The sequence below is a fragment of the Melozone crissalis genome, unplaced genomic scaffold (assembly GCF_028551555.1).
Source record: "Melozone crissalis strain CALT ecotype California unplaced genomic scaffold, PUWL_Pcris_2 ptg000013l_1, whole genome shotgun sequence".
Classification (NCBI taxonomy): domain Eukaryota; kingdom Metazoa; phylum Chordata; class Aves; order Passeriformes; family Passerellidae; genus Melozone; species Melozone crissalis.
This window is the reverse complement of record NW_026535791.1, coordinates 52,339,155-52,483,333: the sequence shown is the minus strand read 5'-3', so window position 1 is coordinate 52,483,333 and position 144,179 is coordinate 52,339,155. Positions and strand designations below refer to the sequence as shown.

Sequence of the window (144,179 nt, the reverse complement as noted above, 5' to 3'; positions counted from 1 at the left end):
TTCCAATTAAAGTGAGATCCAAAGGCAAGATTCAGTTCATTAAGGTTCTTATTCTCTTGTTTCTCTTCCTTCCTTTTCTCTCCTGGATCTGTGAAAGAATTTATGCATTTTGAATTTCTTGGCACCTTACTTGGACAGCGGGGTTCTTTTATGATCTACCTCCTCTTGATTTCCAAGTGCTATAGTAATTGTTCGTGTTTTCTTTTCATTATTCTAATCAATTTTACTAACAACAAAAAATAAAAATAAGAAATACTTTGAATTTGTTGTTTTCTTCTTTCTGAGGCCCTGAAGTTCTTAATGAAATATGCATTGCTTCTTTGTCTTATACTTTTATATATGGCCTAGGTAGATACTTCAGAGCCTAAATACTCAAATTTTAAAATGTATATATATGGTAAACAAAAAAAATCTAGTAAGTCTGCTTTTAGTTTTCCTAGTCTCTAGCCTAAATAATCAATATTTTTGTCTTATGTAAGATCTTGGACAAATACAAATGTGTTTGTCATGAGAAAAACATGTTAGAACACTTTAGAAAGTGAGATATTTAAGTAAAATGTACAAAAATATTGCCCTGATAATACTATCATAGCCTCTATTCATGAAGAGTATATGAAGATCACAGTCATACACATTTTTACTTGAACACCACTGAAACCACAAAAACTAGTCACCTAAGTTCTTGTTCCTCATTACTGCTGATTGCAGTTTTCTCTCCTATAGAGGAAAGATAACCATGAAAGACAGAGAGAGAACTGTTTGGCAGGTCTCCACAGCCCCTGTTTTGTTGGTTTGGAAACAGAAGGTAGCTGCTGTAAAAACAAAGTTCAATAGAGCCCCTTATGGCTTCCAGCTCTTATCAGTGTGATCAGAGTTGGTGTGGGTGGGAAGGGGCTCCCTGTCAGTGCCAGCTGTGCTCTGTGAGAGCTGAGCCAGGGGAGTGCACACCTGTGTGCAGCTGGCAGGCTCGGGTTTAAATCTGATGCATGATGTGCCTCCTGCAGGGAACAAGGTTTTCTGAAAATAATCTGATCAGACAGAGCAAGTAACTCCTGTATGAATCAAATCTCCTTATATTATCTCACACTCAAGAAAGGTCGAAGAGAGCGAGCTGCAGCTTTCAGCGTGTGGAGCTGAGTCATTTGATCACAGGATGTGGTCAGGAAAAGGAGCAGCTTTGCCCAGCTTAATTCTGGCCTTGAGATAGTATCAGGCACTGTTTGGTGTTTGTAACAATAAACTTGCAGAAACTGAGGGGAAAAAAAGAAAGTGAAAGATTCTGAGGGCTATTTTAGTTTGAAGCAGATGTTCTTTTTTAAAAGAAATTTTTTAGTATTTAATGACCTCTAGTGGACAAGGTTACATGCGCATGTCTTCCAAATGAAAATATATATTCTGCACCTATCTGCAGGAAAGACTGCAATGCAACGTTATCAAATTCCCACCCTTCGGTTCTTTACTTTACAATTCCAAAATTCACATCCCACCTTCTATTCAATTCATCCCACTGTGACCTGCTTAAACTGAAAAGTGAGCACAAATTATTCTTTATAAAAAAGTGTGCTAGCTAACAAGAAAAATTCCCAAGGCAGAATTATTAGCATATGTAATAACAAAACCAGTTCAAACACATTAAAAAAAGAAAAAATTTTTCTCATCCACAGTTTTTCAAAACTGTAATGTTTCAAAACACCATGTTCAAATTTTCTAAATGGATTTCTTTACCAGGGTAAACTATGCTATTTTCTAAGGAAGTCCACCTTTAAAAAAATAGCCATCAAGTACACTGTCATAGTAACATGTGCATTTTTCTCTCATTTTACCACTAGCTGGACTGTGAACATTCATGACAGGGGTATAAATTATATAGTCTCCCACAAAATCGTTGATTAGAAATTACAGATCTTTCCTTACATACTCTCTCTGTGGCGACTTCTCCTCTTCCCTACTCTCTTTGACTCCTTTTCCTTCCTGCTCTCATATTCCTGAAGTCTCTATCGCTTTCCAGAGGCAGAAAGTATTTTTCCTTCACCTGTGCTTCAGTGAAGATGTACTCTGAGGGCCTTGGGTTGAGTTTCAGAAAATCATCTTCTCTTACTTCATTATTTTACCATAATAATTATTTTATTGTTTGATCATTCAGGGTGAAAAGAATTATTAAGTTCCCATGGCTTCTATAAGAGGGTCAGTTCCTTTCTGGGAGTTTAATTTGTTTCTTCATTATAACAGCCTGTGGTAGTTGGCAAAGAGTGATGATAATTATTGGCTTTAAATTTAACTAGGAGTTGTAACTCTGAAAAAAGAGAATACCATTCACTTTTGACAGTAAAACCATCAGTAACAGTAAAATAATCAGTATACATAATTCCTTCCAATTATCACTGTATTCCCTTAAGAAAGAAAAATGGGATGGCACAGAAGAGCAGATCAGAAATGGCTGCACACTCTTTACAGAAGAGATATCATTGTGGAGGCAATGGTCAGTGTCCAGCAAGCAATAAATGGTGAAGAGTTCATGGTTGGTGAAGTCTGACCCTGACTGGCTTACTCATCATGCAATTAATTAAATCAGCACACTCTTGAGCACTTGCATCTCATTCAGACATGGTTATCTCCCTCTCAGATGTATCAAGTCTTCTGGCCTTTTCTGCTAAAAATAAAAATAATTTGAAAATAATAATCTCTGCTTTACTGCTTCACTGCAACATTCTCTATCATACTATGAAGGAGCAATCAGAACATAAGCTCCCCTGATAGGCAAGAATCCAAGCTACTTCAAGAAGAATTGGAAAGGTGCTTTGATCCAGACTTCCAGTGAGCCATGCAGGGATGTCTCATTGTCTTTAATTCCTTCATTAAGACATCAGCACAGTGCACAAAAAGAGTACAAACATAAAAGGTGAGCCTTGCAATGCATCGAGTCGCAGAACTGCTCTTGCTGCTTGTGGAAGTTGGAAGGAAGAGCTGCTAAAGCCCCCATCTGCCCTCTGGGTACAGAGGCAGGTGCTTTATGCGAAACAAATGCTTGTGTCTCTCCCATGCACTCAGCGCTTTGTACTGCCCTCGCATTGGCTTCTGCTAAGCTGTTTCAAAGTTGGGAGGATTTTCACTTTGGATGCAACACTAATGCAAGCAGTTCCTTTGCCAACACAAATCTCCTGGGACACTGAGCCCTGTAACAGTCTCTACCTTGTTATCTTCCAACAACAATAACTCAGTCTGTCTTGCCATTGAGTAAGACCTCTTTAAATGCACTCAATTTATCCAAACATTCTTTAGATAATATTTCATGTTAAAAAGTTCCTAGAACTAGCATCACACAGTAAAATTAATTTACCCTAGTGACAGTCTCAGGTGGAGATGAAGCACAGCAGCATAGCATTCAAATTTATTTCATTAGCACTAGTGTGAGCATATTATAGCCTAACTAATGTTCTGCTCCTCCATTTATTATCTACATAGTTACAGAAATAAACTTGCTGCGCAGACCTGATCTCTTCCTCATCTTTAATATCTCATATTTCTACAAATCTGAAGCAAGAATTTTTGTAGTCATTATATATATATATATATATATATATATATATATATATATATGTATTATATATATATATTGCATTCTTCACTGCCTAAGACTTACCTACCCTTCTGTGTAAGGAGCTCATTCTACCATCTAGTGAAGGTAGTGCATTCGGTGGTCACTTTTCAAACCATATTAGTTATTATTTGCTTATTTCATCATTATTCTGCATTTCTGTATACCGTATTCTGTGTTATTTCTCTTCCTTTGCCACAATGAATACTAGCTTTGCACCTGCTGAGTCAAACTACCTAGTTAAGCTGCTTGTCCTGTATTGTTGGAATAGAAAGACAGCATGAATCACTACCAAAATCTGCTCAGTTCAATATGGTAAAATCCTGCTTGAGAAAATACGTGCCCTGGTGCTCCAAATGGTTGTAAATGGTTAGATAAGCCCTTGGCTTTTGCCCAGGCCTCTGGCAGCAGGCAGTAGCTTTATTGAGGCAGGCAGCGCCCCAAAACTCACTCTTATTCACAAGTTCTTTATTGTTAAAGTCTGAGTCAATCTTTTATAGATTGAATTATTTATTTAATAGACAGAAAACTAGCAGACATAAGTCTTAAACTAATGCTACACAGGAACAAAGACAAAAAGAAAAGAGAAACTACTGGTAGATATGCACAGCACAAGGTTAAAGGTACCTGTTAATGTTACAGCTAGCGAAAAAATAATATAACTTAAGATTCAGTGTATTTTAGTATCCAATTGTTGGTGCAGCACACATGGATAGCCTTTCCCTCAATCCCCAGAGAAGCAACCACAGAACCTGTGTCCTGGCTCTGGGGAGAGGTCTCCCACACTTCCAGGGTGTGTGTGTGTAGAAGGTTTCTGCCTCTGTGATAATTGATGTGTGTTTTATAATTTGTTAAACAGTGTCTCTCAGCCAAGAATATTTCCTTTATCTCTTCCCACATCTGCTCTCCAGACTAAGGTGTTGATTCTTAGCTGAGACCTGAACCACTTTGGTGCCAGAGATGACCCCTTGCTGGGCCTTTTAGCCCCCAGATTATCTTTTTATGCACCGACCATCTGTGGTAGAGAGGAGTGGGGGACGGATGTCCTGCCACACCTGGCCAGCCCCAGAGAAAATCCCTGGATGGATACCAGTAAACCTAATTCCCTATCTGACAGGAGACAACAGTAGGGGCACAACTCATCTTGCTGGGCTGGTTTGTTAACAAAGACAAGGTCATTACCTACCCTTGAGAAGACGTAGGGAAACTGAGTGTTTGCAATAACGCATCTAATGTATGGTCTGTTACCAGCTGGGAGGCCAGGACAGCTGAGCAAAACACAGTGCAGTCTAAAAAATTGACAGACAATAATCTGTCTATCACTGCTGAAGTTAACCAGATACTGAAACAAACATATCCTCTAAAAATATAGGAAGAATGAAAGAGAAAGATAATTTCTTTCAATATAGTAATTATTCTGGTAATAAATAAACTCATGCATTCATTTTATGATAAGGCAAACAAGCTTAAAACGCCCTATCTATCCTTCTATGAACTGTTAAAAATTACTTTGGTGGTTTTATTGAACACAATGGACTTTAGGCTGTGATATTTGCCTGTGTCATGACTGAGCACTAACACCTTATAAATTTTAATGAAATATTGTGGAGGCATGGAGGTCCAACAGATAAACCACTGGACCAAGACTCAGAATTCAGCTCTACCCCTCATCCCTCCTTTACTAGGCTTAAGCAATGTCTGTCACTTTTCCCTCTGTTACCTTCTCTGCTCCTAAAAAAGGCATAATATCCACCTTTTCAGAAATACATCTGTGTCTTTTCTATAGAAGAAGGCTAGAAAAAGTTAAATTTTATATGTTATTAAAGTATAAAGTGATAGAGAATACTGTATGACCTTTCAGCAGTAGCCCCAGTGAAAGGCTGCACTAGTACATCAAAGAGTTAATTAATTTTCTTTGCCAAAGGATAAAGATTTCCAGTCACACAAACCAATGTGGCTCTATCCAGGAAGAGAGCACAGAAGTTTTATTTGCCACATGCCCCTTGTATAAAACTTAAACTAAGAAGAAAATTTGAATAATTAGAACTTTGAAGGGGCATAAAAGGGCTGAATTTTCTTAAAAAAAAAAAAAAAAAAAACAACTAACCGAAAACCCCACAAACATACCTCTAATACACACACAGAGAAAAGTAAAAGCAAACAAAGAAAATTCTTTTACAAGAAGTCTGTTTCTAATACTATTTACTTCATAATACCTGTAGAATAATGGTGGTCAGTGTAGAGACATCCAAGGACAGAGTTTTTAAAGGGACAAGAAAACCATAAGCAACACATCAATTCTTTTTAAAATCTAAAGTACTGCAACTTCATGAAAGTGCTGAACTGGAAATGAGTAAAAGCAACTTAAGAGCAGCAATAATGCGAACCCAAAATGTGACAGCACTTCTGAGGACAACCATGAGAAATGGATTGTGTTTATGCATTCAAAAGGCATTACCAGGGACTGCTTTTGGAGTTGCCACCAGGCCACCTTTAGCCGTGTCTGATCACACACAAATGGTAATAGACATTGCTCTTAAATACACCTAAGAGCAGCCACTTCAGTACACCATAACTGAACTGCTAATGGAGCTACTGATGCTGACAAGACACAAACTCCCCTTTGCACCGCCTGTGGAAGACCTCACAAAATCTAATGAAGTATTGGACAGTGTGTCTGTCTTCTGAAGGTTTCTGAAGACATTAAAATAATAAATGTTCCCTGGTTAATCACAAGAAGCACTTGGCACAAGAGACTATTCACTACCACTATTCTTGTCTGTGAGAAACAAGGTTTTGCTTAAAAGAAAGGCAGAAGTTACTCTAATAGATTCAAGGTGTGACATCTTGAGCAAACTTTATTCTGGCTAATTTCAGATGTCAGCATGGGAGAAATATCACTTTCAGTTTGCAATTTTTCTAAGCTGTTTTAAAGGCATGCTGAGATGAGACAAAGAGCACCCTGAAAGTTCATTTTTCTTAAAGAGATATTAAAGGAGTCTTGGGTGAGTTGCTCAGACACTCAAGTCTACATGCAAGACATCTGAATCTTACTGAGTAAGTTCTATCCCATAAGACTGCATTGTGAAAAAAGGCTTTTCTAAAGCAGGCCAGAAGCCAAGCTAAGCGCAATTAAAAATAAAAATAAAAACAGCGAAGCAAAACACAAACAAGTAAAAATCCCAAAACCAAACTAAAACAAACAAACAAAAAAAACCCCAAATAAAACACTCAAACAAACGAATGGAATCTAAGAGATTCGTTGTTTTGGTTTCTGAAACAGATGTAAAAGCTAAACACTGGAAAATGTCTAAGGAGAGGAACTGCATGACAGTAAATTAGCACTTTTCAATACACTGCTTGTGTACTAGGCAGGTTTTCTGAAGGATAGTTAGGTCACAGATGGAAACAAAAGACAAATTTTGAAAAATATACTATTGTAATACACACTTCTCAGGAAACAGGATACCTATCAGTGCTGCAATAGAACCAAAATAATTAAGCAACATGGCAATGTCACTGTATGGTAAATAAGGTATCTTTCTTTTAGGTGAGAACCTTCCTTTGCTACTCATTCAGGAGCACAGCATCACCTTTATAAACAGACAAAAGGTGATGGGTAAAATGAGATGTTGCATCACTGGTGATGTTTGGCCCCTCTGCTCTCTCTTCCCAGGGCAGCAGTAGCACAGGACTGAGCTGACTGAAGGATTAGTGTCTGCCACCCAGGCAAATCAGAGCAGCAAAAGGCAAGATCGAGAGCACTTAAAATAACCCAGAGTAAGCAGTTTCCTCTAACTGAGAGAAAAAAAAGGAAGTATCAGAGGCTATAGATAGATGAGCAAGTGTGGGTCTAGCCAGCAAGTGGGTCTAGAAATACAAAAGAGCACAAATACAAAGCTTTTTTACAATCTCTTTTACAAGACAGCAAATGAGTTATAAGCAATAATGGAACTAAATCCAAAGCCTTCATAAATAAAAGCAGATTGCTTGCGTTCATGGATAAGCAAAGCTAAAGTTAGAACTATTAGAACATGGGTAGGTAAGAAATCAGAACTGATATTTATAAATCCAGCGAGAATTGATTCAGGAAGATATTGCTCAAAATGAGTGTAAGCAGTAACAGGGTGAAGAAAGTCTGTGTCTTACATGATAACACAAGAAGGAAAGGGCATATTGGTTAGATAAAACAGCACAGATAAAGGTGCGGCACTGAGCAGCAGACTAACATCTCCTACATGCCTAGCAAATTCAGCCTTCCCAGAATTAAATTTTGCAAATAAACCTTACTAAAACTATGTTTGTCAACATGAAATGGAGAAATCTTCATGGTGGCCAGAGAGAGAATTCTGCTAATTCTGGGCAGTATAAAGAAAGAATCTGAAAGAGAAATCAACTATCCAATTCTGTATGCATCAGGAAAGTCCATGACACCAGCAATTTTCCTGAAGAAAAAATGGTTTGGTTTTTTTTCAGCATAGGTTTGCCTTTTGCTTTCACCAAGAATACAGCTTGTTGAGGTGCAGTGTAATAATGAATCCTGCAGACCAAACACCAATGGATATTTTCAATGTATAAACAAGAGCCTGAAAAAGGAATGAACTTGAGCTCAGGTCTCCAGGATGACCTGTAATACAGTACTTATTGTTTAAAGAGACTTTGACATTGTCATCATCATCAGTTCACATTGTTCAGGACAGAGAAGTGAAAACAGGCCACAACTCTGTCTAAATGTGTTTAAAACAATCAAAAAATTACTAATTATATTTTATTTCTGGCAGAGGTGCATTTGTCCCAGGGCAAAGTGGGTTTTTAACCTGTAGCCAGTGATTGGAGCCTGTTTTCTTTGTCTCACACTGAACAAGCTACACTGTGCAAGTCTCTTCTAGGAGCATGCAACTCCTGGCAAAGGTTTCTGCAACCTCCCTGAGGGAACTCACAATAGTGCTCAAGACAATTAACATTATCTTCTCCCTTCAAGTCACAGCTCTTGGAAAAACATTTTGTTCTGTCTTTTTCTTTTTTTGGAGCCTAGCCAAGAAACAGCAAAAGAGACATAGGGGAAGAAAGGGGATGAGTGTCTGTGCCATTCTTACAGGCTTGGCATAGGCTCAGAATGGTAATTACCTCAGATAAGAGCTTTTCTCTACAAAAAGTAGGGTTTCCCACACCCACTCACCAGATCAAATAAAAAATGATGGATTGGTAAAGGCACATGAACTCTCCTTTCTTCACAACTGACCACAATTCACGATGGCACAAGGTGGACAGACAGATGTTCAAGCTCTAAATCTCTTAAGGTACGGGCCACAGAGCTCACTGATGCCCATGATTTTTTATTTCAGTCTTAATAGAATCTGGCCATGCATCAGCTGGGTACTACATGAGCCCCACACACTTTACTAGTTTCTGTTTCCTGCTGATAGTTCATTCCTTTAAATTTGCATAAATGAAAGTGCTTGTTGTCTGAGTGATGACATTGTAAGAAGCTGCTTCTCTTATCTGCATAAGATGCTTACCTTGAAAAGCTGGTATGGGCTGGGAAGAGTCCTGACAACTACACAGGAATCACAAGTTTCAGACTATCAGGGAAAATTCCCTGACACAGGAAAATTTAAGAGATTCCAACTCTTTGGTCCTTTTTATCTTTTGTACAGAACATCTGAAGGTTTCCTTTACAGCTTTCTTGTGCCCTATGTTCTGTAGATGAACAATCCTGATGTTTTCAGATACAAAATTATGTCACTTCAGCATAAGAATGAATAAATTATTTTGCCACTTACCATCTTTTATGCGACTCTCCTGGGAGAAAAATTCCATGTCCCTGATACATCTTTCAGCAGAAGGCTTTGTGTGTCAGTAATATTAAGCTTTCATACTAGATAATAATCTATGGTGGCAAAAATAGATGCAATAAACTCAAGTGGCAAAACCTTTGAAATGGCAATAATATTGGGGGCAGGATGGGACATATAACAACTGCTTTAGATTAATTTGGTCTTGCCACTGCAACTGCTGAAAGGATGTAGATGGCACTTAGACACTTTATATTATGGCCAGGGGCTTCCTGAGCACTCAGCATAAATAAATCTGTTTAAATTAACATCTCTGTTTGCTTCCAGCTTCTGAGATGACCTACCCTATGGATTATGCTGCTAGCCCCATAAAGTTGCTCTTCCCAGAATGCATTTACCTTTCCCTTACATCAGCCCCATTGACAACAGCACTGTGGTATCTAAGCCGGAGAATTGCTTCAATGGTAAGAGGTTTCAGAGTTCATACCTGAAACACCCAGAGCATTTCTCTCTTGGGTGACCCAGACACAGAGAAACCCTGGTGAGTCACAGCTCTCCCAGCAGCAGGGGCACTTTACAGAGCTGTGCAGCTGTGTGCTGTGTCAGGATGCTCTATTCTGCTCTCATCTCTCAGAAAGAAATGGTAAAATTGTTATTGCCAAGTCACTGGACACCGTGAGTCTGAAAATTATGCATAATTCTGAATCTTTGAAGCTCATATTTATTAAAAAGAGAGAGACAAACAAAATTTATGTCTCATGATAAATGATATGTAGCTTAGTGCAGATAAATAACCAGCCAACTATTCTATGAAACACTGTGACATTTTTGGGTTTTTTTGTTAAACACATAATCAAGATGAAAAAGGTATCCCTGGTTGAAGTTCTCTCCTTCCCAGCTTTGGAACGTCCTTCCAAAGGTAAATGAAGCATTCCAGATACAGCTCCCTCAGGTGTTGTATCAAAATTTGCACAAAGTTTCTTAATGGGTTTAGAATAAAATAGCTATCAGGATTGGAAATACATTTTCCTTCCTTTCAATGCATTTTTTCAGAAACTGCATTTAGATAGAACATTCTAATCCAACAGCCATGTTACCAGCAGTCCAAAAGGTCTTTTTAGAAATCAGACTAGTACAATTATCTGAAATTACTTTCTAGAAGGAACTGAAAGAACAAGTGTACTCCAAGAGAGACTTGAGAAAACACAAATGCTAAAAACATTATTTAGATAATCCTGTTAACTTTTTTTCTTCCCCACTATCTTAAGTTCTGCAAACATTTACAGTTTTTTATAATGTATTAGGATTTTTGGTTGTTTTCCTGGTTGCTTGTTAGGTTGGCTGGGGTTTTGTTTTGTTGGTTTTTTGGGGTTTTTTTTTTTGGTAAATAGATTGCTGTGTTTGGTTTCGATTTTTTTTTTTTTTCCTGGATAGGCTGTAACAATCCCAAGTGTAAATTCTTTTGTCTTTGTGATATTTTGGGGACCTTATTTAGTACCTGTGTTTCTACTTAACTTGCTTTTCTTGATGCACTTTTTTCTTGCCTTCAAACAATAGTATGCATTGTTCTAGTACCAAACCATGTCTGGCCCCTGAAGAATTTTTGCAACACTCAGACTTTCCTCCTTTAACACTTGTCTACTTCCTGCTGTTCATGTCAGACTCACCATTCTGCACAAGTGATGTCTTTGGGTTTTTTGTCTTTTCCATAGTGCTAATAAATTATATTTATGCCTAATCTAAACATAATTACTTGGAGTCAGATTTTAAAAAGCTACACTTATCTTTTTTTTTGTGAATCTTCAGTTTTAGAGAATTTATTTCCCATTCACAAGGTGTTTTGGGACTAAGAACATGGGTTTTAACTGATTTTCACATATTGAAGACTCAAAGGTCCTACAAAAGCCACTAGAAGCTGTGCGGATTCAGCATCTCTGTCAGTCCCTGAAAAAAGGTTTCTTGGCAATGTCTCAGTTCATCACTTGTAAGATCTGGTACTTTGTCACAAATAAAAGCCGCTTAAAAGCCATTTTAAGCCACTGATCCATCACTTTTCACATCACAATTTTGTACTCCTTTTCCATTTAATATTTTCCTCTTCAGCCACACCATTTATCTTCATTCCTCATTCCAGCCACAGGTCTGGCCTCTGGACAGCACAGGAGAAGCATCTCAGCCAGGACTGAGAGAACTCATTACAAAGTCTTTAATCTTGATTCCCTCTTCTCCTCCCTCCTCCTGGCTGTCGTGGCTGACACTTATTCTTCCTGCAAAACAAACTGCTCTTCCAAGTTAGTAACAAAACCGTTCTGAGGTGACACAAGCCTTTGGGCCCTTCTTGGGGCTCTTACCATGGAGATGGCAGGGAGAAGTATTCTCTGATACTCAGAGAAACAAAGTGTGCTTGCAGTAGAACTGGTTTTCTGATATCCTAAGTTATACCATACTTCACTGTTTTAACCTCTGCAACTCACAAAACACTCCTTAACTAATTGCTAAATGAAACAGGGCATTTGCAAGGCTTACTCTGTGTTTTTCAATTCACATTTTTAATTGAATAATTTCTGTAGGATTCTTAAGAGCTTTATCTCTGCTTCAGCTGGGCCCATATTCATTTTTATAAACCTCCATGCCAATCCAAAGTATTTGGTATTATACAGACAAATAACCTCTCTGACACATTTCTTTACTGACTGATTTCCTCTTAATGTGGGAAAATATTTTCATATAATTTCCAAAAGATGCTTAGAAAAATATAGCAGTACTCCCTAATTCAGTCTTACACTGCCTATTTCTTTGATGTTTGTTGCTTCTTTCTCTGAGTCTTCTACAGAAAAGCAGAAAAACCTTTGAGTGTATGTGGGAAGTCAGCACATGACTCCTGATGTCCAGAGTTGCCAAGATAACCCTTGGGGGGGGCTCAGAAATCCTGGAATGTTTCCAGAAGTGCTTGGTGGTTGGATTTTGACCCGGCATGGGATGTGCCACCTGTGTGAGGACAAGAGAATCACTTGGGGATAAGTGGTGTAAGAATTCATTATTCACAGGGTGAAAATACAGGTTTTAGGATTTTAGTACAGGGGGGTTATGGAGACAAAATGGAGGAATTAGGGCGTGTCTTGTCCTTCTTCTTCTTCTTGTCATCCATCTTCCGTGGTGATGCTGGCACTTTGGGATTGGTTCATGTTGAATATGCACTTGTTAATATGGGTGAAAGGTATTGGAAAATAAAGGTAAATATAATATGCGTAGTTTTTAGTATAAAAATAGACGACCACCCAGTGGGAGGTCAGTGTGCCCGTGGCTGTCTTGCTGGTCAGACCTCTGTCAGGCTGGAAGAGAGTTTTGTAGATAGGAAATAATAAACAATAATAAACAAGACCGAAAAATCTGTAGAGTGCACTCGTCCTTTGGAGCGCGGGCTGTCCGGGGCCATCCTCCGCGTGACCGGGCAGAGACAACAGGCCAGACCGGTCAAGTGTGCAGCAGGGATGTAACCCAGAAGAAACCCGTGAACCCCAACTAGGCACAGCACTCCAGCCCTGTTTTAAGTGACGGAAAAGGACCCGGGATTCCTTATTTCTATGGCAGACAGAGATAAGGAACGCATGGAAGCAAAGCGCACGGCAGCAAAGCGCCCGCCCTGGGGGAGGTTTCCCGTGCTGTGCGCCCAGCGCCGGTGCCAGCAGAGGGCGCTGCTGCCCCGGTCGGAGCGGGATTGCAGCCCCGCAGCCCCGGCACGGCCTGAGGGAGCAGCACCGGCATAAAAGCCGCCAGAAACCTCACCTTTTGGATATAAGAATGTATTTTCTGTAATCAACTCCATTACAGAAAATAGAGATGCCTCGGTGCCTTTGTGGTCCACATTTCTGCAGGTGTGATCTCAGCAATTCAGTGTTCTCCGATCGCGGCCTGTTGTCTCTGCCCGGTCAGGCGTAGAACGGCCCTGGGACAGCCCGCACTCCAAAGGACGAGTGCACTCTTCAGATTTTTCGGTCTTCAGTATTGTTTATTAATTCTTATCTACAAAGTTGTCTCCCAGCCTGACAGAGGTCTACTCAGCAAGACAGCCATGGGCACACTGACCTCCCACTGGGCGGTCGTCTATTTTTATACTAAAAACTACATATAAGATATTTACCTTTATTTTCCAATACCTTTCACCCATATTAACAAGTGCAGATTTAATGTGAACCAATCCCAAAGTGCCAGCATCACCACAGAAGATGGATGACAAGAAGAAGAGGAGAAGTACAGGGCACGCCCTAATTCCTTCATCTTGTCTCCTAAAAACCCCTCTGTACCAAAATCCCAAAACCTGTGTTTTCACCCTGTGAATAACCAATTCCTTCACCACTTATCCCCAAATGATCCTCTCGTCCTCATACACGTGGCACATCCCTTGCAGGGTCAAAATCCAACCACCAAGCACTTCTGGCAACATTCCGGGATTTCCGAGCCCCCCAGGGGTCATCTCGGCAACTCTGGACATCAGGATTGATGTGCTGAGTTCCCACATAGTGTGGGCACTAAAATAATGTATTTGTGAATGTATGGTGAGGTTTAAAGCTCAAAATAAATTAGAGTTTTCTAGACAAGTTTTCTTTTACCAAAAGTTAAATAATTTACTGCAAACAGTTAACACTAATGTAACAACAAAAATTAGGGGTGGGGCGGTTGCAGGTGCTTTTAACAAGATCTCTAATTGCAGGTCAGCATTCCTCAGAAGATACAGAGAAGCTGAGATACAAAGATGAAAAAACACCTATCAATTACTCATCAAGCTGCTGTTAGAGGTAGAAATGCATCAAATCCTCCTAAATCCAGCAGCAAGAAGGCTGACAAAATACTTTAGCTCATAACTCAGAGACTTTAAAGTTCAATAAGCTTGGGCCAAACAATATTGCCGGTCAGAAGGGATTTTTCAGTATTCTCCCATTTCTTAACAGAAGCACAAAAATTATTCACAGGACTATATCAGACCAAAAGTCCATCTATCCCAGAATCAATTTTCCCCAGATGAACAAAAGCAGATGCCACAACATTAAAGATATTAAATCTCAGATCCTACAGTCACACTTTGCCACTTGCAACACTATTTTTCAGCAGCCAGCTGTTCAAGGAATTCTGTGCTATTAAACAGTCACTGATGATCTTTTCTCAGCAAAATTTTCTAATTATTTTTAATCTCTTTCTGGACTCCACAACATCCGGTGGCACTAAGTTCAATCAGTTAATTATCTGTCAAAAGAAAACTACTTCCTTTGTTTGTGTCAAATCTGCTGCCAAATGTGTTAATGTTGTACTCCAGCTACCAGAACAGCAAATACCTCCCCTATAATCAATAGGGAGAAATATGTCTCAATTATTTTGCTTGCTTACACAACTTCTGACTCACAAGTAGTTTTATCACATTTGTTGACTCTGGATATCAAACAGCCAATTTAAATCTATTCTCGTTTTACTCATACCACTATCAACATCATGTTGAGCTAAATCCCTGGATTTTAAGAAAACCCCTGTAGTAAAATAATGAAGAGATTATTAGCCTATTTATGTGTTGGGAGAAGTTGCTTTTCTCTTATTTTTGTCTTCTGTATAAAATATACAGAGTTAACTATTGAGAGAAAGAGAATAACAGCAGATGACTTTTTGGTCTGTTTCTCCAAGACCTTTCCTTTTCCATATTCTGCTATTTTAATTTTTTTTCTTGAGACTCCATATATTAAGAGCTTGACTTCTCATGGACAAAATATTTAATAGGCAGAAAGAAGAATGCTACAGCCTCAATTAGTCACTGTCTGCAGCCTCTTTGACTTACCATTGATTCTGGTATCAAAACAAAAGCAGTAACTATGTCCAAAAAAGAAGCAACATTAAAAGATTGGTGTCTTTCAGACACTCTTCATTAATATTTTAGTATTTCTCTACCATTACACATTTTTACGTTATGCCATGTAATTCAGAGAACTTTCCCAGTCTCAACCTTTTAAAGTGTTATTCCTTCCAGTGCCTATCAGCACCACCACACCACCCACCACACAGAACTCCTTTCTTACTTTCCCTACTTCTGTATTTGCAGACAAAGCACTATTGTGCTTTGTTACCAAAATAAAGACATCATCCAGACTTAAGAATTGACTCAAACTCTTGGCTGAGCAAACAATAAAACAATACACTCACATCAGCAGATACTTCTCTGTAACAATTGTGCAGTACAAGTGAATCAAGGAAAGATATTGAAGATTATTTTGATAATTAATTCCCTGGAGAAACTTATTTTCATCTGGGGACAGTGGCAATCGTTCTCTAAAAAGAAAGAAAAAAGTCAGTTTTGCCTTTACAAATTCTTGTTGATGCAGGACAAACTTGCAATTAGACAACAAAATAAATAAACATGATTTTAATGAACAGCTGTATATGTGTTACATTGATTTCAAGACCATAAAGGCATGTCAAAATTCCCATGTTCTCCAAAATTATTAAATATCAATGTATTGATTTTTTAGCCTGTAACAGAGTTTTCTGGGACAAAATCATTGCCATATTTACTATGACAAGACTAGAGTTCCTGATTATGCAGGATGGATTATGGGGAAAGCTATGCAAATGTAAAGTCCTTGTTGTGAAACTCCAGGCAACTCAGTTGGTGGTAGTTCTCCTTACAACACAAAAGAGCTGTGTAACTTGGGTGGGGCTATAATGAAATATTCATCCAGATGATACACTTGGTATTCAGTGGCTTAAATTATTCCAAGGAAGTGTGTCCATGCCAGCTGAAAGAGCAAAATAAGTTCAGTGTTGGCTCTGTGCAAAAGGGGTGTGCTGGCTGGTAAGCACCCAGGTGCAAGGGATGGAAAGCTGTAGTGGGATCAGCTGTGCTCTCCAGCATCTTCACAGTCTTATTCAGCGTTCTCCAGCTCAGCAGATCCTCAGCTACACAGGAGCTGGGTCCTTGCTGATGTGCTGAACAGCCAGTGCAATGCCATTTCCCCATTCCTGTGTGACAAGTTCCTCAAAATGAGAAACCACTGTAGCAAAAAACCCTTCGACAGTCAGCAGATGAAAATTCCCCTGAAAAATACATTATGGTGATTTTTGTCAGATACCAGGCCTTTTACTGGGTCTTCTTCTTCCTCTTGCTGCATGTCTGACAGCTGCCTGGCCTTTTGAACTGCTCACATCTCACACACCAAAACAGATCCTCTGTCAGCACGTGCTGTAAATAGAGCTTTGGAGCAGAGACTTGCTGCTTCACTTACTTCAGAACCATAAGTGCAGGGGCCAAAATGAATAGTCTGAATCCTCACTGACCACACAGCTGGGGAAAAATTTATTAGTCATCTGTGCATAGGAGCACTGTTTGAAACTCTATGCTTTGTTACAAATATTTCATTTAATTTATTAGAAAAAAAGAAACAGAAAAATTCGGAAGGATGGATTTGGAGTGATTGAAATTATTATTCATGGATTTGGGACTACAGAAGTAATGGGTAATTTTGAGAAGCTGAAGCATTTCACTTGTAGTTTCTGCATTTTGTTTTTGTTATTTAATTTATTTTTTTTTTAATTGTTTGAAAGGAACTCAGGGCAGAATAAAATCTGGACTAACTGAAAATATTTATTTTTATTTTGGTTTTCTCTTTCAACAAATAGTGTTCCATCAGCTTTGTCTTGGTTTTTTGACTTGTAGGAGGTGGTAGGGTTTTAAACAATGTTTCTTACCTCCACAACAGCACTCTGTCCCAATATTTGCATTAACTTTTTGATAATAATGGATGAATAATATTAGTCAATTGTTGCATGAGGAAAGTTATTTTTAAACAAACAAACCAGGGATGTTTTCACTCAGTTTCACTTAGCTGAAGATAGAAATTTATGAGCACGTCTGCAAAATATTTCTATAGTTTTCAATTAAATGTTTTGCTTTTGGGCAATCTTCATTAGAATACTTTCTTAAAATATTTTCTGAGAATAGAAATATATTTTTTAAAAGTTGTAAAGTTTTGCCTATATTGCTAAATATGGGGGGAGGGTTGTTTTCTTAATATTTTTTCCCATTATATTTTTTAGAAATATTTTTTGCATCTGGTCCTTTTGGAGAATGTCACTTCTATTCACTGCAAAAACGTTCAAAATTATCCTTTTGGCAACAGAGCAAAGTGTTATCAGAGGTAGAAGATCACTGTATCATATTACAAATGCTCCCTTCTATTAAGCTTTTTACTGTTGAGAACAAGAAACACTCACAAATTGTCAGGAAAGATACAGAAACACATTTGATATGCCCAGAAGAACTAAGAAGCTCAGGCTGCTTCATGGCTTCCACGTGGAAAGCCAATCCAACCTCCCTGCTTTGGGTGAGCTTTTGAGAGCATTTCATTCCAGCTCCTGCTAAGTTGCTCCTTTCATACAAGTTCAGAGAATCAGAAAATGCTAACTTGGAAGGGACCCATCAGGACCACTGAGTGCAGAAGGAGGCTCTGAGAGACTTCCCAAAGCTTTGCTGGAGTCCAGAAGGATTACATCCACTGGCTTCCCTTGGTCAGCCAGGTGTGTGACCCTGCTGTGGAAGGAAGTCAGGATGACAAGCAGGACTGTCCTCTCATGAATCCATGCTGGCTGTGACTGATGGCGGCCTTGTCCTCCAGGTGTTTTTCAATATTTCTCAGAAAAATCTTTTCCATGTTTTTAACAGGCACTAAAGTGACACTGACAGGCCAGTAGCCCAGGGTCATCTTTCTTGCCTTTCTTGGAAGTCAGAACAACCACATTCCAGTAGCTGAGACCTCTCCAGGTTCCCAAGACAGTTCAAAAACTTTCAGGAGAGGTTTTGTGGTGACATCAGCCAGCTCTTTGAGGATTCTTGCATGAATCCCATCAGGCCTTATAGATTTGTAAGGATCCAGCTGGAGCAGCAGATCCTGCACAAGTTTAGGTCAAGGGGGTGTTGATCACTCTTGCAGACATATACAGTTGTGAAATATGGAATTTTCTCCTTTGACAACAAAGAAGGTTGATGGAGTTGATGTAGGCTCTGGTACTGATTACAAGAAAATACTGTATCCTGAATCTACTCCAGCCTCTGGCAGCATCATAACTGATGTTCATGGCACGGCAGAATAGTTACAAATAATTATCAAAGTACCTCTAATAGCAGGCAGCAAAGGGCATCTAAGACTTTCATTTCTAAGAAGCTTTTTTAGCTGAGATTTTGTGTAAGAAATATGCAGAGTATAGAATTCACTGTAAATTTGGATAAGAATACAGTGAAGAGATAAAATAAGGTTGCTATCTTTTAGATAGTAATCTCAGACATTTTAAGCATTAATAGGATTAAATGTAGTTGAAGAAGAGTTACATAAGAACACAGAACCAAGATGAAATTGATAATGCTTTTAAACATTATCAGTTTCCTTCCAATACAGAATTTACAGCTGTAATTTTATATATACTTTACCTTTCTAGATTGGGAACTGCGATTTTTTTTTTCTATAGAACTGCATTTGGACTGCTGGGACAAGTTTTCACTTCAACTGATACAAGATCTGATACCTAAAAGAGGTGAAAGATTTAACTGCTTTCCTTGTCATATTTTATTATGGGAATTTTAGGGTATTATTTTTGATGCAGAACTTGGCTTTGCCTCTGGCTTTCTGAAAAAACCCCAAGTGGATATTTAGGGATTTGTTTAGTCTTCTACAGTCCTAAACTCCCTAAAAATGAGACTCATCTGAAACCATCCTGCCAGTTATGATCTCAAAGATGTCTCAGTTTGACAGCCTAATCTTTTGTAGGGCTTCTCATTTTTGCAGAGGCTTTCTTTCATCAGCCATCTCATCAGCATGACTGACTACAGACTCAGCTGAGGAGCTCCCAGGACTGCTGCAAGGCCAGAGAGGTTTCCGTTAGCAGGGATGGATCACGATACGGATCTTGAATGCTTCTGGTTATCGGTGGTTTCTGAGGAAGAGGTTTGTATTTCATGAATGTTTGTTTAAGGACTGCCAGAGAAGAGTCTAGAGCAGTTAGGATCTTACTTTGAGCAGATGGAATCTAATCATCTAATACATCAAAAGATAGACATGTAAATTCAGAGGAGTGAGGCTAAGCTATAAGCTCCAGCACTCAAAAGCTACAGAATGGCAAAGTAACGTATCCTGTGCAAGCCTTGGACTACACTGCAATTTCTATTTCCCTGGCCACATAATCTTTTCTCTTCCCACCAGTAAATATCTTCTTCAGTGTGCAGACTGAACTGTGTTAGTTCTTGTGCTCTTGCTCCTGCCTCTCCTTTACCTTTCAAGCAGATGAGCCAGGATGCACTTAACCTGCTAAAATCCAATGCAGCCAATATGTGACAGCTGATGCCACCGGTGATCTGTTCTCTTTCCACATCTTGTTTGTTATTCATTGTCCAAAATGTGTCCCACACCCTGTATAATGCATGTGACTCAAGGTTTTCTCTAGATACAAAATTATTATTTTCCTCCTGGGCTTTCCTGTAGCCTGCTGTAGTCACCAAGTGATGCACAAACAACAATTAAGTTATTTTCACAACATACCAGTGAGACAGCATGCTATTATTATACCTAATTTACATGTGGAGAACTAAGGTATGAGGAACTGTGGTTCCACGTGTAAGCTATGAACATCTTTAACCACACAAGCTGGGGCCATTCTTGGACGAGAGATGACCTATTAACTAAATGAGGTAGGATTACTGTTGAAAAATAGCATGTGATCGTGTAATTAAAAACTAAATCATACCACAAGAGCCTGATAGAGTCAAAAGAGTCTTATTCAAGGAGAGGCAATTCTGATATTTCCTAATCCTTCAAACTAAATTTATGGTCCTTAGTTATGTATTTTAATCTGGTTAATATTTATAAACGGTAGGATTAATACCCCCCAAAATAAGGAAAAAGGAAATTTCATTAGATCTCATGATCCTGACTTTCATGCGAGTCTTCAGATGGGTCTGAGTTCTTTGACCTCACAGTAGAGTTCTGCAATATCTGGCTGCCCCAGGCTGTGCTTCTGCAGAGGTCTAGACCCATCTGCTGCCAGCTAAAACAAATCTGAGAGGAAAACAATTGCAGTTTCGTTTCTGGATCAATGGGCACTCACAATAGGTAGGTAATATGGAACCAAAAACTGAATCAGTAGCATTATCTGAGGGGGGCATGATGAGTGTTTTGGTTACTTGATTGGTTTTTGGTGCGGGAGGTTTGAGGTTTTTTTGGTGTGTGAGTTTCTAGAGACACTGTTTCATCAGCAGGTTTCATGGGGATTTTAAGCATTAGAGGCTCAGACAGGTCCAGTTTGAAGAGAATTTATTGATTTACTCAGTCTCCCAAATATGACCCTCAATTATGAACTTGAACCTCTGCTGATCAGGTACATTTTGAGTTGCTTCCAACATTTCTCCTATGACTTCATCTATGTTTATAGTAAAGTGTCATGAAAACAGTAATAACAATCCCTTTAGGGGGGGAAAAAAAAAAGAGAAAAAGAGAAAAATCCTTATCTTTCATATTGTCAGATCCACTAGGCAATCACTGTGTAGTCAGCAGTGTACTCCAGAACCTGGCCTAAAAATAAGAGAATTGCAAGATCCTGCTACATTTTATGCTAATTTATTCCTCAAGGAAGGCATGTTACTCCTTATGACTTCCCTTGTTATCTTTAACAACTTCCATAATTTAATTGTGGGTTTGGTTTATCATTTGGATAACATGGCTTGAGTGCAGTCTTCCCATATGCAAGAATTTCTTTGTATTTTTATTTTGTCAAGAGACAATAAAAGCAATGACTTCTATCTAAATTAGAAGCTTTATTTTATCTTTTAGTTTGAAACCTACAATCCACAAATATCTCTTGACAGTCAGGCACAGGAGAGTTTAATGATATCAATCATGCATATACGTATATATGTATATATATGTATCTCAGCCTTGTGACTTTGTGACTCAGTGTATCCACCTAGCCTGTGATTTGTGCCATGTTACTAATGTATCCTGTGTTTCTGTTTGTTACACAATGCAAGGCTGGCCTTGAAAAGGGAATTGGAAGGTCTCAAAACACATGTGAGTTTAAGAAAAAATATGAATATTTATTACTATTATTTATGTAATTTTTTTTCTACGTGGAAAAAGGTGCTTTTCTTAGGGTTCTTTTACCTCTTATGGCTGAGAAAAAACAGAAAAATCTGCCAGCAGCTGGAGCTGTAGGTTTATGCAGTAGCTCACACATTAACAACACTGGAAATACCAATGTATTTTATTATAAAATAACTTTCTTGGAAATATACCCTTACATGTTTGAAAAAATAAATTGAGTAATACAGAAGTAACACTAAATCTTAAAAGGATTACCTGAAAAATGTTAGCTCAGAGGGGTTTTCTCCTTGAATTTGCTTTGTTTGCAGTCAGTGACTGCACTTCTCCATGGCAATATTTGTCCTGTGAGTATAGAGCCCTCAAGGGTTTATCTAGTCTGCTCTCCCTCTAGTGCTGATGCTAACGTATTCACACTCAGGAGATAAAAGGGAAACACATCTGATGGCGCAACAGAGGCAACATTTCATTGTGTCAAACTTCTTTTCCCAAAGAAAGTCCCAAAGACTTCTTTCCAATTCTTGGGAACCACCTCTTACACAAGTACTACATGGGTTGATATCTTTAAAACGCTCAGTGCTCTCCAGCCCTGCTGAAGTCAGTGGGAACTGAGGTGCATTTTTCTTCTAAGAGAGATCAAAGCCTGGCCCAAGGGACACCTATCCTGACGTTCACAGTCATTACTGACACAGTTCAGGAGCCTTCCCCATGAAATGTGGAGGTGTAGACCAAGCACACCTTCAGACCCAGAGCAGGAGCGTTTTCCTTCATGCTCAATCTGCCAGTTCTCAGCTCCTCAAGGCTCTCCTCAGCCTCTAGCTCAGCAAAACACTTGAGATGAGTACCTAAACTTAGGTGTGTGAATACTCATACTCAACACTGAAATGTTTAGTATTTCTGTATTATTAAGATGTATTCTCTCCTTTATCCTTTCATAGCTAAATTCTCCTCCACTTGCATGAGACCCACAAAAAAAGGGCTTGGAAAGCCCTTGAGAGCTTCCCTGGGCTGAGAATTCTCAGGAATATTCATCTGCATTTCTAGCTTTATCCGTCCTGTAAACATTTTTACAAATAAAACATTGTTCAGTTTATTCTCAAGGAGAAAAAGGGGGTCAGTAAAGTGGCAAGATAAGGTTCCACCTTTTCCTTTAGATTTTCCTTATTTTTTTAATATCAATTAATTTTCTAGAACTGCTGTATTGTATTTTTACCAGAATGTCCTACTGATTTTTTAATATAAATGGCTTAATTTCAGCTACAGGCTTCTCAATGGTATTAGCCTATTTAATACTATTTTGATTTTAATCTGTCAGTGTAAATCAATAGCAAACTGAATATTTGAGCCATTATGCCATCTTCATTGTTACCCTAAGCAATTATTTACCATATTCTCAGATTTATTTCTTTTTTAAAGCAAATATTTTCTTTGTCTCTAGGATGTTCCTGCAGCTTGTTGATTAAACTAGAAGTTACAAAGTTTGACTTCAAGCCCTTGGGGTGCTCTGATCCCACACTGAGCAGAGCAGAGCTTTCCAAAATAAGCTTGCTAACGTCAGAACCTCTTGTTGCTAAGAGAAGAAGCAAGTGTAGCCTGGTAAAAGCACGTTGTTTCAACAAATCCATTTGAACTGGCAGCCAACCTGTCCAAAGACAATGGAAGTAGCTTTAAGCAAAACCAAATTGTTACATCAGCCTGTTTTAGTGGAGCAGGAAAATATTGGAAGGCTATTGAGGAAAATAGTGTGGGGGGAAATATTCTCTACTGAACAGAGATTGGAGAATGTGTATGTGTTCTATCAGTCAGAAAACTAATGGAGGTGAGAATGACTTACCCCAGGCTAATAATGTACAGTACATGCAAGTTCTCAAAAGAATTTCCTATTAAGCTTCTTTTTATTACCACAGTAACCGAAGGCTCCACTACTGCATGGTACATTACTTTTGAGAATTAAATATTAATTTAGATCAGAGGTATATATTCCCATTCCAGCTAGGAGGAACGCTACACAATACTGACCTTCCCCATGAGCAGCCCGTAAATTCATCCATACTTCACAACATATACAATTTACATTCACCTGGTGGATCACCTGGATGAGTCTCTGCACTGTGGTCCTTTATTTCTCTTCAACTGCTAATCTATTAAAATGAAACACCTTACAGTCTTGTGTTCTGACCTTCTTAAAGATACATACATGCCTGAGAAGGTGAAATTAGAGTCAAATATAAGAGAATTCTTAGCCTTCACAGATTAAAAATGACACAGTTTACTGGCTAGATGGAAAATAAAAAACTTGTGACTTTTTCAGAGGTTCTCAAACTTCACAAATAAATGGTAGCTAGCATATATTTAATAAATGGCAGTGGAATACAAATTATTGACCCCTACTGTGTCATCAGACAAAGCAGAGGAAAATATCCATGAGAAATCACATTTATATGTTTGATTCATTTATCATGTATTTTATAGAGACAAGTTACATGTCAGTGGGGCTGGCTTGACTTTTCCGTGCAAAATTATTGTATCTCAAAAATATTGAAAATTCAAAAGCACAAGAAGAGCAGGTCTGCTGGTTTGTGTGTCCTACCTTTGCTGGTTTTTGTTTGTTTTTGTTTTTGTTTTTTTTCAATTTCTTGCATTTTAATTCCATTTAAATCACTGCAGGATGGAATGTCATCTTTTGATGACCAATTTGCATAGTTTTCCATTATGGATACACATACATATGCTTTATGGAAACACATACATTTATACATTTATACATTTATACATTTATACATTTATACATTTATACCAAAATCATTTTGTTTTAAATCCCTAAAGTAAGAAGAAGATATCTGTGCTCAAAAGAGATAAAGAATGTTCCAGTTTTAGAAAATAGGCCTTGATTCAAAATCTCTTACTTTGATGCTCTTTATATTGGCTTAGGAGAATTGTGAATCCTCTCTTATGGAACACATACAACTGAGACTGACTTCAGGAACGTTCTCTCAGTTCAGGGCAGCTCTGCCTTGCTTATATATGTGATCATGCTACTTGTTATGAGGAAAAATCACATCAAAACCACCCCCAAACTATTGCTCTTACCATTTAGCCAGCACTGGAAGGCAAAATCAGTTTTTCATGACCCCCAACTAATTTCCCTGGGAGTCCATAGAAAGACTTGGGATTTCTCAGTGGTCTTTCCATCAGATGTAGCATCTGTCCAAGAAGAGCTTCCTGCTCTCTGGGGAGAGCATGTTCCCCCTTATTATGTGTTTCTCCTGATTTTAAGACTGAGCACCAAACTCTCCCTTGATTTTCTCAGTTATTAAACTAACTAATTAGCAATGAATTTGCAAGGTCCGGTAGTGGAAAACCCTGTGTTAGCATAGTGTACTGTTATCTAGTATGATGAATTGCAAATAATTGTCCCTTAAATATGAGTTTAACTCAATCATGATCTTTTGAGATCACTCACAACACATATTTGAATGAGACTCTAAGTATAGATAAAAGATTTAATAGAAAAAATGTTTGTGGAGTTTTATTTCAAGATTTTATATGCAAGACCTTGAAGGTGAAATGTACAGTTACGCAATCACAGGGCAAAGTTTTAATGTCCCTCTAATTGTGAACATGACCAGTTCTGTTCATTTACCTGAAGGAGGAAAGGCTGTTGAATTAAGTGAGCATTAATCTGGGCCTTGCAGCTCAGCTCCCTGCTTTTCCAGGCATCTCCTCTGTGACTATGTATGAATCATATATACCCAGATTCTGCCATTAAAATCTTGTTTAATCTCAGTCAGTTGCCTAAATCAAAGGACTAAAAATAACCCTATGAAAATAACCAAGGATATTTGATATCTCAGAATATTCCCTGTCCCACTTAAAAAAACATCTATATCTATAGCGTTGCTTACAAATGTCTCCTTGGTATTGCCTACTCTTGATCTGCTTTAATACAAAGCTCATTTCTTTCAAAACCTTATGCTACTCCTTACTTATACTTAAATCCTCATTTCTGTGTATCAGAACTAAAATCTTCCATGCTTTATTTATTTGCTTAAAAAAATGGCTGACTTTAAATAAATTGTTGCAAGAACGAAAGCACTTCCATCTGAGAAATTTATATTAATCAAGTTTAGGTGCTGAAATCAATGTGCTTCATACTTGAAGAGTTTATGTGAATAACTAATCAAAACTAGCACTAAAATTCAGGAAACTTACAAACAGCTAAACTCTTTGTAAGTAACACATAAAGTAACTATCTGACACATTTAAGCAAAGCCAAGTAGTAGAGGTTTTTTGAATAAATCAAATTCTGTTGATGGCAATAAACACAATTTTTCAAAATACAATAGAATATATTACTCCATAGAATTTTTCTGAGAAAAAAAGGACTAATTAATTTATTTGATTCAGCTTTATTTGATTGTCTTCACAAACTCCTGTTACAGCAGTTGAATGTGAAAATACTACATGCAAAAGATACACCCCAAAACAAAAAATACTTTGCCTGCACATCAATGCACAGCAATGACATTCTTTTCAAAATTAGGCTCTGGAAAAAGTGTTAGAGATGTTGAAAGACATGAAGTTTAAAAGCAGACATAACCTCATGTTTCCATATTTTTTGAACTTTATAATTCACAGTTCATATCTTCAGTAAAAACTTTCTTTTTCAGATTCAGAATACAATTTTTAAATTTCAATTTTATGTTTATGAAAAAATGTAAATACCTAGAAAAATTGGAATTCAGGACTTTCAAACAATTGAAATGAAATATTGTATTGGTCAATTACAATTTTCTGATTTATTACTGGATCATGCAAATTCTTGGAAATTTGATTTATTGTCTTGGTGCAAAAATTTATTTCAGACTTGAAATATGGGAGAGATTTTCTTCCTACTTTGCCTTCCTAATAACAGTTAAAATTGATGTTTTGTTTTTTTTCACTAGGAAATACCAGGTTTGATTTATTTGGCAGCTGGCATTCAAATAGCAGTTTAAATTCAGCAGCCTATTGCACAAATTTTGGAAAAGCATGTTTACCTTTGTCCATGTTCCATTTCCCACAACAGATTTTAAAATTTAACACATGTGAGTTAACAAGAGAAGTCTTTCTCTATTTCTTGTCAGCATTTTACAACAGAGTAGGATTGCTGTTTCTAAGACACAGAACCGAACATTTACTCTGGACTAAATTTGTTCAGCTGTAGCTACATCAGGCAAAACAAGAATCAGGACCTTTCCATCATTGTCCATTACAAGACATGGAGTTTGCACTATAACTTCATTCCCCACCACCTCTATAAGTGCCAACTCTGTTCCTTACTTGTGTTCACCTGCTTTTTAATTAGCACCTTGCAAAGCTGCACACCTGCAGCAGCTCTGTTCTCACTTCGCTGCACATTGCCCATTATGTTTCCACAGCACACCCTACGCAAAAATAATTTTGTCACTACATCATTACACCTCCTTCCCTTTCAGGGAATCCCAGCAAAAGTCACCTGCTTATAACGATGTTATTCTTGGGGAATGAGAGCTATTAATTTTTTTGTTAAAAACATTAAACCTTTTCACATAACAATCTTGCATATCCAATATCAGTTTTGCAACTGTTAAGATCAGTGTAAGGGGTTGAAAAAAAACCAAAACAGAAACACAGAGTTTTCTCTTTGGATCTCATTAGCACACATATCAAACCACAGCCAAAGGTTTTGAAATGTTCCCACTGTTGAAACATATAATTTTGCATTAGGTATATTTCTTGTAAAGCCACACCATCCCTGTTCTGTTGGGCTGATTGCTGCTGATGAGGGGTTCTATTACTTTTCTATGTTGCATCGCATTTTGTGTAAGTCACATGCACATACAAGCACATGTCACAGTCACCCATGAGCCCAGCTGCTCGTGAATAACTTAACTGAGAAGCAGTTCAGCAAACCTCAAAAACCATGTGAACTCCAGGGGAGTCTGATGCTTGGTCACATTTTGAACTGTGGTAAGGAACACTTTTCTTATGCATTTCCATACAGTGGAAGAGCTGTGCTCCTCTGAGTCTCTCCATATGACAAACATCCTGTCACAGAGTGTATTTTCCTCAGAGTCCCAGACAGGTGTGCACATGTACATTTGTGAGTGTATGTCTGCAGGAAGTGCAGAGAATGATAATCTGCCCTAATACTATTTAAATCACTGTGATTATAAATGATAAATTACATGCAAAATGGAACTTTTCAAAAATGTCACAGTGGTTTTATTTTTCCTCTCCACTTATTTGGTATGTCTTATTTAAGTAAAAATAGTGAATATTCTGTGATTTTCTTAACCCCATAAGGTCTGCAATTCTGTTGCTAAGCGATTACTTAGGTCTCTCTGAAGCAAGTAGGATAGGATGATAAGTGCTACCCAAGCAAAACTATCATGTATTACGATCATTTTGTGGTCATAATAATTTCACCAAAGCTAGCAAGGAGTTCTTAGGCAATTATATACTCTAAAAATCAGAGTATTGAAGTTTTTACAAAACACAATGGAAAATTATGGTGGGGAAGAAACTGTGATCAAAATTACTAAAATGAATATACCTACAAAAAAAAACAAGGAGCAAGGTTTATGTGGAATGACATTTTTTTACCTGAGCCAAATCCTTTGCTTAGCAGGGTGTGTTTGTGATACAGTAGTATATCACTGATATGTCAGATAAATTCTGTGCTGTTTACTGATATTTTTAGGAAAGGACCGTGCAACTGATCCTTGTAGAACAGAACAGTCTTAATTCATTTACTCTAGTGGGAAAATGGGACTAAGAAAATATACAGGCAATTTAAGAGCAAAGACATCAAGGAAATTGCAAAGTATTTGAAATCAGAGCTTTCAGCACTGAAAAATCCTTTAAAAATTAAAAAGCCTGTTGAGGGGTGTAAGTATGCAATAAAAGTTAACTGCCACATATTTATATGCAAAATCCACAGACATTTGCAAAGTAGAGATGATGTTGCATGTTTACAACTCAACAATAATCAAATATTAGTTTCACAGTATGCTTCTTCTAATAACATTTCTGTAGCTTAGGGTTAAAGGATTTCTGTCAATGAATACACAGCTAAAGCTCAAGTTGATCATTCAACATAAATATGTCTAATGATTCCATTTAAAATATTATTTTTAATAGTAAATGAAAATAAATGTAGAGTGAAAAAATTAATTAATTTGGAATTTATCAGTCGAAAATAGTACCTTTAGAATGGGAAAACTCCATTCTATTTCCTGTCCTAATTCTTGTTCTAACTTGCACAGAATATTTTGTTCCAATGATTGCACTACTTAGCAGATACATTCCTGCCCAAGAAACCCAGCCAAGCATTGAGATTAAATCTTTATTTAAATTATAAGATAAAAATAGTGCCATGTGCTTTTTTTTTCTCCACACCCTATGTTATTAAGACCTAGATATCAATCTCTGTAACAATGAATCTGTGATAGAAGCCAGAACTCTAAAATCCTGTTTAGAAAACACACATCATGTGGTCACAGAGTCACAGAATGGCTGGGTTTGAAAGGGACATCTTTTGGTCATCTGGTCTAATCCCTCTGCCCATGCAGGGCCATCTAGAGTTGGCCCATATTCAGGACCATGTCCAAAGAAATTTGAAATACCTATAAGAATGGAGACTGCACAGTCTCCATCACAGTGAAAAGTGTTTCCTGATATTCAGAGGGAACCTCCTTGTTTCATGTTGTGTCCATTGGCTCTTTCTCTGTCATTGGGCACCTCTGAAAAACAGCCTGTTTCTGTCTTCTTCATAAACTCCCTTCATATACTTACACACATGAACAAGAGCCCCCAAAGTGCCAGTTCAATATCATGTACCACAAAGTTTAGCTCAAACCTGCTTCATCACTTGATCCATGTTTAAAGGCTGGAGTAAGGTGCAGACAAATATTACAACACCTAAATCATAGACATCTGTCCTTGGGAAGGTGGGTCCTGATACAGGTAAACAGGTGGGACTTTTTAAACTTTATTTTTGTAACACTGCAAATCATCCTGACAGCCCCTCTACATGCCTTCTTGATTAGTCAGTAGAAAAGCTCAGTACCAGTTTAAATGTGGGCTTCTCCCTGTGTTTCCAGACACCCCAGAGAAGGAATAAAGTAGCTTCCAAATGGGTACTTGCCCATACTGTCAAGACTTCAAACACGGTTAGGGACAAAATACAAAAATGTCTCTGATGAGGCACTTCAGCAGTTATGCACCCTGACAAGGAAGCACTAACATGGAAACTGCCTGAAGCTGCCTGGTAGGATATGTTAAGCCCGTCCCATCTGGTGAATCCAAACCAGAGTCATCTCTTGGTTTTTGCCCCAAAACTAGCATGGGGTCATGCTTTGTAAAAAGTAGGAGGATGTAATTTTGGCATGCATGCAACCATTCACCTTTTCAATACCCTAATAGTTAGAATACTTAGAAGAAATTCTTGTCTTTAATCAATGATGCCTTCTTCTAAGGAAGTGTCCAGCAATCCAAATATAGAATTGACCAAGAGAGAGCACACTTTGCCTCTGTCTTATAGCTGGACAGCTATATAGCCAAGAGATAATATTTTCTTCACAAATATTTCTTCTATATCACTCTATTATTATTCATCATAAAAAAAAGTTTTAATTATACTAATCACATATAATTAAATAAATCTCCTTGTCAATCTACCTCTATTCTTTGTTCTTTCTTCAACAAATGCATTCTGAAATGTTTATATGAAGTCTGAGAAAAATTGCTTCTCATATGTCAAATACATTAATCCTATAGAAGACATAGATTATGTAAAGTACCACACACACATAAATACTGAAATGAATGTGCTTATTTTGCAGTGCCAATGCAAGTAACTCCTGTAATTTTTACATACAGCCTTGGGAATTACAGCATCAGTTAGCATCAATCAGAGGAAAAAATACAATAAATACCAATCTGTATAAAGAAAAATAATCTGCACTGTTCTGACCACTACTAAAATAAAATACAATGGGAACATAGGACATTTATATTTATATGACTTACAGGCTTAGAGACATAAAGAATTTAGGCTTTTAACTGGACTTGATTGATTAAAAATAATGTCCCAGTAATTACTCAAGACCTGTACTCTGAAATCCACATATAGTATCTATATAAAATATATTAGCAACAGAAGTGGGAGACTAGCTCTTAATAACCCATTTCTTGAAAGAGCTATTCTGCTAATGAAATACATGCCACATTCTCAAAATACATTTTTTCTCAAATGCTTTGTTACCCTCTATAACCCCAGGCGAGGGGGAGCAAGGGGGGGGATTAGATTTTGCAGACTCAGAGCTGACAATGAAAATTTCTGAGGAACAATTGAGTGTTCAGTCTGTTCAATCTTGCTCTTTTGGTTACACAATCTGGTTTCTGCATTGTAAATGGAAGATTTCATAGTCCCGGTTTGATTGAATTCTTATACCTTCAGGCATAAAAAAGACGCCTTGAACAACAGTGCAAATAATTTCACAATTTATGGCAACCACAATTGACTACAAGATACTCACACACACAAAGATGAGAATTTTTCTCTCAAGAACACAGCAAACCATTCTCCAGCACAGTAACACTTGAATCTATTGAATGAACTCATAATTTAAAAATGTGATTCAAGTTTCGCTGGTATCTCTGAAAAACTTGTGAAGAAAATATGTCTAGCACCTACCTGTGAGTTTTTTGATATAACAGACTATGTTCTTGAGAACCTGTGAATTACAAAAATTTTTACAGGCACTTTTCCTTGTTCCTTCAGCCTCAATATGGTTTTAGTAGGCCTGAAAATGTACTGGTATATCCAGGTTCCCCTTGAAAATAAATGCAGTTTGGACAGATCTAGTTTTTAGGCTGGTGTTTTACAGCTTCTCTGTGAAATGTTTTCTGGATGTTCTTCATATTATAGTTCTGCAGAGTCATAAATACAGAAGGGAAAATGATAATGTAAAAATCCATGGATTATGGGAATATTCATACAAACTTTCTGCCAGTCAGTAGCAGAGCTGACTGCTGCAACTGGCAAAAACTGGGTATGGTTCTCCCAGGTTTCAGCCATACACACCAAAATGGTGTACTCACATGCTCTCTGTACGAAAGTCATTTTAAATCAGTTACCTTGGTCAAAGGAAAAATAAATTTTATTTTCAGTAACATAGAGGCACACAATGAAAAAAAAATCCATAGATATCTATATGTAGCATTCCAAATGCCTATAAAACTCATCTCTAAATCTCCTCAAAGACTGCTGATGGGTTAATATGTAATTAAAATATAAGAGTTTCTGTGATTTTACTGTTTGGGAGGATGATTATTTTCTTTCATTATTTTCTTTACTGTTCTTACAGTGAAAAACTATTTTGATAAGAAGAAAGGGGCAAACAAAACAAAAAATTGATTTTATCTCAGAGTATTTCCTCATATATGAAACTGTTGTAATGAGTTGCTTATTCAGGCAGAACATATTTTATCTCTCCCTGTTTAAATTAGTGGTATTAATATCTATTGGGTCAGCTAAATATATAATTGCAAAGTGTACAGATCTACCCAAAGTTTGGGGTTTTCTTAATAAAGGAAAATGAATTATAGCTTCACTGGTCCTTTAACACTGTAGATTCATGTTCCCTACACACCAGTGTGTTGGGGAAGTGTAAGATGAATTGTGTCTCCAGAAAAGCAAAGTATTTCCATATTTCAAATCTGTGAAGTTTTATGGATGAGAAAACAAGAATAATCACTGCTGCACGCATTTGTGTCAGACAGCCTCATGGATACATATTTCTGCTGCTGAAATCTTTATTTTTTTAATGTGCCAGATTATTAGATCATGCACAAGGCAAAGTACTTGAATTAATATCTGCTAAGCCAAAATAATTGTGGCCGTTGTTCCCTCTTAGAGGTCTGTTTGTGGGAATTTATTGTTCCTGAAATATAGCTCTAGTCAGAAAAAGGCCATATCAATTATTTCAAGGTGTCTCCTAAGAAAATGAATTTACATATTACCACAACAACAGCTGAACAGATGTAGAAAGGGTATTTTTTGGGAGTGGGCTAGTTGAAAAATATTTTGAAATGAGAAGGCCACCATTTTGTTTCTGTGAAAAACAAAGAAACACAGAGGGTTCTACTGGAGCAGCACAGAGGCTGAAATGAGCTTTTTGACTACAGAGCAGACAAATAAACAAACAGAAAACCCAAACAATCATTTGCATGTCCCTGTTCAGAAATGCCTCCCAGCTGTATAAATTCCTATGGGAGCTTCTTAGAATATGTGCAATGGAAGAAATAATCAGTGTTTGGTTCAGGTGCTTGCTGTGGACTTTATTGTTTATAAATAAACCAATCTATTTGTTTGTTTATTCCTTAATGTACTGTGCCTTAGAGCAAAACCTGATTAAAAATGTCTTAGAAATTAAGTATATGTGTTTCTATGAATGCTAAACACATTTTATAGCAGTTATTAAATCAGTTCAGATTTAGTAGATAACTGTTTTAGAAAAAGAAAAAATTGTGGGAGGGTTTAATAATCCTATATTAAATGATGCAATTCCATTAAATTATGTGGAAAATTACATAAAGAAGAGAGTCAGCCGAGCCGAATTTCTCATACATTAAAATCCAAGTGTAGAATTTTTTTGGTGTTTAAAAGAAACAATAGAATTATTATGTAGAGGTCATTTTTCATTAAAATGCTATGTATGTTAATACTTACTGCAATGGATTAGAGGTGTTCTGTTGTTTAAAGAAGAAAAGAATTCCTACTGACTGAGAATTTAAAAATACATCTGTCATGCATATAAGGCACGGACTATGAGTCCATAATAATATGCATTGCCATGAAAATGTTGTAACAGCTGTAAGGAGTTGTGCTGCCAGTTTGCCAAATGAAAAACAAAACCTATTTCAAAGCACAGAGGACTGAAAAATAGAGCAGGCTCTGGCATGCACTATGCATCACATTTTATACTTGGATTGGTCAAATGGATACTTGCTCTTACTTCACACAATTTCACTGAATTAAGATTTCTGAAGCAGTGAAATAAAGGAATAATAAAGAGCATACAGACTCACAAGGAAGAATATTCAATATTCATTTCCTCCACAATTACTGAAATGTGAATATAGCCATTTACACCAGCTGGAAAGATGCTATACCTTTATTAGGCCTTTTCCTCTGAAAAATTTCTTTGGACTTAGATGGAAATTTATAATTCTGCTTTGCTTCTGTAAATGTCATTTAATATGGTAATCACAGAATATTGCCTATTTTTTCTGGCATTGTTTTTGCCATTAGAGGTCAGCAGTATTGTAGAAAATTTATCAGATTTTACTGTATTTCAAAATAAAGACTAACAGTATGAAGTACTTATTTTAAATACTTTCAGAGAAAGATAAAGCAAGAATGCAGGAAATTCAAATAAGTGCACCAATAAACAAAATCACACTATCACTGTAACTGAAATATCCCGCTGGGATGTAATTGTCCTCTAATGACTGCAACAGTCTGCATAATTTTAGCTTAAATTTCAAGTAAGATCTACATTCATCCCTAAATATTAGACTGAGGCCATACTTTTTTTTATGCAATGTCCAAAATAATGCAGTGCTACTTATGTAACATCAACCAATACCTATCCATGGAGGTTCAAACTGCTGATGAATGACAGTGAGTGAGTCCAACAACTGCTTTGCCTCACCTGTCACATAGAATCTACTGTCCCAATCTTAAATTTCACCTTTTCCTTTTATTAAAGAAGTTTACTTTTAAGCTACAGTATTTTTTTTAATTTCTTCAATATAAAAATTTAAGCAGAGCTTTTATTCAATAGCTAAAAACTTTGATATGCCATTTTTCCCACCTGGTTTGTGCATGTCAAGGTCACTACAACTGGTACCTTGTGGAGATGTAACACATCTCTTGCACTATTTATTTAAGAGAGCAGGGGGAAGAATGGAGAAAGGAGTGAGGGGGAAGACTTCTCCATTAAACTTTGCAATAAAATAGAATTAGGATTTGCCTTGTGTAGAAATACAGCTCTGTGCTTATTTAATTAGAGACAGTATTATATTTCTCAAGCAGGTAGAAAATTGAAGTTACAGCAGCCTACCTTCATCAGCGCCTTTTCTACCTTAGGGATTTATTTTCACTTCTTGTTCTCTGACAATGAATTTTCTTTTTTTTTTTTGTTTTTGTTTTTGTTTTTTGCACCAACATGGAGTGCTGTTACATCTACTTTATTCTGTGCTGAAAGCAATTTGGAGAAGCAATATAAATCAAATGTCATCTCGTAAGAGGTAACAAAATAATGAAACAGTCCTCTTCTACCCAAGGACTTTTTGCCACACAGACATAATTTCTTTCCTTTAAATATCTCTTTCTGTGATTGCCAAATCAGCAGGCTAAAACCTTAGAATCCAGAAAGACAGTTATCCCTATACCATAAGCCAGTCACCTTTCACCAAAAGAGAATTAGAAAAAAGAGATCGATTATCAGCTTGGCAAAAGGGCATGTAGAAAAACTGTGGAACAGCTTGGGATGATTCCTGTTACATACACAGGTTTAAAGAATGTTCTTATGGCACTCCTGTTACAGAGCTCAGGAGTGGCAGCATACTATTGTTCAATTACTAAATTTTGTAAGAGGAGTTCCTGTGCTACACAGTTAAGTCCCCAAGTACAACTTCTTTGAAATAGTCTTTTGAGCTACATAACCAAAGTGTCCCTGTCTGTGGTCTTGCATGACTGAATAAAGACAGCTTAAAGCTGTAGAAATATTTGGAAAGAATAATCAGCAAAAGTTGCAGAACACTATTTGTTAGAAGACTGGAATGCTAGTTGGATAGCAACGAAGAGCTAATACAGAAGTAGCCAAAATACCAAAAGACAAACAAAGAAACAAACAAAAAACCACCCCCCCCAAAAAAAAACCCGAAAAAGCAAAGCAAACCAAAACCAAAACAGAAAAAAACAAAAACAAAAACAAACCACAAAAAACCCCCTGTATTAAACCCGTATTTAAATGTCCAGATAGTTGAAAATGTAAAAATGTGATAATTCTGGTCATTAAATTTCTTATTTTGTCAAGAACTGTTAAGAAATACACACACATATACATATATATGTATATTTATATATAAGCATATAAATGTAAGCATGAACGTAGAATGGAAGGGAACTCTGGAGGTCCCAAATCAATGAAGTTCTGAAGTGGGAGTGGTTGCTCTGATTTCATCCAGCCCAGGTTAGAACAGCTTCATGGGTGGAGAGTTCAGAATCTCTCCAGGCAGCAGGTCTGGTCTTATGTTCTTAACCTCTCTGAATCTACAGACATGTACTTATTATTCATCTGTTACTGAAATATAAGACCTTTATGGCAAAGAAAAACCATCACTGTTGTCATGGGTCTTTGCTTTATAATGCATTGTTTATTTATAGAGAGAGCAATACAAACTGAAGAAACTAATAGACACTATATAGGAAAATCTTTCTTCCTGTAGTTAAGAGTGGAAAGATTTGACCACAGGAGCTGGTACTCAAATTTTACCAGGTACTGACAAGAATGAAAGCTTTGCAATCAGCTCTTTTTATCTAGCACAGTATAATATCACACTCATTGCAAAACTGGTCTCCAGTATCACAAAGGCACCTTGAAATCCATGTTCCTCTGAGCTAAAGAAGTCCCTGCAATACTAGCAGCAATCTGTAGCAATAGTCCAGATACACACAAAAATGCTCTGGGACAGTCTAACCTGGATTCACAGTCATGGCTTAAATTGAGGCTATTTTTGTTCAAATTGCCCATCAGTCTATTTGCGTGCGCAGTAAAAGAAAACAGAAATAAAGGAAAATAATTAAAACAAAACCCAGAAAAGTTATATAAAATAAAATTTGGAGGGTTGTATATGATCTTGATCCAGAAAACTTGGGGTTTGCATGGTCTCTTTGAAGGGGCAGAGTGGAAATTTATCTACACGCTATCAGTGTGTAGGTGTCTGACGACCATGATGAAAGGGAATTTATTTTTAAAACAACTTGCTGTCAAAACTGGCATATGTAATTGGATCAGGGACTATGTAATTACAAAGCCTTATGACATACGCTAGCACAAAAATATCTATTAGAGTGATATTATCCCTTCTTAATTCATCAGGATGGCAAGAGTTTTTGCCTAAAGCTTTCTGAATAGCTTCCAATACAAAGTTAATCATGTTTATCATCTATTTCAGAATTAGCTGGATTTGTATTATATTGTAACACAAATGTTTTGAAAATATTTTGGAAAGCATTTCAAAAGACAAACTTAATCCAATTCTGTCTGGCAGTGCATCTACATGCTGAACCTTGAAAAACCACATTACTGCATGAGTCAAGTTTCTCTCATCCTTTCACCTAATTTTGTTCTCTGATTTTTATGCCAGTTATAAGCCTAGAAATATTTAGAGTCAGTGCAATGTTTAATAGAAAATCAGTATTCTATTCTAATATATTCATTAATTTAAATATTTTCTTTTATACACACACAGAGTAAGGAAAAATTTTCACATAAACACACTTTAATTTTGATGTTAGTGAAAGATACAGTTAAAGACTTAGATGACTTAAACACACTCTGAGTACCCTATTACTGATTTTTGTTCTTCTTGTGACTAGAAAAGTGCATTTAGAAGTGTCAAGACCGAGTGGTTCTTTTTGTTTTTTCTCTCAGGCAGCTGCAAAATTACACGAGAAGGAAAAAATAATTGAGAGTGCTATATTGAGAGATGTGCATGTTCGTGCATGAAGTTCAAACAAAATATGCTGGCAACACAGAACAAAGTTCACCGGCTAATTCCAAATACATTCTTTGAGTAATTTTTCAGAAGGCAGTAATCACAGAGTCAGCATAATAAAGGCTCTTTCAATAAGTAAACTTCTAAAGGAGCTAAAAATTCCCTTGTCTTGAAACCTGGATGCAGTGCCAAGCCCCTGCCAGCACACTGCCTTTCTGGGTGTCTGCTATGGTCTGTATGCCTGCTACGCTGCTCCACAAGATCTCCTGACCTGCTTTTTTTCTGCTTGTTTGGGTCTCCTGTGCAATTTCTTTCCTCTCCATGCCACACACCTTGGAGAAGAGTGGGTCATCTACTCTGTCAGGCTGCATCCTGATTCCTGTTAAGAGTTCCTTTGATTAACAAGGATTCTCCTTGTACCCCACTTCTGAAGGGCAAGTCATTGCAGAAAATTTTGAGCTGCTGGAGTACTCTCGTTATATTTCCAGGTCTATGGGTGTGGTCTGGGAAGTGAATGCATCTCGCACTGGCAGGATCAAAATATGCAATTTAGGTTAACCCCCTTGAAGACCACAAAAAAACAACCCTAATGCAGAACTCCAAAAGGAGAAGGAAGCTTGGAGATGTTCTCACGTGGTAAGCCACCACCATAAAAATTAGAGAATGTGACTGATGCCATCAGGATTCAGTCCCGCTGGAAACGCTGATATAACAAAGTTAGAGTTACACTGGGAGAGGCGTATCATAATATGCAAATTTATGCTAATAGAGTTTATTCTGGTACTAAACTGGAAGGAATAATGTGTGGAAATATGTATGTACTTAAACAGTCACCCTAATATCTTAACAGGATGACCATGAACTGATCAATCTCGTACCTTTGATGTGGTCTACCTGCCTCTACCACACAGCTGTTTTCTAGATGACAATCTACACATCATGAATTCAAACTTCCCTCTATTTTTGAGTATATTTTGCATAAATTTTTATATATTCTTAATGTGCAGTTTCTTAGGTCTTCCTGCTTTAATCGATGCAATAGTAATTAGACCAAAAAAAGAGTATCTGGTGGTATAGATCCACTTTACATCCACAAAGAAAACTTAAAGCCAAAACACATACACAAGAGATGGAGAGCAGCTCTACAAAATGCTTTTCAGTAATTCTTCATAGAATAACCATAAAAAGCATTAAGTGTAGAGATGGGTGAACACAGCTGTGGATTCTTCTGTGATCCTGTATCAAGGGCTGTTCTGTGGATAATCCTTTTAGAAATGCTCTTTGGCCTGAGCCAGCATGTGCCAAGTTTCTGAATCAATCATGACATTCTGCCTTGCCCAGATAGAAGCCAGTCAAGAGCTAATGCGATTACATGGCCAGGAGAGTTTTTAACAGGAAAATGGTTTAGAAACTTGCAATTGGATTTGAACTGATAATTCCTTGATTGAAAGGTAGCTTTTCATGTAGTGATGCTGAATGACTATTTCTAGCAATGAAGACAGGGGACAAAAGTAAAAAAATATTTGGCTTTCTCTTTTTTTTTTTTTTTTTCCTTAAAGCTTCAGTTTGTTGTACTTGTCATTTGGTTTAAAAGTCATTTAGAAGTCAAACATTTCTCTGAATACAAAGAAAGATCCATTTGGATGCAGTGAACATATGCTGATTTTTAGATATTGAAGATTAGATTGAAGATATTTACTGTAAATGGGCTGTGAGCTTTGCAATCCACATTGCAGCTCTATTAGAACAATCAAAGATATCCAAGAAAGTGTAATTATGGTATAGTGAAGATTATCCTATTTGCAGCTGAAAATTGCTTATTAACTGCATGTGAAAATGTAAAATATTATATCCTAGTAGTTCTATTCTATTTCATTTTAGCAGAATTAATTTTTTCTCAATAGCCAAAATTCATTACTTAAGACCACAGGCTGAATGCAAATCACACTAATTGGCTAATTGTACCATTTCATTCAAATGAACATCAACTTATTAAACACCAACTTGTTGACCGATTTCCCTGTCACAGGTCATTTCCCTGCAATTTTTTCTGAGTTTACTATGGAAAGACAGGAAACAGACCGTGAAACCTGAAAGTTTTTCCCTCTGAACACAAGGGCCTATCCCAACATTGAGTTTTAACTTCTTACTGTTGAGTCTCACTTCTTACTGATCAAGCACAAATTGCAAACTTGATTGGAGCATTTAGAAGGCACTGTAAATCCAGAAAAAGAAGCAGTATGAGGACGACCCAATTGAAAACTTACAGAGCCCACATTTGCCTATTCCTTTTGCCTATCACAAACAGCACTTCAAATGGAAAATCTTGGAACTTTTCCTGAGTCATCTTACTACCATTTATCAGTTAGCAAGTACTTGATAATTTCAGTGAATCAATATTTAACTATTTTTAGTCCTTCTGCAACTGTAAGCACTTGCATTTTACCTACATTTCTAGCCGTGAGAACCTCTTAGGGAGTTAGCTGGCTGCCTGTGCTCTGAGGAGCTTTAGTCCTTACATGTACTTAGGCTGATGCTTGCCTGACTCAGTATATCCAGGCTATGGTGGAACATTTTGGCTTCACTGCAGCGTGATACATAGAGGAAACCCCTCATATTAGGTTCCATTCCTATCTAAGTTGCATTTGTCTATTGTCCTTCATCACTGGAGAAAACTAGACCTGTTTTTCTATGGTGGCATTTTATCCATCTCAGCATTCCTTGCTCTGCTACTGAAATTAATACTTCTTTCTTCAATGAGTTTGAGACAAGTATCTTTTCCCCCACATTTTTATGCAGGGTTTTTAATACTACTTATTAGGTTCTTCTCTTTTTAACTATTGCCATTAAATTTATTGTTGGCAAAGAGGCTGGATTTTTTGCATTAAAAACTGATATACTCATAATTTTTTTTTTAATAATAAGACAAACCCCAAGAGTACCTTAAAAAAACCTGGAACCATACCTCTTATGAATATACCATGCCTACATCCATAAATGCTGATCACTCTCCTTACAACTTCATTAGTGTATCTGAGCCATCTGAAGTGCCAAAATAATGTATGGCCAAAGATTCAGCCAAACACATGTCAACTCTAAGTGTTTTTATTGATTTGCATCAGACCTCAGACTACGTTCAAACATGACTGATAAAAATGGGTTACCTCTTCTTAAGGAGGGGAAGGTAGCAGCAATGTGCAGGACTTTTCCTCCCGGACCATCACTGCATGTTGCCTCAAGATATAATGGGAGAAATGCGAGCTCAAACTGAACAGGGTAGGTGGGTAATGTTTAAGAGAAATTCATGAGATTTAAACCTCATCAAAAGTTTCAAAGGGCTGGTTCACATCCAAGAACTCCGTTTTGAACTGTGCCAAAACAAAAAAGGGATCTAAAAATAAGACTCTGCATTGTGTCTACCATCATCTCCCTTGTTCTATTTTTTCCCAAATAAAATTTCAATGATACAATCCATTAGGAAACAAGGAAAATGAAGGAGTTTTTAGACCCTTTCCCAATGAACAAGGAGGTGATTCTAATGAGAAAGGGTAAGCAGACAATTGATTTACAATCCACATAAGCCAAAGGAAGAAAGAAAATAAGTCAAGTCCCTCTGCCCTCCTGGCTTTCATAATTTGTTAATTTAAAAAAAAGAGAAACAACCAAACAAAACAAAAAAGCCCCTTTAACTAAATTAGGTTGGTTACTGAGGATGCCTGTTTCCTAGTTCATCTTAATAATTTTTATTTTCTTAATTAATTTTGAGAATATTAACATGAGCTTTAATGTTGAGGTTCCTACTTTTTTGTAATCAGATTAAGTAATTTCAATGTCTTTCATGTGTTTTCTAGTTCTTCTTTCAACTGCTTTCATAACTGCTTGCTTCTATTTATATTTCTTCTACCGCAAAGCCAATGTCACTAAGATACTTCTGTTCTTGCTCATAATAAATCTGCTATTTTTGGAAGGAGGCTCAGCACCATTTGTGCTGATTAATTGCTTTCATGTCTTTCATCTTGTCTTCCAATTTCCATCTCTTTTATTTTGCATTAACCCCTTCCATTCTCTGGATGGACATCTAGTGGAGCCAGGCTATCACGATGCTGACAGCTCCCTAAAAATAGCCAGAGATGCTGGAATATTTCTGTGTCACAGGCTGAAAAAAACACCCCCATCTTCTTGATACAAACACATTCACAGATAAGCTGTGATGAGTCCCATGTTTTTCTTTCACACTACTTGTTCCAGCCTAATTGAGCAATGGCAGCAGAGAGACATTTTTCTCCTAGCACTCATCAAGATGTAATAACAGGGTTCCTATTGTTAAGCAGGCAAGCCTTGCTTTTGTTGGCACCAATAAGAGTTTTAATGTAAACATCGGCCTCAAAAGACAATATACTCATAGTTAACAGAATACAAAAATGTCTAATAATAACAACATGCCTTAATTTTTAATTCTATCACATGATTCTGAAATTGTCAGTATTTTAAGCCATAAACTTAACATCATAACTTAAGTTAGAGGAATCCTATAAAAGACATAGACATCAGAATACAAAGTGGATTTCCCACTCATAAAGCTTGTTTAAAGTGAATCGTGAAAACAGCCAGAGCCTTGCCACAAAGAAACGGATGTAAAAATAAAGGTCAGAAACCTGGCTGTCTGCCTCTGCCTTGGCCAGGAGAACCAGTCCAGCAAAAACATGGAAGCAGCTCACTTTTTGCTGCTTCCAAGAACAAAGGGACAGAAAGGGTGACATTGACATGTCACATGTAACCCAACACAGTGCCTCCTGTTCTTTAGTATTAGCTATCAGACTTCATTTATTTTACTCCAGGCCTGCAGGTGTGCAAAACACTCCGGGAGCTCCTAGGCCACAATTCCTTTCAGCATGATATATGCTGTCTCTACTCTACTTGTAACAACAGACCTCAATAAAAGATTTATCATTATTTATATATAAGTATTAGTTGTTTAATAGTGTAAGTCTACCTATTACATCTTTCTACAAGACAGATAATTTTAGGGGTAGTTGGAGGTGAAAATAAGCTTTGGTATACTGGCCTTCTCTCTCCTGGTTGCAGAAAATTAATGGAATGAAAATGCCACTTGATATTTAGTCACTACTATTGTTTTCATCCACCAGAGCAAAATTATACCACAATGAAATGCGAGGCCAGAAATGAGTTTAAAAAGCAGCTCTAAAATGTCAAACTTGTACACTTAACGCCAGTTAATTAGACCCATGCTCATACACATAACAAGCCTGATCACCAGTTACTGAGTTCACAGGACCTCCACTGAGCCAAGTGTCTGATTTGCAGATTTCAGTTCTGGCTTCCAGAGCACTGTCCGAATGTAAAGTTTTTCAAAACCTTAGTTTATTAAACAAGTCATCAGTGGCCTGACAACAATTAGCCACAAGATCCACAATATCATTAGTTCAAGAGAGGCTGGTCGTAATGATGTTAATTTTTCTATTGTTCACATGAAGCCAAGGGTGATGATGGCCAGATATAATCTATCTACTTTGCCTAAGTCTTAGGGCCAGAGAAAGTTTATAATATGATTACAGACCTGAGAACATTGGTGCATTATCTCAGATGCTTCTTTTTAAAATGCCATCTTCCAGATTCATGATTTATATTTAAAATGCCTCTAGTACCACGGTTGTAAAGCATAAAATGACTGTGGAATCAATGAAGCAATGTCTCTCTGAGTTTACAGTGTGGAACAATGGCTTGAAATAGCACAAATTGCCTTGTATTTCCTGGGGGGATGTTATTGCTGAAGTCTGGTGACAATTCTCTTAACATCAATTATTCCACTACTGATTCTACAGTGTCACTACTAGGTAATGATCCAATCATCCACGCTGGATGTACCAACAGCTTTTGGCAAATGTTTGCTGTGTGAGTTTAAAGATATTCACTGCATTTCATGGTGCTTACCATACAATATGAATGCAATTTTTGTAAGAAGGCAGTGTGTACCTGTTGTATTTAAATTTAAGTGATGGCCATGTGTTTATACTGCACCAGAAGAGGTTACTGCTGGCTCCAGGGAGACAGCACATAAATCTTCCTCACCTCCCCAGAAAGCTTTCCAGCTTTCTAATATGTAATGAATACTGCAGCATAAATACAATGTGCCACAGTAAACTTTCTGTTTTCTGACAAATTTATGAGCGTGCTTTCCTCAAGAAAAGTTGAATAGATTACTCTGTTGTTGGGAGAAAAAAAGAAAAAACAGAAATAGCATTATTTACTAAAAACAGATGCTGCCACCTTCTTGAAAAATAATTTTGTTTCATTTGTTTAACATAAGAAAAATAGGGAGAAAGGATGGAGCAAGCAATGTAGAATAAACTGTAGCCTACCCTCTGAAAGTTGTATTTGGCACACAGACAATTCACTAACCATTTCTTAGTAGTGATAATTAGCAAGTCAACTTCTGTCTGTTTATTGGTTTTCCCGTTCAGTTGTTTTAGCTATCATGGTACATTCAATCATTTTCTTTCTTCCCACGCAGTAAATTTACCAGCACATGAATTATTCTGGCACTATTTATTTATTTATTTTTTACTGTCTGCAGGGTTTTGATGTAGCTATTTTTGTAACATGAGTGAAATTGCGTTTACACAGAGTATTTTTGATCGTTTGTCTCGTCACATCCTTTACAACCCTAATACTTGTGTTTGGTACATTGAATGAAGTAGTATACAAGTTAAATATAGTCACCAAAATAAAGTACTGGTTCATGATGGGAGCAGACTTGTGGGATTACAATTCCACTCCCATGGTAGCAGCATACCCAGAGGGCAGAGAGATGTTCAGATGAAAGAGGAAGACAATAAGTTTTGGATAGGATAGCTTTTTACAGCTTCCAGAGAACAGTTCTTTTTTTTGGTTTTTCTTTTTTTTTTTTTGCTAGTCTGTGTTTCTGATTTACCTTTATTGTCACAACAGCTTTAAGGACACATTATGATAGATGTTCCCCCAGTTGTGTACACAAGAAATGTTCATGAAAAATTAATGTTGCATTCTGCAAATGTTGAGGCCTCCAGATAACAGAAAACCACTTCTATTGCCCCTCTTCATGAGACACCATTTTTCACTAGGTGTCTTTCATTTTATTTTCCTCATCTACACTCTTACTTTCTACTTGTTCTTACATTTTAAAGGAAATTTTAATGAATTTCTGCTATCTCTTCAATCAATCATGTTTTTTCTTTTCTTTCCTGTTTTTTTTTTTTCTTTCCTTTTTACTGAGGGGGTATGATGAGGGACTTTTTTCCCTAAGTGTACAGATAGATTGCTTCTCTTGTCCATGATGCTAGGAGGGCAAATCAAGGAAAAGTAAAGGATAAAGAGCACAATTGAATCAAAAATACGTGCTTCGCATTCACAAATACAATCAAGATGCACATTTCAAGTGCAACTAGTAAAAACTCTGTAACTACAGCAATAAAGCTGTAAGAAGAATACAAATCAGCCACTAAGGCAAAATTTTTCTGCCAGGCAGAGTGCTCTGGTGAAACTTGAACGAGAAAGCAGCTTGTAAAACAAAGTTTCCGCTTCAGCTTAAAAAATGCAACAGTTCAACTGCAGAGAGATATTTATCAATGATAATTCATACTTTTCACAGGCAATTTTACATTGCTGAATCTAAGGTCAAGGCAAAGAATAGTCCAGGCTAGAAGAACTCGGTGGATAAAATCAAGCTGTCAGGAAAGGTCGAGGAATTAAATTAAGGTCAACTCTGCCATCTTGATTCAGTCTCCCACCATATCATCTGTATTAGCATTGATGTTATTACATGTTCATTATTCTTTGGCTACATACAATGAATAATTGCAGTACATAGTGTAGATTGTGTTTATTTAATAGAGATAAAGGCAGTAATTTTTCAAAGCCTCCAGCTGCTGTAAAAATAAAACTTAAGGCACTATGATGAAAATCACCTCCATTACCAGAGCAGACCCATGGGACCAGGTCCTGGGTCATGCAAATAAAGGTAATACTTTAACATAAGACATAAGCCTCTGCTTGGTACCTCTTAATTTTGAGTACTTGGAAACTTTTTATTTCCTTAATGTGTCATTGTCTGCATGTATTTTCTTAAATGCAAACTGAAGCAACACAAAATAAAACAGAAACTGTTGTATCATGGTGATGGTCAGTATAGGTCATCAGTAGAAGGCTGATGACATCCAATGTGTGTCTACTTCGACCCTGATTTCTGAAGAGGAGCACATGACTGCAGTCACAAAGCCTTTTGCAGTCTTTACCCATTACTTTCCTCCTTCTCCAATTTTTCCACAGCAGGCTTTTCCCCATGAGCGACCCGGGTTTTTCCTTTTCAATTCTTCTTGACTCCATAATGATGATATCCCTCTTTCAGCATCTCACTCCCAATTTGTTCATTTTGTCTCAACACATCCCTAATAACCTGATTTGTCCCTGATGATCCTGGCTGACAAGTTTGGGTTCCTCCCTACGCTGGCCCAGGTCTGCTGGGCTCAATATCAGTCTCCTCCTTTGCTTTCAGCTGACAGTCCAGGGCTTTCCACCTCTGTATTTGAGGCCAGAAGTCAAAGACAGGTTTTCATAAGACTATCCTCTGTTTCAGAGAAGAGGCCTAATACAGAGGCTTTCTCTCTTTATTAACTCCACAGAATTTTCCAATTAAATGGCTTTTTTATCTTGCAAGCCTAATTCTAGCTGGTAAATGCATCATCTAGAGTGCCTGGGCAGTGAGAGCAATGATGGGAGTTCCCTTATTTATCCTGTGATAGAATCTTAAGATTTTACTGATGAAATCTGGTTAATCTACCAAGTGGGGGTGTATGGCAGTCCTTCAAAATCTAAAATGGCTGGATTTTGAAAGGGACAGCAAAAGATGAGGGAAATTCAGCACAGTGCACTACCTCTATTTTTACAAGAAAATGTGCAAAAATGAACATTGTGAATATTGCTACTGTATTTAAGCAATTAGCCATACATACATAGGTGGAGTGACTGTAAGAAATAAATTTTAGAGCATTTTAAGGATAATCCCTTCTTATTACTTTCATGCCCTATTACTACTGAATGTATTGCTTTTAAAATATTGGTTATTTATCATTTAATGTCCCTAATGTTTTCTTCTACATGACAGAAGTTAATGGTAAAATTATCCTAAATATGTATGTTAATGTGATCTTTCCCCATATCTTATACAATAACAGTGCACTAATACATCACTTATTCCATAAAGACTTCCAGTCTATGAAACTATCATTTTTCCATTTATTCAGAGCAAAGCAACAATTGGATCCTTGTATTAATTACAACCCTGGCTATGCACTGGTGCCTTCCATTGTAAAGTGCTAATTCTTGAGTGATGGTGTCTCAATAATTCATGACTGATATTCACTTGACAGGGAGATGTAAGCAAAATTTTCTTTTTACACTGAAAATATTTAAGAAAAAGAAGGCTCTAGAGTTCAGATTTTCAGCGAATTTTCATGAACTTAAGTCTCTCTGATATTTATGGTGTGTGGGGTTTTTTATTTAGAACATTATCTGATCAACAAAGGTATAATGTCATATGGATGTATTTATATTCAACTAAATTAAAATTTATTTCTGATAATTTCCACATTTGATCATCATGATTCAAATAAGATTGATAATGTATCACTCACAAGAAGAAATTTTATTTAAATGATTCATTTATAAGTTGAATCTGAAGGTAGGCAGTCAAGTGGAAATTACTTAATTTTAAATTTTGAGCATCAATGTGAACTCCCATAATTACAAAAATTTTCAAATACCATGACGTAACTGAGCTATGTAATTTCATACTACACACTCAGTGTATTTTCCATCTGATTACATGGTTTCTGGGGGTTATACACTATATCCCATGATTTATTAGAAAAGCTGGTAAGAGCAAAGGAGGCATAAAACTCACTCATGTATTCCACCACTACATTTTCCATGTCTTTGAGCTAGTTTTGTAGGTCCACTTTGAGTCATGTCAACCTCCTAAGGAGGTAAAATACTCTCCAAAGTCCAAAGTATTACTGCCATTAATCAAAAAAAAAAAAAAAACCCAAAACAATAAAAGCCCAAAAAAACCAAAAAAACCCCAAAAAAACAACAACCCAAAAAAATCCCACCACAACGAACCTGGAAATATTAGAATGGTGTAAGAACAAAAAAGTTATGAAGTTTATCTTCCCCTACTGAAGAAGGCTGGACCACTCTTAATGGAGGATTTTCTACACTCTCTTTCAAAGCCTCTAATAATAGAAACCCTATTTATACACTAGGCAGCTTGTTCATGTTATTAATTATCACTGTGTTTTAAATGTTTTCTTTTCCCATTTAACATAGCCCTCTCTTGTTGTAAATTTAGTCAATATTGTCCTTGTGCTATGCTGGACATGGAAGTCAGATGAAAACCACAATGCAACAACTTGTATATACTGGAGGATTTACCCTTAAACACTCTTATTTTCCTAAATTAACTCAGTGTTTTCAAATCATCTTCTGAGATCATACTGTCTAATTCATTTGGCATTTCTAGCTTACCCTGAACTTATTCTAACTTGCCTATATCATTCACAGAGAATAATTCCTAAAAGTAGACATGCTATTTTAGCTAAGGCCCCACCAGATCTGGAAAAAGCAGAAAAACTACTATCTGTATTATGTACAACACAGCTGCTAATACCTCCTAGAATGCAATTTGCTTTTTATTTAACCACATCAAACTATTGATTTACATGTATTATGCTGCATATGCACCTCTTCAAAATGCTTCTCTGCAATTCTTCTGCCTAAAGAGTGATTTCTTATTTTGTCTTTGTGATTTTTTTGGCTTTGGATTGATTTTTTTTTTTTTGATCCTCTAGTGTCTTACTATGAATATTTCTTTATTGGATTACATCTAACTGACTTCAGATAATTTCTCTAATTTATCGTATTCATTAACTCCTCACTTTTTTTTGTATTAGAGGTATTTTGCTGTAGCAAAATTTAATGAATTCCTTACTTAAAAGTTATAGCTTTCTACCTTGATATTTATCCTTCTTTCATTCTATCTTCCCATGAGACCCTACCTAAAAATATATTTGCTGTCTTTTCTGAACTATACTTCCATCTTTATCCTCCTCTTCCATACATGCAGCCTCTTCCTAGAATCACAAATACATCATAATCATTTACATCACCATGTCTCCTGCCTTTGGATTTTCAAGTGGTATTGTCTGGCTAGTTTGAATCACACCTAAAACTGCTGGTACCAACCATTTATTCGAATAAAAATATTGTGTCCATCTGACTAGTAATTATTCCTTGTGTGAAAAGCAAAATTACTCTTTCAAAGATACAAACTTAATTAAAACCATCTCCCACAACCCTGCTATTTTGATGCATTACATAGCTGCACAAAAATAGCTTCGTCCACACCTACTCCTTCTGTTTGGCAGTTTATAGTATATCCTTACCATTAAATTAACCTTGTTTTTTTCCCCTTTCATCTTCACCCAAGTATCCAACCACACTGCCTCCTCCTGAACTTCAGAGCAGGTATGTGTACATTCTTGCTCCACAGAGAAACAGTTCCCTGTGTTTTTCCTTCAGCACAGGCAGGGCTTCACTCTACATTTAAACCAGAGAGAGCATTGTAACAATTTCACATAAACTTGCCTGGGTGCTTTTCAGGGAAAACAAAGAATGACCTGGTGAAGTGACCTGTCTGTGTACCAGCCCAAGAACAATGCAGGCTAGAAGTGCATGCAAGGAGAAGCTGGCAGGGTATGGATTAAAATGGATGAACATAAAAAGGCAGCATTTTATTAACACAACAAAAGGCAGCACAGCATAGCCAAGCGAGTAAACAAGAAAAATTGTTACAGCCCTATAATTATAATGTAAATTGAAATTAATAATAGTAGAAATACTCATCTCATGCTCTTCTAATCAACAAATAGTAGATTACAGGGTAATTAGTAGGGAATTTATATATGATTATTAGGCTCTAGATTACATAGTGACTAATTACAGTGGCAATGTGCAGGCTCTCCATGCCAAGGACCATAGAATCTTCTGGCAAAAAAAGTACATAAGTTAAAGGTAGAACATGTCCTACAATTTTATACATGATCAGACATGGGTATTAAAAAAAAAAAAGTCCGTTTCTCTAAAATAAGGCAAAAAATAAGGCATCTAAATAATTTAAATATTAATAAAATATTAACTATTTTTAAAAAACCCACAGTAACTTATCAACACAAGTTTTAGCATAAAATGCTAGTCATGATTTATTGAATTACTATGATAAAAATATCTGCTTTATTTCTGCTAATTTGAAAAAAGGACAATTCAGTGAAAATTTTAAAGCCTAAGGAGTAGGATGAACATCGTATTTTTACAACTGTCACTTCCACTTTATTCCAATGATCACTGCATAGAACCATCTCTGCCCTTTCAAAAGAGATCCCATCCTTAAAAATTTGGGCTCAATGTGAATTCTTTCTGAAAATGCAAAAATAAAATGTATGAGATTTTCTAATTTAATCAAATCTAAAACTAGCTTCCTATATCCACATAGGAAGAATAATAATATGATTTTCTGGTGTTGTACAGTATACAGCAACTGTCTGGGGTGGAACTGGCAGACACTGAGCATTAATAAAACTCAGACCTTAATTTAGGAGCCCAAAGTGAATTTTCAGTCTTAACTATAGCAGCCTTAAAATCAATCCTCATAAGAAATTACCTTAAAGCACTATTTTAGTACGATTATTTTAAAACAAGGATAACTTATTTCCTGGTAAAACCAGATGAGTAGATAACTTCTAGGCATTAGAGGAGAACATTTTTCCAGCCACTGTCATAGCCACTCCATTTATCAAAGTCTGCTTCCTACTGCAATCCAAAGCAGTAACAATGATCTTAAAAATCAATCAAGACTCTGTAACAAATGTGAAAAGAGAGCAAAAGAGGAAAAGGAACACAGCATTCATTCAGCATAATTTAATCAGAAGAATATAAAAGTTAAATGCTAGTAAAAAAAAAAATCAGGTCTGGGGGAAAGAACATTTAATTAGAAATAATATGAAAAAAGTCTAGAACACTCTTGCAGCTGCCTAAACTAGCTTCACTTTTAAGTTCTAGTTATAAATGCTAAACAAGATCAAAAGAATTGTTCTCAAGCAAACAACTTGACATAGGCTTCATTCTTATATTAATAATGACCTGGGAATCTGCTAGACAATATTAAACTGTCCAGTGCTGCTAAGCCCTATGGAAGATGTGTAAGAAATTGTGCCTGAATTGTACCTGAATTCTGCTTTTCAATTAGCATTTGTGAAAAACTGTGAAGAGCACTCATAGAACCAGGAAATATATAATTTGATCTGTGAATCTTCCATTACTCCAGGCAAGAATTGTTTTTGAAACTCTACAACTTCTTGATTTCTTTTGAGAGTTAGCTTGGGAGGAGACCTGGCATGTACATTTCTACCTCTGTGCAGTGCACAAGACTGGCTTTGTTGCTCTTCTGACATCACCCAGCCTCTTTAATTTGGTACAAAAATGTCATAGTCAGAGGAATCCCACAGAAAAGAAGAAATAATTATTGAGTAGTCCATTTTCTGGCACTAGTGATGCAGGGATCAAAAACCAGGGCTGTTCTCAACATGAAAAGATTAGGAAGCCTGAAGCTCTTTCTCTAATTTTTCATATCTTCTGTGCAGGGCTTTTCTTCAGGGTCTTTTGCCAGACAAAGCTTAGTAGTGAGGTGACTCCAGTCTTGTGAAGAACACAGTGAGGCCAGAGGGGTAAACGGATACCTTGGGCTGCAAGATGCACTTAAAGCAGCTGACTTTATAATAACTTACGTAGCTTATAGCATACTCTGTCAGCATATTCCTACTCTTCAGCTGAATTTTTAATTAATATAGCTTTAATGAAATAATGATTAAATTCACCTGTTAAACACAGAAGCAGCATTGCTGCACTATCCATCATTGCACCACAGTTAGAAGAGGCCTGTCAGTTGGGTATTTGCATGCCTTCAATGTTTCCAAAATCTTGATTAAGGATAAGTGTAGATTCTCTTCCATTATTCACAGTGAAAAAAAAATTAAAACTTTTTCCGTATTTTTTATACTTTCTAGGAAGACCCAGCTGTACTCTATGCTCATATATCATCGCTTAGAGCAATAATTAATCAACCCAATATTCACGCAGAGAATTCTGCCAAACACATTTTGAAAAAAAATAAGGTTTCAGTTGATAATATAAATATATGTGAAATGGATGAGGACAGAAGAGGACTGAGGCATAGAACTTCTGTTAAATATTTATATTCTTGCAAAATAACTAACATATTGAATTATCATTATACCAACACCTTTTAAATACACATATGCATTACAAAAACTGATACAAATGTGACTACATTAGGTGAAATAAATCTAAATCACCAGAAGGAAAAACAGTTGTGAGTGAGAATGAATGAAATACACCAGAAATTGTTAGGGTTTACAGAACTGAAAAATAGATGGAATGCAGGATAAGTAAGTTTTTAGGCTACCAGAAAACACATAGTGACAGGTCTGCAACAAAATGGTTATATGAATAATGAAATAGATGAAAGTTTAGGGAGAAATATAGAGAAATACAAATGCTAAATATTTTCTGAGGAAGAACATAACACAGTTAAGTTCAGATGGGTACCACAGGCCTTAGGCATCAAACCAACAACTATGAGAGATTTCATATGTTATGTTATGTAATGTTATGTTATGTTATGTTATGTTATATTATGTTATTATAAATAGTGACATGCAATTGCAAAAGAAAAGAGGTTGTTAAATCGAGAAAAAACAGAGATATTAAATAAAGGAAGAGGATTGAAAAATGTCAAAAAATCCACAGGAAATATAATAGCACTTTGATAATGACTGTTGAAAAATTCATATGGATGTCCAATGTTTGTAACAATGTGTTTCAAATGAAGTTAGTAAAGAACTATAAATAATAAAAAGAAGTCAAGATTAGCAAGATCTTGAGGTAAATTTGAGATACTGCTGTAATAGGACTCCAGCAAAATAAATAGATATAAAAATGTGTGCTTTCTTTTTCAATGACATGAAGACAGGGTCTTTGCAAATACTTTCGACAATAAGGCTAAAATAAGAAGAAAAATAAATAAAACACCATGTCCATGTTGCAAAAGGTGGATAATGTAATGTACCAGAGTAATGCAAAAGAAATACAATACAAGTGAAATCACTTGGAATTTGACAATAAACCATGGAGTTTATTGTCAAAGACTACAGTTTGCAATTCAACTGTGAATGAAGTCCTAAGAATGCTAAAAATCACTAAAACGGGTTTCACTACCTTTGTATCTTTTCTGATTATTCTTATTAATTTTGATGAACCAGATTATTTCCTAGGTACAACAACCAATTTTGTAACCACTGTCGATAAGCAAACATAAGGTGTTCTGTTTTTAAGAACACGGGATCTTAAAACCAGCTTTGGATTACATCTAGACTTAGAATACAAGTGTCCTGCCTCCACTATATCCTGCAGAGAGTCAACAGCAAGACATAGCATGAAAAGAACGGTCTGTTAGGTCATTATTTTATGTGGGTTTCTTCAGCTGCAGCACCGTCACATGTGGCTCACCTACCTCCTCTTTTCCTGATCACCTCTTCCATCTTTCTGGGAGAGCTATTATTGTAAAAATGTGGTGTCCCAAACCAAGGAACTGGTGAGGCTGGAAAACGCTTTCCCTTTCTATGGGAAAGTGGCATCACTTTTCATTCTGATGGCTTTGCCAGGACTCTTCACTGTGTGGTTGCACAGCTGAGGGGACAAGGGGAAGGGGCTGAGGGAAAAAAAAAACAATTAGCTGATGACTGCTTAGCTTGGCCTGAATCTCATTTTACCCCAATGGCTGAGATGACAAGGCACCTGCATTTCCATCTTGACTTTGTGCACTAATAATTTCCCGATCAAATATAAATTCTCAGCCTTGCCCACACCCCACTTGCCCTTGCCTTCTCTGACCTGCACTCCCTCATAGATGACTACTAGTTCCTTGCTCAGCACACTGGGGTCTGCAACTCTGCTTTCAGTATTATGTTAGAGTAGTTAGCAGTACTAACTCTTTCTTCTTTTTATGCCACAGAAATAACCATGTTCTTCAGGGACAAACAGAGAGAATTTTACAGAGGAATAATAGAAAAAAGGTAATTCACTTACACTCACAAAGTTGGTTTTTTTTCAGAAAAATGTTTTCTATATGAAATAAATGTGCCTGTTTTCAAAACCCAGTGAAAAAATTTAATTTTTTATGAGATTTCTAAAAGATAAACAAAAATACATCATGGCACTATAGATCACAATTATATACTTTTTATAAGGGGAAAGCATAACTCAAAGAGACACTCAGGTAATTAATATGTCTTCAGAAGGAAAATTTTAGATCGTTAATAAACGTTTAGTTTAAATTTGAAACATTTTGTTTCAAACTGCAACATGACAATGTAAGTTGTGATTCTAATCTTGTTTTAAAGTTGCCTGGGTTGGGTAAATGAACTACTCTAAAACCATCTCATTTTCACTAGCACACATCTAGATAAAACCAGGAAAACTGAATTAGAATGAAATAATTTGTATACTATTTTATGTTCATGTTTACATTTTACAAAAGTGAAAATCTAAGAATAAATCGTAAGTTAATAATTTGAGTTATTTTTTGGAGGAACATATAAGAATCTCATAACAGCTATTATGTAAGCACTTCTTTACTGTAATGATATAAAGCTTTGCTAAATAAAGACAAACAGAAATTAGCAGAAATCTTTCTGTGGTATATAGTAAGAGGTTTTGAAGGGCTCCAGAAGTCATAGTTTCCCCCACCTTAAAATAATTCCCTTCTAAGAATTTATGAGGCTTTACCACAGAGTAGGTATTCTCATGGCCTTGACGGATTGTCACAGCTTCAGCAGAAACACTGAGAATTCTCGGAATTGAGGCAGACCTTCATCTCATGCAAAGAATTTTTTTAGGATATTTTTATCACTGCTATTTTATTTTGAGATACTTGATGCATAGTCACTTCTAGTGACAAATTACGTTATATATGTAACAAGAAGGAACTCAGTTCTTTTAGATTATGTTGGTGTGTGAACTAATAGGAAATATTTGGGAGGCCTTAACACAGAGAACTACATGTGCCAGTGATGCATCATTTGCCAGCATTTTATTTCTGCACTGCACTGTAAGTGAATAGTTGAGCTAGGATTACTGTTGTGGCAAAGATTCATTTGTGGTTGATGGGTTCTTGTTCTAGGTGGTTTTGGCTCGCTATGATTATGAGAGGGAGGAGCCAGCATGAAAGGACTAGCAGGGGGGAGGAGATTTGGTCAATGGATATTCAGGGGGTTAGGCCTTTGTTTGGGTAATATGTTGGTGTGAGTCATTGGAGGTTGACAGTGGCCATCAATAGGCTGTATAATGTGATGTTAGCTCATAGGTGTTTGCGTGGGGAGAGGAGGGTTAAGGGGAGGAGAATTGCAGTTGGGGTGATGATTTGTAGCATTGCAGGAGGTTGAAGTTTTGTAGGTGATGGGAGCCGTGGGTTTGGGTTGAGCCTACTGGCAGGGCCAGCCCTGTGCCTACTTCGCAGGCAGAGAATGTTAGTATGAGGATGGGTAAGATGGTACTCTCATCAGTCTACTCTCATCACTGCACTGTAAGGTTCATTTGGCAAGACATTTATTCCTATTTTCAGCAAATCTATAAACCCACAAAAATACCAATTTCTAATATCATATTTGCTTTGCATCAATTGTTTGACATTTTTTTTACTGCTTTGTAAAATCAAGATTTAGTACTCCTTTGGAAAATAATAAACTGGAGAGGTGCAAAGGGAATTTTTGAGTTTGCAGCAATCCTGTGTCATGAGAACAGCTTTTCCCTCTCCTTAATCATTACTTACTGTCAGAAACCATCACTGTTGCACTTTATTTCTATGAGATATTCCTTGCTCAGTGCTTATTTCATGCTTTTTGGATTAGCAAAAAAACAATTTCACACCCAGTGAAATTAGTGTTACATGTAATAAGAATCTGTGGTTTGAAGCCTCATTCTGCTGAATTGGCCTGATTTGGTACAATAGGTTCCTAGAGAGCCATACCTCTTTTTTTAATGGTTCAGTGAGATCAAAGGTAATTTTTTTTCTTCTTTCACTCTAGCCTCATCACAACTGGAAAAAAAAATTAGAGGAGTTTTGTCACGGTCCGGTTAACCCAATTTGAGGAGCAGGGTTCACCCTGACTCAGGGTTGGCGCTTTATCACAGTCTGGCGATAGCGCTGGATCACCGGCTCAACCAAGATGAGCATTGCCAGGGCAGCACTGCGCTACCGGTGCAGTAAAAGGAGGGGGTACGACTGCAGTTGCCCAAAAGGTAATTTATTAAGGCAGATAACAAAAACAGAAGCTGAACACAGTAGCCCTAGGAGGTAGCACCTTGTGGGGGGCAGCCAACAGAAGACCAGTATGACAGGGAACAGAACATTATACAACCTTGGTAACAGAATGAAGAACCTATGAACAACAACGTGACTCTATACAGAAAACCAATGAATCAATCATTAACACATAACCTTATATAGAAACTATGACTTAACCTATATTAATGTAACCCATAATCCTGTGTGTCTCACCATAACTTATCTAGATGTTTTCTTTCTTAGCATTCTGCTTCTTAAGGCTTTAAGTTGATGCCTTTTGCATGGTCAGCCAGGGCTAATTCACTGCTGATTTCTGCCTGAATCACTCCCACAGAGTTTAAATTTAGTAAAGCACTTACTGTTAAGAATGCGCTTAACTTTTTGTTAGTCAACAAAGCGCTTTAATGTTTCTTTTGCTCCTACTGACTTCAAATCATACACAAGCTTAAACAGAAAATGCATATAACTGATTTCATAAAACAAGACCAAACTGCGAAACACATTTTAAATGGACTTATCCAAGAAAAGCTGTGATCTGAGTCTATTACAATTCATTAAAGATTTTTCCTTCTAAAGTCCTTGGGTATGGCTGGGGAGATTAACTTTTCAACCTTTGAACCTGATCGAGAGTTAAAACCTTTCTCTCAAAAAACATTGAACTGTTATCAAAGTTTTCATGTTACATTCAGCAAATAACTACTGATTTGAAGAAATAAAAATCCTCTGTAAGGTAATGAGATTAAGATATGCACTATTTGTAATATTGCCAAATAAATGCTACCCGTGCTCTTCAAATCATCTAGTCAAAACCACTTCTCACTGAATCTTGAAAATAATATTATCAAGTATTTTCACATTTCTCTCAAATGTGCAAGTCATCTTTGGGCTTTTTTTTTTTCACAATCAAACACTAAAACTGAAATTTTAATAGAACAGCCCACTATGCTAGTAAAGATGTTGAATATTTATAATGAGTGAAAAAGGTACCAGCACTAATATAACTTTCACTCCATCCCAAGTTACAGAATAGAAGAGTACTGAGTAAAACTGCAGAAACATTTGATGTCTCCATCACCCAATATAGTTACTTCACTGTCTCTAAAAAAATAGGATTCTCACATTTTCAGCTTTTAAATTCCTAACTTCTGAAAACCTCATGCACGCCCCTTCATTAAATTCCTCATTCTTCCTACATAACAGTCCCTGGGGGCACAGGTTGGGGCAGTAAAATATTGCTAGTGGTAGACAAATGAGGTGATCAGCTGTCCAAACTAAAGGGATCAGTCAGAAACACCTCACCAGTGTTACAGTCATCTGTACCCTAAAACTTGCACCTTGGCATTTTTAGGGAAGAACTTTAATCTCTTCATTATTTCTATGTGAAATCCCTATATCACTTTACCCACATTGCTTTCTGCATTACAGTAATTTTCTTCCTTTCAATATTGTCCAAGTTCCATCTGTTCAAATGCAGATACTAAAAACAACTGATGAAGCTAGCTAAATCATTGCTAAAGAACTTCATTTTTTCCCCATTAGATTTAGAAACAGATGTGTATAGTTATGCACTACCACATGTGCATTTATTACCCATTTCTCCTAAGGGACTGGAAAAGGACAGAGCTGTCCAGGAAAGTCATGGCATGAGCCATGGTATGATCAAATCCAATTTCTGTCTTCGGTGGTTTCTATAGATTGGGTTTCTCAGTCCCCAGTGAAATGTAAATATGCTGTTTCCACACTAGATGTTCAGAAGGATGCTGAAAAAGGAAACTCTACAAACACTCTCTTTCAAAAGGCTTTCCCCAAGGCTCAGAAACCCCCAGCAGATTTATTCCTTAGCCACGACACCTGGAAGTGCTGCTCCAACCCCCACTATCCTGCCCACCCCATATGGCACTCACTTTTTCAATAGAAAACATTCTTTCTCCTTGGCCTATATGTCTGCTATTACTTATTATTTACATATTTCATTTTTCATGTATTGAATTGTCTTATAATGAATTTGGGAACCATTTGTAATGGAGAATATGAGAAAGGTGAAGACATCTGGCAGAGTTTTCTATTAATTTTTGAGTAGTAACATTTGCAACTGTACAGGTGTCATTGGGAGATATGAACCCTGTTGAAAGCAAAAAGACTGCTTGCCTGCCTGATAAAAAAATTTCTAAAAATAGAAAGAGACAAGAAACCCACAATACATAAACATGACTCTTATACTAATGAAAGCAGCACCACTGATAAAATAGTTAAGGGAGTCAAGAATCTGAATAGTAGCAGTCACAAAAAAGGAGTAACAAAATAAAGATCAAAAGTCTATCCCCCTGTTACAGGCCCTACCAAGTAGTTAAATGCAGACCAAGCTAAAAACTGAGTTATTTTTCTTTTTAATAAAAATACATACCAGAGATATTTGAGTAAAATAAATTGTATATATCTGACTTTCATATAGAGAGAAAGAAAAACTAGAACTGGAGGGAAATTCCAACTAAGATCTTTTTCCTGTAATCTGAGACTCTCCAAAATTATATATTCTTTTACAAAATTAATACATATTTTTGATATATTATCCACTAATCTCAGACATCAGTAAGCGCATGATTCCTGTTAATTTCTGCTAGGTTCAAATCAGCATCTAAGCAAGCATTTTTCCAATACTTCAAGTATGTCTCTCTGAACTAATCACAACAAACAAACCAACCAATCCCAAGTGTATGCAGATTAAACCTGATGCCAAGCCTCTGTCATCACGGAAACATTCCTGTGACTATGAAAAGTAGATGAATGGATGATGAAAAATAATCACTGCAAAAACAGATAAACATATTGAGAAATTTTGCAAAACACTGGGTAAAAATTTTAATAAAGTGAATTTATTAATGATGAGACATGATTTCTAGATATGCTAAAAACAAAGCTGGAAAATAAGGCTTGCAATTATTTTTAGATTACTTAAAGCATCTTTTCTTCCTAAATCAATATTTCCTCTGATTCGAGACACTGTCTTCCTCATTCCCCTCAGACTTGCAGGGAACTGCACTGACACTGTATCAATTAATGCAGTAAACTATCACCTGAAATGCTATTGGCTCGAATTTGAATTCTTGGATTTTACATTTAATTAAATAATCCTAATTTCATCTGTATAAAACTTGTACAATTATTTAAGTCTGAAACCTGAAAAGAAGAATGCCTGTGTGACAAATCATGGCTTCATAAAAGTTTTGATCCTTAATAGAACTATGAATGAGTGATCTATTCCAGCTATGTAAAGTATTTATCCATTTCCTTCTAACACACACAAAGTTGACTCAAAGGCCAGAGATCAGCTGCTAACTACAGTAGGAAAGTTATGTAATTAGTTGTTTTGCAAGATCAATGAACCATTGGGTTGCTCATATGCTGCTGAACTCAGCTACATTCATAATCTCTATTGCTCAACATTCATAATATTTAATATTTATGTTGACTACTTTGCAGGTTTTATACTACATCAAAGTAATATTCAATGGAAAAAAATAAAATGTACCATAAAGGAGAAAAAAAAGTGAGACCATTAAGTGAATTCATATGTAAATTTATGATATTGCCCTTCTTCTTCAGGAGTTATTGTGACCAGCTATGTAGCATATATGCCTGGACATAACCTGGATTTTCACAGATCTATAATGATCCTATATTAAATTGACCCTTGACACTTCCTAAATGCCAAAATGCTTTTATCTTTTTGGCTGAAGGTCATACTTAAATGAGCATGATGCCTAAGAAATTTCATTTTATTCTATTTTCATTATGTATTTGACATATGATTCCTTCTCAGCTTCAGTGCTTGAGCAGTTTCATGTTTTTGGTTTATGCTCCCATTCATAGAGCGTGTAAGTGTCTGCATGTCTTTAACCATGCATGAAACTCAACAGCAGTTATTGAATCACTGCACCTTATGACTAATTCCATTGGCTTTAACAGAATCTAGGCACTTGCATAAAACTAACAGAAATTAAGTAGGTGCTTAAATACTTTGCTTAATGAGTCTGCAATGGCTCTCACGTACTGAACAGTTCATGAACTGAACTGTAAACAGATGAATGAATCACAGCTAATATCACTTTGCAATTGTTCAGTAAAACATACTTGCTTAGCAGAAAAAGAGTTTGAATACAATGAATAAATTTTATTTCACATGTAAGTGTACAAAAATGAATTCTAAGAAATCTAAAATCTATTTCTTCAGCTTTGGTAGTAATCAGATTGTAGGAGTTTAAGTAAAAATACTTGGAAGGCTTTTCTATCTGCTTTAGCCCATGTTTCTATGAGAATATTAATTGGCAATAAAAGTATAAATTAGGTCAGCTTGAAGTGTTAAAGTGGTAAGCATGACAATACAGAATGAATTTATTCTTTATAGTACTTTAATTACATTAAGAGCAGATTAAGAATATATTACTTCACAACAGAAGATACTAGTTACAAATAATAAACATATAATTCATATTGTTGTATTTAAAAGATAATGTTCTTCCTTTTAGTAATTCAATTCCAATTTTAAAGATGTAGCTATCATGCAATCAAGCATTTTTCCCTCAATAAAAAAAAAAACAAGAATTGCTTACATTTACCCATGAATATAAATATTTATAGAACATTTTTGTATACAATTTGTAAAAGTTTGGGGGCTCTGATTTCATCTTTGTTTTAGAGATAAACTGCAAAGATCTGAAAAGATTTGTCTAAGCTGGAAGTAAATAAATTTTGGAAGTAAATAGATTTTGCTTAGTTGATTTTAAATGCTAGAGACGTAAAAGAGAATGACATTCTCATCTGGAACTCATGTGGGTTAAATCTAACTGCTTTTTTTCTGATAGAGCTACTCAAATAAAGGAATCCAGAATACCACCTACCATCTGACAATCTAAATGAGGTGCCCATCTCTTTCCTCTGATTTTATGGCCATTTTTCAACACCATTGTGAAGTGATTTAGTCATGCATAGCATAAAATCATTTAGTTTGCAAAAGATTTATGAATGAAGGTATCTTTAAAAACTATTAACGGGAACCTCAGCTGCAGCCATGTATATCTATGAAGTGTTTAAAGTGCTGATTTTTTTTTCCAAGGGTCAGTGTGTGAAACAGTAAATGCACAAGCAAAAGAAAATGTAAAAAGCTGAACCAGCTTGATAGAAATGCAGTCTGCCTCAGAATTCCCTACAGCTGTAAATGCCCTAAAACCTTGTGCATGGTGAGGGTTTGGGAAAGTGATTTGGCTAGAAACCCTAATAACTTTATTTAATAAATTATTCCCTGAACTAATTCCAGAACTGGCTCACCAGGAAGCTCCCTGAGTGTCAAAAGCCAAAGCAAGGGCGTGGGTGCTGATGCGAGAGAGGGAGGAGAACAACAGAGCTGTGGCAGCCTGCATTTGGATCAGGTTAAAATGAACCACACCTGAAGCCCACATAAATTGTGACATGGAGAAAATTTGATGGTAAATCAATGCAGATACGATGCACTCTGAGGCCTGAAAACATTCTCACCTTGATGCCCATGACTAGAGGAAGATTTTATTTGTTTCTTTTTTCTCACCAAATCCTTAGTCTTGTACATGAAGATAACAATATGAAACCAAATAAAATTTTAAAAATGTTGAATTATAAGATTTATTCTATTCAAGCATTAGATAAACATGCCTTAAAAAAGACATATGCAATTTCATTTAAAAGGCTTTTAATTATGCTAAATACAGGGGAAAAAATATTTTGTTACAGACATTTTACATTTATCTAAATGAGAACTCATTGTTAAGATAGTTTAATTCCCCGAAGCTGGCAGCAACAGATAGAGTTTATTATTCTGTCTGACTACCCTGAAAGCTATAAAGTTCACATTGCACATCTTGCTAGGAAGAAAAAAAGCAAAATAATGCTCAAAAGCTCAAAGCAATTTACTTGTTTGTGGAATTTATTATTTTATGCTAATTTTTGCAGAAATGTGATAAATTTTGTAAAAATACACTACAGCTACATAACATAAATTGTATAAATAAATGTGAAAAGAATTATATTTGATATTCAACTTTTGCAGAATTCCACACAGCAATGCAGCAAACACATTCTTTCATTGACACAGTAAATATGGAGTATTTGTGAAGTAGTAATGCACAGTAAGGGAGAATAGGTCCTACAACTGCATTCAGTAGCTTAAAGAAGGGAGGCTAGAATGAGAGCTCTTCTCATACAATTAAGAGCAAAAATTCTGGATTTCCCATTTTCTGGGTGACCGCTATAAGCAGCATACTATCCAGAGTATTCAAAAGGAGATAATGCCAGTGTCAATGGACATAACTACTTGTCTGGGGAAAAGAATGAACAAAAAGATGTCCTAGTGCATTGGTACTTTATTCTGTCTTTGAACTGAAGCAAATATCACCACCCGACTTCAAAGAACTTGTCCAGCATGCTGGCGCTTCAGGATCTTCTATCAGCTAAGACAATGTTCTTATAACATTTTTTTTTTGTATAAAAATTTGCCACAACTTACTTTTGTGAGGGTAACAGTTTTGCATGTATGTGAGATATACCTTCAGAATGTTTAACAGAACAAGTTCCTCAGCAAACGTAGGCAAAGCAACATCTTGTTTCCAGATCTCAATCTAGTTTTGGCAGAAGCTAGACACAAACTTGCTCAGACTGGGCAGAAAGTCTAGACACCCTAGTAACAGCATTTCCATGTTTGAACTGGCTACACCAATGCATTTCCGAAGCAAGGAATCAACTCAGCAAGATTCATCAGAAACACGGTTTTGGATGTAGGCAACAACGTTAAATTCTTTGTGTTTAAATTCTCATTTGGATACTGCCACTATGCTCATCATAATTTAAATGCTTTTAAAAAAATGTTAAACATAATCATATTCAAATAAAAGTGCAATAGTTGCTGTATGAAGGTGTAGGTACATTCACATGCTGTGTGATTGCTCATTATACAGATAGGCTTATTTCCATACTATGAAGGAACTGCTTCAGATGGGTGGAATAATTTCCCCCTTCCTTTGTCACAGGCCGGGATTTTTTGCACGAAAGGGTGCTGGTTTACATCACAGGACTTGCCTGATCATGAACTTCTTTAGCAAAACAAAACAAATGAAAAACACATACCAGTACTAATTATCTTTACTAGTTATTCTTCCTCCTCAGAGCAGTCCCACGTTTTTAGGCACCGTATGTAATGTGACTAAAGGAGATGATATGGAGCTATTTATTAGTAATAACCACCACTGAAGGACTTCTCCATTTCCTCCCTACAGGTTTGAACAGGTTCTCCTGCAAACTTGTTGTAGTAGTTTTACTGTGATGGTGATGGTAAATATATGCTTTAACAAGATTTGTAAGGAAAATTATATATTTGCAGGGAAGAAAGAAGGCGGCTTTCAGGAAGACAAACGTAAACCTCCTCAGACTACAGGAAAGACACTTTTGTCTGCAGCCATGGAGACATTTAAATGACTGATTCCTTTCCCAGAGAGTTAGGTCCTTAAATCATATTCCACTTGCACGGAATGTGTACCACAATGTTCCCCCAAAATGAAAGAAAAAGGATCTGCTATATCAACTCATGGATAGGTAGCAAGTTTTGTTATCCTTTCCATTGGTTTATGTTGTTAACTAAAGGTTTCCTGGGGGAAAATTAAAAGAAAACCTACAAACCATAAGGAAGGAATGAGAGGAAAGTTAGTAATTTAGGACCCAAATAAACATTTAACTAACAGGGTGGTTTTATGTGCTGAAGTTTGGCAAATGCACATATATGAAAGGCCACAGGGAACAACCAAATGTACACCTGGAACCCTTCTGGTCCCTGAAAATTTTGAGTTTATAAAGGAATACAAGTACACAGAAATTTTTGCAACTGAAATAGAAGAATAAGCCCTCACTAAAATAACGAATTGAGAAAGCTATTAATACTACTATTCTCTGGTTTTGGGGGGTCTTTTTCTAAATAAAATCTCTTTTAAAAAGATCTTAATTGTCTTTGGAAAGATTAATTTCTAACATCTGGTAATTTTAAGAGACAATGAAAATAGAACTAACCCTTGGTGTAAGCACCTCTAAGGTAAAGGACTAGAAACATAAAGGAGGCAACTTATTTTAAGATAAAGAAATCTGGCATTAGGCACCTAATGCATGTGTGGGGAAAGTAAAAAACTGAAAACTATGAATTATTGAGAGCAAGGGAAAAGCCAAGATTATTCAAAAAGTACCTGAGACCAAAAGGTGACATTTTAAGTGAAAGGCAAAGAAGAAAGAAAAGAGGAATATAAGGCTGCAGGCTTGTCTATGAATTAGGCCCAAATTGAGCAAGAAACTATGTTTCATATCCACTATTGCAATCTAGTGGTCAGCTCTACTTCCACTTGCAATTTATAAAGTTAGGAGCTTTGATTCTCAACCTCATTGTATGTAGAAAGAACGACATTTTCTTTCCCTGAAGTACTGTGGATAATAATCAGTATCTGCAAGATAAATTCTCAGATGGTTATAGAGAGGTGGCAAAGCACACTAATAATATGTTGACATTCTAAATATAAACATTGCAATTATGTTGTTACAACTACAACTAGGAAATGCCTTGCACGCAGAGGAAGGAAGCAAACTTAAACCTTAAGAACAGACACTGCATCAAATGGAACTAATCCTGTGCTTAGCAGCCTTGCTGAATCACAGCTCTTTTGAATGGGTGCTGTCATACAGGCCCCCAACTGCTGAAGCATGGCAGTAGGAGGCTCTTTACAAGAAAGTTTTATGGTCCTGCATGCAAGTAATTTAAACATTTGGGTAAAATTTGTAGCACAAATGGAAATATCAGTTGAAGATAATCAATACCTGAAGTAAAATACTTTATGCCCTTTTTAACATCTGAGAAGTGAATGATTTCTTAGTTTTAATCGAAAAGGAAAGGTTTCAGGAAGATCAAATATCAATTTTCTTGGCTAGACATAAGGTAAAGAACTCTCTCTTGAAAATAATTAGCACAATACAGCTTATATCTTTTTTCTCAATTTGCAATTATTTGGCTAGTAAAACAAAGTTAGATTTTTAGACATACTAAGATTTTTAAAATGTTTTGATGTGTATTTTTCAAATTGCTATCTTAAAAAAAAAATCAGTCATTGTTAAAAGAGCTTTGTTGGCTTGCTTGCCTTTTGACCAAAGAGAAATTAAATTTACAGCTTGCCAGAACACTTACAATTTCCAGTTTAAGGAATCTTCAAAATAGATTATTCAAGGCCTAAACCATGGTAAATCTGGTATAGAATGTACAGAACATAGTCACAGACTGGGTAAGATGGGAAAGGACCACAGTGGGTCACCTGGTTCAACCTCCCTGCTCAAGCAGGGTCATCCTAGAGCACATGGCACAGCATTGCATCCAGATGGTTTCTGAATATCTCCAGTGAGGGAGATTCCACAACCTCTCTGGATGACCTGTTCTAGTGCTCAGTCAACCTTGCAGTAAAGAAGCAGGAAGGGAAGTAAAGCAGTAAAGTAGTAAAGCAATATAGAAGGGCAAAACTTGCATTCCAAAGAGTTAACAGCTGAAATCTGAAATTTTGGAGGAAAAGTGATGTCATCCTCCTTGACTGGTGACTTTTCAAAGGCTGACAGGAAGCAGAGATGACCTAATGATTTTTTGAGTTAGTCATAGCCCTTCATGTCAACAAGCTACAAGATAAAAATGCATTTTATATCCTCTGATATTATGACTATAAACTGGACTCTAAGGATACCTTAAAATTCAGGATAAATGTACATATATTTGTAACTCTTATTAATAATTTATTTATTTGTACTCATTTAATATACACACAATTATTTCTCAATATTATTGAACCTACTCCACACAGAAACTAATAAGCCTTATATTCTCATGATGTCACATTTAATAAAAAGGAGATGCCAAATGCCACCCCCGTGACTTCATTTACACTCAGCTTTGCAGACACCCTGTTCACGAGAGCGTAGGGCAGTAGCTGTAAATAGGGTAAAATTGGGCCAGAACAAGGCATGGAAAATATTAGGATTTCCCCCCCAGTTTTGATGTGTACGCTTTACAGTGATTTGGCTCACACACCAATTTGCCTTGTCTTTCAGCATAATCGTCAACAGCTCCTTGGCTGCTCTGAAGGAGCTATATTCGGTACTCTGCTGCTGCTGCATGAGGCGGGTGTGTGCTCGCCTCGCCGAGCGCAGCCCAGCACTACCCCCAGCCAGCCCCAGCCCCACGAACACACTGCAGGCTGGAAGAGGACGCGCTGTGACCGGTGCGGAATCCACACCTGCTTGGAAACGGGGAGTAAAATAAGGCGTGACAATCCCTTTGGGACGTGCGGGGGGAGCTACTCTAGCGAGCTCCCACGCGTGGGGAAAGACCAGCTCCTCCCAGGGCTGTTACTGTGCAGCCGAGGGGGCCCCACCACTCAATTTTAACTTTCTGCGGGGAGCGGACGGGACCGTCCCAGGTGTCCCTGCAACACTGAGGGAGCGCGGGGCAGGCGCGGCAGCCGCCAGCACTTCCCTGCACCCCGCCGCCGAGCTGCGCAGCCCCTCGGGCGGGACGCAGGGTGGGGAAGGAGAAGCAGAGAGCACCGGGGCTGTCACACGGTTCCGGGCCGTGCCCACGGCGAGGGGCGAGGGCCGCGCTCCCGCTGTGCGGCGGGGCCGCGCTTCCCCCGGCCCCTCCCCGCCCCGCCAGCCCTCAGCGGGACGGTGCCGCAGCGGCAGCGGCAAACCCCGCCCTCCGCCCCGCGTGTGGCGCGGCTGGGCGCACCCCCGCCATTGTCTGCGCGGCGGTCCTTGCCTGCTGCGGGCACCGGCGGGCGGCGCGGCGCTTGTGGCCGCGATGCTGAAGGGCTGCGCGCCCCCTCAGACGCGGCAGCGGGCTCCAGCCCTGGGGAGCAGCCACCCCGCCTGCTGAAGACTGAAACTTTGCGTCCCCGTCGCTCCCTCTCCTCCCTCTTCCTCTCGCCCTTCTCCATGCGCTGAGCGGCCGCGGGGCGCCCGCTCGGCCCTATGGACGCCTTCAGCGCTGCCAAGGCCAAGATGGGGGCGAAGAGCGGCGGCGAGGCGGCGGCGGCGGGAGTGGCCGCGCCTCAGCCCGCCGTGCCGGCCCCCAGCCCCGCCGGTCCCGGCTCGCCCGGCGCGCTCGAGCCCGCTGCCTACAAGCTGGAGGACCTGGAGACCCTGGCTACCGTGGGTGAGTGCGGGAAGGAGGGGAACAAAGGAGCTGCCGAGGTGCCTGTCTGTGACCGTGCCCGGCGAGAGGAGATACCCGAACATCTGGCTGCCCCTTTCCCCAGCGCCCTTTTTTTTTTTTTTTTTTTGGTTTTTTTTTTTTGGTTTTTTTTTTTTTTTGTTTGTTTTTTGTTTCTCTCCGCCTCCCCCTCCCTCTCCGCTGGCTTTTCTCCCGCCGCGCCACCGCTGGCCGGTGTGAGGGCAGCTGGGCTGCCTGCGGTGGCTGTAGGTGCCTGGGGGCGGCTGGCGAGGACGCGCCGCAGCCTCCGCGCGGTTCGGGAGCCGGGCTGCGGGAGGCTGTGGGCACTGTACGGCCCCGGTGCTGCCGTGTCACCGGCTCCGGCTGCGGGAGGCTGTGGGCACTGTACGGCCCCGGTGCTGCCGTGTCACCGGCTCCGGCTGCGGGAGGCTGTGGGCACTGTACGGCCCCGGTGCTGCCGTGTCACCGGCTCCGGCTGCGGGAGGCTGTGGGCATTGCACGGCCCCGGCTGCGGGATCTGCAGCGGAGCGAGCCTGCACCCGGACCTGGGTTTGGCTTGTCTCTGGGATGAGTACTGCCACTGCTGAAGCTGAAAGACCTTTTAGTGTAAAACCTGGTTTATCTGGTTTAACTTCATTTACCTGCATCATGATAAAAAATTCATTATTTAAATTAGCTGTCGGGCCAGGGAAGAGATCAAACAGGTTAACCGAATGCAGGTGAGTGTATGTCAAACCCCCGACACGCTGTTGCCCTGAATATTGATGCAAAGATACTTTGCGTGTATAGAATTTTGGTAGAAGGTAAGGTCTCATCTCACAAGTACCACGCTTACTAAAAGTGCCTGTAATCGGTGGCATTGCAGAGTAAATGTGCCTAATAAATAGACGTGTCAGACATCCGTGATGTTCGTGGTGTTCATGTGTGCTGTATCTCTGTATTGTATTTGAACACTCATACTGACAGTTGCATATGTTTTTGCACCTGGTTTAAAAGCTTCAAGTTGTGTGTTCAACTATATGGAAGTTTTGTTCACTTTTTCATTATAGGACTGTGAAATTATTTTGGATAGATTTCAGTAAGTAATGTAATGTAAATCTTAATTTCCCCTAAGCTCTCTTCAGCCAAAAAGGTGTGATATAAACCCTTTCTTAGTGAAGGTAATGGCTTTAAACATGGAATTGGAAAGGCCCAGGAGTGTTGTTGTTAATGAAGAATGCATTATCTTTTCTTGAAATGCCTTGTGTTTTGAGATAATTTGAAATGTGGGCAGACATTTTACCGATAAATTATTTGAGATTATTAAGAGACTTCTTGGAAGGTTTGTAATGTTTTTTTCTCTCCAGAAGTGGTTGCTTTTCTTCATTACATCATGACCATGTGGATACAGTAGTCATCACTGAGGATTAAGACTTCGAGTGAAACACAGATTGCAGAAAAAGAGTAATTTTTAAAGAAGGCAGGGTAGTCATGGAAATATTCCTGCAGCCAATGAAGAAATGTGGAAGTAATCCTGGTGTCAACCTTAAACAGTATACCTTTATTAGAGTGTTCTTTAAGATGCTCTTTAGAGGCTGAGGAAAGGGAAAATTGCGATTCCGCAGGATTTAAGGAGAGACTTAAAAAAATTGAGACACTGCGTGTTATGAAGGAGCAGAGAAAGAAATAAAAGGTAAAAGGAGCAGATAGCTGCCTGTCAAGGCACTGACAGAATATGTAGTGTCCCATCATTCTCTGTCTTCCCCAGTTTGATTTTTTTTTCCCTTTTTTCTCAAATAGCTCTGTCTCAAAAGATGACCATTCTTTGCATCTCTTTTGAACTGTGTCATTGGTCATTTAATAGGGAAAAATAAAGATAAAAAAAGAGAAAACTGGAAAGGTATAAAACTGTGCACAGATAAATACATAAGGCCTTACATTGTCAAAGAAACAGAGCTGGCTTATTTTAAGTTGGTTAAAAAATGAATTTGTGACATGCCTGTGTATCTCGCTCCTGACTAGGAAGCAATGTTGCAGCCTTAAAGTGATACTGAAACTGAACACGTGAGTACCTGCTCTGAGTGGCCAAGTTTATAAAAGATGCAGTGCCCCACTAATGCCTCTGTAGTGCACTAGTCAGGGATCTACGTCAGATCTAAGTCTGCCTGAGGTTGGGCAGCTCTGTGTGCACCTGCTAGCATGAAGCCTTGGAGACCTGATTTAAACGGGCTGCAAGTTAAATCAGTGCAGAATGCTGCAGAGTAGTAGAGTGGATTTGTTTTTTAACTTGACAAACTTTTTTGCTTGGCTTTGACCTTTTTAAATTAAGTTAGTTAAGCACACTGTAGGTTTATATCACATGTACTGAAAGAGTATATCTACAGTTCTTTTTAGCAGTGGTTTAAGTCAGTATTTCCTTATCCTCCATTTTGATCTCCCTGCACAAATAGATGGCATTAATGTCATCAGTTTCACTACAGCAGTTTAGAGTAGTCTGCAGTTTGCTCTGATAAGGAAAACCATTTTCTTTCTGCTGATGTTCTTGAAAGCTGTATGCTCTGAGATAATTGGAGATGTTTGGGGATGGGAGAGGAAATACCAGAACTTCCTGTTATGTAATTTTTGGGTATCTCCTTTTTAGTAGAATCATTGCTTATAGATATTCCCAGGCTTAGAAATAGTTATGGCCATGGAAACTATCAACTTGAGAAAGTTGAAAGTCAAAACAGGGAGGTAAGTTCCATGCTGTGGGAGCTGTTTATGATTAATATTTAAGGTAACAGAATTGTGTTGGTGTCTGTGAGATTGTAGTCATCTATGACTTTATGCAACTTCTCTCTGACCGTGGAATAAAATCCATGTAAAAAAAAAAAAAAGTTGACTGCAATACCTGCTTTGAATATAGCAGCTACTGTTTTAAGTATCCTTCATAGTCTCAGAGGATTAAAATCTCTCTGTTAACCTGACCACCATAATGCAGGCTGGATTTTCTGTGACATGTGTTTTCTGTGCTTTCTGTTGGGATGTTGTGCCTGGTTTAGCAAAGAACTTCATGTAAAGGTGGGAAGAGCAAAAGGGAAGTACAGTTTAGTGTAAAGATTCAGAGGACATTTATCTCCCCCAAACATCCCAGGACTCAGCCTTTGTTTGGGTGTTTGTGGGCTCTTTGTTAAAAGACAATTGGAGCAGAGTCTGGAATACAAGCTTGCTTTGGAGGGAAGTGCTTTAATACTTAGTTGATAAAGTGAAGTTGGGGCTTTGGGGAGGGCACAGGATTGGGACACATACTGGTTTCTGGCACTTAGAGAAGTTAAACAGGAAAAATATTTCTTTGAAGGTACTTCCTGAGGGGTTGAACATGTGGCTTTGAACCTTTGAAGTATATGGGTTTTTTAACTAGTCTCCTTGTATGAAAGTTGAACATTTGCTCTGGAGCCATTGAAGGTGTTTGGTTGTCCTCATCTTGTTTTGAATTAATTTTCCTTTCAAAGGAGGTTGAAATACAAATGTTTGTTCAGCACACTCAGAAACTGCTGTTCAGGCCAGGCTGAAATACTCAGTGAATCTCAGTGAATCTATGCACTCACCTGTGCCAAGATTGAGGTAGTTCTGTGCTGCACAGAAACAAAAACAATTATATGCCATGACCACCATGTTCATTCAAAGTTCATGACCTGTGCTTACCTGAACCTATTTCAAACTTCTTGTAAGTCAGTGAAAAGGGGAGACTGAGCATTAATGGCAGAGTTTCTGAATCATCCTTTGTTGTGATGGGCATTTAACATGGGCAAACTTCCTGTTCCAGAAGCCAGAGTGCCTGCAGTTGGACACCTGACACGTATCTTGAAATAGAGATACTAAATTTTTAATTGTGCCATAATGAAAAAGTAATTCGGGTAAACTAGAGTAAGTAATACAGGAAAACCAGAAGGTACTTCTTCATTTTTGGGTACATAAAGATGGGAAAAGTGTTACATTCCCAATTGAAATGCATAGTGATGGAAAAGGGAGAAGGAAGAGAACACCAGGAGGAGAAAGATGACAAATTTTTTCTTACCCTCTCTCCTTTGAGATCTGTTTCTTGTCCATTTTTCAAAGTATAGTGAATTCCATAGCAGACTATGTAAATGTAAATGTGGAGTTGTGAATCTGTTCAATTGATTGAAATATTTTAATTGGAGTATTTTTATGCAAAAGATTCTTTAAACTACTTTTCCCATGAAGTGCTTTACACTAAACAAATGCAGAATAAAAATTGGGCATACCAGTATTTTCCTTTTTATGCAATGGGAAAATTTAAAAGAGTTAATGGGAAAAATGAGGTGCTACATATTTTCAAATACTTAATTTCTCTATGTTCATACAGAAAATATGCTAGCCAAATATATTTCAAGTGGCATTGTATCAGCATGACAGTAGGTACACAGCTGTAGTCTAATGCCAGGGAATTGTCTAAGTAAGGAACTGTGCCCCAGAGTAGCTAAGTTCTTTACTTGAAAAGAATGCTGGTGGCTTTTTCCTTTTTCTTGGAGGCTTAATTTAGTTCACTTTCTTACCAAGTGTTATTTTTGGTTTCATTACCAAGGTTGTCACCTATTTTAAATTTTCTAAGGGATGTAAGAGCATTTTTTCCCTGTTTTGTCACATTTTCTTGATACTGAGATGATAAATAATAATCCATGATTTTAGTTGGCAATGTTCTTGAATACCACAAGTTTTGAAAGAAAACATGGTCTGAATGTTGTGACTGTAATGGTGACCTGAATTCACCATTACGTTTGTACGTCTTTGAGGCTTTAGTCATAAAGCTAAATGACTTGAATTTTGTTTTCACTCTCTGTATTTCTTACTTCATTTTTCCCTCCCACAAAATGACACTTGTCCCAAAATAAATCATTATTATTATAGCTGCTGTCTAGAGAGAAATGACCAGGTGTGAGACTCAGCTTTCTTCCTTTGCTTTTCCTGTTATCCACTGCTGAGGTGAATTTCAATACCATAATGTTTATTGTAGTTTAGGCAGCAACAGGTTCTTTCCCAGAAGTTTCTTGTTCTCTTTAGGATGGGAAAAAATGGATTGAAACAAGTGTTCTCTTTTATCTTTCAGAGAGGTCAGAAAAGTGAGAGTGTATGGAAGAAGTCTGAACATGTGAAAATTGAAAGTTCACATTTCTGCTTTTCTATCTGCAGTGTTTAAAATCAGTCTTGAGGTAAATTGTTAGTGTTTGCCTGTCACCTGTTTCTTTTGTTTGAATCTAGTTTAGATATTTAATTGATTGCAGAAAGAAATTCAGTATTCTTTATCTGATGTTGTGAATTTGACAGTGTGTTATAGAATAGGCTTCAACACTCAAATATGCTTCTTAAAGATAAGTGATTTGTAAAGTCCTATAAATAGCCCAGAGATGCCCAGAAGTGCTTTTTGCAATGCAAATAATCAGATAATCTGGGACACAACTGGTATTAATATTTCAGAAACAAGAAGCATGCAAAACTCACCCACAAAATCAAAAGCACCCAACACCATACCTTTCCCCTGCCAAGTTTATGCTTAAAAAAACCTGATTTACCAGGTGAAAATACTTTGGGAAAACTCTGTTAAGTGTTGTCTTAGCCCAAACTGAAGAAGATAAGAAACCTGCAGAGAAATGGAGATTTTAACTATTTTTTTTTCTTTTTCCTTTTTCAGTGGGAAGAAACAGGAACTTAAAAGTGCTAGGGGTTGAAAGCATGTAGGCTCTTAGGGCTTGACTCAAGTTTTTTCCATGTTTAGCTTCTTGAGCATGCATGTCTGGACTGCTTGTAGAGGACAGAGAGAACAGCCTTTTGGAGATGACTGCACTGGTATTTTGGCTTTCATGTCATGAAAACTTAGCAAAACAAATCCCTTCCCAAAGTGTGTTTAATCCTGGTTTGGTCCACTTTTAAAGGTGATAGTCAGTATAACTAGAAAAAAACAGACAAGTGTGGTGAAATTTAGATACTGTTTTGTTTATTATGAGAGACATGGAGGTGTATACAGCAATGAAGAGTGATTTTTTTTTTGTAAAGTTAGGAACCTGTGTTTACCTTCCAAGGTCTTGTCTGGGCATAAGCTGTTTTTAACCAAATTATTTAGCTCAGTGTAATACTGTTGACACTTACCAGTATAGAACATTTTCAGTATTAGCTTGTACTTCTCAGGAGTAATTTAACATGTTATGTTTACTTGGGAAAGCATCCTTTAAAATCTGCAGTATTTTAGAGGGTTTTTTAGCAGCTTCAAACTGGTGCATAAAATTTTCTGAATACTGTGTGTTAGTGTACACCTGGGATATTTAGAGTAGAACAGTTCTCAAAATTAAACTATTTCTGCTTTCCCATAGAAAGACTGTCTTTCAAATGACTGAACAAGTGTTGATTTCTTTTTTTAAAAAATAAAGAAGGGAGAGATGCATGATACAACATTCTTTGCTAATAATATTCAGTTTGTGAGCTGCACTGTTTGCACTTCACATTAAAGCACTGGTTTGGTTTCTTGTATAAAATATGGATTTTTTTAACCCTTATTTTTAATACTGGAGTGGATCAAAGATGATGATCTGTAGAATTTAGTCATGAAAACTTTTCACTTGGCTGCCCTTTTTCTTCTGGCCTGTTTCTTCACTCACATCCCAGCTTGGAGCAGTTGCTAGCTGTAACTTTTGTGGAAATGTGTTGTCTTTTTTTCTTCAGGGAATCAATTGGTCTGCTTCGACACGTTTCAAATCAGACAAATCGTGTGTGTGTGTTATTTCTTGCTAACTGATGCACATTAAATATAAATGAAGGAAGCATCCTTTTCATGTCACTGAACTGTATGGTACAACCTATTTCTGTGTGCTACTGGTGGTGATGGAATGTGAGACTTGTCTGCTGGGTTGATCTGGCCAGTGGAACCATTCCCATGGTATCTGATTTTCTAGTCTTGTGATTCTTTATTTGTTAGGGAGAGTATCTCATAGCCCTTATCTTGTCTGTATATCAAGAGACTAATTTTTATGGGAAATCTTTGCTCTTGTTTCTTTCCTGGATATTTGGTATGAGTATCACCCACAGCTTTCTATATTGGATATATACCTATATACATTATGTATGTAAATATGTATATCTATTTAAGTTTACACAAACTCATAAATTTTAAGTTTTACTATTCTGCAGCTTGATAGAGGAAGAGTGAGAATATGTAATTCTTCTGCTCATTTTCTGTCAGCATATTTGAGCTTCTAAATGGCTCTCACACCAGATATTTGTTTCTGGAAACTGTTCAAATACAGTACCTAAAATATGTAGGAGCAGGTTTTTTATTTAATTTTTAAGCTGGTATATTTTTTACTTCCTTAAAGGATTGGTTCTGAGCTAATTTTGCATGAAAGATCATGTACCTATTATTTGTTAATTTGATTCTAATATGCAATTTGTATATTCAGGTGTAATTATTTATATTTTGTGTTTATTGGAGTGCTGGAGAAAGGGAACTCGAAGCACAAGAGCTGTATATTATAAACAATTATCAGCAGTTGTAGCCTGTGACTTAGACTTGTTGTATTTTGTATGTAGTCTCGATGTTGTCTAAGGCATATTTTTAAAAGCATTAAATCTTACAATATGGTAAATAATTTTGCCTGGAAAATGCAATTATAGAACCTCTGACATTGTCTAATACAAGAGGAAATCAGGTGAAGGTGCCAAGGTGTGGGATTTTTTTGTTGTGTTTTGTTTTCTGTTTGGTTGGTTTCTTGTTTGTTTGTTTCTTCATTATTCTTCATGATTCTTTCCAGAGAGGTAAGGGCTGATTACCAAAATCCTGTAAAATGACAGTTTGAGTTGGCCATTATGCTGTGTTTTTTATGAGTTTTGGAATTGTTCTTTGCTAAAATGTAACTTCTTACAGAGCATTCTTGGTATTTGTTAAAGTGTTGTTATGTTTCTTTAGGGGAATATGGTGACTCAGAGCAATTTGAAATATTAATAGAAATGACTCTGCCATTATTGTTGAAGGTGCAGGGTGCTCTCTGGATGGAAACAAAACGTCTAGTTAGTACTGCCCTTTATGCCTCTCAGGTATTACTCCAGTCAGTAAATTAAATGCTCTGAAATGCTTTAGGTAGATGTTAAGGGAACTATCCCTCTACAGACTCTTCCAGAAACAGGCTAAACCAGTATAAGATTTTTACTTTGCTGATCTGCTAATGAGGATGCACTGTAATAGCTGCATGTATGGCAAATAGAAGGATTTGGAGGGGCTGGTGGCTGGCTGTGTTCATATTCAACTTTGGGTGCTATAATAACAGACTCCTTGTGCCACCTGCCCCAAAACTGATGACAGACTTGTAGCCTCAGAGCTCTTCCCTGCCAGCTTGGAGTGGCTTCCTGCAGCTTTGGCTGCAGGAGATGATAGCCTGTACAGTTTCAATTTGCCTGGCCTGCCAAAAGTAACTTCAGAGTATACATTGTAAAATTTTTCTTTGTTTTCAAGAAAATTAGTGAGTAACTTGTTGTCTGTCCCTGAAGAACAGTGAGGACAATGGTGGTCAGTCTGTTTCTAAATTGGGATTCTTGTCCCCTCTTTCATGAAAATTTTTCAAGTTGCATGTCACTATGTTGAGTTTGTGTTCTGAGGCCATTAAATTCTCCCTGACTTCTGTGACTCTCAAAGGCCTTTAAAAACTTTGCCAGTATGTCTTTATTTAAATCACCCAGCTGTCACACTCAGAAGTGGTGAATTTAGAATTTATGGTGAAGCAGCAATGGTTTTTTTCCTCCTTTTTTTAGTAACCAGCACAGTTTAATTCCCATATTTGTAGAAATTGTTCAGTCTTTCATATATTTGGAAACAGTGGAATTTGGGTTATAATAAATGTAAAAAACATTTCTAAAATTTTCCCAGTATTGCACCTTAATTAAAATCATTTTGTTTGAAAGCTTTTACACATCTATTCTAATACTTTTACCTTTTACAGTGAGTAGCTGTGGTTCCTTGGATTTGTTTATGGAAAGTTTTTCTTGATTAAAGTTGGGTTTGTTTTGTTCTGTTTTTTTTTTTTTTTTCGCAACAAATGCCAGCTGGGAAGAAGCTGTGAGAAAGAGTGTCCTACAAGAAAGAACCATTAGAAGGAAAAGCAAAAGTAACTGGGAAGAGAATTGGAAAGAATCTGAAAAAAAACCCTAACAGTTGGTGCAAAATATTTTCAAATACATGAACATGTATTTCTTATGGGGGGAAAAAAGAGGTTTTGAAATTTTTTTTTTCATTTCAGTTTTACACGTTCACTGAGGTTTTATACGTTCATGAGTTGAAAAATAGATACAAATTGGGGCACATCCAATCCTGATGCTGTAAAGCTTATGACATCTATCCATTTTAAGTATTTTAGGAAAATAAATTATATTCTTTGTTCTAATAAGTGAAGGATTTCTAGATTTATCTTAACTCTCTATCTGCAACACCTGACTTACTTTACAGTAAAATATTTATTGTGATGGCAGTGGTGATAAATTTTTGCTGCCTTGGTTCTTAGGCAGACCTAAGTTTTTCAGTGCTCCTAGACTATTGTTGGTTGAGAGTTAGACAGAGTACAGCCCAGTTTGTTTGATTTGGCATAATTATGTGAAAATTTTTTTAAAACAATTTTGAACATGAAATACATATGATTTTGCTATCTGCAAGGGATGTTTCTTATCAGTGAATTCTTGATCTGTTGAGAAGAGCTTGCAATACACAGTAATTGTAAGTAGAGAGGCAACACTGTGAAATGATAAATGAGGAAGACAACTGGTTTTGTGACTATTAATCAGTGTCTCACCAAGCAGTCTCTTTTTTTTTTTTTTTTTTTTTTTTATCCTGACATGTTTACAGGTAAACCCAGCTAACTTAAGGATAAAAGCAGGGGTTGGTTTCATAATTATTAATTTCATAGCTTAGTGTCTACGTGTTTCACATTGCTTTAAGAGTTTCCCATGAGTGTACCTGGGTGATAAAAGCTTGCAATATAGTTAATTTTATCTTTGAATTGCAATTGAAATGCTTTGGCATAATATTTGGAGACTGAGTTTACACTTCTGTGTTAAATGTTCTTTTAGAATTTGACTGACTTTGTGTGGTTGCTATTTGCATTTTAAAAAAGAGGGTTCTTGGTGAAATGGGGACTTGGCAAAATAAATTAATAATAACAGAAGGTTGGCAGGCAGTGGACATGAGTACATATTTGAAGCTATACCTTGTGTATAGAATGTTCAAATTCCTACTAAAAATGATGTTGGAAAAAGAAGGGAGAAGAGGTCTTAGTGCTGTTTTTAGACACTTCCATTTTGTTTAGGTGGGCTTGTATTTTCTGGATAATTGCTTCTTTTCAGAGCAAAACCAGTACAACTGAGTGAAAGTGTGGCTAGAAGCACAGTTGGATATTTAGATCATTGTAAGTGAAGAAACTGATGTCACTAGTTGTAGATTTGATAAGTGAGTCTGAATGTGTAGCTTTTGCTAGGTCATACTGTGAGTGCAGTGTCATCTATTCATGTGGAACTAAGTGAGCTGTGCTGCTTTTTTTATGGATTTTTTGATATGCTCAAGTTGGACACTCCTGAGTGAAATATGGATGGTTTATGTCCTGTAATAAAATATATTGATAAGCTTCTCTCTAATCTTTCTATGTTTTGTCATTTAAAATATTTGTACAAGGGAGAAAAATCTCCTATTGGCAGTTGGGTATAATACCTATGGAGAGATTCAGAACTCCAGGTCCTCCCATGATAGTTGAGATTTCTAGTCTGATTTGCTTTCATTTTTGATAGAAATGTTAGGAGCTGCATTGTTTGAGAACAAGCACAACTTTGCTGCTTGGCCTCCTCTGCTTCTCTGAAATGTGAATCTTGATATAGAATTAAATACTGATTATAATAATAGGACAGAAAAAAAAAAAGCCACCTAGAGATGCAAGGCCACTTGAGGGAAGGAGAAAAGCCATATTGTGTTGGATCACTTCACTTTGGAGAGCCTTCCACAGCATAGTTTTGTAAGTTTTATAAGCAGACAATTTTTTTTTTTTTTTGGTGGGAGGGAAAAGGTGGAAACTATTTAATAATTTGCCATAAAGTACAATAATCTCTAAGGAGTTTTGTATGTTGTACACAGACCTCATTTTAAAGACTGAAAGTAAACTTGACTTAAAAGGACACTGTAGTGAAAACAAGTGCTTAGGGACTTTTAAAGCATTGATTATACCTAGCTTGTGTACTGGCATGTCCTACAAAGGATAACATTTCGTTTCTATGTCAAGAAGTTTGAAATTTTATTAGTAATTGTCAGAGCTTTCCTCTGGTACCTTGTGAGGAGGTGTATTTTAATAGTGCAGTGCAAGTTTCTTCTTCCATTAGGGATGTATGAGGACCTCATATATATGACACAATAATTTCATCAGTCTCTCTTCTGTCTCCTGAGACTTGTTCCTAGGAAATCTGCAAGCATCTGAAACAAGCTTTAGTAACAGTAAATACCTAATATGCCTGATGAAGTTTCTTGTTTGGCTATTTCATCTGTCTTCAGGGAAGAAATATGCCTTTTAGCTTTGCTACCAAAAACTTAACATGCTTCACCTTTTGTAAAAAGTGTTAATGGATAATAATATAACCGCCATCAGATCACCAGTAGCTTTCAGTTACAATTGATTTAAATATGAGCTGATGAGTAGGCCCAGATAGATTTGTGTTTATTTCTAATCTTAAATTCTGTCCCTCCCTTCTAAGTTTAGCAGCTTTGAGCTTGTTTTCTGTTTCCCTAAATGTAGATTCTGAATTATAAATGATATTGAACTGTTTGTTCTTTAAATGGAAAACAAATATATTTGTTGAGCTGCGTGCTGTGTCAGCTATAGTAGTGAGTGACCCTCAGCAATGATGTTTCAATTTTGGAGAGACACAGTCTGCAAAGGGCACATCAAGTACTGTGGTGTGTGAACTGTAGCTCATGAATTCAATTAGCTGTAATTGAATCTATCCTATCAAAGTGGTGTTAGATTTGCTATTCATTACTTCCTTTACTACTGACTGTGGTCTTGTTTTAAGTGTATCAGATGAGGTGCAGCTAATTCTGAGGTTGTTTGGGGTGAGAGAATTGTAGAGTAGAAGTAAGAAGCAACTATGGCAGTAAACAACAGAATAAATTAATGTGAGTTTTGGTAAATGGATGCAATGTCTGTTGCTTCCTGAGAAATTCAATGTATGATGAAGACATACCTAGGATGAAGAGTGAAATAACAGAAAATATGAAAGGAAATGTTGATTCTTAGGGTAGAAGTGGACTTGGTTTTATTTTCAAGATTTGAGTAGTCATAAAATCAGAGAATGCTTTGAAATTATTGAAGGGGACCTTAAAGACCATCGAGTTCCAGCCTATCTGCTCTGGGCAGGTTTCTTCACTAGGTTGCTGAAAGCCCCATCCAAGGTGGTCTCAGACACTTCCAGAGATGAGGCGTTCAGAACTTCTCTGGGCAGCCTGGGTAATCCAACCTAACATCTGGCCTAAACCTACCCTCTTCCAGTTTGAAGCCATTGCCCCTGTCCTGTCACTATCTGCCCATGTAAAAAGTAGCATTTTATTTTGTTTTTTTAAGCCTTCTTTAACTGCCAAAAAGCCTCAGTAAGGTCTCCCCTGATCCTTGCTTTCTCCAGGCTGAGCAACCCAGCTCTCTCAGCCTGTCATTACAGGAGAGGAGCTCCAGCCCTCTCATGACCTTTGTGTGCCTCCTTTGGCCCTGCTCTAACAGGTCTGTGTCTCTCTTGTGCTGAAACCCCAGAGCTGGCTACTCAAGTGGGCTCTTGGCAGAGCAGACTAGAGGGGCAGAGTCCCCTCCCTTGACCTGCTCACCCACACTGCTTGTGATGCAGCCCAGGATGTGGTTGACCTTCTGGGCTGCAAGCATGCATTTCTTGTTAATAATTTCAAATCTGATAAATTCTTGTTTAATCACATATATTTACTCTTTAAATATATTTGTTCAGGGCAGCTAGTCATTGCAAATGAGCTTTATTCTGTAATCTTGTATGTCAATCTTCCTTTTGTGTGGAAAATAAGGTATTGTGTAGCGAGTTCACTTCTAGCCTCACCTCTTTCTGACATGTTACATCTTTCCACCTGTCTCTTCAGATGTATGAAATTTGCAAACTTTTTTTTAAAAAATTTTGCAAACAATTTTTTAAAAAATAAATATTGGACCTCACATGATGTTATGCTTAAAGAAAAACAAAAGGAAAGATTGTACGGAAACAGTGTCCAGCACAGAAATGCTATCCGGTTACCAGCCAAAATATCTTCCCTACTGTTGCAAAATGAATGATATTGTTACAATATACGCCATGGCCTCTGAAATTTACTCTAATATTGACTTGATTTCCTTTTTCTTGTGGAGTTGCTTTCTTAAAAGTAGTTTGGAAAAATCAGGGTTGTTTTGTGAAAGGAATTTACTTGTAGCGTGTTTTGGTGTACTTTTTCATAAATTCTCAAATGTTCTCATTTAAATAATGGTCCATTTAAATAATGTCAATTATGTACAGTGTTCTATTTAAAGTCTTATTTGTTGATTTGGATGGGTTCCTTGTGCATGGTATTGATAGGTGTAATAACAGAGGGAGATTGGATCCCAGTTTTGATACAAGAAGGCATGGAAAGTGTGTGCATAAAACTTGGGGGAAGGTGAAACTGGGAGATTGGTAGAGTGGCTTTTCTTTCCTATTGAGGAACTGCACAGTAAAAATAGAAAAAACTACTACATCCATTCTGTGTTTCAGTCACATAGTTGGCTTATATGAAGTTACAACAGAATTTAAGTTTAGCTTTACTTTTCTGCATTGTAAAGAAAAAACAGTGGCTGGTCCATACAGCCCTGAATAGCATGAAAAATTCAGACCATGGTCCTTTTCTGATAGGGTATTTAAATGTTAAATTGGCATTGGCATGTCTTCAGTAACATTAGGTATTAATACAAGTGATATTTTCAATCTTTATTCCATTAGTAATGTAATTCTTGGACACTATCAAGATTTTTTCCAATACGTTTAATTGACATTTGAGAATGCAATTTGGAGACTGGGATTTTGAAACTTAATATTTGTGTTAGGGCTTTTGTTCCAGTTCCATATCAAATACAACTTTATTTGGATATTCTAGACTTACTTCCTCTTTCTTGGATAATAGCTCTTTATGTGGAGAATATGGTGATATTCATTATATTCATTCTAGTGCCAAACAATGGTGATTTCATCACCTTATGTTGTACAGAGTTACACTAATTTTGTAAGGTATACTATGTGAGAATTTGGAAAGGTAATGGAACACATGAAGTAAATTCTAGATACCTAAGGCATTGTTATTCTGTAGTCTCTTAGGAATATCAGTTGATACTGCCTTCTGAATATAAACAAAGCCTTCCCTTTGAGGAATATTTTGTTCCACTCATGAGTTCTCAGTGTATTAACATTTAACCAAATAAAAGTATATTTGCAGTACTTCTTCCAGGTTGAGATAGTGTTTTAGGGCAAAATTCTTGTGGGCTTGTAGTTTTTTTGTAAAATCTCATTTACAGAAGATAGAATGCAGGGTTGTAGTTGCACTGCAGCAATTATTTGGGTCTTTTGGAAAGGCTTTCCTTTTGCTGTGATTACAGTGCTGAGTCATTTGTGCATATAATAATGAAATCTCTAGTACTCACTACAATCCATTTAAAACAAAGATCTAATGAAATAGATTTTTAGAAATGGTCATAGTTAAATCAGAAATATTTTTCTCTGTCAGTATAATAGCTCAAGTTTGAGAGTAGTGTTTTAAATACCTTCTAAGACTATTGTGCTATATAAACTTAAATAACATATGTAACATTACAGACTGTAGAGATAAATTCAAGCTTGCAAATCGGATGTGGTTTGAACCATGATTATTTGTATACAAGGTATCCTTTCCTGTATGCAATGTTAAACTATATCAATATTTTGAAAAAAAAAAAAAAATGCCAGGTGAATGAACTGACATTGTGAATACCACACTTGTGACACTGGATCAGTAAGTTAGGTAATAGTACTGAAGATTATAAGGAAGTATAGGTATCATTTTGTAGGCACACAGTTTGTGGTAATTGGGGGGTGGGGCTGCAGGTGAGCCTCATCCCCAATGGGCTACAGCTGTGAGAAGCAGGTGAGCAGCATTGACAGCAATGAGCCTTGCAAACATTGAAAGCAAAGAGACATGGGGGGCCCAGGTGCACTGACCAGTCATGGAAGGGAACAGAGGGCACACAGGTGCAATGGATGAATATGAGGGGTATAAAAGGTTGGGCTAAAGAACAAAAAGGGCAGATGCCTGAAGTCTTCTGTAGTGGTGTGGTGTTACTTTGTTTGGGTTGGAGCCTTCTGAAATTCTGTGGTGATGCTCTGTGGCCCTCTCAACTGCGACCTGTGCTGCGGTGTATGCTGTGATATCATTTGGTGCAGATTTCATGACATGGAGCCTGAAGTATTCATTGAGTTGCCAACAGTTCTTTTTCAAGCCTTGCAAATTTGTATACTTCCTTACACAGATTAGCATATTCTGTTTAAGTTGTGTCTGTGCCGTAAGTGTCATGCACTTATCAGGCCATGTAACTTTGAGGTGGTCTCTTCTGTCTGAATGTAGGCTCATGCATTGTAAACAACTACCAAACCTATGTGTGTTGAGTCAGCAGAGGGAAATAGGCACTTCTGTGTTCATAAACTGAGTTTGTAAAACCACTCTATTGAATACAGAAGTGCCTTTTTTCTCTTCTGTTAAATTGCAGGGAATTCCACTTGGCTGGTCCAAAGTTAAGCTGTATAATAAGTGAAGACATTCCAGCTCTGAGTGCAGAAACTGTTGATTCTTTGCCTAAAAGATGGGATAAAATGTGTCTCTCACCTTTTGTTTGGGTTGCATATATATGCAATAACAGCTTGCATACTCTTAGCTTGCAACTTTAATTTTTTTTGTATTGTACAAAGAGTTTTTATAAGTTTCTACCATAAATTGGAACAGGCCAGGAATAATGGTATTTCTTTTAAAACATATGCTTACTGTGCAACCATGAAGAATATGGTATGAGTTACATGGTGCTTTGTGGTAATGGCTTTGAAAGTGGAAGTTTTACTCCAGTTTTCAAAAATACCAGTCCTAAGGTTTTAAGATATAATGTGAAGACTGAACTTTCTGATGAATTGAGGTCTTTAACTACTACTCAATGGTCAGGCTTTGTCTTCTGTGGGAATGTCCAGAGGTTTTATTTGTTTTGTTTTTGCATATCCTGAATTAGCTCGACATCAGTTTTAAATTTAAAAATGAAAGTGAAAAGTTTGATTGGAAAAAAGTATTGAAAAATAGCTGTTGACCACAGCTGAACTTTGATTTCGTTTTGCTTTCTTAATATTAGTGTATCAGGTTTTCAACCTGGCCTTTCCAGCTTTCTCAATTGTGCTGGTGTGTTTCTGGACTCGGGCCTTCTGTGTGGTAACACAGATAATGGCAGGGGATAGGAATCCTGGAACACTATTCTATTAGTTGTCTATTTACTCATTTCCTGAAACACATGAGAGAAATAAAATGTCCTGAGTGCAGGACTTTAGGTCTTAAATGTCTTACTTGTCTTCAAGCAGAAGTTCTTCATCTTCAAGCAGAAGCTCTTCAACCTAATTCCAGTCTTATACTTTACAATCATTGTAGTACACGCTAAGTAATAAATAGACAATCTGTTTGAAAAGTGTTTAAAAATGCAGTTTTTGTGCACTGTGTGGAATCCCTCCTCTTGATTTGTGTCTGGTTTAGCACTGCTTTTGGTGAAGATGGAAGTGGAATGTAATTGAAAGGAATGTATTCTAAGAGGAACTAGTCCCTCAAAGGCTTCTGTCCAGCACTGGTGAAGGAGGAAATCGGTCAAATACAAACAATGTAGCTTTTATTACCTTGGGTCAGCAATAATAAACCTTTGTACTTCACAAGACTTTATTGTTTGCTTTTTAAAAGGACACTATCAAGGGTATTAAGCTCATGCTTTCTTTGCATTAACATGGAACTGACTTGCAGCAAGTAACTGTTTAGGAAAAGCTGTTTCAGGACAAACCAAAAGATAATGATTGTGTAAAAATCATACAAGTAGGTAGATACAAATATTTCTGGGTTGAAAAGAAAGGTTGCTAATCATATACCAAATACCCCTATTTAGACTTACCAAGTTCAGAGGGGGTTGCTGCTAAAGTTTCTATCTGTGCTCTTGCATGGATTTGATTTTTATTAGACTCTATGTAACATGAACTTCTTTGGAACAAAATGCTTCTAAATCCTTTATGGATTATTACATTAGTTAATATTGGTTAACATTACATTGTTACATTTGCTTCTTAGTCATCAAAATGTTATTTTTATTTATTTTTCTGGGATGTAAATGTGAGTTTTGAGCCGTGTTTTGTACTTGTTTGGCTGGCCACTTTTATTTTAAGGTTTTCTTTTTTCTTTGGGGGTAATTGTAAGCTTACAGTGGTGATGTGTATAATTCTTTGGTGGTCATATATGCAACCTCATAAATTCAGCTGTTGCATCTGAAAGAGCAAAAGATGTTGGAACAATATTTCAAGTACCTGAACAGTTGTGTATCTCCTACAGAGATTCTGTTTTAAACTTAGAAGACCTTATTGGCTGCTTCTTTCAGTTAGTTACCTAAAAAGGATTTTAGTCTGCTAAAACTTGGTATTGCTGTGGCATGGCAATTTGTTCAGGTTTGGATGTTTGATTTCGTTTTGCAGACTTAAATTTTTTTTTTTTTGTTCAAAACAAACTAAATTTCTTTATGCTGAATTGGAGTAAACAAGCTAAAACAGTTCTGTAAATACTTCCTGTCACCAGGGAAATTGAAGATGAAGATAGAACTGCTGATAAATTATGAGAAAGAGCTTTACTCTCCTTGTGGGTAAAAATTTGATTATGAGGATAAAACTTAGAAACTGAGCTTTTTTTAATTTTTTTTTTCCAATATGAGCTGTCCCTGTTCAGGTTTTTTTTTCCTACTTACCTTTTTTGGAAGGGGAAAAAAAATTCTGAGAAACACTTCTCATTAACTGAACAGAATACATGGAAAATGGTGTGTTAATGATTTGCTTGAATTGATTCTTTATGTACTACCAGAGGTAAACTGCAAGTTATTCATCCTTGCAGAAAATGAGAAGCCTTTTGGCTTAGACTGGTTCTGGGACATCCAGTTCAAAATACTGAGTGTACTTCTAATCCCAGCTCAAGAAGCAAGAGCTGTGTATCACAACTCACATCTGTTCACAGACACAAAATCAAAGAGCATCTGAAGAAAGATCAGGATTCATTACTTTGAATTGTATTGGAAAATGTATCTGTCATAACATTTTTTATTACTTCTATTAAACAATCAAGATATATCTTGTAGACTAAAATTTGGGGTTTTACGATACCTGGCAAAGTTCTTCGCTCCTCTTGTTGATTTTCCTTCTTTGCTGGAATCTGGGTTATTTTGTATCTAATTTTGTTTGTGGTAACTCGAACTGTAACACCCTTGAATTAAATGGAGTAACTTTTGTGCTAAATGTCTGTTTGTGTTAGTTTTCATTTTAAGGAAACTGTTTCATAGTGGGTTTAAACACTTAAAGATAATTAACACCACTAGAAAAGATTCACTTTGAACACATTTGTTTAGCCAGAGTCCTGAATTACTCAAAACTTGATGGGAATTTTAAGCATCAGTTAATGTACAGGAGGCTGGGTGTGCAACTTGCCTGCCTGGCTTTTGTTGTTGGAGAAATTATTTGGAAAAAAACCAATAGGTTAAAAATTCTTCCCTTTAATGTTTACATTCCGAGAAGTAGTTCATGTGCTTGTTTTAACCTCTCCCTACCTGAAAGAATCAATTCTGTGAATGGGATTTGAATGCTACAACTTTTTATTTTCCAGAAAAGATCCGTCTTTTTTGTATAATTTCTACTTTACAGATTCTTCTGCAGCTATTAAAATGTGACACTTTTTGATAATGCTTTAATTACCTGAAATTGTCATCAGACGGAAAAGAGAATTTAATGATACTCTGTATCAGCATTTAGCTTGGCAAGTGTTACTAGCTAGACAGGTGCATGATTCTTAGGTTAAATTTACTTGTCTTTTAAAACATGGTAGGCCAGGTTTTAAAAAAAATATATTAATACAGATTGATAAGCTTCACTTCTAGCAAGTGTTTGGTGTCGTTTAAAAGAAGCTGTTTGAATAGGCCTCCTTTATTTAGTTGAGGAAATAGTATACAACTTAATTTCTAGGTGAAAAAGGATTTCATCATTAAAGGTTTCTATTTCAGCAGTTTTTATAAAAAGCCTCAGTTTTGAAGTTGTTATCTATCTGTACTTCAAGTGTAATATTTAAATAGGTTAAAGTAGGAGAAATAATGATTTTGCAATGTCCTAGATTCACTATGGAAGAAAAGCTTTATCATCCACTCATGTGTTCATCTTCTCTTTATCAATCTTCTTTTTTCTTGGTCATTGTCACGTATTGCAGGTTTTGGAAGACTTTATAGAAAGAGCTGCAAAAATACCATTGAAGAACCAAGTAGGGAAATACTAATTTTATGAGAATTGTTCTGAAGATTGTGGATATTAAAATTTTGAGAAGGGTGATGCATTTAGAATCAGTGTTCTAAAAGCTGCTTAGAAATTGAGGGGATTTATGGCTATCATAACCAGCAATCTGGTTACTTTCTGGTTTCATTTATTTATTGGTCCCTAGTATTTCAAAATAAATTAGAAAAGAAAGAATGAAGAGACAGAAGAAACTTTAAAGAATTCTGAGTGTTTTGCTTAAGGGCACCCTGATGTTTACAGTATTTTTGTAGAGAGACAATAATTTGTGAACAAAAAAAATCAAAAACCTGACATTACAGAGGAACTTGCATCATTGATGTTCAGTTGATTGGCACTTTTTGGAAATCAGAAATGTCTCTGAACTATGTGGAAAAACAGGAAACTTGATTGATGGGTGTTAATTAGCCTGGTGATTCCCATGTCCTTAGTTCTTAAGGATTGTAGTTTAGTAAGATTTAAATGAGTGGGTAAACAACATGAGTGTTGTTGACAAAACTTCTTGGTATTCTCTGGCATACTTGTGTGAATCTTGCATGAAATTGAAAAGAGACTAAACTGAATTCCAGGCAGTTAAATGTAGTTTTAGTGGTGTGTTGTTACAGGCCCCTTGTATACCAAGTAAGAAAGAACCTAAAAATTGCCAGGGCTTTGGGATCTTTGGAATTTTTTTGCAGCATCCCCTTTGAGTCAGAAGGTAGGCTGTACTTTGTACATGCATTGCTATTTTCTTTTTAAGTTCAAATGAGCTGGGATAAAGAATTAATGATACTGAGCTTTCAATTGATTTGACAACAGGGATGGGTATCATCCAAAACAAAAGAGAAAACCAGTGGTATGCCAGTGCCAATAAAATTTGTGGAACAGATAATCCAATGATCTTGCCTGGAATGTGATGGGCATAGTTCTTGCTGTGTACTCTCTCACGTTATTGCTAAATAGAAAGTAATTTTCTTCCTTCAAGGGTGCTTGGTGGAAATGGAATCACAGCACAACAAATGAATGAGAAGCATCAAAGCAAGCTCATCTGGCAGGGCTGCCCATGGTGAACATACACGTGCATCTCTGTTTTCTGTGCTGTTAAGGTCTTAATCAGACAGTTTCTGATTTCAGTGTTTATCATTGAAGGATACAACAAAAAGCTTTACAAAAATTGTGATCAGACATTTCTTTTGTTGATTCAGCAGTATGAGATGCCCGGTTCTAGGCAAAAAAAAAAGGCATCCTATAAAACCTCCTCTAACTTGTTATTTCTCTGATTTTCACTGTTTTCCAGTGTTAAATCTGAACCCTCTAAAGTAATAAAGATCTATAAAAGCAGTGATCTAAGATTTACAGTGAACAATCCACAGCTGGCTTGCAGAACAGTGAAGACACTGTATTTGGCATTTTCAGTGACATTGGGTAATGGGTTGACACATTAATGAGAATCTAAACTTTGCTACTGTGATGTCCAAAATCATCATCGTCCTCATTTTGAGTTGTCCTATTCATTTGCCAGCCACATCTTTTGTTGTAGAAGCCCACAGTTGCTTGTGCCTTGTGGTTTCCCTAAATCATTCTCCCAAGTGTTAATCTTCTGATTACCAGTCTGTTTTGGCAGGCTGGTTTTCCTTTGCTGTGCCACTTTTCCACTTTTTTGTCAAGAACTGACAACCCTCATTTCCTAGTCTAGCCTGTTGAAGTTCAATCCCAAAAAAAGACAGCGATTAAATGGCAGACAAAACTTCACATTTAGTAGTTAGTTTGCAATCTGATACATGTCACTTAATATCTGTTATCAGTTAATATCTGATATTTAACAGAGTAAAATCTGTTGTGCTTGTGACTATTAGTAAAGACTAATGTGTCATAGTAGGAAATGTTTTTTCTAACTGTAAATAAAAGTGAATGCATCTGATGATTTTTGTAGGCATCTGTTGAAGTCAGGGCCAACCCTTCTGGGACTCAGAAAGCAACCCCCAGGGTCACAGAGCTCACATGACCTAGTTTATTCCTCATTAAAACAGATGGTATCTATCTGAGCAAGGCAAACTTGGTTTTAAGAAAGAGTTGGGGATTAAAACAGCTGGGTCTGATTAATGGGAGCAAATAAAGAGGCAATCTAAGCATTAAATTAGTCATCTACATCAATAGCAGAATAGTCACTACATGACTACTCACTAAATTGTTTTAGCTGATCAAAAGTTGCCGGATTGTTTTACCTAGCATCAAAAGTATCTGAAATTGCATCAGAAATGTTCCCACATTCTTTATTCTTTTCTGCCAGGCTTCAAAGAGAACAAAATGGAAACTGGCTATAGTGTTTTTGAATGGTATTAGCGAATCCAGCTTGTTCTGTAAGACTGAAAGTACCCTACTTGTGTTTGATACATAGCCCAAGTTGGTCCTCTGCAGATTTTGGCCTCATCTCTTTGTGTTTAACATGAGAAGGTTACCTAATGGAGAAGATTGCAGGCATTCCTTCAAGCTCTACAACCACATAAAATTTGCAATGGGATCCAAGAATTTTGTTTCTGTTGTAAATAGATTATACTGGATTAGTGGTCAGCATTTTGCATATTTTATTCTGTTTGCCCATTTAGTCGTGAAAATCCTGAATTGTGTTGCTAACAGCACAGGCGCTCTTCTTGCTGTTGTTACTGGTGGCCAGAGCCCTTCACTTACCATATGCCTTAGCAGGGAGAAGGGGCCTGTGCAAATTAACTACAACTCTGCCTTCAGACTTGGTAAGAACAGCTGTTTTCTTGTGGTATGATCTTATCATGTAGGTGCTTTGTTTTGCTCTGAAACTCTGGTAACATGCACTAAATTAAACAGACAGATAGGGGTATATGTGTGGGGAGTGTATGAAGCCATTGCTCTTCCTTCAGCAGAATAGTATTTGGTAGATCCCAGGGCTAATCCAGAATGGTACCATGTCCCTCGAGTTCTCTTGGTTTGAACTAAATATGAAATAAACATGAGTAGACTAAAGTGCAAATATGTGAACACTGTTTCCCTTAATTCTTACAGACAAGTGTAGAATATTTCCATTTTAAGGTAATCATAAGGAATATTTACTTATCTGTCACAAAAGGTCAACTTCATTTGGTTCACACAGATGAGCTCTGAGGTGATCAGGGGAAAATGTGGAACAGTTCTTTCATAGGGATTAACAGAAATTGTTCCATGAGTTAGGTGTTTCCTCACCTGGAGTGGGGCTTTGATGGAAGACTAATAACACTGCCTTTTTGCTGCCAAAAATCTTCCCTCAAATATATGGAGCTGGGCCTTTGTCTTGCTCAGTGCCACTTACTGCTTCAGGTTTTTAGTTTTCTTTTTATGAATCTGAAAGGCAGAATTTCCATCTACTCACAACACAACAACCTGTTCTTATAGAACAGATATACTTGCCAATGCTAAACAACCACAATAACATCTTGTTGCAGCCTCCTACCTTCCCTATTAATTGCAAGGAAGAACACTTAAAGAATATTAGCAGAAATGGCTAAAAGTATGAGCAGGTTTGAAGTGAGATTTTTAATTGCAGTAATTTATGCAAATTTTACCTGGTTATTTAAAGACTGGCTAAGCATAAAACAAAACAAGAAAAAAGCATAGCAATTAATCCCATTGAAGAGTGGTGGGTGTGTGGGTACTGCCAGCTAATGCAGGCTTAATGGATTTTCTGAGAACACTCGATGGGGAGAAAATGCATATTTTGAGAAGACATGTCTCAAAACAAGTGTTAGATGGCTCCTCGGTCTGTATGGTCTTGATTTTCATAGTTGCTGGCAAGTGTGCTCAAGATGTTTGAAAATAGACTGCCTGGGATCAGTTCAGCAATAAAACTGGTTAGGGAGGTTCTGTGTTCTTGCCTGTCTGTGTGGTCCTCTGGTTTTCCCAGAGGCTTTGTAGATTAGGCCTTGCCACTATTCTGGAATAGCCTGCTAGGCTTTGCTGTTCCTGGCAGAGGTGTTTTTACAGAGAAAGTGTTTCCCAAGTTAGAACTATTGCTAAATAGGTCTCTGACAGGTTCTTCTTTGAAATTAGGTGGAACTTTTGATTTCTGCTATTATTGTTGTTATTTTTGACCAGTGGTTTGTAAAGAGAAATTATTAGCATAAGGAAAAGTAAGGCATTCTACAATAAAAATTTCTTAAACAAGTAGAACAAGTCCTGAAGCTTGTAATCACTAGAGATCTTGAAACAATTAGATATGTGTTCACTTTTGACTTTCCTGTTGGATATGTCTGTGGAAGCACTTTGTTTGTACAAGTATCAGAATGCATGTAAAACCACATTTGCTTTTGGGGGGTTAGTATTGTTAATTTCCCTGAGTCCACATTTGGAAGTCTCAAAAATCAAAGATGGTTTCTAGTTTTAGTGTGCCATATGACTATCATTTTTTTTCACAATGTTTTTACTCAGAATTTAAATTTCAGCTCCTAATTCAGAAATAACTGAGTTAATTTTCTTTTTTTTTTGTCTGTACATGCAGTGTAAATGTAAGTAATCCGTATTTAAAGTAGTTTGAACAGATGTCTCTGCTTGGAAACTTTTGGGCCCTTTTTGGTGTTTGTTTGTTTGTTGGGTTTATGTTATTTGTTTGGGGTTTTTTACTGCAGAAACCTCTCCCTGAGCAAATAAAGTTGTCTGCAGATATAGTAATGTAATGTGAGTACATTGTTAAAGGATTTCATTGCATGATAAATTTTCCAGGGTAACCTGATGGTTTACTTTGCTATAAAAGCAGGCTTTTTCTGAGATCTGTATATAGTTTTCATGGTTAAAGAACTGTAATTCAGGACAGGTGGGAATGTAAAACTTCTTTGATAGGATCTTTTGTGCTTGGACAATGGTAATGCTTGATGGGTTTGTGTAGTGAGAACTTTTATCTTGAAAACTGGCTTTGAAATCTGTATTGGTAGTGGAGCTGCAAATTCCATAAAACTGGATTGCTGGAGTTAGTAGTTTTTAGTGGTTTTTAGTAAATGCTGTCTTAAACAACATTTTAAGTGATTGGAAAGAGAAACTGTTATTTAACATGAAATATTTTAGCTGAGAATCTGCATACAGAAAACAAATACTTCAAGCATAAATTGAAACTAGCAGAGGCAAAAATTCCCTTGTTTTTTCTCATCTCCCCAGTAATGCAATTTTAGAAGTTCATTTGTTGGTTTCTTGCTCCTACCTATCTCTCAAAAATGTATTTCCTTTCACATACGCACTCCTTTCCCTGTACCTGTTGCACATTTTAGGAAATTGTCTTTACTATAGATTAATCATAACTGGTCAACACAATCTGAAATCAAGTAACAAAGCAGTTAATAATACTGCAGCAGGTCTGTGTGCTGCCTTTCCTAGGGTATGTGCAAGTAAGGGGATGATAGTGAGCTGAAGTATTAAGCTTTTGACTTTTCTGGAGAGAGGGACCTTTCACAAGTTAGGTGCTTGGTTTTAATGCCAGGTGTCCCTTATAGTGGTACATATTGCTGTCTGAGAATGGGATTCAAAAGATCAGGTGCACTGTTGTAATGGAACCTTTGTGTCATTGTTTAATGAGCAGAAAAACAGTAAGCAGTCACCTAATGAGCTGAAATTTGTGTTGGTCTTCAAATGTGTAAAACTCTGCTGCACAACAAATAGCAGTCTGGCTAAATCTGCCAGTTTTAACTTTGATTTCAAACTAAGAGATACTCAGTTCAGTTATATGATTGTCTTGAGTGCAATGCACTTAAAAGGAACTTTAGTGACTGTTGAATAGAGAAATGCCTAATGCTTTATTTAAAAGTCACTACGTTTTTATTTTCCTTTTTTATTTTTTAGAGTGAGTTCAAAAAGGAGTACATTACTGTAAAAAAAAAAAAAAGGGTGCCAGACAGCTGCTGTTTCCAAGTGATATAACACTGAGCACTATAAGCAGATTTTAAAAAAATGTATTAATTTTTAGAAGGATCAGCAAATATCATGGTTTTTTTTCCCGTCACTTCCTTGTCCTACTGAATCGCTTTGCCTCTCTGTGCACATTTAAGTTTATAATCTTATAATCTCCTCACCTGAATAATTGGAGTTCTTGTAGGTTTTAATTTAGCAAATTATCTTTGTTCTTTTTCCCTTTTTATGCTAAGTTGATGTTTCTTCTCCAACTTTTCAGGCACAGGTACCTTTGGACGTGTTCACCTGGTGAAGGAGAAAATGGCCAAGCGTTACTTTGCACTGAAAGTAATGAGCATTCCTGATGTCATTCGACTGAAGCAAGAGCAACACGTGCACAATGAAAAGTCTGTCTTGAAAGAAGTGAACCACCCTTTTTTGATCAGATTGTAAGTTGTTTTATTTTTTAATTCATTTTACTCATACAGGAATTGCAGTTAAAGTACTCCAGAATCTCCTTGCAAGTTCTTAGGTACTTTGCTGACACAGAGTATTTAGTTTCTCATATGTAATCTAGATTAAAATAGACTTTGGAATGAAATAAATATTTTAGAAGAATCAAGAATTTAAAAATAAAGAGGCATTATTTAAACATTGAAACAATTTATTATAAGGTGTTTTCTCTCTTATCTTCGCATTGCAGAAGAGACATTTTTGGAAGTGCGAGGAAAATACTAATGAAGAATTGTTAGCTTTGCCTCATCAAAATGACTTCTAGAATGATTCTTGATGTTAGAATTGTGATGAAAGTATTTCTACGTGTATGTGCTGTAGATATTGCTAAATAGCTAAAGATATTCCCAGACTCAATAGCAAGTTTTTAAAAACTTAAATGAACTTCTGCAAACTTTATTTTTAAAGAGTTTAAATAACTGCAGCATTTCTTGGACTTTCCTGTATTTCAAGTTAAGTGATGGAACCTATTGAGAAGCATTATTTAAACACAGTTCATAAAGAATACTTCTTTTTTAGTGGAATTGAGGTAACTCTAATGATCCCAATGGTCCTATTGTTAAACAGAGGACTTTTCTCATACTTTTCTGTTCACAGCACCACAGTGCTTCTTGTGTATCTGAGTCTGTATCTATTAATGGCATAACTAAACCTCTGGTAATTGCGGGTTAATTTCCATTTATGTTTTCTCATGCACGGATACATGGCTGGCTATTAACTAAGATTTGTTTCCATTTACCTGCCTTAATCAGTTTTACATAGAATTAGACAAAATTAGCATTAGTTAATCTAGCTGCAGGGAGTGCAGCTTCCTGCCAGGGTTAGGCAAGTATCAGAGGGAGAAGAAGAAGGGAACAGCATGGTAGTCATTCAGAAGATGGAATGAGCCCTGCAGGAGGAGGCTTTTTCCCTGGTGTGGTGTTGGCTTTCCCAGCATCATGATGCTGTTACTTTCCAGCTAGCGTTCAGAAATCCTGTGTGTGGCATAGTATCAGTAAGACAAGTTCTAGAATATGCAGAGATTGAGATTCATGGAAGAAAGCAAGATGGAGAAGCTGAGTACATCTGGTTAGACTTGTTGAAGTATGGATGGAACGGGGGGAACAGGATTTTGTATATCTATCTATGTACATCTTGAAAGGAAAACCCTACCAAAAACAACAAGTAAATTCCCAGACAAACCCCATCTCAGTAGGTCTGTGTGTCAGGAACAGTGGGAGTAGAGAAATTTGGGTGACATTTCAGAGACAGGGAGGTTTCATGTTCATATAGAAGTGATTAAAAATCCAAACTAGGGGAGTTTTCCTGGATTTCATTCACACCTTATTTACAAAATATCAGATTTTTCAAGTTGCCAAAGGACACAATTCAAATAGTTCTCTTTGTATGCAAAGCAAACATCTTTCATGTCTTATGGAGCTCTGCTTTTTCTGTTGAAATGTCCAGTGGTATGTTGCATCAGCAGCTATGTTCATATAATTGTCCATGTGATGCCTTTTTCCCTTGTCAGAGGAGACTCCAAGCAACATAGCTGAAGTGAGGTAGTTAAAATTTAAGTCACAAAGATATTTATGTGCTTTAGGTTAAACTAATCTTTGTGGATGATTTTCACTAGATTGTATGACAAATAACACTTTCTGCAGTTTTTTGTGTGACTAAAAGATTTTTTTCAGCCACCTCCTGCCCAATTTGTTTGGTTTTTTATCTGTTAATTATTTTACTGTAAGTGTTTAACAAAAATGGGGAAAAACTATATAGTTCAGCTTCATGCCTTTAAAGTGTGTTATCTACATGGTCTGGTTTCTATCTTTTCAGTTAGCTTCACCATCTTTAACACAGATAGCATTTTCCTTTGGTGTCAGCACAGCATAGTATTTCAGGATATAAAGTAATGCTGCACATAATTGTTTGCTGGTGTTTGGAAATTCCATAAGTTTTCCTATATGTAAAGAATGGGTTTTTATTTCCCTTTACCTGTTACTTTTGACAAATGCCTATTCTAAATATAGTGAGGTACAGTTTTTCTGTAGACACTGGTCTTATTTATCTGTATTTTTTAAACAATTTTTTTCTAAACACTTCCTAAGTGCTTCTGCAACAGCCGATCACTGGAGATTCCTAGGCAATCTTTACTGACAATTGAGTAATGTGTCATATTCACTGTGGTGCAGCTCTTCACAGTGAGATGTAATGTTGACATGTTTTTGAAGAGAGGAAGAAATAATAAAAATCAACTGTGTCTTGTAGCTGTATAAGCTGAAACAGGTTGTTAGTCTGTAGGATTTCACAGTGGCATCTCAAGTTTATGTAGCAAGCTGAATTGTAGAGTTAATGACACCACATGTTATTCTAATCACAGCTTCTGTGATTTTTTTTTTTCTTTTGGTATTACATTACCATTTAAAGCAGTCTGAATTGCAAGTACAGAAATTCTTAATTTTGCTCTTTTTCATGTATACCAAATAATGTGTCCATTTTTCTGTGGGTAGACAAACCTTTAAGAGTCAGATTTTTAAGAAATTAATTCTTGTGAAAAATTCTGTGCTTAATGATGCAGAAGTTCCATTTTTCCCCCCTGTATTGTCAGATATTGCTCTTCCTCTACTATATATAGGTGTTTTGCTTTTTTTCACCCATTTCTACTCTTCTTTCATTGTTTATTTTAGGTACAGCTTTGCCTAATTACATAAAATCCATTTTCAGAGTGTTTTTTTGTAGTCTGTAAAGATGCTGTGATCACCAATAGCCAATTAATGATGTTGATGACTGTGATAGGGAAGAAATTCCATAAAAGCAGAAGACAAGCTTGGGCTCTGCTTTCTCCATCACTGAGGGAATCAAAGAGCTGTAGCTCATGTCTGTTAGTCTGTCTTGTTTCCTCGGCTGCCACAGTGCTACTGTCAAAAATAAAATCTTCTGGACTAAAAGTCATTCATGTGTTGTGGAGCTCAGTTTCTGGTCGCCTTACCTGAGGCTCTATGCCCTGATTAAATACCATGAGGTATTTGTGGTACTGCAGAAGCACTGACTAGAGGCTGAAGTAGCTTCTGTTCTTGTATCACTGTATCAATAAGTAGGTAAGGATACAGTGTTCTCTATCTTTTATTACGGAATTAAGGATAGTTCTTTGTTTAAATGGCAGTGTTCTTCAAGATGTTACCACCTATTTGTTTTCTTCTTAACTGTTGAGCTACATTTAGGGGTAAGGTGACTTGTTTAATGTAGATAGAATGAAATAAAAGATAATTTAGGGGAATGTAGAAGAGAAGATTCCTATATTCTGTAATGAAACATTTTAAAGCCACATATAATTATTTTCTTTCCTTTATACCTGTTCTTTATGTTTCTCTGGCTACCCCAGAAATAGCTCTTAAATTAAAAGTTGTAGTCTGAGGAATGGAAGGTACCTATCCTTGGATTAATTCTGAGGTACAGAAATGAATCTTGTTCTGCTATCATTTTTGTTTTTGTGAAAGATCAAGGGTTGTCATCTGATGCTTTAGTTGGGATTGTGTATCTCCGGGGAGGAAGGCATAGGACAGGAGGAGAACTCTTTGATGTCTGGTTTTGAACATATTGTCATGAAAGTCTTTACAAAAGCAGATTCTGCTTACCCCCATCACTTTGGTAATGCTTGATAATATAAAATGCAAGGTGTGTAAAAAATATTTAGTCTTTATATTGGGTCAGTTATTTGGTGCTTAGAAGAGACCTTTTTGGCATGATGAAACAGAATCTATGAATTAGTGTTTTTTCTTGTCCTGTGCTGTACTTACCCTCAGCTATCTGGTTTTGTAGTGTAGTTTAAGGTCGTTACTCAAATGTCTTACATAATCCTGCTGGATTCTTGGAGGTTTTAATGTTTGCAGACAAGTAATCAGAAATTAGTTATGTACAAGGTTGAGGTAGCAGAGGCCACTTTACAGACAATGACTTGTAAAGCAAATCAAAGACATCATTTCTTTATTCACTGAAACAATACTTTTGTTACAGATTTTGGACCAACCACGATGAACGGTTTTTATATATGCTAATGGAATATGTGCCAGGAGGAGAACTTTTTAGTTACCTGCGCAACATGGGGCGTTTCAACAACAGCACAGGACTGTTTTACTCGACGGAAATTATTTGTGCAATAGAATACCTGCACTCCAAAGAAATAGTTTACAGAGACTTAAAACCTGAAAATATATTACTAGACAAAGAAGGACATATCAAGCTTACTGACTTCGGATTTGCAAAAAAACTGGTGGACAGGTAGGTCGGGTTTTGTTCTGGTAATTACATTTTGCATGCTAAACAGTTAGGAAAAAATGTTTGATTTCAGGTGCTCAGCATTTGATTTAACACTCCATGTGGTTCACATGTATCAAATCCCTTAATATGAAGGAAATTATAATCTTTAAATGGCTGAATGGAAAGCAGTATTATCCCTTAGGTATCACCAGGAGCAATATCACACATAAGCAATGACAGGAAAATATTTTTATATGGCTGGTTTTGTATATTTAAGTTTTCAGCAGTCATGTTGGAAAAAGGGAGTTCAGGAAAATAATATGAACCAATACTAAGATACATAAATTAATCCTCCATACATACTGAATATGTTTTATAACTCAGGTTCCCTTCTAGTTTCCTTTTAGAGATTTTTGAAGAGTGATTTTAAAACTAGATACAGAGTTTTCACTAGCCTGTGGCAAAAATGAAACTGTGAAAGCCTAGACAGAAACCATAAGGCTAGCTTCAGCAGCACTGATTTATTTAAATCTAGCTTCTATATTACTGTTAGCTTTAGTTACATATGTGAGTTTTGGTGATGCAGAGGCTCCCCTCCAGTGATTTCTCTCTTCTCTCTGTTTGGACTACTCTTTCAAGACCATAATACATGCTTTTAAGAGTAAACAAGAACATTGGGATTCAAGAAAAGGGAGGTAAAAACCAGCCTGTTGTATCAGAAGAGTGGTGTGACAAGGCTTGATGTTATGCCTTTGAGTCATCTCTTGAGGGAGACTCTATTTGATTGTTCAGATTGAGGCAGCACGGTGCTGAGTTAGGTGCTACATAGGTGCTCATCCTCTTCAGTCATCAACCTGTTTGATGCTGCTTTAGCAGCTACATACTTTTAAATCATAACAAACATAATTCAACCACCATACACCACGATGTGAACACACCATGGTTACATAACTTGTTTTTCTACCCCTAATTCAGCTGAGTCTCCTTCCCACAGTCCTTTTCTAGTTAACCAAAGTTACAGGCCTGAGCCATGATTTTACAAGGCGTTCCTTTTGTAAGGTTTTCCTTATCAGTAACAGGAAGCTGCTTAATGCATTCATTATGAAGTAAAAGTCAGATGAGATCAATGATATCCCAAAATAGAATCAAAAGTTCTATTAACCTTTAAGGTCTGAAAATCTGTTTTAAAACCATAGAATTTTATTATGAGTATATTAATAAAGTTTTCACTGGGCAAGTAAAAAGGCCTACAAATTCTGGGCCTTTCACTTTAATACTTTGTTTTTAAAGCAAAAAAACTTTTTGCAGGAAGAGCTAACATATTCCATGTAAGAAAGTAGTACAATCTCTTTATAAGACATCTTCACACAAATATTCACAACTTGCTCTTTATATGTATATACTGCCGCCTGGTGGTAATTCTTGTTTTGTGCTTCTGTGGGTTCAAGGCACAAGAGAAGTAACCCTTCATTAAATAAGGTGATAGTTCATATCAGAGTATATTTTTCAACCTGGTAGATGAATCTCTAAGAGTAAATTTGTTCAAATATATTTTAGGATATCAAACTTGATTATTGCTACTGGTTTTAATTGGGTTTGTGTTCTCCATATTGCTTGGGGGCAGTGGAGTTGATCAGTTTTTGTTGAATCATAGAAGATTATACTAGTTTTGTATTCATAGCTGATTTTCCTTCAAATGTACAACAGGTAACATGAGTGCAGAACATAAAATTGAAATAAGCAAAAACATTATCAGTTAGAGCACAGGTGGCAAAGACTGCACAGGTTGCACCTATGCAAATCTGGTTAATTTTTTTGTGTTACTGGGTTTTGGTTTTTGGTTTTTTTTTTTGACACTACATAGTATTCTCCCTACTAGCTGAAGTCATTTTCACAATGTTGGTTTTGTCACTGTAAAAATTCACAGTTATAAACCCTTTATTCTCTAGTGCCCTCCAGTAGGTGCTTTTCTTTATGGCATAGCCTATTTGATCAAAATTATAGGAGATATTGTCATTTTTATGCATGGCAGATATCTGTACTAATGAATCTTATGTGTATGGGTGTCAGTGAGTGTATAGATGTGTGCATATACACAGCATACATGAATGGCAAAAAGAAGACCTGAAGTATTTATGTTCTTCAAACATTGTGAGGTAACCTGCTCTCAGGATCAGCAGAGACATCCCTAGAAAGAGGACACTTCACATAAATGAAAACATGGTCTGCTGAAGACTTGGGATACAATCTCACATTCCAGATACATAATACGTCACCAAATGATTCTGTAGCTGCTTAATTGGGGTTTTTCTGTAGACATTTTCCTTTCTTCCCACTGCCATGTGTAAAGGGATGAAATATTCACCATGTCCCTCTACAGTTAAGCTGCTCTTCAGAAAGTGTCTGGCTCATAGCTCATGCTCCCACTGTGGAAAGCAGCCTGCACCTGTACCTTCTTGTTACTGCAATTTCTGAAGGGCTAGACTCTTAATGTTTGTTTTTTTTTAGAGACAGAGGAGGCTTTCTTTGCTCCTTCTGTTCCTTGTTGGTATGTCCTTCTGTTTATCCGTGTTCCTCCCTTTTCACTCATAGTGTATATTTAAAAACTCTGAATTTTTCTCCAAAACAGTGTGTCTTTGCCTCAGCTGCTGTTTATTTCTTCTCTTTTCCACCTTGATGTTGCTTAACTGAAGACTTAATAACCTTTTCAGTTTCTTGTAAGTACATTCATATAAAATAGGTGTGCCACTACTTCTAAAAAAGGGCAATGTCAGGAAGGAAGTTGGGGAGGGGGTTTTTATAAGTTACTGTTACCTGAAGGCTGTAAAAAAAATTTCCTTTGAACTTTACAACTGTAGACCTTTCTCTTTCTGAAACGCTTCTGACCACTTTTTGGGTATAGTACTTTTATTGAAATTTTTTTCTGTTCTGATTTCCTTTTTTTGTGTGGTTTTTGGTTGATTTTTTTTTTCATTTGGGTGTTTAGGGTTTTTTGGGAATTTTTTTAGGGTTGGTGTTTAATTCCCATGTTCTTTCAGAGAAGCACAAGACTAATCTGCATGGAATTTTATGGGGTTTTTTATGGACAGATATTTAAATAAGACAGATAAAAATAAGACTCAAGTGATCTTTTTTCTTTTTTCTGGAATGTTATTCACTGTTAATTTTAGTTTATTCAGTTTACATTCCTAAAAAAGAAATTTACCTGTGAGTCTTTCTAGAAAGTTGAAGTGATTAATCTTAAACACATTGGGGGTAGTTCTGCATTGTTGCATGGGCTGGATGTGCCTCATAACTGTTCCACACAGTGGACTAAAGAGAGAAAGACTATGTAACACATAGTAAGTCTAGTTTGCAAAGTCTACCTTTTGTCACTGTAGAAGCAAGCAAGAATGTCTTGCAGAACAAATATTTGTTGGCTGAATGCAAAACCATCTTCATTAAATATAATTATGGAGAAACTGCCAGAATACCAAAACAAATCTGTCTCATATGCTAAAAGCTTTCAGGTACACAGATGGATGCTGCATGGTGTGGAATGCTGAAACACATTAACCATCGAGACTGAACTTCTTCACACAGTACTCTTCAGTAGTTTCACAAAATTATTTTGTAGATTACCTTTTTAACCAGAGTAGATTCTATATTTCATGTTTTAAAATTACATATTCAGGCTTATCAATTACCACTTTCTTGTATTTCAGCTTTTATCTTGAAAATTCAGAAGACTGAATATTTTGTAGCTGTTTGAAGGGAACAGTCTATTCTTACCTTTTTTCATTGTAATTTATCTTCAAATAAGTTATCTGGAACTTCAGATAAATATGCAGTAGCCATAAAATAGTAATGATTAAAAAAATAATTTAACATATTATCTTTTTGTAGCATCTACTTGATGTGTTTTCCAAAATACTAAATAGTATGTTTCATGGCCAACAAAAGAGGAAACACAAGTCACGATCTTACGGCACAAATGCATATCTTAAAAAAGAACATGAGTTCCAAGTTTTTGTGTAATTAATAAACATACATTTCTTGATTGAAATTAAGGAAGTAGTTAATGTGGTAGTAATAAATTTTATTTCCTAGTGCAGCTAGGAAACTTCAAGTTACGTTCACGGTTTTCCTCTTGCTTGAATAAAAATATGGTAAAACTGTCAGCTGCTTCATTTGCATAGCTGCCTAAATCGGTGTGATTAAGTCACATGACAGATACAGCTTTTTTAATTTGGAAGAGGGAGAAGTACTTTGTTTTAAAAGATGACTGAGCTTTGCTCTTATTCTTAATTCCATAGTCCATCCTAGGCAGCTGCTAGATGGCAGTAGTGTAAAGCAGCACTGTATGTAAAAATTCAGTATCCTTGATTTGGAAAATGAGAGTTCATATTTTTTGGATAAATTCATGATAAAAATGTATTATTTACACTTAAAAATGTCGTTTCAAGAACCTTGAAGTGCATTGGATGCAAAGTGTGCCTAACACTTCTGACAGTTTAGCTGGAATAATTTGGCTTTTGCCTTAGTAAATTGAAACTTAAAAAAATTCAAGTTATAATTCTTCAGCTAAAGCCTTAACTGACTGTACAGCTTCCCTTCCTTTATCTTATTTTTATGAATCAAATGTTCAAGGCTTAAAAAAACCAACCAATTGAAAAAAAAAAACAAAAACAAAAGCTCCCTTTAAAATATTGCAGGGAGTCATAGAATATGCTGAGTTGGAAGGGACCCATCAGAATCCTCAAATCCGACTCCTGGCCTGGCCTAGGACATTCCCAGGAGTCACACCCTGTGCCTGAGAGCATTTTCCAATCACTTTTTGAACTTTCTTAGGCTTGGTGCTGTGATCACTTCCCTGGAGAGCCTGTTTCAGTGCTCAACCACCCTCTGGGTCAAGAACCTTTTCCTGATATCCAAACTGAACCTCCCCTGACTCGCTTCATTGTGTTTCTTTGAGTCCTCTCACTGGGCACAAGAGTGAAGAGATCAGTGCCTGCTCCTCTGCTTCCCTCTGTCGATGTTGAAGACCACAATGAGGTCTCCCCTCAGTGTCCTCCAGTCTGAACAGACCAAGTGCCCTCAGCCCCTCCTCATAAGGCTTCTCCAGACCCTTCACCCTCTTCACTGCCCTCCTTGGGACACTCTCTGGTAGCTTAAAATCTTTTTTACATTGTGGTGCCCAAAACTGCACACAGGCTCAAGGTGAGGCTGCATCAGCACAGAGTAGGGTGGAACAATCATCTTCCTTGCATTCTCAGGAAAAAAGATATTGAATTAGTGTTACTTCTAAAGGTGATTGCCGTTCATCTTAATGCATTTGCTCAGGTGCATGTTACCAGTTTGATTGGAGAAAATTCTTCCTCTCACAAACACTCAGTATTTTTTGGTGCAAGTTAGAAATCATGTGGTGACCATTTGTGATTATAGTCTCTGTCATATTTTACTAGAGCTCCTTTTAAAATCTGGTACAGTTTTCTTTCTTATTCTGTGCTGGGATTTCAGTTTCTCTTGAATAGGTGAGCACATTTTCAAAGTTTTATCTTCTGACTTGCCAGGGATGGGTAATTTATTCAAAATGAGAGGACCTTTTTCTCGCAAGTGTGTATTTAAACTTAAGTCAAGGGAGTGAAGCCAAGAAAATTCTACATGGGTATTTTTACAATGAAAAGTTCACATTTCTTTGTGAAGAAGAAGAAATTACATCAGAATATTCTTATTTTCAAATATAATTTGGTCTTTGTAAACATAACTGCTTAGCTTCAGTTTTTCTTTTCTCTATAGAACTTGAGCTTCAGTTAGTTAGCAATATAAGAGTTTTATTTTGACCTTACCATAGAAAGCTATGATTAAAAATGACTTAAAAATAGATCAAAAAGTATTGCCTACTTATCTCACACTTGCTTGACTACACCTTGTAAATATTTTAAATAACTAAAAATACAAATGTTTCCCTTTTAATAAATATTGTGGAAGTGATGACAGGTTAGATTTCAATACTATTTGAAAAACTTTACTTAGATTGTAAAACAAATCTTCATATATGTGCTATTATTTACTGATTTAAACTACGACTGCTTTAAAAACTCCCTTCTTTTCTTTTTTCTAAATGAAACTGTTTTTCTGGAAAAAGCCATTAAGCTTGCCTTCTGCTGGGCCTGTCAGAAGGAGTCCATGAAAAACACTGTTAATAATTCAAAACAATGTAGAGTCTTAATGGACGGAGTACCACAGCGCCAGCTGGGAAACTCTATGCACAGGTATTTTCTGAGACAGGAGGTTTCCTAATTTGCAGATATCTGTGTTCCAGGAGAATTGGACAGCATCATCAAAGCAGTCTGTTTAAATCTTGTACAGACCTTTCTTATTTCTCTATTCCTTTGTATTGTAAATCCATAGGTAGGTATATGTTGGGTAGTTCTTATGTGTGTGTTTGGTTTTTCCTGCAACTGTTATTTCAGTTCCCATTTGATCTGCTATTGTTGTTTGTTTTGTGCTTTTTTTTCCCCCTTCTTTTACAACCAGAACGTGGACTCTCTGTGGCACTCCTGAGTACCTTGCACCAGAAGTCATACAAAGTAAAGGCCATGGAAGAGCTGTGGATTGGTGGGCCCTAGGAATTCTTATATTTGAGATGTTGTCAGGGTAAGTGATAATTACTATATCACAGCAATATTATGTAATACAGAATTATTTGCTAATTGTTTACAATATTTGGATAAGCAAATTTGGGCCAAATTTATTATTGATTTACTGGTTTAATTTCTGCCTTTGAAGAAAGGAATTGGGAAGCTTTACAAAACTACATGTATCACTTGTGGGAATGTAATAGAGTTTTGAGTTTTTTGGTTTTGTTTCTTGTTTTGGGTTTGTGTTTTCTGTTTGGTTTGGGTTTTTTGTTTTGTTTTTCTTAATACTTTAACAGCTTTTCTTTTCCTTATGTGTTTGGAAATTCAGGTTTTGCTGAAGTTTAGATTTTTATTCACGAGGTCCTTTATGTTTAAAGGGTAAAGAACAGGACTACTTCTGTAATTAATTTCCAACATAGGGAAATCCTAGTTACAGTGGGAGCTTTAGTCTGTAAAAATGCACAGTGGCAAGTAGGAAGACTTTTATTAACACAATTTGTATTATAATGGAGCACTGGTTTTTTTTAACCCAGAGGAAGAACAGTGAAAAGCTTTATAGGTCTGTTTGAAATCAGCTAGCTCAAATGCTGCTTTTGCTGTTCTGGAATTTTTTTGATAAAGCAATGTTTTCAGAAGATACAAATTCAAACTGAAGAAACGGTTTCTGACATTAATATAATAACCTGTTCATTACTTGTTGTGGTTTTCATCTTACTTTGTTTTGTCTTGGCTGTGTTGTTTGAGGGTACTTGAAAAAAGGTTTGGATTTTTGAAAGCAATTGGCTTTGCTGTGGTGGGTGCTATAGGACAAATGCAGGTGAAAGCAAGGTTTTCATAGCTTCTGAAGAAATGTTTCATTTCATAGTTCTGCCTTCTTCATAGTTTCATACCTTCTGCTTGGTACCTGGCTCTACGCTCTACACCTTCTTGGTCCCCAAGTGCATCAGGTGTCCCCTGTGGCCGTTCTTTAGAAATTTGCAGCCTTGTAGAATGATCAGAACAGTGTCCTTGCTTGGATTTATTCATCCTTTTCTCTGTGTATTTCTGTCATTTCAAAGTGACTTTGCTGACTCTTCCAGTGTTTGGACAAGCTTGTAATTTTGCCTGAGCAAGTAGCTCCCCTGGTGAAAGGGTGGTCACTTCAGAGCTCTAATCCATTGTGGGGTACTGCTGTGAAGTTCACTCAATAGCAACAGGACTTTCCCTAGCACAACATTGCTACCCACTGCTTGCTTTCTTAGTGTCCTGAAGGCTTACATATGCATTGACTTTGAATCTGTGGCAATTTGTAGACAGAAAAGTAATAAACATAGTTGCTGGCTGGCCCAAGTTGTTATTTATGTAGGCTGATTTGCGGAGACCAGGCTTCACCTTTTTTCCATTGCTTCCTGCAAGGTGGGCAGCCCAAGTTGGTCAAAAGAGTCCTCAGAGAGAAAAAAGAGATTCCAGCAAGCTTGTTGCCACTAATCTTAGCCTTAGACAGTAAGGAGACAGCAGATAAAAGTGTCTGGGCTGTAATATGAGCTCAGGTACTGCAGTCACCCAGCTGTGATTTACCTTCCTGCCAGGGGTTTCAGTGTGGCCGCTCTCTGTTAGGTCTGTGTGATCTCAGTGTGAGTGGATATTGGACCTTATTTATTTGCATGCCTTACAGAGATGTTGGGAGGATTCTGTCCACTAGACCACTAACAGAAATGTAGTTTACAAAGTTAACAAAGACTACAGGTGGCAATCAGACAAGATATTTGGTGTCATTGAGACCTCAAGAACGCAGGGTGCTGAAGTATGGCTTCTGTATGTTCCACTGAAACATGACTGGTATATATTGTTCATTAAAAATGGGAGCAGCTGCTGTTGTTTCTATGTAGGATCTTCTGTGTCATGACACTGTCTGGCTCAGGGGATGAGACCTGGATTTCAGAGTGGGTGGCTTAAAATGAGCACTTTGGCTTTTAGAGACTTTTAACCAATAGAGATAGCTTACACTGTCCTGAAAGTCAAGTGAGGTTTTATATAGGCTGACTGACAGAGCAGCTGACTATTGTGTGTGATTTGCTAAGGTTTTTTTATTACAGTACTTGTATAGACGTGCTCTTTATAATGATTGAATGCTGCTTTGGATAGAGATTGCATCCAAGACTAAAAAAATTAAACACAGCAGCATTCATTTTCCAAAGCTGGAATAGAGACTCCATACAAGCTTGTATGTTTGGAATGTTTGTGTTTAGAGGCTTGTTTTTTGGGTTTTTTTTTTTTTTTTGCTTGATTTGGGCTTTTTTAAGATGGGGATATACTACTTTCTTAGGGTTTTTTTTAAGGGATTAAAGAAGGGTAGGGATTATGGCTTGTGTTTCCTTTAGATGGGAAGGTTGTCACAATGAATGTATGCTTTTAGCATTTTATAAACTTTTTGCTGTTCCTAGCAATAGTGTTTTGAAGCACTTTTCCTCAGCAGCTCAAGATCTGGCTAGATATATACTATCAAGGCTTTTATTACAGAAGCAGTCCTAGTTAACTTTATAATTTAAAATTCAAAGAAGATGTAACAAATCTGAAAATACTTTGAAGGCGAACAAAACCTGACTTCAAGACTAAGTTATTGTCTGCAAGTAAATTAATGTAAGACATTTGATAGTTATTTCCTGAAGTTAGTCTCCCTGAAGCCCAAAAGCAAAAGCAATTGAAAAGAATTGGTAGGTGTGCGTGTAAGGAAATGGCCTCTCTAAAAACAAACAAACAAACCCACACCTTCCTGTTCCACAGTGTCTTATTTCCCTAACTTAATCTCTGGAGGCCCATTGAATTCTTCTTCTGCACAAACTAGGTTTGAGGCAAGGTCCTGTTTAGGTTTAACATAGCAAGATAAAGAAGGGGGAAGGAAAGAAACAAGGGTGAGAAGAAAACTTAACAGATGAATAACACCAAGTTCATTGAGTTAATCTGGGTGAGAAGAAAACTTAACAGATGAGTAACACCAAGTTCATTGAGTTAATCTAAACAAGCTAAGCAAACTGTCAATACAAAAGCATCTATTTATTTTGAGTAAATGAGTTCTGTTACAATTTAATGCAAAGAAAAATATACTTGTTATTTAACATTAGATAAGTTAGCTTGTAATTGTACTGTTATCAGATATGCAGCTAATACGAATTTTGTGTATTAATATGGATTTGTGGTTTTCACTTTTGCTTTGGTTGTCATATGTGATGTGGTGGTCTGGCATTTTAGGTAGGTTAATGGTTCCTGTCTGCAGTTTCATATTCTCAGACCTGTTTATTTTCCCTTGAGATTTTACAACTTCTCTCTTCAGACTGTCTTGGAAACTTATGTCCATGCCATTGTTATGCTTCAGTTAGCAAAAGGAATGGTTTGCAGCTGTTCTCCCATTTACAGAGATGATATTTTTTGTATCTTCTTTTCAGTTGGTGAAAAGGCAGCTGTTTGTATTTGTGTTGTGGTGTGAAGAAAGTCTGAAACTCAGGGGGATTTTTGCTGATTTATTAGGTAGCTTCCAGCACAATACTTGTGTTGTTTTGTTTAAAATCTGTGCTGTGTTGAAGATTGACATTTATAAAAAGCATCAAAATCAAGTTACTTGGTTTGTCCATGAGAAAACTGCAGTGTTTCAAAGCTGTTGTCATTTTTCATAGAGTTCAAATGCACTTTAATTGCCATAAAATTAATTTATAGCCAACTGTGATTTAAATTTTTCACAAGAACTCTGGACATAGTAATTTTGGATTTTCAAAGTGGGAAAGCAAATTACAACAATGCAATGTAAATATGAAAAAATTATATGTACTTCTATTCTTCTTGATCTCACACCTTAGTAATGTACAGTAATCTGCTTACTTTAGCTGATAGCTTTGTACCGTAGTTAAGAATATTCTAATTGCCTTATGCATTTATAGATTCTAATAGGTAATAAATAAAAAATTGGGTTTGCCAACTTGCTGTGGAGAATGTGAATGATGTTTATGTTGCTTGACTAAAAAAGAAACTATATGGTAGTCTTTGTTTTGGTGAAAAAACTTGTGCATGTTAAATAGCAATCATGTTTTCCTTGTTCTTTAGTGTCAAAGTAGGAATTTTTAATAGCACAAGTATTATTCCTGAGATTCTTCCACTTTTCAGTTAGCTGGGAAGTAGTTTTTCATAAAGAAAGTACTCTGACTTTGTGAAAACCAACAAAAAATGTCCTTTAGTCTTTCCCTAACCAGATTGTTTAGTCATGCTTTTCAGTGCTTTGAATTATGATTTTTTTAACCATAAGCCTACAAATATCTTTACTTAATTATTCTGATGGAATTTGACTATTCCTGTGGCTGAAATTTACAGTGTTTCAAAGGGAATGCTAATCTGCTTGATCATCAGCGGAATAATGAAGAAATTAATATTTCTGAAAACATAATGGAAATAATGTATATTACTTGTTGAAGAATAAGCTAGTTTGATTGCCATAAAATTTAAAAAAAGAGCCTGAAGTGAAGAAATGTTGTTTTCATCCTTGTTTTTGTGCTATCAGTGATTTCCAAAGCCACAAGCATTGTATTTGTGTGCATATGCACAGATTTAAGTTCTCTGAGAAAGTAATTATGTTAGGGAGATGTGAAAATACTTTTATTAAACTGTAATAGTGGTTGGATGTTTTTAGTATGGTCACCACTCAAAAGCTGCAGGTTTTTTTAATTCTGTGGGGATTTTGAAGCAGAAGCATAGTAAGAGCGTTGTTTTGGTCATCTTACATAGGGCAAAGCAGGACTGAGATTACTGAATGAGTTATTCCATTCCCTTAGAAGGGTTCCTGTTTAACTTTCAAGAGCATGAGTGACACTCGGAAAGCTGTCGGCTCTTGGGCTCAGCTGCCTGCACTGGCTGTACTGATGCACCTCTTGCAGCCATCAGGGATGTACTGTACTCGTAAGGGAAGCACAGCAGAAAACTTTCAGTTCTTACTGTAGCTGTACAACAAGAAGTAGTCTCTCTGTTAGCTCATAACTTCATGAAGAACTTCATAGAAAACATAAATGTAGAATTTTAATTACATGTTATTTACTATTCATCATGGGGAAGATTATGAAATGAAAACTTTATCTGTCCCATGGAGAAAGGCAGCTGCACTTGGAGAGTTGTGAGCAGTCTGACTGTTTCAAAAACCTTATCTAGCAAAACACATAGTTGAATTCAAGACGTACAACAAATAACTGAACTGGATAATGCATTAATGTGAAGGTCCTTTAACACTTTAGAAAGAAACTGATAAATGAGGGTGTGCCGGCAGTTACGGGACAAGATCAAAAATGGTAATGCTCTTTTGGAGAGTATCTCCCTGGGTTTTAGAGATAAAAGCAAAGCATTTTCTACTTTTAAACTGAAATTTTTTTTTCATAAATTTTATTTTTACAGCAATTGTGTAGCAATTTTATATTTTTCTATTCTGTTGTTATATTTAAATTCTAATTCTGCATTCAGTGTGTTGTGTACAAAAATGTTTTCTGTTTTACAATGGCAGCCTTAACTTATTCTTCAAGATAGTACTTGATTGGTAGTGTCCTAGCAAAAAGAACAACTTCATCAATTATTTCTGAGGGAAATTGCTATAACATAATATTGCTTATAAAATTTTTAGTACTTTTTTTCTAACCTCTGAAAATTTTCTATATTAAAATAGGTTTCCTCCATTTTTTGATGACAATCCATTTGGTATATATCAGAAGATTCTTGCTGGCAAAATAGATTTCCCAAGGCATTTGGATTTATATGTAAAGTAAGTCCATGACTCCCAACGCTGTCTTTTCTATTCTAAATACCTGCTGAGTGCTGTTTCTAAAAAATCTTTTTAGAAGACCTGATTTCAGATTCTGATTTTCTGAAACATCATGTTGGAAAATATTTGATATTACATTTACACTTTCAGTCCAAATAAGCTTACATATTTTGTAGACTTCAAGGTGGTGATACAGTTGTAAGATAGTATCTGCCTATCTTTTCTGTTTATTATGGAGAAATATGAGGAGATAATCTGAGCAAAAATTAGGAGAGCAGGAGAGCAGGAAGAGGACACTAAAACTATTTCTCTCCATAGATACATACCACTTAAATCACTCTCAGCATAATTACTTGAGTGAACTCTGGTACTTCAGAAGTTCTAGTGTAAAGTCAACTTAAATTTGTGATAGCAGGGGCCCAGTTCAATATGGAGTATTACATACACATATAATATGGGTTTAATTTTCAGTATTTAGCAATTGCTAAAAGTGTATTGCGGATGAAATAAGCTTTTTTTTTTCCTATTTGAAAATTCCATAGCTGAAATAATTTTTAGTAAGCATTGGAACCTGAGGAAATGCGATTATAAGCGTGAAGTTTCTTCTAAGTGACAACTGAGTGAGTGAGTGATGGAGTGAAGACAGGAAGCTACTCCTTTGTTAATCACTTGTGATGTTTTGATGGTGACTTCAGAGAGGCCCTTGCTTACTGTCACTACTGGGTAACCATACAAACAAAACTAATCATTTCAGAAAGTGTTTGTTTTGTTTTGTTTTTTTTAAGTCTCCACTGAATCATTGGATGCATTGAGTGCACTGAAGCATGTCTGCTTCCCCTTAGGCTGACTAGTGTCTCATATTCTTGTGTCTTTGTAACAGTTTTCTGTCAGTAGCTGCACACAGTTTACAGTCTAAATTAGTGTAGTCTAATCCGGTCTTCCTAATCCAATTGGTTTTGGAAAGAGAACTGAGTATCTCCTGTAGTATTCTGTGCACTGAACTATAATATTGTGATCAGAAGGGGGAACACCTCAAATTAGGTTATCATCACTAGCAACCCATCCAATATAGTGAAAGCAGTTATAGAGACTAATAACCCCTGAGCCTCCTTTTATCCTGGCTAAACAATCCCAGCTCCCTCAGCCACTCCTTGTAGGACTTACCCTCCAGATCCTTCACCAGCTCCATTGCCCTTCTCTGGACTCACACCAGCATCTCAATGTCTTTCTTCAAGTGAGTGGCCCAGAACTGGATGCAGAAACACGAGGTGTGATCTGACCACTGAAAAGTAGAGGGGGCCAATCACTGTTCTGTCCTGCTGGCCACACTACTCCTGTGGCTTCACTTACTTTCTGCAGTGAGTTGTGAACACAGTGTCTTGGATGTCAGACACTCTTCCTTCTTTTAAACCACAATATGCAGAACTGGTCAGTCCTTGAACATCTCTGCATCATTACCTTAAAGCAAGTGCTGAGATTGTTTTGTCTAATGAAGGCAGTCGTCTTCTCTTACCTTCTAACCCATCTGTTTTCTCTCTTCTTCCAATAAATCAGTATTTCAGCCAGAAAGAAGACTGTCTTGGGTCCTGTCAGATCCAGACTGTGTCTGAAGTATTAGTGCTATACAAAGTTTTAACTCTCTGTTCTGAGGCAGCAAAACTGTTTCCCTTTCTGAACTCTGAGAGCGCTTCTCTCCCTAGGGATATATACTGCCTGAGCTTACAGGCATTTACATTTTTTACTCACCTATCCCTTATCACCCTCCTGTACTCTTTATTTTCTGAATTTGTACCACTTCTGCTTTCCCTCCTGATGCATGAATGTCACTTTTCCTTACTGCTTTTTTAAGGTTTTCTTTGCAAAGCCACTTTTGGAAACCTCCAAATGAAATGTCCCTGTTACACCATTTTACTGACTTTTGCTCTGCAGAGATCTTCATGTAGAATTTTGTTCTCAGAAACATGCACCAGCATATCTATTGAATTAATTTTAACATAATTTTTAAATGAGTGTTTAGAACCAATGTAATAAAGAACTATGGAACTATTATTGGTTTCAATTCAATGGATATTTCACTGGTCCAATGCAGCAAGTATCATATTTAGTAACAATACTGTATCAGCAAGTAAGCTCATCCCTTACCTGTTTTATCATGAATTTTTGAAGCAAGCCAAGAATGATCCATGAAATGTTTTCTGGTTTTATAGGAATGGGAAAGTGTCTTTGCCCATAAACTCTGTGAATCTCTTTTTGGGTTTCTGTATTTCTTTTCAGTCCTACTTCTGCTTTCAAGTGTTCTTATAGTCCTCCTCCATGATGAATGGTCTTTGTGAAGTAGAAAGGGATCTTTCTGCAAAGGTGACTGTGAAAGGAGTTGGTCACATGATTTAATCTAATTGAAATATTGATTGTCTGGAATAATCACAAGAGTTTTAAAAACTGCTTTCTACGTGGACTTTAATTCATATATCTGGTAATTTAATTTTTTTCCAGTTGAATTTTAGAACTGTGTTTCTGCCAAATGCAACAGCTTTTCAAACAGTCTAGCATATTCAGTTTATATCTTCATTCTGCACGCACTTTTGTGATTTCAAGGATAGGTGACACAATGCTGTTTTTGGGAGGCATAGACATTACAGGTAGGGATGGAGAGGGGCAGGTGTGTCATTGTTATGTTTGTGTTCATTTCTGTAAATAAAACAGTTGACTTTTTTTGAACCTTTGATATTGTTGAAAATTTGAACTAGCCATACTTCTCAATCTCAGTTTCATGCTGTATGTCATCTCTCAGGAATACTTGAGATTATAGAAATAAGGATGGTTAAACTTTTGTTCTTTCTTGTCATTGGTACTTCATGCAATTAGTCCATAATGCCAGTTTTCTAAAATCAAATAGCAAAATAATCTTCGAGATAAAATGTAACTGCATATAGAAATATGAAGCCGTATGTTTCTTTCAACTCGCAAGTAATCAAGCTAATTCCATAAATTATGGTACTTTTGGTTTATGTCATAGTTGTTTGGGGCTTAATATTTGAAGTACTTTGCTATTAACATGGAAGAGTTTTCTGTCTCTAAACTTCTTTTAGTTGCTTAAAATGTTGATTTAGTTTTATGTAGAACTGTTCAATGAGCCTGTATCTCAGTGAGACTTTATGTTTTCAGTTAAATTATAGATGTTACTAGTTTTAAGCAGATGACTAGCTCTTCCATGGTTTCCCTGGATATTTAGCAGAAAGATGAGGGTGCAACTTTATCTGCTTTTTTAATACATTTTAGTGTTGAGTTCTGACAGGCAGATTGGAGATCTGTTGGAGAAAAAACATTGAGGTTTTGAGATTGGGCATGCTGAGCAAAATGCAAAAATACAAAGAACAAAATGGTGGTACTTGGCAAGGGGCAGGGGAAGAGAAAGAAGAGTTTTTTTCCCTTTGATTCTTGGAAGAGTCTAAAAGAAATCTGCAAGAATTCTGTTAGATTCTTTTTTATTGCTTACTCTTAAATGTCCTAAAATATGAGGAAATGGATGGTCAGAGGGAAGCATGTCTATATTCTGTAATACTTGACAGTCAAATATAAATTACTTTTGTTTAACACAGAACATGTTTTCTCTACTTCAGAGACCTTATTAAGAAGCTGCTTGTGGTTGACAGAACAAGACGACTTGGAAATATGAAGGTCAGTGTAAAATCCTTAGTGTAACACACAAGGTTGAAAGAATTCTTTATGAAAGATATAGACCAGCTCTTCATAGAATTTTTGGTTTTATAAGCATGAAACACATACATTTTCCCATACATTACTTAGGTTATGCAATCCTAAATGCAAATTTACCTGTGTATTTCTGTGTTTCTGAAAATCATTCCACTATTTGAATTAATGCTACTCTTGATGGTGGTTTTCCTCTCTCCTCACCACCACCCTGTTCATTAATGTGTAAACCTAGATTAGACCAGAAACATGGTATTAAGTCCTGTAGTGCAGGGTGCCAGCTCATTTGGTTCCTTTTTTGTGGCAGTGATAATCCCAGAAGGGCCACTAATCCAACTTTAAAAATTATTTTAAAAATATAAGGATCGTAGTGATCCCTGGTCATTGTCTTGGTGGGGCTGATTAAGCACAGTTAAATACTCTTACACCAGGAAGAATTATTTACCCTAATCCAAACAGTTTTATGAAGACAATAGATACTGAAATTAGCATGTATAATCTTTCTCTTTGGAGACATCTAAAATTTTTATTTCTCTGGGGAAGGGATGTTAGAGGTTTCCTTTTTGGCCCAAAGCACCTTGAATGGTGAACATAGGTGAAGATGGTAAAAGGTGCACAATCATCCAAGATTTTCTTAACATACTAATATAAATGCTTTAACCACCTCTCCAGTGTTTTCTTTTGGAGCTTTTTTATGGCACAAAGTTAGACTGGTAAGAAAAAAACAGGAAATAATGTTTTTCTTATCCTTCAGAATCCTTTGTAGTCTTTTTTAGGTGAATTTCTTAAGCTGAAAGTTTTTCAACTCATTTACCAGTGAAAACTTTTATATCTTTGGACAGTTTTGAAGGAAAACAAAAATAAAAGCAAATCTTGACTTGTTCAAACATGGACTTTGGTAAATGTGTTTGGCTGGGTTTTCTGGGGATTTTTTTAGTCCGTGCTTGCTTAGGTTTGTTTTGGGGTTTTCCCTACAAATGACTAAAATTCTTAAATCAAAATCAGTTCTAATTAAGAGCAGATTTTGGGATGAGAGCACTAGGTCAGACTTGTGTCTGATCCTTTTCCATTGTCATAATTGTTTTAAAAATATGTAAATCCCACAAAACATTTTCTGGTGAAACATTCAGTCAGATCTGCTTTTGAGGGAACTACGTGAACTGTTCTCCTTGATGCCTCATTGGATATGAGCATGGATAGTTCCGCTCCACATAAATCTGAAAAAACCCAAATGTGTGATAATGCTTGGTTTTGTGGAGCTGTACGTGGTACAGTCTTGAGTGCTGTGCTTTGATCAGGCCTGAGACAGGGAACCAGCTGGTTTTGCCCAGTGCTTAATGCCTCGAGAACAAGTCTGTGCTTGAAACAAGCTTAATCATGAAAAAAAGAGACATTTTTGTTCGTTATGTACATAAATAAAACAGGCACCCCAGAGAGAACAAACATTACAAGGCAAATACACCTTTAGCTGTATATCTAAAATGAAAACAAATGTTTTAATATATTTACTTTCGTAACAGTACTGACAGAACCTCTTGCTGTCAGCATTAAATGCCTGTAATATTTAAAAAACCTATGTGCTTCCCAGACATTATTTTTATTTAAAACACCATCAACCCTCAGTTATTTTTTTTATAATGCAAGGATGAGAAAGTATATCTGAATATAAAGCATTCTCTAAAATGCTGGTGAAAACAAAAGTAAATAGGACTGTAATGAATGGTTTTGTGGGTACTTCAAAGCCTGTTCTTGATCTCCATTGTGTCAGAAGAATGCTAAAAAAAGCCCAAAGAAACCCCAAATCAAAATTACTTGGGTTTTATTGCTGGAACTCAGGACCTACTAGGGAATTAACACTATGAATTTATCCTTTAGAATCTTTTCATGATTATCATCTGAAAAAAAAGAAAAAAGGATAGACCTGATATCACAGTCCTTGTAATGAAATACATGGTTTGGCATACATGTAAGCTTAAAAAATAGTAATTTTGATTTCTTTCCTTAAAGAATGGAGCTGATGATGTGAAGAGGCATCGATGGTTCAGGTCTATAGACTGGGATGCTGTACCTCAAAGGAGACTCAAGGTACATTCTGCAAATACTGTGTAGGACATCACAAGGAGAAATCATTGTTCATTTAAGCTGATCTGTTGAAGGTTTGTTGCCTGTTGCATCTGTGTGTTTGTGTGTGTATAAGCACATGTCTATATGCACACTTAGTAATTAAATGCATATTGGCCTTTTTGCGATGTGGAGTTAATTGTATGAATGTCTGTTTGCATTTTTGTCTGTATACGGACTGTCTAAAAAAATCCTTGCTTTAGTTCGCTGAAGATGATTTGTTAATACAGAATTTAGTTTTCAGGTTTAGGTTTTTGTAAGTGATTACTTGTTGCAAGTGGTTTTTTATTGGGGGACGTGGAGGGGATTGCTCATTTGTTGGTTTGATTTTGTTTTTTTTTTTTCCTTGTCCTTATGTATATGGAGGCATTTTATTCTGGGCTTTAAATTTTTGTACCAAGCTCAATTCAGGTAAATGTTTTAATAAAATGTAGAGCACATGGGAGTAGGAGGAATAGGGAAGGTAAAAGAGAATTTATGAATGTAATTCCAACAGACTTTTATAGCACTGAATTTTAGTATTATATGAGGGCAGATGTTTGCAAAAGCTATCAACACTACAAAATACTTTTAAAGTACTTTAGAAGTAAAATTGCTTTCTTTCTTTCCTTCCTCAGAGTTCTAACTTGTACAATTCCTTACAGCAGTGGTTTTCTGTAGCAGAGGCTGAGTTACCTCATGGAGTCAGTCAAGTACAAATTAAACATTTGTTTTTATTTTCTTTGCACTAGTTTCTTCCACTTAAATTCCGGGTAGATACCTTGAGTTCTTGCAAAAAAAAAAAAAAAAGGACACAATATTAAAATCTTCTTGATGTATTCTTTAAATAATATCTAATACAAAGCTATAGATGGCTTTTCTCTTTAAGAAAAATAAGTTTCCAGTGTTTTAAATGTGTGGGTTTGTTTTATTTTTAATCATTACTGCAACCAGTTGATATTTTTATGTATATGCATTGTAATGAAGTCACATTTTTCTAGGTATTTACTCTAAATTCTGTTTACCAAACCTGCAAAGAACACAAACTAGATGATAACCTGTTTAATAATATATAAACTCAGAAGTTTATGGCAACCTAAGCAATAAAAAACAAATAGTACTAAAAATTATTATTAGATGTACAATCAAATGTCTCAGGTCCAAACATCCTTTATGTGGCATTTTTATTTTAAAAATTAATCAAAAAAGAGTCACCATAGCATTCAGATTACTATTAAGGTCTTGGAAGATGAAGTGGTATTTAATTAAACTTTAGAGTAGGGATGTGAAGCGGATCAGAATTTTACTTGGTTATTTGAAGAATATAGCTGCCTCTATAGAATTTGTTGTCATGATTTCATACTGATGAAGAGATTGAAAATATAAAATAATGCACACAATGCTCCATTTTCCTGGTAAAAAGCGTGAATTTGTCTATTGTATAAATTATGCATGGATTCATGGTCTGAATAAGGTCCTAAATATCAATATCATATAAACAATAGCAATGGCTGAAAGGGAGAAAATTGTTTCATTAATCATCCTTTCTCTCTTGTTTTTTCCTTTCTACATGTCACTTCACAAAACTGGTTTTTTCCGCCAAAATGCTTACAGGGAGGAGGGGTACCAGGCACTGCCCACAGGGGAGCAGACATTTCTCAGGGGCAGAGCAGATTCAGCATCTGGGCAGTGTTACTGTGACTGCCAGACACAAAATTAGCACTCTGCTTTTGGCTGAAGGTTAGAAGTACTCTCATACAGGGACCTGTCTTTCCCACTGAAAACCAACTGATGATGACACCATTTTGAAAAGCCCAAAAGATCAAATAAGATCTCATGAGCTAGTGGAAGCCAGACGTTTATCTTTTTGAGGATATGCAGAATAGCATTTTGCTATACTTTATAGTTCTGTCTGTGGTATAACTTGGAGCCAGTTCAGTGATCATCCATAGGGTTTTCTCATTCTAAAGTGTTCTGTGGATTCAGCATGATAGTTAAGCTCTCAGTTGCTGAGAATAGAGAGATGAATGTGCCTTGAGAGAGGAAAATGGGTTTGCCCTTCATTAATACCTGCAATTAAAGCAATGTTCCTGAAGGGATCTTTATCTCATAATCTGTTGCCAGAAGCACAGTGCATTCTCAATGTTAGATTTCAGACAAGTTAAAACTACAGGTACTGTAAAGCTGATGAGCAATGCTAGAAATTGAAGGGATCCTCTGTGAAAACAAACAAAAACTGATACTTCTCTTGGCACCTTCAAGTTTCATAAAAACAATCTATTTGAATTAAGATGCTTTTATAACCATCCTTTTGAAATGAGTTATGGTGAAGCAATTTCTTTACCTGCTTGAATTTATTGCTAGGTTAGGAAAAAACACAGTTGGTAGACAGAAGTTAGTAATTTCAACCTCTTTAAAAGCAATCAATCTATTTGAAAGCAATGAAGAGGAGGCTACCTTCGATATGGTAGCAGATTCCCATGCTGCTATGAAGATTCTTAGTTGAAAAGAAGCTAGTGCTCTCAATAAAATAGGTATCTATGTTAAGTGTATTAATTATCTAAGTGTCTTTTACCCACATTATTAAAGTCTAAAATTGACAAAAAGTAGGAATGTGTATGTGTTGCTGCAAGTTTCTCTCTCTCGTACCATTCATTATTATGGAACAGGTGAAGGTAAATCTGTACTCCATTTGTTTAATAGATCTCTTACAGAATAGTATGATGGAGAGGAAACTGCTAATGTTTTTGTTGTACTTCTTCTGACCAGCCTCCCATAGTGCCCAAAGTATCCAATGATGGGGATACTTCCAATTTTGAAGCTTATCCTGAAGATGACTGGAATAAAACACCTCCGGTACCTCCTAAAGATCTAGAAATTTTCAAGAACTTCTGAGTGTAGCATCTACACTCAACAAGGTATGTCCAAATGTCGAGTGCCCTTGAAAACCTTGCAGACCTGTGAGTGAGAACGATATGCAGAATTACATTTTCTGATTTATAATGGCTTGAGGTGACAAAAATCACCTCACAGGATTTGGTTTTCTATATTCATGAAGGTTTATTTGCATACAAATATTTAAGTCCTTCTGTCCTTACATTTTTTTTAAAATAGTGTGTAAAAAGAAATACCTAGAATGATTTGACAGATAAGGAAATGTGATAGTTTTTAACTGTAAGGTTTTACTACTCTAGAGGAATAAAATTGTCAGATTAGTTCTGTACCCTGAATATTCTCTCTTATAAATGTGATAGGTTGATACTTATTACTGAGTTCAAATAGTCCACCTTGAGTTTTGTGTTCTCTTTTTTTGTCTTAGCAACTGGAAGGAAATTGAAGTGCTAAGAGCAATTCTGAAGAACAATGGAGTTCAGATACAAAGGAAGATTTTCTTTGTGGCTAAGAATGATGCTGCATTCAGATATGTGTATTAGTAAATGTCAAAAAATATGGAGGCAGGCAGGAATAATTTTTTGCTGTAAACATTTGACCTTAGTTTATTAAATTGTAATAATGGTAGTCTGCTCTGAAGTAGACTGATTAAAATGATATTTTTAGGATTATTTTTTTTTAACTTATGGTTGAATTAAGTTTCCTGCTATTCCCAGATCCTTTTTGCATAGTTAACTCATAGACTTAATTTTATAAGTTTATACTAAAGTTGTGTAATTAAAAGCACAAATTAGTATATATGTATATAATGGATACAGTACAACTAAAGCACAGGAATTGTGCAAAGATGTAAATTTTTGTACTTTGCAGAGTCTATGATTTTTATTTTTCAGATGATGTTTTTCAAGGAGTTCTTTAGGAATAAAAGTCTTAAAAAAGGATAAATGAGTTTTTCATCATCTTATATACATTTTATAATTCTTTGTAAAAAACAGAAATAATTACGTTTTAAAACAGATTTGTACCTAAAATTTCCAATGCCTCACACTTACAACTATAGTACTTGAAAGCAGAAAGACCAGGGCACGTTTTATTGTTGTTAAAGATGTATCTTAATGGCTAATTTATGAAGTTCTGTTACAATTATGTCTTTTTGAAAACCAGAATTTTGAGTGATAATACACTGTCTGAAATGAGATTCCTCACATGAAAACTCACTGTAAACATGCAAGTCAGTCCATCCTGATAAAAGGGCTTTAACTGGCTCTGACAGGAGTTGTTCCCTCACAAGTTTGTTGTCTTCTCCAAATGTAAAGCATGAGCCATAACAGACCTTTTTCATTAGCAAAATAGTTGTTGTTGTTGTATGCTGAACACTTCAGAATATCAGAGGAAAGACGGAATATTTATTACAGCCTTTTCTCCTCCTCCTTTTTCGAAAATGTCCTAGTCCCTGCTGCCAGCAATTTCATATGTACTGAGTTCAAACCTTAGATGCACAGTGTCTCTTTTTTCATCCTGTGTTAACATCTTTCTAGCTGCTTGAGCACACTTTTTTGGAAGTATTTGCAATATTGCTTAATTTTAAGTAGCACTAAATATCAGTATGTGCATAAGTATGTATCTCTATATATGAATGCACAGAAACATGAAGGTAGATTGAATACTAGGAAGAATCTCTTTTTTTTAGGGTTTTTTTTTCATGTTTCATATTGTGATACTTCTCTTAATATAAGGGAGTTGAAGTGCTTCAATTACAAAAAACACAATGACTTTTTTTAGGATGTTGTCAGTTTAGATAGCTTCTAGTGAAATTACCATATTTGGACCTTTTTGTTTTTCTCAGAACACATCAGCTCTCTGAAGTTCTACTGCTATGACTTATGGCTCTACATAATACTGTTTGATTAGATCATACAGACAGGGTTTTTCAAAAACTACTCTCCACATTTTTGATCTGAGAGCTATAAGTGCAGGCCGAAGATTTGTTTTTCTAAACTAAATCCTGAATGCCTACCAAGTAGGCATTCTAGTAATTGCTACTGAAATTACCATATTTATGATTTTATTGCAGATCTGTTACTGGAGTCTCCTTGTGGAAAAGTGATCTCAATTTTTTTCGTTTAAACAGTACAGAAGTGCTATTGGGAACCTGTAACTTCTAGGATATTAGATTATTTCTTCATAAAGCAAGTCTTACTAAAAGAGATTGTATAACTCTTGTCAAAAATGCACAATGTGTAACAAAATCAGGATATTTCAAAATGAAAATTCTGGAATATCACAAAGCTGTTTTGATGTTATGCAAGTTGATGGCTGCAGCTGCCACTCAGTGAATATTGTGTAGGAATGTATAATGAAATACAGGACAATCCATAGGAAATTACAGTTTTAACCTAGTGCAACTACCTTATTCTCTTGGAAAAGTGGATCTGGCTCACTATGTTTGTATCTGTGGAATTAGTCATTCTAAATCAGTTGGAAAAACTGAATTACATGAAACACAGCTTACTTTGTGTAAGGGGGAGCAAAAGCAGTTGGGGAGTTTTCTTGATGTGTAAGTGTATGGTATTTTATGGACTCTGAATACTCTGAATACATACATCAATTTCTTATTAGGAAATTTACATACTTCAAGAAAGTGTGCTAAACATAGGATTTTTCTTCAAATTTCAAAGCTGCTCTGTGTTTAAGTCTTCAGATCTGAGGAAATTAAGTTGAAATTGAGTAATTTGCCACAGTGGCAGTTAGAAGTTTTGAATGCTTGAACAACAGGAGATAGTGAATTTTCTTTTTATGACTTTTATCCATTGCTGGCAGTGGATGCACTGACACTCATTCTGATGGAAACCAAGGAAGTGAATACAATGTTATTAATAATGATAATCCATTGACTTTACATTGTTTCCGAGCCATGTGTACATACACCTAACTACTGACCTTGTCAACATGCTTTCTAGTACAAAACTGCTTTCAGTTTTTTTAAATTAAAATACTGCAGTAAAAAATAAAACCAAAACATTTTTGAAGCATTATTTTAAGCAATCAGTTATATTCTATACAGTCCTGGGCTTAATGAGGTGTTTTTACCTGGCTGTTTTATTTATTTGCACAAGTGAGTCTGCTTTAAGTCTTTACTGGGACTTCATGGCCCGCTAATGTAGTTCTGTCTGAGTGCTCATGCAGGTAAACACTGCACTAGGAATTCTGGATTTATGGGTTTTTTTAAAGAAGACTAGGAGATTTTTTTAGTTCCTATTCAAGTAGGGTGTTCTCTGAAGTTCATTTTATTTTGATTGTTTCTGTTAATGTGTACTGTTGCATATAGACTGTTGCATAAGGACTGTTGTCTTGCAAGAGAGCCCATAGGCCTTTGATATTCTACATCAGTGAACAAGAATGTTAAACATTAAAAAAACAACCTTTATTTTTGAGTTTTATACATATATATTTTTAATTGCCCAGTCTGAGGTTTTAAGTGATAAACATGAATTGTAAACTCAATTGCCTTGTAACCAAATGATATAAATGCTTCATGATTTAAATGAAGAACATGCTGTAGATTTTCTTGTAAATGAGCTTGATCAATGAATATGTGTGCTACTGAGCTTTAACTCATGTGATCTTCCACTGTAGAAAGTCATTGTTATGGATCAAATATAGGTACTAAACTATGTTTAAATGGATAAACAGGGATTTTACAGTTTTGAAAGCAATGAAGATATGGCTGTTCCTCAGCCCATCTGCTTGCCATTCAGAAGAGTTGTGATGCAGTGCTTCCTATGCTATAGAATTATTTTTCAGCTTTCAATGACTGTAGCATGATTCCTTCTTGTACTGTACTGTGTACAGACTTCCCATGTTTTGCACTTTTCTATGGCAAACCTTGACTGCTTTATAAATACTCTGTTGTGTAGAAAGTAGTGATAGTGGTAGCAGGCATTTGTGTGCTGCATAATCAGTTTGGACTGCTCGACTTGCGAGGTTCACTTGGGCTAATGTTGTGTGTTGCTGGTTGCTTGTTGTAGCTCACATGTAAGTACTGTTCAACTTACAAAGTCAGCCCTCATTGCACAATGAAAAATCACTGTGATCTGTACATAAACCCTAGTAAAACTTTATTGCTGTTTAATTTAATGTAATATCTGTCAAATCTGGATTCATTTAATAAACCTTTATATCTTTTCAAATGTTTAAATCTAGTTTGCTTCCATTTATGCTGGAAGGAGATTGGGGTTCTTCATCCAAGAAAATGGTGAAGGGGAGATGAAGGTAGCAGAAAAACAATTGTTCCTTCTTTTCACATTTTAATCCTTTCCAGAACAAGATGCAAGTATTGGAACAGATTTCAGATGGTGTCAAAGAAGCACCAAAAAGTACATTTTCTAAACCATTTCAGGTAGTGCACCAATAATCAAGTGTTAATTTGAACTTCTCATTAATCTTTGATTATATGATCCTAATTCCTTTGGCATTTTAACAACTTAATGACCTGAACACTGTCCAGAACACTCAGTTCAATCAGTTTCTTTAAGCATTAAAAAAATATTCTTACAATGGCTACCTGAGTTACCCTTTATTTTATCTTCCATCAAAATTTTAAAAGTTCATTTTTAACAAAATTTGTTTACCTGTTTAAATTCCTTCTCTTGGGTCAAAGAGAATTATTTTTTCAATTATTTCTTATCACCTAGGTATCATAATATGGTGATAATTACATAGTCATAGAAACTACTGGATACAGTTTGGGCTAGTTAGGGGTTTACTTTTTAATGATGGATTTTTTTTCTGCCTGGCTTCATTCTAAATTCTGTGCATTGATGTTTTTCTCTTGTAAACCACCATGCCATGTGCTTCAAGAGACTGCTAATGGAAAATGAAGGGACATTGCAATGAGCCTTGGCAAGCTTCTAGTCATGTCTTTGTCATGAATCAAAATAACTTTTCAGTTACTTTTTAATGGCAACAAGAAAGAATTTTGTTTGGTATCTTGTTCATACCCCAGCCATGTGGCTGAATTTTTGTTCATTTGTCCTGAGTGCTACATCTTTTTTGCATGCACATGTAACTCTTTTTTTTTTTTTTTTTTTTTTTCAGTAGAAGCCATTTAAAATACACTTTTTCACTCATTCAGGGCAGGTAGGTTTTGTTCATTACCCCCCAAATCTCTCACTTCATGCTTCATTAGGCCTTTTTAGGGCAAAACACTCTTAAAACTGCATTTGACAGTAGCCCACTGTTCTGTGACCCCCTGTTAACCACTGAAAGTATGATACTATAAGGAATGGTGGAAAGCAGCTGGCACTGTTACATCTGGAACCTGCCCAGTACTTTGTGAATTCTTACATAATTCACAAATCAAGCCCTTCCACATGCAAACCCCTGCTAGCTGCTTCAATCTCAGCTGCAGAATCCAAGTGGCTTTTCACAGGGAAAGTAAAAGGCTCTTCTGCTGCTCTCAGTAGAAGACAACTCCATTCTGTCTTTCATGCTCCCTTTCTATCTACCCTTCAATTTACCACATAGGAGTGTGTGTCAAGCTTTGTATTTATCCTTGAAACCACAAATACTGTAAAATTTTAACGAGCTGAATTGTACAATTTTCCATGTATCCAAATACTTTTCCGGTTTTGTGCAGTCACATTTCAAACTATTATTCTGTGGAAAGTGCAGCAGTCAGTGGGGCTATTGCACCAACTTTGACTTAAGATAGGTTTCTCAGATTCACTACACTTGTTTCAATGCTAATAAGTTGCTGGGGCTGTTGAGAGTCTGACATCTCTTACTGCAGCTGTAGTTCAGGCCACTGAAGTCTCTGAGTTGCATCCCAAAACTGGTATGTGACCTCAAAGACCAAAAATGCAGGCCTGTCTTACTTCTAGTATGCAGAACTCTGAAGTGCCATGAAGGTGTGTCTCTACTGTACTTGTTTTTACATAGCCAGAGTACAGATAGATACATTGAACAGTGTAGTTGGTATCAGATTAAACAACTAGCCAAATTCAGATTTTTTTTTTAGTTGTTTGTTGGGGTTTTTTGTTTGTTTGTTTTAATTCTTCTTTCCAGTATATTGTCTCTGTTCTGGACAATTGCAATAAAGCAGGCAAATTAATGCGAGAAAAATATTTGGGGTGAGGGGAAAGCTTGATTTGGACTTTATTCAAGAAAGAACTTGATATGCCTGACCAGCACATACTTGCAAATGTAAGTAGAACTACGACAACTAAGTGTTGTAGTTCTATAACTAAATGTTGTAGAAAAGATGGTGCCTGCTTAGGTTTATGCTGGCTTTTAAGCTAAAATTCCTGTTTTTCTCAATATTGTATCAAAAAATGTAGTTTTGGGAGTCAGAGTTTATTTCAATTTAAGTCAGTAATCAGTGTAGTTTAGAGAATCCTTAGGACTAAAATCCCTTGGTTGGAGAAGGACAGTCTTTACAATCATCATGCTCCTAATTTTCCGCCCAGGTTAAGCTGTGCAGAGGAGGTTGCCATGCTTTCATTGCCAATACTGTTGCAATTCACATGAAGAAAACAGCAGCTTGCTTGAGCCTGCAGAGCCTAAACTTAAATCTTTTCACCTTGAAGGACCAGCTTTGAGAGAGTATAATTGAGCAACATAACAAATATTAAGACTGAGGTATAGAAAAACTCTGCGCCTTACAATGGCAACTCTTCAGAAATTAAGCATTAGAGAGCTCAGGTTTTGATTTGGAATACAAAAGTAAAATATTCTGTGCTATTATGTGCTTCTGAAGTTGTTTGATGAACAAATGCCAAAAAATATGGAGTGTTTCAAATTTTGTATATAATATCTAGTAGCTTCTTTGGCCTGGTTTTATTTTATCAGTTACAAAGAAATTGTAGTTGAATTTTGGGCCCTCTTCTAAGTCAAGATGCTTGTGAAGCACCATTTAAGTGAAGCAGTGCTGCTAACCTGTGTTAATACAGTAAATAAAACATTCACAAGTGGCGTGTCTTCCATTTGCACTGATAACCAGTTTCCTTGATGCATGTTAACTAGATGACTTAACTTTCTGTTCTTGGTTTTTGATCAAGCTTTTACCTATTCTACTAGCAAGTTTTGCAAAAAAATAAGCAGGTAAGTAAACAGAAGTAGGTATTTTTTTTTTCCCTGTTAATAAAGCTGAGCTTTCAGTTGATAATGTAAATGCATTATCAAGGAACAGCAATCTCATGTAAATGCATTATCCATAAACAGTAACCTCTTCAGATTAATAAATTCCTGCTTTGAATGTGTTCAGATTTAGAGTTCTTATTTTTCTTTTATTTTTCTCTTATTTTTCTGTGAATTCTTACTTTTTATATTTCCAAGTATAAAATGAGAAGATTGAATGATCAAACAGTGAAGTGATTATTTTTTTCAATGTAATTAAAAATTAAAACTAAATTGACTTTCTTATCATGCCAGTGCCAAAACCATGAGCAGTACTGAAAGTTACTTCATTTGTTGTGGCCTGTGTTCTGGATTTTCTATTTTCAAACTGTCGAGAAGAATAGTAATTAATGCAATAAAAAATGCAAATGAAGGTTCATTTGCCTTGTATTGTCTTTAAGCTTCTAGTGTATTCTGTACATTGAGTGGAGATGTCATCCTACTTGAAATAATTCATTCCAAAAGTTTTCCCTCTAAATCTCTTTAGTCGATCTGAGATTGGCATAACTTCAAGCAACTAAAAGAAGAAAATCTGCAAGAGGAATATAGAAACAGTCAATGACATTTAGAACATATGTTGTCCAAGAGTGTGAGGGTTTAGTTGGGTTTTGGTTTCTTTTCTCTGCATAGGGCCATATGCATATGATATATTGGAAGCTAAAACAAAAGCCACCTTGAGACACAGCTTTGAGTTATAGTATAGTTTCATATATTGCCAATAAAGTTCTTGCATTTACTTTTCTTAGCTAGTTCCTTTTAAAGGCATCAGTAGCTGTATTTTCCTGTAATGTTTTGCAAGTGCTTGCTTCATGTTCAAGCTTGTTTCCCTGTTGCCCCGAGGGTGACATTCAGTGGAGTTCACTAATGTTTATTGTATTGAAAAAATCCCTGATCCTGTTTGTTTTTTTTTTCCTCAAAGTATTATGAGTGATAGCAGCAATACATTGCAGATTCAAACAATGAATTATCGTGGAAGACAATTAATGAGGAGACAAACAAAAGAGAGACCACATCCTATTGTTGTAGAGTATTTAAAAGGACTTCCAGTAGCATGGTAATTAAAATTCTTTCAAACAAGACCTTACAGATCTAAAGTTTCAGAAATAATAAATAAGATTTCTCCTATTAACGTCAATAGTTCCATTTACCCAATTTATCTCAGTTTGCATGTTTTCAATAGTTTGAAGTTAGTAGGGCTGTGTGTAAGTGTCTGAGAAAGCAGGGTGTCTGGGTATGTGAAAACCTTACCTTCTACAAAATGCTCTAATAGAAATGTAACACTGCAGAACAAATATTTACCTGTGGCAAGAAGCGGGAAAAAATATATCTGCATTGCATTTATTGCCTGGTATCGCCACAAGCACATTTAGGCAGTGTACCTTCCTTTGCTCAGGGGTTAAATTTTTTCAAATTGGAAAAAGGACTATGTGAAATAAAAATCTTCAGTACTTATTTCCTTTGATACTGTATCCCTTTCTATGAGAATAAAACCAAAACCAACTAAAAAAAACCCCACCACCCATGCAGTAGTTGATTTAAGGCAGATGCAATTTCTAGGGGTGGAGAGAGGACTTGAAACTAAAGAACAGCAATGTCTTGGGAATGGGAGAGGAAGTGTTATATCCTTGGGTTTGAAAGTTTTCTGTCAGAATCTCATGCAAGGACCTTATGTTACACCAGAGGAGCTCAGGACTTCAAGGATCAAATTATGTGGATTAATTTGAAGCAGGGGAAGGAAATACTTGGGAAAAGTTTTGATTTTCACTTGACCATCTCACAGAAGCAGAGGGTGGTTGAGGTTGGAAAGGCTCTCCAAAGGTCAGCTGGCCCAACACCCCTGCTCAGGCAAGGCCATCTGGAGCCAAAGCAACAAAACAAAATTTTGTACTCATTTTAAGTGACATTCTTAGAAATGTCCTCAAAAGCTGAGAAAATAAAATATACACTGCTCTTTTCTTCCTCTATTTCACTAAAAAATAAAGCATTTATTTTTAGATTTAAATTTTTTTTCCATTTTAAAGTTTTCTAAGCAGCCGCTAATAACAAGTTATTACTTATTACTAATAAAATTCCTTGTCCTCACAACTTAAACTTCAGTGGAGGTGAAATTACAAAGTGTGAATTTTGTTCAGTTCCTTGTGTTCTCAAATGCTACAGAAGGACTATTTAACCTCTCTGGACTTAATAGAGGTCTGAAGTTGTGAAAGGGGCCATGTGTTGGTGCCAGCTGCTGCACGCTGGTTGCTCATGACAAGCAAGTCCTGATTAAAGGTGGTGCTGGATTTACTGTCTATAGACAGCTTTGAATTTTCATTTGGAAGAAAAATGATTTTGTTGGTCAGCAAGTTCATGGTAAAAAATTGTTACAGTGCCTTCCATGTGTAGAACCACAGTTTCCAGTAGTCACTAAATCTTTTTCCCTCAGAGGTTTTCTAAATGGCCATGCCATTCAACCTCTGTTCTCTCAAGTGTGAAAGCTGGTGTGGCCTTCCTGTGGGTTGCAGAGGCAGGTTGAAGTTAACGCAGGACTTGATTCTTTGCAAACTGAGAAACAAAACCTGGTGTGCTCACAAGTGGCTGGGTGTGCATTTAATCCAAAAAGTGCTGCTTGTTGCGCAAAACACGCCTCTATCAGACAAAGAAATTTCACAAGAAACTAACTTGCAGCCAGTTCTTTCTATCGTGGTGTGACAAGCTGACAAATAATCACATCTTGTGGCGTGGTGCTTGCATTTTCACCAGACACAGTCTGTCTGATTAATAAATGCTGATCCTACATGGCTGGCTGGAGTGTGGGAAGGGAATGTGTCTCCACAAAACAGAGCCCGAGCATGATCCTGGTTGGCTCACCAGCCAACATTTATCCCAGGCAGATGGGAAAGAAGCACAGCAGGACTTCTTGGGAAAGAGGTTTCCTGGGCCAGGGAAGGTGTCCAGGAGAAAGGCTGGAGCAGCCCCACGTCTGTTCCTGGGGCAGGGGGACAGAGTTGTGCCATAGGCTTGAAGACACAGACTTGCCTGCTCCCACCTGGTTTTACTCAAGCACCCCAAATGTGTAACTTCCATATTGATCATGCAGGGGCCCTCATGTCAACAAAAGAATTCCCTTTAATATTTTGGCTTTTGCTAATGCACAGAGTGCATCTTCTTTTCTCCTCCCCTGAAAGCTGTGCCATGGGAATTGGCCTGGAATACATGTAATTGAAAACAGAGAGAAACTGATGCCACTTCCAAGTCATGCCTTTCTTGTGATATACTCCTCATTTACTTAAGCATCAGTTTATGTACATACATTAGTAACACCATATATTTTTTAATCCTCCTCTTCTGAAAAACCATGTAATAGTTTAATAAATCATTTCAAAGTCAAGGAATATTTTTCCACTGTTAATTAACAGAGCCTGAGTTGTTCTTTGTCCTTTTGTTGACAGAAATATAGAAGAAGATTTGTTCTCCCTCTAAATTAAAAAAAAAATTAAAAGGAATAAAATAACCACAGAAGTACTTTTAAAGTATACTCTGGAGTCATATTTATTTTTAAACAATAGTAAATCATTTAATTGTTTCAACTAGGCTTTGTTCCAAGCAGTTCTAAATTTGGAGTTAAAAGAATTTATCTTAAAAAGATGTGCAGGAAAACAAAACTCTCTTCCTCTCTCATTTCCTGTTTGAATTGATGGGAATTTGGGATCTTTAGTTAATTTAGCATGCATTGCTCCTCCATGAACCCCTCTAGTCAAGGATCACTGAATGTCCTCTTCTGACAAGCAAAGCATGAATTTGTAATCCAGTATGTAAATTTTTTTTTTGTCTTTAAAAATGAGCCCATTTAAATAAACTATTAAAAACATTTCAGTAGTTTTGTACTACTGGGTATGGAACCAGTTGCACTTCCAGCTTGCATTGTGTTGAATGTGTTTTACATTGCCCTGTAATGCTGCTGATCACAGTGCTGGAAGTGTAATACACAGCAGCAAAATCACAGCAAGATAACAGGGGCGTCAGCTGACACACATCAAGTGCTCTGGTTCCTCCCAATGGTCCTGATTCGAAAAGGAGGGATGTAACCAGACCAGGAGATGGGAACTCTGCCCCAAGAAATTAAATAAATGGCCAGGGAGCTTCAAAATGTCCTCAGTTCTGGAGGGGCTGTGTCTACTCTCTTGGAGCATCACAGGCTTAGGACATTAAATGTGGACTTGGGGTAAAGGGGGTTTCAAGAGTTTTTATCATGTTCTTGTGAGTCTGAAAATCTTCACAGAATTGAAAAATATAGTTTATGATACTTATATCTGCAAATACAACATCACTGGGTCAGGGAGGGTAATAATACAAAACATAGTGAATTTAACTGGGGGACATCTCATGGGACTATTTTATAAAACAAGGGTAATTTTGTTTTTCTTTGGGGGTTTTATTTCTTCTTTCTTTCTTTCTTTCTTTCTTTCTTTCTTTCTTTCTTTCTTTCTTTCTTTCTTTCTTTCTTTCTCTCTTTCTCTCTTTCTCTCTTTCTCTCTTTCTTTCTCTCTTTCTTTTTCTGGTGTTTTCCGAGAAGTTCTAGACTAGAGTGCCACTTGTAGGTTTATCCAGATGAAAACTCTGCAACTGTTTAACTGAGTAACCATTAGAGGCTCCCTATTCAGGTCAGCCAAGATCATAAAAGTAGTTCAGTTGTGATTTAAGAAGGTTGTGATGTTGCTATCCTTCTAGGTTGCCTTTATTCACTGAAAAATACTTTTGTCATCACATTAATGTCTAGAATTTTGGCTAATACTTGAACATGGTCATGAGATTGGAAAGATTCTTTCCCCTATAATAGTTTAGGAGTTTCCAAAAACTTAAAGAACATCAGTTTCTTTGTATGTCTACAAGTCTGTCTCCCTTAAGCCAGTTATAGGAGGTTAACATCATAATATTTCTGTTTTAATTGAATGCAACTGTCATTATTAAATTGAACGTATAAGTCAGGTATTTTGAGGGGAAAATGGTACAGTATGTGGACTAGCACCAGACAATGTGAAGGAAAAAATAAACAAAACAAAGTTGAATCAAAATTTCTATTTTTTTGCTTTAAATAGTCTTACAGAGAAGTAGCTGGGAGAGAAGTTAAGGACAAAGTGATTCAAGTGATTTGATTAATGAGAATACCTCAACACATGATTTCACAGACAAGAAAATCTTTTATTAATACACCAAAATATTTTCAGATCCAGGTCCCGTATGGAGTCTTTAAAAGGTGTGATTCAAGAGGCTGGAAATGTGTCATGTTCACGTACAACAAGTGTGCCACGATCCAGTAAAGAGCTTCTGCAGACCTGTCACAATATGATCTTTCCACATTACCCTACAGACACATCCAAACAGTGGGAGAAGCTCTGAAGGGCTGCAGTACACTGGATTTTTGATTGTTGTCAGACACAAGTGCAGGGAGCCTGGCACCCTGAGTCACCTATTTCAGCCTGAGCCAAGGCTTTGTCCTTCCAGGTGGTTATCCAGCACAGTCACTGAAAATGACCCTCTGGGGTCAAATCAGTCCTTAAATTAGTACAATGAATACTTCAAATTCTTTGATACTTTTGTCTCTGTGAGTGTGGAGGAGTCAAAGCATCCTGTGTGCAATGTGCAGATCCAAACAGCCACACATCTCCTGTGCCTCTGCAGACTTTCTGTAACAGCAGCATAAACACAGGAGTCAAGATGGGGAGTGGTCTTTTTCCACTGTGTTTTAGTAAGATGAGAGTCTGTGAGCACAGTCCAAGGGGAGGAAAGGAAAAAGAGCTTGTGGGGTAGAGTCTGTGATCTGGGGTTTGCACTAAGAAGTGACAGCCAGAGAGTGAAAACAGAGCTCTGACAGCTCGTGGGGGGAAAAGTGAGATCTGAAAGAGCAACAGGACAGGAAAGGGAAGCTGTCACAGAGCCAAAGTTAATTTAAAAAGGAATGAGGCTGAAAGGACTTGAATAGAGAGATTTCATTTGCCTTGCGTTCACTTCACTCAGATGAAAAAGCAGCCTCCTTAAAAAGTAAAAATATTTAAGGGTTTTTTGAAAGTTGCTCCCTAGTAAGACACTTGTTCTTACAGCCTGGGTCAGTCAGCAGAAAAATCCCCTTCCCCTGAGAGGACTGTGGATTGAAAACAGACCTGGCTCACCTCAAGCAGCTTTGCAGAGCTGCAGTCCTGTTCACTGCACAGGCAGGGCTCCTGCTTCTGGGGGCTGCTGCCACCATTTCATCATTTCAGCAAAGCTCATTACCCTGCTGGGAATTGTTTGTCCTCTCCTTGCTGGCCTTTCTTTTTTGTTTTTTGTTTTGTTTTGGTTTTTGTTTGTTTGGGGGTTTTTTGTGGTTTTTGTTGTTGTTTTTTGGTTTTAGTGAATACTATTCTATTATATAGTGAGTTACCTAAATAAGCTTATCTATTACTGCGGTTTTGTGTGAAATAGCATACATATTAAACTGGAATAGTGCAGAGGAACTTACTCTCCTTTCTTGAGCTTAGGGAGACAGACACATGTGCTCATAAGATGCCTCAGTCTGATTGAGTGAAAGCTTCAAATCCTCTCTTACAGATTGACAAGGCTACTACAAAAACACAGTCTCCCAATTAAGTTATTTTCTGTAAAATAGTAGTTATTTAACCAGAATATAAAAAGGAAACAGAAGTTAAAGACCACTGTTTACTTTCTCATCCCTCTCCATGCTTTTTCTTGAAGCTAGGTGATGCTATAGGGGCAAGGATCAGGTATGGATGGGGTTTTGCAGCCTGGTAAGGAGTCTAGCATTCCATCACCAAACCAGAGATTATTGCTGTGCAAGGTAAACCAGTCTAGCTGGGAAACACACATCTCTTCTTTCTCAACATCCTACCTACTTTTGTACTAGTCATAATTTGTCGTTGAACACTTAGGAATTTGCTCTCTTTCTATTCCTCAGCTGGTACGATAAAAGACCTTGGAAATACTGTGAGTCCCTGTCTTGGCTTATTAAACTTGTTTTGTTCTGTTCTTTCCTGAGAAAATTGAAAGGATAAGGAATAAATAATGAAAACCAGATTACTTTTGTAATTATATAACAATCAAGTAAATAAACAAAATGCAAACAGCTCAGATAATTACAGCTGTGTTGCCAAGCCTTGGCATTCTGTCTTGGTGAGTTTGGCTGCCTCCATTGAGCTGAGTTTGCAATGAGACCGTGCTCATGGAAAGGGGGGCTTGCTTGCCTCTCTGCTCTTCCACACTTAACAGTTTCCAAGAGGGAAGGAAAAGCAGGATGCCAGCACAAATCCCATTTCCTTGCTCTCCATGTATTTTTAATCCTCTCCCAAAGCAGGAGCGAACAGCTGTGAGGAGAATGTGGATCATTTGTGCACGATTGTGTGTGGAAGAGTTGCTGTGCCCTTCCATGGCTGTGAGCACAGTGATGATTAGCACTTACCTGCAACACAATTCTGCTACAGCTGCAGGTCCTGGAGTGCTGCAGGTGAGGTTGGTCAAAGCCCCTTCAATCACAAGGCTTTCTCCAGCTCAGGGGTTTACACTTGTATTGTGTTACAAAGGCCAAACTCCTTTCTTCCCCAAGGAAACTCAGCACAGCTCCCTCACCCATCACAAAGTCCAAATCAGAATCACATTTCTGGACAATGAGTTGGACTCCTGGCCCCAGGCCCAGCTCCTAGGTCTGGCTGGGGAAGCATAAAACAGCCTTGAAATCTGCCCTGAGCACACTGTGGAGCAACTCAGAGAGGAAAATGCCTTCTGCCCATACAAAAAGCTCACAGCAGTAAGGGGAGATGGATGTGACAGAGCTGGATGGAGCTCTTGATGGTGCCTAAGTTAGAGGAAACATAACTCTCCTCCCACTCCTCAAATATCTGCTACATTGATTTTGTCTGATTGTTCTCTAGCATAAGACATTTAGGGGGTGGAAACTGAGATAATTTTCTGATAGAGCAAAAACGTGTTAACCTTGAGTGCTATCATGTTTGCCTCCAGCAGCCAAGAAACCTCCATTTCTGCTCCACATTATCACTGGGCAATACTTTAATCAGCAGAAAAAGTCCAGGGAAGTTCTCTGTGGAGAACAGAGGTTTGCTGGTGTGAATCAGAGGGGTGGCTGCTCTTGCTCAGCTGTGAGGTCCCTTGAAAAGCAGGTCCTCTGTTTCACTTGCTTGGTGAATAAGCTGTGCATGGTCTGTGCTGCTCATGGAGGGAAGGAAATTCTGATAAATCAGTAGGAAGTGGACTTGCAGAGGATGCAGATGGCAATCCAGTGTCTTCTCAGAATTATTTTCAGTGACAATATTGGCAGGGTACTTTATTTTTTTTTGTGTATACGATGATTCCAGCTGTCACAGCATGGAAGTTTTGCCTTGTGAAAGAGAACATTTGACTAAACAAAACAGTTTGGGTTTTTTCAGTTTGAAATTGTCTGTGCAATCCTGTACATGTAGGGATTAAAACTGAGAGTTAGTTACATTAAGAAAATAACAACAAGAAAAGTCTTAATTTAGGGCATCTGTGACAGTCATACCAGGTGATTCTCTCTCAAACTTGAAGGGTGGACTCTCCCAGGACCAAGGCAATCTGCACTCTACCTTTCCTGTGTGAGAGAACGGCAGAAAGACTTAAAACTTGCATCAGTTTTTTTTTCTATATCTGTTCCTCAATCTTACCTCTAAATGACCTGAGATGGTATTCATTTTTCTGAAGCCTGGGACATGGATACTCCCCTAAGTATCTCTAATCAGAAACATTTGTCGTTGATATCTGTTTGTGTACTTTTGGTCATTGAGAGTGTAGAGCAGAGAGACATCTACTAAATTATTTTGATTAAATCCTGGATACTATCTTCTAAATGGAAAATCAGGCATTTTGCAGAAAGGTCTTTGATGACTAACAAATCACCAATGATGTAAGTAGGATTTTCTACCTCATATTGTTATGAGTATGTAGTTGTTACTCTTTGAAGGTTCTTTAAATACATTTCAACAGGAGTGTTGATAGCTGTGGATTCAGGAATAAAGAATGCAGTTACTATTCAGGAGATCCAACAGAATTTGAAAGCTTTCCTTCCAATTTACTGTAATTATGTCACTGGAAGAGGTGCTGTTAAATATGTTAAGGGTCAATGAGAGAGAATTTAATTATATCATGCTGACAGTTTTTTGCTTTCCATGCATGAAGTATTAAGTGTTAAAATCCTTGGACTGATTAGTAGAAAAATGAAGATTAATGTCTTATATTGTAAAGGGAAGGAAATCTGCCCATTGTTAGCAAAAAATGAATCCTGATAAACTAGACAGCTATAATCCTTTTATAGGAAGGGCTAGGATAACAGAATATGACATTTGGCTTTGTGAATGAAAAAAGGCTTATGAAATAAAAACACAAAACTCAGAGGTTTGATCACTTCAGGGTGATATCATGTAGGCACTCACTGCCTCCACATATGATCACTGCACACTTTCCATGCACAGTTCGCTGTGGAGGGGGATGACTAGAAACAGCTGCCTTGCCTCAGATATCCCAGATAGCAGCTTGTCAAAACAATCTGCTGGTGAGCAGGGAGCTTGTTGTGACTAAGTAAGTTTTAGTGGATCTTTTATCAATTTGTGCAATTTTCAAAGCTCTGCTTCCATCGGGATTTTCTATGAATCATGGGCAAGAGTCGTAAAAGACAGCTAATCTTAATGTTATTTGCTATTATGGATTATTGTTACTCTGCCCCTTACACACAATTTTACAGTCTGTATATGTGTGTTTATCAGTTTTGTACTGTGGTCAGTGCAGATGAGTTTACTGTGTGACCAGGCCTCTTAGATGTGAGTCATGCAAACAATTAATAAAAGTGTCATTTACCCAGAAATCTCAATGTCCTGGATATTACAAATGGCAGTTACAATGGAAAACTGATGTGCAAAATTAAATTACTTGCTAGGGGTCACTTAAATGGTCAAATTCAGCCTGCCATCCAAGACTCCAGACCTCCAAACCCTGTTTTTTCTCGAACTGATCCTTTGGTAAAAAATTACGCAGGAGCACAGCAGAAAAAAACAGGCACCCTATAGCTTGTGCTCGTGTCCACCTAAGTTATAATGAAAAGCAAGAAATATGATGGAGCTGAATTAAAAAAAATCTTCAGGACAGCTGAGATAATTCTCCTAAAACAGCCTTCTAAGAAGGCGCTCTGCAGTGGTAACAATGTTTCAGATTTTTTTGAAGTGAAGACAAATCCCTTGCATTTACAGGCTGTCTGAAAACATAACTCAAAAGATTGGGGTGAACACATACTGCCTTTTTTTCTCACTTACAGAAAAACAAGCACAAACTTTTAGTGTTTCTTGACTTTCTTTAACTATGCATTTGAGTATGAAGTACAATTGAGAAAAATAGTGTTTGAGTTTAATGGAAATACTATTGGGTTTTTTTTCAACTGTGAAGTTACACAGCTTCATAATCCTGAATGTTTTTTTAGTATCCACCTGACATTTTTTCAATATTGTGATTAATAAGTATTTCATCAGCTCCCCGCAGCTTTGTACTTACAGTATTTTATCCAAGCCACATGATGAAAATGTTTATCATTTGGATGAAATAATGAAAATGACCTTATTTGATTTCCTCATGTATTGCTGCCAAAGTCTGTAACAATAATGAAGATAAATACAAACTCAGAATATTTTAGCCAAGACTCTGTAATGAAAAAGCATCAAAGACATTATATTCAGCTGTGTAATTGCGTGTAAGGACTCTGAGACAGAGCAGCTGGTTGGAAACAGAAATAGTTCATTTGCCTCATTAGGGTGTGTGTTTATACAGTGAAATATTCTTGATTTGTACATTAAAATTGTGCAAGAGTATAAAGACACCCCCAAGGGACCATACATGAAGGTGTAAATATCATATAGAATAGAGTCACAGAGATATTTTTTTAGAAATAGAAGTCTTTAGTTGTAAAACCAGAATATCCTTCAAAAATGCCAAACTGCAACAATAGCTGTAGCCATTTCCATGTTTGCCCCCTAAAAAACACTATTCAGTCATGCAAATCGATGTGCCCATTAATATATATCCACACAAACCTCTGCTCTTTTCTGGTATTTGTGTGTCAGACATTTAAACCTGTTTTAGCTGCTCTGTTTTAGACTGTCTGCAGAGGAAGAAAACAGGAGCTGTGGGAAGCAGCCCACCAGTGACCTATTGGGTTTCACTGAAACTGCTGTGTGGGATTAAGCAGAGAGATTGCAAATAAAAGGAGAATGGAAAAATCTATGCGTCTTTGTGTCCTGAGGCAATGTCTGACAGTTAATTCAAGCCTTCTCAGTCCCATATATGCAGTGCTGTATCAGCTGAGAAGCAAGGTTTTGCTGCTGAGTTGGAGCTCCAGGATTGCCTGCCTGCTGGGAGGACATGGGAATTGCTGGTGTTCCCAGCTGATTTGATAACAGCAGCCCTGGTGCCTTCTGCTATTGCCTTGGTTTCACAATAAATACGTAGTTGGTGGGTGGGTGTTTCCAGTCAGTGGTGTCTACAGAGCTGTGTTTAGCAATAGTCATGGGGCTGTAAAAATAACCATACCAGACTTTCCCAACAGCTCTCTTTCCCTTGCACTGAAAGGCAAAATATATTGCTTGAACTTCCCACATCGTGGACATAATTTTAAGGATTTTCTTTTTTAATCTCACACATCTTACTTTCCTTTCACCCCCTTTCTACCCAGAAAAATACTGAAATAGGAAAAGTTTTAGGCAAAGGCATAGGTGATGGCAAGTCTGGAAATAAACATCACAATCCTGTAACATCTTCTTTGGCCTATATGAGATGTCTTCATATCCCTTGTTTGGTTTTCCCATCTTTGTCACTGTGAACTCAGCTACAGTTTTCAGTAGCTCATTACATATGTTAAAAAGATTTTTCTTCTGAGGGTAGCAGAGATGGCATGAAGCCTCAGATTTTGGAGTCTGGATCTGTTGTGCTCGGGGCTGTTGTCAGATCCAAGGGTGCTATGGATGGAGAGAAAGGGGTTCTGCACATCTCTGCCAGGCAGGCGTGTTCCCCACAGCACATTTTCTAGTGTTAAGTCTAATTTTAAATGTGGTTTCCTCCACCTCCTCGAACTAGTCTTTCATACTGAGTTGATCTCATTGTCTGGCAGCTTTTCCATATGTTCAAGTGTTTGCCTTCTCAGTTCCATCCTATTAGTCCTAATAAACTCCCTCATACCATGTTTAATAACTTCTCCTCTTACTACCTCCAACAATATGCAGACGATTATGTTTCCCTGTAGTCAGAACTTAATCAGTTTGCACATGCTGAACACATTAGGAACTTCCAGAGTTTTATGTGTAGAATGGCTGGCCACATCTCACCAGGATTTTCCGAAAGAGGCCAGTCCCTCACGTGTGCCAGTGACCTGGGAGCACGAGTCCTTGGATCTGCTGAAGGTTGCTCTGGTGGGAGAGTGGCCAGGGGATGTCTGTCCAGGTAGGAAGGGAAGCAGGGGCAAAGAGAGAAAGAGAACAAGAAAGAGACATTTCATCCCCTTCCAGCACCTAGAGGAGAGCTGGGTGTGGGTGGCAGGAAAGGAATTTTATTACATACTTCCTCCATCTCTCCCTGCTTCCTGGTGCCTAATCTTTATTTACCATTGCCCATATATTGTAGTCTTCCAACACCTCTAAGATGTGTGTTCAGCTTCAGCTGGGGCAAGGGGCCCTGGAAAAGTGCAGTGTGACCCAGTGGACAGTCCTGTGGAACCTGTTTCCTCCCAGCTGTGGAGGAGAAACAGGCAATAGCAAAGGAAACAGTGAGAGGGAAGAGGATGTTTGGATAAGGTCACTGCTAATTCACTAAGTAAAAACAATAAGGACTCATGTTAAATTTAGATGTATCTAGACAATGCTTTACTATACTATTTGCCTGGAGAGATTAGGATAGCAGATCTTATCCATCCCATTGCATACAGATTTCCCTAGCCAGCTTGCACCTCCTTACCATGACAGAACTTAACACCAGCATCATGTGCTCTTGAGCTGTACAAATCTTTCCTTATCTCAGAAATTAGCATGCAACTTCCACTGCCTAAATAGGGCAGGTACATTTGGTCCATCACAGCCCCAGCAGACACAGTAATCAGTATAGTTTTGCTAATGCTGTCCAAGGGAATGATTTTATAGATGTATGCTGAGTATGTAGATTAAATAGGACTGTGCCCAAAACAGTGGGTCCTGGCTTTCCTAGTATTTCTGTAGAGAGAATATTCATCCAGTTTGTGCAGGATCCATTCAGTTTCTTCTCTCCTTGTCAAATGTGAACAAACATCATCTCTTCTCCCAGTAAATGTGCCACTTAGGAAAGTCCTTTCCTGCTCACAAATTTATGCTATTTATACTTGATATAAAATTCTTTCATATTAATGAAAATGAGGAATGGATTCCAGTTTATTTGCTTTTATAGAAGAAAGCTGGGACACGTGCTCCCAATGACAAGGGTCAGCTCCTTGGTGTTTGGTTTGATTCCTGAGTAGCTAAATTAGTTCACTGTGGGGCTGTTTGGATCTCCTGCTCAAGTGTCTGTGTTTTAGGAGTGATCTTTGCTGGGGATATGGATTGGGCTTTGCCACCCGGTACAACAAATAAATCATTGGCTAGACTCCTGCTTTCCAGGTGAATGTCCTGTCAGGGTGCCATAGATTCCCACCTTCACTGTATCTCTCTGCTTCCTCTTAGAGTGAGCTTCAAGGTCCTTCCCTGTGCAGCTTCACTGGAGTATCTGAGGCAAGTTCCCACCCCAGCTTCACGGGAACTTTGAGTCTGAATCCCCCTAAGTGGACAGACATTTTCACTGCTCCAGTACCAAGGGAAATTCTGTACAGGAGTGTGCCCAAGAGAAGCACTCTTTCTTTATAACTTCCATGGACCATTCTTAAAGAAAAACCGTGCCTAGGCTCACATTTAGCAGAGACTTTTGTTTTTTAATGGGATTTTTTGTTGGTTGTTGTTGTTGTTGTTGTTGTTTGTTTGGGGTTTTTTTTAATAAAAAAGGCACTTAAACACCAGGAAGCAGGACTAAAGATACCTTCCTACTTAACATTTTCATGTAAATACTTTCCTACTCACTAGGTTGGATTTTTAAAATAATTTTATTTCAATCTATTTTTTTCCCTTGCACAATGGAGGGAAGCATTAGTATTTTGCTCCCTGTTCCACTAGAAATCAAAGCACCAAAGTCTGTCTGACCTGCCCATAGATATTGGGTATTTCCACCTCTGCTAGTTCATCATAGAGAAAGCAGTGTATTGGGGTTTTCTTAATATTAACAAAATTTAAATTAATGTTAGGCAACAAGGTGTCCATGAACTTGTGAGCCCTTGTGGCCAAGAAGGCCAATAGAATCCTGGAGCGCATCAGGAGGAGCATTTGGTCAAGGGAGGTGATCCTGCCCCTCTACTCAGCCCTGGCAAAGCCACATCTGGAGTGCTGTGTGCAGTTCTGGGCTCCTCAGGGCAAGAGAGCCATGGAGCTCCTGGAGCTGGTCCAGCAGAGAGCAACACAGATGGTTTAGGGACTGGAGTGTGTTGTATGAGGACAGGCTGAGGGAGCTGGGCCCATTCAGCCTCAAGAAGGGACCACATTAATCTCTGTCAGTGTCTGAAGGGAGGTGTCAGAGGATGGAGCCAGGCTCTGCTCAGTGGTGCCAAGCAATGGGACAAGAGGCAATGGGCAGAAACTGAGGCACAGGGAGTTCCACCTGAGCATGAGGAATAACTTCCTTGCTGTGCAGTCACCATGCCCTGGAACAGGCTGCCCAGAGAGGTTATGGAGTCTCCCTCACTGGAGTTGATTAAAAACCATCTGGACACAATCCTGGGCCATGTGCTCTGGGGTGACCCTGCTTGAGCAAGGAAGTTGGACCAGACAATCCACTGTGGTCCCTTCCAACCTGACCCATTCTGTGGTTCTGCTTGTGTAATAGAAATAATCTCCATCTCTATTTTGCCTTCCCTAAAATACATGTGTCAGAATATGAAAGGAGTTGAGGCACATTATACCTTTTCTAAAAATATATCGATATTAAAAATATACAGATGTTTGTTTTATAGCTCACTAATTTGACTGACCAGTTGCCTAGTGTTTTACATCATAATGTCTCCTGGGTAAGGAACATACCCTCTTTTTAGTGTTTAGCACACTGGAAGTTTGTAGTTTATTTTTAGGTAGTAATTCTAGTAAAGGGATAAATTAAGAAACACAATCAAGAAACAGATGAAAAAGGCTACCAAGAAGCCTGTGTTAAAAACACTTCCATTCATGACATCTTCCCACAGCTCATTGTTTTTCTAGCATAACACTGAGGAAAATGAAAATAATTTATTACTGCGTGCATTGTCTTGAAGCCCAGAATGTGACTTAGAAAAACAATTTGGGATCACAGTGAAAATGGCTCATTACTGAAGAAGCTGAAGTAACACCAGATTTAATCCATCATCTATTTGTCTGCCAGTAAAATTGTGCCTTGCATGAATTTACTGCTCTGCCTTTCCAATTCTGCAAGTTAATACGTACGGAAAATTTCCTTTAAGAGATCATAGAAATATTGTGCTGGCATTAATCAGAGAGATTTCATCGTATTGGAAAAAAAAAAACCCCATCACCATTTCAGGGGTGCTACACTCAAAAGCCTTACAATAGTACTGACATGCTCTGAGGGTATAGAAAATATCTGGAAGTTGTTCAATGCAGCCTGGACTTCTTTTTTTTTTCATTTGAAATGAAAGCTGAGCTGTTCAATCATGAATGAGAACAATAGTGGCTTTTAAAGGAATGTAGTTGGGAAGGTTGGCTTTTATTGGCAGTTTGTGCAAGGTCTGTGCTTCCAGAGTGCTGTCAGATACAAGTCTGGAGTGACTGAGGAGCTGGACCCACTCTTTTGTGCTGCAAAAACTCAGATTTGGTCTTGTGGTGCACAGCCCATGACAGTGGCACCAGCCCAGCAGTAATCAAAGACAGACAGGAAAGAGAAGAGTCTCCTCTGGAAAGGGCACTGTAAAAATTGAATTATAAAACAAAATGTGCAGATTCCACTTGACTGGGTGGAAAAGTCCACTGTTTCCCTGTTGTTGCAATAAGGTTTTAATTAAAGGTAGGTTATGGTTATAAGTATTACAGAAACTGCATCTGGATAGTACTTAGGTAAGTGACTAAAAGTAGGACTTTCCCAAGATTTCAGGGGGAAAGTTTTGTATAGGATTTTATCTTGACAGATTTGAAGCTTCTGTGAAACCAAGACAGAAAAAGAAATATTCGGCAATTCATTGACTGCTGCTGACCAAAAATTGGGTCAAATCTGTTCAATCATTTAATGTCTCCCCTAAAAGAAAGTCAGAAATATGCATGAAGGAGCAAATAGTTCCCAGAATAGGGAATCAAAAAGCATTAGGCAGGTCAAAGCACATTCAGATGCGTTGCAGTAATATCCTGAAGAAGGAAGCCTGGCAGGCAGAATTGTTATAATTTTATTATTATTTATATTATCATCGCCCCCGAGGAGACCCCATTGTGCTGCAGTTCCTCATCTTGGAGCTTGTGATCTGCTCTCCATCAACCTCTTTTCCAAAATCATGTTCTGCAAGAAGGACACTGCAAAAAATATGAAATACAAATTAGACATATTGTTACCAGACTCTTCCATGTCATTTGTTTTTTAAATAGAAGTGACCACTATAATGAACATATAGCAAAAAGGTATGAAAGTCAATACTGCAATACTGGAAACTCAAACCTATTCAAAAGCAATTGTTTTTAAGCAGAAGGAATGTTTAGGTGATCTGAGTACATTGCAAGGTATCAAGAATTGCCTTCCTCATCTTGACATTTTTTTCTGGGACTTAAACTCCAAAGTCAGTAATCTATTCTTTCCTAGAAACCATGTTCTCCCAAAGCATCCTTTGATGTTATAGAGTTTTTCACCCAATCAGTACAGAATGGTATTTATGAGGACATATTCCAGATATGCTGCCACATTTCCACCACATGTGTGTGTATTGAACTATCTTTCTCTTCTAACATGACAGCTTTATCTCAGAACAAGTTTCTGAAACTCCCTCTTACCTTGTAAACTCCTTAGATGCAGTTGTGTGATGTTGAGTTTTATGTAAAGAACCAGACATACATTTCAGGATTTAAAAATTCCTTTTATCCTGTTGGGTTGAACACATTAAATAACTTGAAGAAATCAAAAGCAACCTGTCCTTTACCGTAATATTTCTGGAATCTCAGCACATGCAATTTTTTTGTCAGAGATGAAAAAAAATTATCTGTGGTTGTACTACATTTGGTAAACAGAATAGTCTATGAAATCAATTTCTTGGTTCTTAAATTGGAAAATTCAATAAAATTAAATTATTTTATTAATAATGTTTTTTTTTTTTTACAGTAGAACTACAAATCCTGGCTAGACCCTCTTCTTCTAAGTTTCATATAAAAATGGTCTCACCCTAGAAAGTCCACAGCCTACACTGATGCACAGATAAGAAAGCTACAAAAAGGGAGCACATAAATATGGAAATACCAGTGGAGAAAATAAACAGAATACACAGAGGAGGCCAATTCTCCATAAGCATTAGCTTCAAATCCTTGCTTGTCATTATCTGTAATTAACAGACTCAATTACAGGGTAAAAGAAAGTAATTAATTTTAACATCATTATAGTTTGATTTCTGATATTTGTCTGATGTTGTCTGAATGAGAGCCTGTTATGCACAAAGGCTACAATATCCTGATCAGGATTTTGGGAATAAGTTGAAAGGAGTGCATGCTTCACAATATGAGGATTTGTTTAATTCCCTTCTCTAGATCCTCTGTATCTGTGGTCCAGTTGCTGAGTGGGATTATTGAACTAATCCATCCTTAAGCTATGCAAGAGAAGCCCAGGTGTCCTCAGCTTCAAGCAGAAAGGGAAGGGCTCCTTACCCAGGTACTTGTACAGGGCTCAGAGAAGCTGGTCTCTGCCCCTGATGGGATGAGGCTGCCACCTCTTAGCATTCTGTTTGGGCTTGGGCCCCTGATCCTAGAGATCTCTTGGAGATGTTGATTTACCTTCCTACAGAAGTCAGGCTCTTGGAAATGATATATACTGTACCATTTTCCAGAGTATAACTAAGGTACCTCCTATATCTGAGAACTGACAACTGTACTTTTAATATACCAGATATTAAATCAAAACTGCCTTTTTATTAAACAGACATTCTGACTCTTTATTGAGCACAGGAGCTGTAGACGTCTCAATAGTTTTGCTTGTTTTTACAGAAACCAAAGAGAAAATCTCTTTTCACTTGAAAAAGTATAAATAAATTCAAACAACCTGAGTTATAACCTCTGCCACTAAAGTTAGGAATGTTATGTAATGCATTAAAAATGAAAACCTTTATCCAACAGAGATGAATATTTTATATGAACATTAAAATAGGTGTGGTTTTACTACATTCCACTGCTTTAATAATACAATAGACCCCAAAACAAACTGGAGTAGGGTAAGTCAGCATGATGCC

The 144,179-nt window shown here is 37.0% G+C and overlaps 1 protein-coding gene across 1 annotated transcript; it reads left to right on the top strand.

Moving 5' to 3' along the window:
* The first annotated feature begins 66,728 nt into the window (after positions 1-66,728).
* PRKX (protein kinase cAMP-dependent X-linked catalytic subunit) lies at positions 66,729-119,939 on the top strand. The gene is made up of 9 exons (XM_054271975.1): positions 66,729-67,105; positions 92,898-93,066; positions 97,124-97,387; positions 103,886-104,005; positions 109,661-109,756; positions 113,377-113,434; positions 115,475-115,552; positions 118,337-118,485; positions 118,887-119,939. The coding sequence occupies exons 1-8, from the start codon at positions 66,922-66,924 to the stop codon at positions 118,460-118,462; spliced, it is 1,095 nt and encodes a 364-aa protein (XP_054127950.1). The 5' UTR covers positions 66,729-66,921; the 3' UTR covers positions 118,463-118,485; positions 118,887-119,939.
* The last annotated feature ends 24,240 nt before the right edge of the window (positions 119,940-144,179 follow it).

What these genes read in the sequence shown, in the direction of transcription:
- PRKX (XM_054271975.1), top strand. Translation starts at nt 66,922, where the DNA reads ATGGACGCCTTCAGCGCTGCCAAGGCCAAGATGGGGGCGAAGAGCGGC. An exon ending in GCAAAAAAACTGGTGGACAG is followed by an intron (nt 97,388 to 103,885) that starts GTAGGTCGGGTT and finishes TTTTACAACCAG; the next exon opens with AACGTGGACTCTCTGTGGCA. An exon ending in CATTTGGATTTATATGTAAA is followed by an intron (nt 109,757 to 113,376) that starts GTAAGTCCATGA and finishes TCTCTACTTCAG; the next exon opens with AGACCTTATTAAGAAGCTGC.